This window comes from Petromyzon marinus, chromosome 39 (assembly GCF_048934315.1).
Source record: "Petromyzon marinus isolate PM22_M1 ecotype Great Lakes invasive population chromosome 39, UKy_Petmar_22M1.pri1.0, whole genome shotgun sequence".
NCBI classification, from domain to species: Eukaryota; Metazoa; Chordata; class Hyperoartia; order Petromyzontiformes; family Petromyzontidae; genus Petromyzon; species Petromyzon marinus.
In genome coordinates, this window is record NC_133705.1 from 10,188,203 (window position 1) to 10,323,954 (window position 135,752).

The window sequence follows — 135,752 nt, forward strand, 5'->3', positions numbered from 1 at the left end:
TGGCCACGCGGGTCTGACGGATTCTAAAACTCTATTTGTTGTATTGTATTGGAGCTGAAGATGTCTTCTTCAGAAGCCACCTGGCCATCGCCAATGAGAGCTCAGCCAAGTGGCGATGGCCTATCATCAACACGCGGACATTTACAGCAGCAGCAGCAGTCAAATAACTCTAAACGCGCATTGACGTTTATTCTAAACGTGAAGGGGGGAAAACCCGGAGGACCCCGGAGAAAAATCCACGTGGCCACGGGGAGAGAGAGAGAGAGACGCAGACTCCAAATATACAGCAGCAGCAGGCGTCAGGGGTCAGGATCGAACCCACGACCTCCTGTACACCAGGCGAGGTAGTTGACATCTCTTAGGCACCGTGTTAAGTAACCATGCGAACGCTGAGCCGACGTTTGGCACGCGCGGTTGGAGCCGTTGGGAGGGGGGGGGGTCCCCAACGTTGGCTCGACGTTCCGCGTCCACCGCGCGGGGCGAACCGACTCGGACGTGGCGAGGTTCGTGGAGGTGAAGAAGTAGCGAGGGAGGGAGGGTGGGTGGGGGGGGGGGCACTCGGCTCGTGAATAAACGCGAGGCGAGCGCGCTTGGTGGGGGGGGGGGTGTAAATACTAAACTCAACTCACACCGCACGTGGACCGGGCGGACAAGCAGATTCCCAGCGAGGAGGAGAAGGAGGGCGGGGAGGTGGGGGGCACGGGCTAGGGGGGCACGGGCTAGGGGGGCACGGGCTAGGGGGCACGGGGCGAGAGTGATGGTGATGAGATGCCCGGCCGCCGCCGCGTGTTGCATCGATCGGGGCCTGCGTTACCTAATTGGGACAATGAATCAATGCGCGTAAGTGGTGAGGTAAGCGAAGTGCATTTTGCACACAGACGGAATTTAAGATGTGGGGGGTTGAGGGCAAGCAGAGAGGGGTTGGGGGTGGCTCGACAGCTCGGCGGGCGATGCAGGAGAGGGCTCACTGTGGGCTGTGCCTGGCACACTTGAGCCTGGCACCTCTTAGAGGCCCGGTTCGAGTCCAGGTGTGGGTCAGTCATCGTCCGTTGATGCGGAGCAGCGCTCTTCATCGCAAGGCACCGCCGCGGGCCTTCCGTGCGGCCCTCTGACGTTCACCCCCCCCCCGACACAAAACACAACGAGCGAAAAACACCGACCCCCCCGTCCCCCATCATCATCGTGTTGATGTCACAAACACCCCCACCCCCCCCCCAATGGTTTCATATGATTGTGGCAGCCCTCACACGGACGACGTCTTATCGGCGAAGGTGGCCCCCCATCTGAAAATGAGTGAAGGACGCGGCTGCAGTTGGTAGCGTCTGTAACTTCCCGCTGCCAGGCACAAGCCTCCACCTCCACCACTTATCTCTCTCTCTGCCCCATTCCTCAGTCACCCGGTGGCCGTCTGCCTCTGCGTCCTCTGCCTTCTTCTCTCTCGGTCTCCGTCAGCGGACTCCTCCGGCTCGCCATCGCCCTCCCCTGCCATCCCACTGCCCTCCCGTCCAAAATCCGCGATTAAAACACGAGGATTCGAAGAATCTCTCCTCTCCGCGATTTGAGGAAGTGATGTTTTGTTTCTTCCGGGACGATCATTCGGCACACGACGTACTCACTCATCGTGCCAGTTTCACACGCGCGCTGTGGGCCACTCATTGCTGCCCCCTGCTCCAATGTTGACACTTTCCGTTGCCATTCTGTGCCTCTACATTCACTGATTGGTGGCTGCAGTTGTGGCGGTGGCCACGCTGCTGCACACGGCCGCTTGTAATCCAGCAGCGATTGGTGGGGTGGGGGGAGTTGGTGGATCACCGCGCACAGACGGTGGTGTGGAACTTCCCTTTGTACCTGTGGGTGGGCGCCTAAGAGGAGCCGTGGCACAGTCTGGCTCGCCAAATCCTCGCCAGACGGAGAAGTCGGTACAGCAACGTGTGGACGGATCTCAATCTGGTGAAAAATAAGAATGGGGTTTTCGCCTTTTCTGGCAATAAAACGAAAGGCGTTATTTGACTTGATTTTCTACGTGACTTTACCGAAAGAATCAAAGAGTAATTCCTGCAGTCAGGAAAGCTTCGAATCAAGGCGTTAATATGTTCAAACACCAAATAGAATCCCTTTTGCAAAGCATCAAGTTATAAGTGTTCTGATGAGTGCATTGTCTTTGTACTGTTCGCCTTTTGGCATTATCTGGTCTGACACTGGTAGTGAGACAAGGCCATCAATAAGGCTGTCTCTGGTGTAGGCCAACCAGTTTCAAAGACAATGCCGTACATTATTACCAAAGCACGTTTGTTTGCATGTTTTACCGCAAGTACGTGTGTGGCTAATGCGGGCTCAATTCCTTGCAAAATGGTTTCTTGTTTGGGTGTTTGGACGTCCGAACACAACTTCTGTTTCATTGCCGGAAAGGGTAAAACCCCATTCTCATTTTTCATAATATTTGATGCTGGCAAACACGTCCCATAGATAAACACTCAACCTGTTCCATCTGGTTTTGCGATAGGAGCATCCCCCCTCCTCGCACGCGTGGGCTATTCTCTGGCTGCTCCAAATGTTCCCCCGGCAACGTGTAAACAAACACCCATCCATTAAATAGATTTTTTTTTGTTAAACAACAGCAGAAAAGTCCCGTTCTCATCCACGTAGCTCGCTAAGGGGTCGTTTGTCGTTGTTGTGCGGACGCCGTTTGAGTGAACGGAGCTGCCAGAGGACGCGCGTGTGATCGGCATCACAGTTCCTCCTCCGATAACGCGACTCGGATATAACACGACATTTTTATTTTATAACGCGGATGCCAATTGGATGCAGTAACGCGTTCGAGCGGACGCAAACCGAGTCGCGCGCGAGTGGGAAATGAGCGGTCGTAGCGGCTGCCTCGGGCGTAGCATCGTCACACACGAGGAGGCATTGGGGATGCTGCTGGATGCTTGTAGATCAGTGGCCCTTCTTAACGTGGGGTGCATCACGCACCCTCTGGGTGGGGGGGGGGGAGGGGTGCGAGACGTGGCCAGATATATTTCGAAGGTAAATAATCGAAGACGCAAATGAAGCGCGGTCACGTGAGTTACTTTGTTTCATCAAACTCTACGCAGTTAATAACATTGTACATTTTTGGAGCGATTGCCAGCCCAAAGGGCTGCAAGTCTGCAGTCAAGGTTAAGAACCCCAACTGCTCTCGACGCTGCCCGCGCCTTTTGTCCGGGCCCTGCGTGCATCGTCTCACGCGTTATCGCGGACTGCGCATCACTCCCTCCAACCGACATTGGCATTGCGACTTATTATCACGCGATTTCTCCAGAACGCGGTGTTGTTCGGGAACGTGACTACCGCTGACTACAGGAAGAACCGACTGTAACTACTCCGTGCTACCGGCGAGGCTGGGGGGGGGGGGGGGAGGGTTAAGGGCTTTGCCATCGCCTCGTCGCGGGTCTGCTTGCAGCCGCGGGTAGGAATGAATGAAACTTGGGTGGCCAGGTTCGCAATGAGCAGAACGCCGGCCGCTTGGCACCGCGCACGGCACAGATGGATCGGTGAGCATCGATCGTTAAACAACTCGGATCAATGCGTATATCTTGAGCTTCAGAATCGATATCCATCTATAAATCGACGCAGCACTCCACCCGCCCTATGATATAGAGCACGGCATATTAATTGGGCAAGGGGCGATCCTTAACGCACCGTACGCACACACGTACGTGGGCGGGCGGGCGGGCGCGCACTCTTTGATGGGGGTAAGCCGAGAAGGATTTCAAACACTATCCGTGTCAAAAAAGAGAAAAATGGCAATTAAAGACCGCCCTCTCGAGCGCGTGGCCAATTAACGACCTGGGCTCTTGGTCGCCTTCGACGGCTGAACGGGAACGGCGACAACGCAAAATGCAATTTGAATGGCGTTGCGTTTGGGGGTTGTCACTTGAATTGGGCCCAGCCCCAGCTCGCCGAAGGAGCCGTTTGGCGTTCATCGCCAGGCTGTGAACCATTCGCGAAGCGTACGCGGTGTGGCTGGTGGCAACACGAGGTTTGTGGTCTGCAGAGGATGAGCGAGTGAATGCGTTGTGTGTCTTCGTGAGATGGGGAGCGGTGGTGTAGCGGTTAACGCGCTGCGCTATGAACCCGGTTGACCCGGGTTCGATTCCCGCTCACCGCCCACACACCGGTGACGATTATCTGAACCGGTGCTGGGCCTCCCCTAGGTCGACTCAGCCTCTAATGAGTACCCGGTGCGGTGTGTAAACATCGCCACTGGGGAGACAAAGGCGGTCGGGCGTGGTGCTGGCCACCCACCCCAATGTGTACCGTTCCGGCCTTCATAGGTGCCCGCTAACAGCACTTGCCCCTACAGTCTGTAACAGGCTACACGGGAGGATCTTTGTCTGTGGTTCGTGAAGGACGCTGCTGGGCAGTTTGGAAGGCAATCGCCCTCCAGCAACAGCGGAGGGAGGGCAAAAGGAGCTCCGCTCACAACAGCGAGCGGAGCGCCAGGCGTCTAAAGCGCAGAGAGTTGGCACAATAGGGAGCAGAACAGCCAGCTGGTGCATCTGCCAGCCCGTCTCAGTCGGTCAAACGGTGGCATCTGCCGGGTCTGCTCCGTGACCGCCTGCCGACGAGCCTTCGACACTTCACGTGGCCTCAACGTGCACCTAGCCTGGCACAGGCGCCGTGGTGACGTCACGGTCGTTGTTGTAGCTGGAGTATGTTCTCACCTTGTTCTGCACGGCATTCCTCCCCCCGGGGTTCTGTTTTCCTCCCACAGCGAACAAAAAAACTGGTATTGGGCCCAAACATCCCAATGCTGAAAAATGTACTGGGGATCACGCGCAGCACACAGCAACACACAGCAGCACACAGCAACACACAGCAGCAGCACACAGCAACACACAGTAACACACAGCAGACACATCGCCCCACCCCCTCCACCGCGCGAGAACTGAAGCAGAACCCTCCTGATGAAAGGGCCTTCTTGAGACTCGAGCGAGGCGTTGCCGAGTTGCCGAGTGCGACAACCGTGATAACCCTGCACCCTCCCATTGAACACGTGGTGGTAGTAGTAGCAGTAGTAGCGGCAGGGGCTGTCGTGACCAACCTTATGTACGAGAGTTGTGTTTTCTTTTTGATTGGGGCTTAGATCAAGTAAATATAAACGCGTGTCGTTAAAACCGCCGCCACCCGACACAGCCAATTAGCAAGCAAGGTTTGGCACGTAGACAAAACGTGCTCATGGCCTCAGGGGCCATCCATTTAGTATGTACGCATGGAGGGGGAAGGGGGGGTCTACTGACAAAGTACGTGCAATAAGAAACGGGGGGGGGGGGTGAAGCCTCGATAATAATTTGTCTACATTGGCCTTCAAATGAGTAAGATAAATCGGCGGTGGACTATCTGTTTGCTTAAACACGTTAATATTATTCACCCTTGATCGTTTCTGCGTGGATTCAATATCGGCCGTTCTATCGGATTCGGGTGGGGGGGGGGGGTGCGTCAGGCTGTACGTACGCAGGTGGGGGGGGGGTAAAAAGTCCGCGTGCCTACAGGGAGGGAGGAGAGGGGTCAAGTTTTGACAGATTTTTGCGTACCTACTCAATGGAAGGCCCCTTACTTGTTCAGCACACACACCGGCTGCGTGCGGGAGAGCGAACCCCACAACATTTACAACTCGAGCACGACGTCTCGCCGCTAAAATTGCGACCAGCATCATCAGGCAGACGGCCGACTCTTGGCCGTCCGCCCAATGAGCACGCTCGGTTGCTGTACGGTGCGAAAGAAGTTCCCGCGGACACCCACGCCTTCTTCACCGCAAGGCCTCGCCGCGGGCCACCGGCGGCTCCGGGGGTGGCCTTCGGTGCGGCCCCCTGACAATACACAGCGAGTGACACCACCACCACCACCACCACACATCATCAACATCATCATCAACATCATCATCATCGTCATCCTCGTGCTGCTGTCAAACCCCACCCAAACGACGGTTTCAAAATGTGTGGCGGCCCTCACGCTGACGATGTCTTATCGGCGAAGGTGCCCCACACCCCCACCATGCCCTCTGAAGTGTAGCGAAGAACGCTGCCATCAACAACAACAAAGACCGCCATTCGCCACCAAGTGGCGGTGACTTCACCACGGCGCTTGTGCCTGGCTACGTGCGCGTTGAGGCCACCACGCGAAGTGTCGAACGCCCGCCTGCAGCAGGAGGTCACGGGGCAGACCCAGCAGGTGCCAGGGGTCGACTCACTGAGATGACTGCCCCGATGCACCACCTGTGTCCCCTATTGTGCCAACTCTCTCTCTCCACGCCGTCTCTCTCCGCACTGCCATACACACATACACACATACAACTCGTGAATAATCTATTACAAAAGCCGCCTCTCCCCTCGCGTGGATCCCATCCGTGTCTCGCGGCCGTCAAACGCAGCTCTGGTGGCGCTCAGGTTTTCTCTTCAAAGCGAATCTCTCTCCACGCTTGTCTCTCAACGCTGTCTCTCTCCCCGCTCTCTCTCCACGCTCTCTCTCCACGCTTGTCTCTCTTCCCGCTGTCTCTCTTTTTTTACGATCAGAAGAAACAAGATGCTCGGTGTAGTCGGCACTTTGCTCCGTTCATCATTTCGGTTTTTTTGTTTTTTTTAATGCTTTGCTTTATGTAACCCCCCCCCCCCTTTTAAATGAAAGACCCCAATTTTTTTTCTTTTTTCTTTCCACTTCCCTCTCTCTCTACCCCCCTCTCTGCCCCCCCTCTTTCTCTACCCCCCTCTCTGCCTCTCCTCTCTCTCTCTACCCCCTCTCCGCCCCCCCTCTCTCTCTGCCCCCTCTCTCCCTACTCCATTTGGCTCTCTCTCGCTCTCTCTTTTTTCTTTATAACTACGACAAGTGCTGCATCTGCACTCAGCCCTTCCCACAGTCAAACGGCCTCCGACGGGTAGCTTAGATCTGCATGCAGAGCTCCCTACCGTCATCTGCCACCGAGCACACGGCCTCCTCCAGCGCCCACTGCTCCTTGAAGGCCGGCACGGCGTGGGTCAGCCACGCGTGGCGGAACTCCAGCCACACCCTGGCTCCGACCGGAGCGCGGAAGATGCCCAGGCTGCTGGCTGGACGTTGCCCCTCCAGGGCCACCTTCCTCGCCCTGTATATGGCGAGCTTGGCGTAGCCGAAGAGCACGTTGACCAGCCCCTGAAGATGTTAGGGTCCGTCGCCCTTCGGGTATCCAAAGATGAGGACGGTCGGGGAGAAGTGGAGGCTGAACCTTAGGAGGATGTTTCTCAGGACCTTGAACAACGATTCCAGGCTCTTGCACTCCACGTATTGGTGCGCCACCGTCTCCACTTTACCGCAGAACCGGCACTCCGGGGACGTGTCGGTGAAGCGCGCCAGGGAGACGTTGGTGGTGACGGTGCCGTGGGCGATGCTCCAGCTGAGGTCGCCGATGCGGTTGTACGTCGGTCTGCAGTAGAGTTGCCTCCAGCGAGGCCTCTCCGGAGAGACGCAGGGCAGGGCTTTCCTCCAGGCATGGTCCTTGTGGCTCCTCAGGGTGTCCTGTTGGTGGAACCGGACCATGTAGGAGTAGATCACCTTCCTCTTTACATTTGCGAAGGCCACCTCCGGTAGGTCTTCTAGCCGGCACAGGTTGTGATCCGCCTTCTTTTGTCGGCATTGGCGATGTCTCTCTCCCCGCTGTCTCTCTCCCCTGCTCTCCACGCTTGCCTCTCTCCCCGCTCTCTCTCCACGTTTGTCTCTCTTCCCTGCTCTCCACGCTTCTCTCTTCCCTGCTCTCCACGCTTGCCTCTCTCCCCGCTGTCTCTCTCCCCCCTCTCTCTCCATGCTCTCTCTCTCCACGCTGTCTCTCTCCCCTGCTCTCCACGCTTGCCTCTCTCCCCGCTGTCTCTCTCCCCGCTCTCTCTCCACGCTGTCTCTCTCATGGGGCCTTTTGGGATGAGCTTGGCCCTCCACTACTGGAATTGCTGATGGAGAGCCTGCAGAAGGGTGAACTCCCACAGAGCTGCAGGAGAGCGGTGGTCTCCCTGCTGCCCAAGAAGAGGGACCTGCGACTCATCGAGAATTGGGGACCCGTGTCCCTCTTTGTGCGCCGACTACAAAATCTTCTCCAAGGTGCTGGCAAATCATCTCAAGACAGTGCAGGGTCAGCTGATCCTGCCGGAACAGCCGTATTGCATCCCCAGCTGGTGCATATACGATAACATCGGTACGGTCAGAGAAATCTCCCTTGCAGAAGTGCACAACATGGACTTGGGCCTCCTCTTCTTGGATCAGGAGAAGGCCTTTGACAGGCTGAGCCACGAGCACTTGGACAAACTCCTAACGTCGCTCGGCTTCGGCCAGGCCTTCATCTCGCACGTGAGGCTGCTGTACACGGGGCACATCCAGCCTCTTCAAGATAAACCAGCGGCTTGGCGCCTCTTTCCCTGTGATGAGGAGGGTCAGACCAGGGATGCCCCCTCTCGAGGCTGCTGTACACCCTGTCCTTTGAGCCACTGCTACGCCACCTGAGACGAAATCTGTCTGGCCTCAAGGTCCCGGTACCTGAGAATGCGGTCGTTTAGGCTCTCAGCTTACGCAGACGACATGCGCATGACGTCTCCGTGCTCTGCTAAGCGATTGCAGTGTACGAGAAGGCCTCCCCCACCAGGGTCAACTGGGCCAAGTGCGAGGCCCCCTGTGTTTGGGGTCGCGAGGCGATGTTTGCTCTGTGCTCCTCCCAAGTGGAGTCAGTTGGCAGGCCGACGGAGTCAAGTACCTGGGGGTTTACCTGGGGAAACCACGTGACGTCGCTCTGAACAACTGGACCGAGCTGACCGACATAATCGAGGCAAAATTACTGACATGGGCACGCCTCGCTCCACAGATGCCCTTTAGGGGCCGAGTGCTCATTGCTAGCACCCTGGCAGCATCTGTGCTGTGGCATACAACCAAGGCCCTCCAACGTCCTGCTTGGCAACTCACCCCGCTGAGAAATGCAGGGGGGTGCCTGGGGTTCGGAAAGGAGCTCTTCCTAATGGACCTGAGCCTGGTCGACTACACGAGGCTGCCAGGTTATCACCGGAGCCTTTTGGACGCGTGGTGGAGCTTCAAATGGAGCAGAATGAGTGCGCAATACGACCTCGCGCAGTTCCTGAACGAGCCCCTTGTTCTGCAACGCCCTCTTCCAGGGGATCAGAGGAGAGAGGACCCTGGCACTATGCCTCACATCAGTAGGGCTGCAGACAATCTTAGACCTCGTGCAGGCCCCCACCAGCGCAAGTGGAAGACCGCAGCTGAGATCGCCAGCACCGCGGGACTCCGCTCCATGCTCGCCGGAGAGAAGCTGCTGCTGGACGTCGCTCTGTGCCATGAAGGAGCTGCGCCTGAAGCTGGAGGCGCTAGGGGACGGTGGTGGTCCTCCCTCCCCTCCTCCTCCTTCCCGGAGTTGTGCTTCTCCTGCACGCAGACCCCTGGCAACAGCGACTCCGGAAAGCTCCTGAAGCTCCGAGGCTGCAGGAACGTGCCCCTGAAGAGCGCCCTGAAGAAAGCGCTCTACACGTGGCTGTGTCAAGGCGCTGCATTCCCGGGACCCGACCGATCTACCGGACAAAAAAAACTCAGCGGAAGCAAATGTACAAGTATTCTTTGGGTCTTTCTGTAAAGTCACGTAGATAGGTTCCAAATTCATAAAAAATTAACAAAAAACCACGACGTTTCGATCACAACACAAGTGATCGTCTTCAGGTGGTGACCCAGGGCCCTTGTGCTCCGCCCACTTCGTTGGGCGCACTGCAAGTTGACACTTGGGCTATGCCCATCTTAAACCTTTGAAAACAGTTTGCCTTTGGAAGCTTTCCCCCCTTTTTTCCACCTTAAGACGATCGTGTTGTGATCGAAACGTTGTGGTTTTTAAAAACATAATTTTGAACCTTTCTACGTGTCTTTACCGAAAGACCCTAAGAATATGAATTCCTGCAGTCACGAAAGCTTTAAGTCAAAATGTACAAGTCTCCCGGAGCCAAACGCTGCGTTGACCTCCAATAGACTGGACGTTGCCATCTACCGTGTGGCTCAGCCGAATCTCGCAGGGGGTAACAGACTTATGCATTTTCTGCGGTGCCAGGGAGGATCTGCCCCCACCGGTACTTACACTGCCAGCGCCTCAAACCAATGTTCCGCCTTTTGGGGGACATCTTCAGGAAACTGGCGGTGCTCTCCTACAACAGCAGCTTCGTATATGTGGTGGTGCCTTACCTGGCTAACAAGCGCCATGACCTCGCCAACTTCGCCTGTGCTCAGGCGAAGTTGGCGATGTACAGAACGAGGAAAAAGATGCTGCAAGGTGACACTGACGGATGCTCCGTGCTGCTTCCAGTGTTCAGGGGCCCTGCTTTAAGGCGCGGCTCCGGCTGGAGCACGCCACGTACCACACACACGTGTCGGTGATGTGCAGCGCGTCTTCTTCGAACGCTGGGGGGCACACTCATCTTCACCTTCTAAAGTGCTCGCTCGTCGGTGTGGCGTGTGCGATGACCACCACCACGCGACTTTTTCGTGCTGTGCGCGGCGCATCTAAGCACCACAGTGCGTGGTTTTATTGTGTTTGTGTTATTTGTAGCTGGTGACTTTGTGTACTTCGTATCGGAATCGCCTCCAGTGCTGTTGCTGGCGGCAATAAAAGTTGTTTAAAAGTGAAAAGTCTCTCCCCACTCTCTCTCCCCACTGTGTCCTTTTTCACGCTCTCTCTCCCCACTCTCTCTCCACGCTGTCTCCCCACTCTCTCTCTCCACGCTCTCTCTCCACGCTCTCTCTCCCCACTCTCTCTCCACGCTCTCTCCCCACTCTCTCTCCACGCTGTCTCTCCACGCTCTCTCTCTCCACGCTCTCTCTCTCCACCCTCTCTCCCCGCTCTCTCTCCACTCTCTCTCCCCGCTGTCTCCACGCTGTCTCCACGCTCTCTCTCTCTCCCCGCTCTCTCCACGTCCATTCTCGGCCTCGAGTCTTCAACCGCCCGTGCTTTAAGCCCCCGGCAGCCTGGACCTTTGACCCCCCCCTCCCCCAAGCCTCTTTCCCCCTTCCTTGGCGTGCCCTCTTCGCCTACTCCTCTCCTCAATGGCGCCGTCTAGTGGACAGAGGCGAGTTTAGTTTTAGAGCTCGGTCGATGGCACCGTGATGATCTTGATGATCATCTCGATCTTCATCATAGTCATCATCATGATTGTGGGGATTGATACAGACATCGTCCTCTTCCCCAATATGCAGTGACGTCTCAAGAGCGCTGTACCACACGCATCTCGTATCAACGCGTTTGAAAGGGGCACCCGCTCCCATAGTGGCAGCTGTCCCCGTGTGTACGTTGAACTTCTTTCGCATCGTACGTAGCCAACCGTGTTAATTCGGAGGTGCGGGGGGTGGGGGATAACAAACTAAAGACAAAAAGCAGTTCTAAAGAAGTGAGTTTATCAATCTAAATGATGAAGTAAAAGTGCGTAGCTCCCCAGTAGCTTTCTAATATCGGAAAGGAAGAACGTTCCAGACTGCCACGGAAGCAGCGCATCTGAACGCGTCGTGACGCAGTGTGACAGTCTTTGTTCGCACAGTGGGGGGGGGGGGGGGCACAGGCGGTGCATCGGCTACTCATCTCAACCAGTCAACCGCATGGCACTTGCTGGGTCGACGCTTCACGTGGCCTTAACGTGCACAAAGCCTGGCACATGCGCCGTGGTGACGTCACCGCCACTTAGTGGCGAAGTGTTTGTTGTTGTTGTCCATGACATAGGTTTTTTTTGGGTTAGAGCGCATATATAGAAATGTGTCGGTAGACCCGCCACCACCCCACATTAACAATGAGTACGACGATTCACCAGTAATTACAACTAGCTTTATCAGGCGACAGCCAGATTTGTGCAGAAATCCTCCTGTTTCGTTCCTTCGAGGGATAGATGTAATGACGTTGTGGATTTGCTCTGCAATACACCGGCTAGCGCTGTACTTGTGTAATGACGACTTCGACGCACTTGTCTTGAGATGGTTTATTTTATTTAAGGAGCCACGTGCTCACACTCCAACAGGGGAGACTCCACTGCAACAGCTCTGAGTCTCCCACGCATCTCCCTTATATCCTGTCCGAGGCCACGCCCCCATTCCCGAACCTTCTCGCTGGCTCTGGACGCCGGCTCCACCAGCAGACTCTACCGTCGTCTTCCGTCACCTGGCTACACTATTCGCGATCATTCCCGTGGCCACTAGTCCATTCGCACTGCAGGCTGACTCCCCTGTCATTACCTCCCGTGGCCACTAGTCCATTCGCACTGCAGGCTGACTCCCCTGTCATTACCTCCCGTGGCCACTAGTCCATTCGCACTGCAGGCTGACTCCCCTGTCATTACCTCCCGTGGCCACTAGTCCATTCGCACTGCAGGCTTACTCCCCTGTCATTACCTCCCGTGGCCACTAGTCCGTTCACATCGTAGGTTGACTCTACTGTCATGACACTAGTAACGAATCGGCACGTTCAGTTTACGTGACAAACCTTACTAATTGGCTGTGTCGGTGGTGGCGGGTTCAGCGACACATTTATATTCACGCGATCTAACCCAAAAAAACCTCTATCATGGATATTGGTCATGAACGCCTCCTACGTGTTAAACTGTTGTTGTTGTAGTAATAGGTTTACCCTTTTAACTGGCACAAAAACTGACACCTTTATTCAAGGCATCATGTTTGCAATAACCACAACACAAGCAGTCAAAATGCAAACAAAAGAGACAACTCTGATAATGATATGCACTGTCCTTGAATTTGATTGGTCCACACCCGAGACGGCTTTTCTTAGAGCCTAGTCTCCACTGGTGTTGGACCAGAAGACGCCAAAAGGCGTACAACTCAAAAACAGCGCACTATCAGAGTATTGAGGGTGAAACCTATTACTATATCTTGTTACTGGAAAAGGAGGTCTCATAATGTTGTTGTTGTTGTCTTTGTTCGATGGCTGAGCCAAAAGCCGCCGCTGCGAAGATGACCGGGCACGCGGCCTGTGAGCGGCTGGCCCAGGTGCTGGCCAGTCGGGCACAAAGAAGGCAAATCGTTTCGTTTTGCAGGTGCTTTTTTCTACAATTATAAAATAAAAAAATAATTGTGACCATGACGCCGACACGCAAATGGCCTAACTCTCGCGAATGACGTCACTCGCGGTGTTTTTCCTTTTGTTTACCAGTTCGCTTGGCACGGTTGGCAAGGAGTTCAACACACAAACGCACATACAACCACATGCGAGTGAAGCAGACGTGTATTATTATTATTAGTTTTTTACGCGCCGCAGTATTAACCAGGGCGGCAGTTTGGGCTCTCGAACCGTGAACCTCTTGCAAACAAAAAAAGTGAACGCCGAGCCACGTGTCACCGGCGCTGCGGGTCGATCGCTCACGAAGGCTGGAAACTCCAGGCCATACCCATTGCAACGCAGCTGATGACTTGCCATCCACACACGACGAACGCTGCCTTTACCGACTGTAGGGGCAAGTGCTGTTAGCGAGTAGCACCTACGAAGGCCGACACAGCACACGAGGGGTTGATTGGCCAACACCACGCCCGTCCGCACTTTGTCTCCCCAGTGGCGATGTTTATACAACCACACCAGGTACTCATTTTGCGGCCGAGCCGACTTAGGGGAGGTCCATGGCCGGTTCAGACAATCGTCGCCGGTGTTGGTGGCTGTGAGTGGGAATCGAACTCGGATCGCTGGGTTTGTCGCGCAGCGTGCTAACCGCTGCACCACCGCTCCCCACACACGTACACACACGGATATGTAGATATGTGCGCGCACGCACACAATAGCAGTCATGCCTCACTCAATGCTGTCAACGTCGCCACAGAGCTTTTGCCAGGTTCGGGGCACTGATAAAAGACAAAGATCCCCCGTATAGCTTTTAACAGACTGTTGGGACAAGTGCCGTTATCATTATTAAAGGCCGAAACGGCACACGATGGGGTGGGTGGCCGGCACCACGCTCCGGCCGTCTTTGTCTCCCCAATGCTGATGTTTACACACCACACCAGTTGCTCATTTAAGGCTGATGCGACATAGGGGAGGCCCCAGGACCAGTAGGGATTGTTCACCACTTAAGTTGGCCGCGAGCAGGAATGGAAGTCGGTTCGTAGCATTGACACACGCGCGCACACCTACATACACTTAATTACAAATATATTAACACATTTAACACACACGCGTGCACACAGCAACACTTCTACTATGAAATGTATTGCCGTCACATTTTAGAAATCGGTGTAAATCTGAACTCAAGGAACCTACGTTTTGGCACAAATCGGTCACTCTCATTACCACGCTCCTGACCGCTGAAGTCCCACAGGAGCCCGGAGTGACAAGACACTCACTGCAGACGAAATAGGACACGGCTCGACACACACGGCCAGGAGTACTCACCGACACACCACTCACCGACACACACACACCACTCACTGACACACACACACCACTCACCAACACACACACCACTCACCGACACACACACACCACTCACCAACACACACACCACTCACCGACACACACACACCACTCACCAACACACACACCACTCACCGACACACACACACCACTCACCAACACACACACCACTCACCGACACACACACACCACTCACCAACACACACACCACTCACCGACACACACACACCACTCACCGACACACATAGAGCACTCACCAACACACACACCACTCACCAACTCACACACCACTCACCAACACACACACCACTCACCAACACACACACCACTCACCAACACACAGAGAGTACTCACCGACACATACACACCACTCACCGACACGCACACACCACTCACCAACACGCACACACCACTCACCAACACACACACACCACTCACCAACACACACACACACACCAACACACACCACTCACCAACACACACACCAACACACACACCACTCACCAACACACACACCACTCACCGACACACACACACACCACTCACCAACACACACACACACACCACTCACCGACACCCACAGAGCACTCACCAACATACAGAGAGCACTCACCAACACACAGAGAGTACTCACCGACACACACACACACCACTCACCAACACACACAGCACTCATCCACAAGCACAGACGGAACTCACCGACACTCGCCGACATGCACGGACCTTTACTCGACGGTCTCCTACGGGCTCTCGGCGCCATCACTCGCTCATATTGACGTCGACGATTTCCCAATCGGCAGAGGCAAGATGAACCCCTACGCTGCGCCCACTCTCGATCGATCGCTTTCGCACACGGTCCGAGTGTGGGATCTGACTACGCGGGAGGCGACTGCTGAAAGTCCGTGGCGTCTTATCGGTCAAACCCTACCACGGAAAAACATCATCCACACTGCTTCGGAGCAAAGTGGCACGCAAACGAGAAGGCGCCGCGGGTTTCCCCTTCCGCGGAATCAAAGCCTGGGGCCTAACAACCCCTCCACTGGGCCCTAACCCCCCCCCCGGGGCCTAACCACCCCCTGGGATCGCAGGGGGGGGGGGGCCTTCCCTGAACACCCCCGGAGTGGTTCTGGATCGTCGCCTCGCATTCCGACGGTGACCACCTGCCGAGATAAGACGTGAAACACTGACATGAGACCGACACGGCGCGCGTGTGGAATAACGAACGATACAGTTTAATATTATCGTGATAATTAGTGTTGTCGGTCCTATCAACCGGCCAGAAGATGCCATGGTAAAGCACAGCGTTCCACTCACAATCGCGGTCGAGTCCCGGTCACGGGTTGACTTGGAACATCATCATTATTCTACCTCCAGCGTCAAGAAAATGTGTTTTTGGAGGAACAGCCTCTGCCGAAGGAATGTGGAATTTCTACATACGTATGTACGTGTGCGCGCCGAACTTCTTTTCGCACCGTACGTAGCCGCCCGTGCTAATCGGAGGGTGCGGGGGGTGGGGGGGGCAGAGGGTGGGAGGGGGGGGGGCACGCACGCTCCGACTTGGACTCACGTCTGTGCCAGAGCTCCAAAGTGAAACGCATGTTCGTCTCATGATGACGACGATGGCAACAATCGAGATAAAGGCGGAGAAAAAGGAACTTTATATATGTTATTTTTTAACGGGAGTCGATTCCTGAATGGGTAACCCACGGTGGGTAAACTGTTCCCATCAAGTCATCAGTCTACTCTGAAATTTAGTGTATGGGGGGGGGGGGGGGGGGGGTGAGCCCACAGTGTGCCCCGTGGCTCACACATCATGGGAACTGACTTCGTGCCCTAGTGCTCTGCCTGGGCCGGAACCAGTCTGATACCGGGCCAGCATGGGCCCGGTTGCCAAGTGGCAATACCCCAGCTGAGCCAGCGTGGCACTCTCACGGTAAGGGGTAGTTTCCCAGAGCCAAACCGTGCTACGCTGGCGTCACGAGACGTCTGAATCCCGCTCGGGGCCAAGCCGGGGCCAGGGGTGGCACTTGAATTTGCATTCCTCGCGCGCGACGTCAGCGGCACGGGCACGGCTCGGCTCGGCTCGCGCAGTGGAAAAAACGCCCTGGCGCCTCCGGATCCGCATCAGGGCTGGCCAACGCACAGCACGGCACGGCTCGGTTGTCGGTGTAGCAAAGAGGTGATGGAGAAGCAGAGTTGATCACGGAGCCTGAGACAAAACTGGGCCGATACTGGGCCGGCAGTGGTTGTGGAAACGACGCGCGAGCCACCGTTCCGCGTGTGTCCGGTGGCCCCCTGGGCTGTGATCACATGACGCTGCACCAGGTCCTCCTCCTCCCGTTCACAGGCTCCGTGTCGTCTTCGCTGCTCGAAGCCCTGGAATATGAGCCTGGATGATGGAAAATGACGGGTGGGGGGGGGGGTGGAGGTTTACAATGGCTGTGTCAGACACACTGGAGAGATGAACTATTTTGGTATCTCTGTCTCTTAGGGGATTTAAAATGGCCATGCCACAGATACTGAGAAAGCGCCATCAAGATCCTGGTTTCAAAGTACCAAGGCCAAGTCTGGATGTGTCTCTCTATCTGTCTCGGGGGGTTCATAATGGATGTGTTGAAAACACCAGACTGATTTAGAATGTGAAGTGTTTTTTCCTAACTAAACTATTTTTATTTTACTAGGTTAAGGCCCACTGAGCTATATAGCTCTTTTTCAGAAGCGACCTGGCTATTATAAATGATAGCTCAACGAAGTGGCTCATCACGTGGAAATGTACGGCAGCCAAATACAGAAACACGCGATGGTGATTCTAAGTGCGGAGGGAAAAACCGGAGGACCCGGGAGAAAAATCCACGTGGCCACAGGGAGAGAGAGAGATGCAGACTCCAAATATACAGCAGGCGTCAGGGGTCGGGATCGAACCCACGACCTCCTGCACAGCAGGCGAGGTCGTTATCATCTCGCCACCGTGGTGCGGTGTCGAATGTAAGTGGAGGTCTCATCGTGAAGAAAATACAACTTAGGCTATGGTCACGGCGCTCCGCCGCAGCTCGGCAACGGTGATGTCACTGCAGTGGCGAAATGAAAAGTTTTGGACTGGCGTGAAGATCTCGGAGGTGGCATGACGTATTACTACTTCAGCAGCACCGCCGGTGTTGCTGTTGTAGTAGGGACAGCGACCCGCACACACCGAACAACTCGGGAGTGCATGTCTCGCCGATAGTTACAGCCAGCAGCATCATCATCACCATCAGGCATAATAAGAGATGCCGGTTGTGATTACTGGAGAAACGTCGTACTCAGATTGTAAATGTTGTGGATTTGCTCTCCAACACACCGGTGTGCTGTACTAGTAACGAATTGGCACATTCGGTTTACGTGACGAACCTTACTAATTGGCTGTTTCGGGTGGTGGCGGGCAACTGCCTGATGACGAAGACAGTCCCAAAAACACAAGTACCAATAATATTAATTTAAAGTTTCACGTTGATAATGTTCAGTTGATCGATCACCCGAAGGGCCGACAGCCGCGGCCTCTGGGTCATGCGGCTCTGGGTGGCTCAGCTCTGGGTGGCACAGCTCTAGGTCATGCGGCTCTGGATGGTGCGGGTCTGCGTGGTGCGGGTCTGCGTGGTGCGGGTCTGCGTGGTGCGGGCGTACAGGCTGGAGGTGCCCCATCGGCGTGGCGGTGGGGCGGGTCATCCGAGTGATATTTGGTTGCTATAAATTTACACGTGATGAGCCTCTTTGTTGAGCGATGATTTGTGGCCAGGTCGCTTCTGAAAAATAAGTGAACACATCGGTGGGCTTTGCCGGGTAGAGGATGGGGATGGCTTCGTTTAATTTGTATGTGTTTAGGCGATTTGCTTGCTCTTTCCTGTACTCCTACCGTGTTTTTTGTATTGTTTGGCGCTGTAACGTTCTTACCTCGTGCCCCTTCTGAACATCTGTGGAAAAGAGGCTCATAGCTCATCGGATTCCTCCAGCGTAGATAAATAAAAATGTTTCTCCGCTGCACTCACCGAGCGAGCTGTCGGAGGCCGAGCTCTCGTCATCGCTCCAGACGTCTTCGTCGCGCTCAAACTCGCGCCGGAAGCTCGAGACCACAACGTGTCTGCACGCATGCACGGTCAAAGATATAGGCTCCCCCGTGCAGCCTTAACAGATTGAGGCTGAGTCGACCTAGGGGAGACCCAGGACCGGTAAAGATGTATGTATATATGTTTAACTTCTTTCGAATGGTACGAAGCCAACCGTGCGAATCGGACGTGCGATTAGCACGATGATCGTCACTGGCGTTCATGGCCGTGAGCGGGAATCGAACTTAGGTGGCCGGGGATCGTAGCGCGGCGCGCTAACCACTGCACTACCGCTCCCCAAACACAAACAAAGACAAGGCTCCCCCTCATAGCCTTAACAGACTTTTGGGGTAAGTGCAGTGGCGAACACCTTTGCAGGCCAGCACAGCACACATGTTTACACACCGCACCAGTTACTCATTTGAGGCTGAGTCGACGTAGGGGAGGCCCAGGACCGGTTCAGATAATCGTCACTCGTGGTGGCCGTGAGGGATGAGTGACACGTACCCGTGCGTGAGTGATGAGCAACGAGTAACCCCACGTGTGCGAGCGACGTGTACCCGCGTGAGAGACGTGTACCCATGTGCGAGCGACGTGTACCCGCGTACCGGTGCGAGAGGCGCGTACACGCGCGAGAGACGTGTACCCGCGTACCCATGCGTGCGAGACGTGTACCCGTGTGTGAGCGACGTGTACCCGCATATCAGCGAGTGAGTGACGTCTACCCACGTACCCGTCCTCGCGGTGGTGGCTGCTGGCTCCACCCCCGTGCGGGAGCTCCTCCCACAGCAGGAGGCTCCGCCCCCCCGTGCCCCAACGCTGCAGGCCGCTGGGGGTGCAGGTGGTGGCGACGCAGAGCACGCGGGGGGTCGCTTCACCCCCCAGCGTCGCCACGTACGGCTCCCCGCCCTCCGCAAGCAGCCGCACTGGACACACGGTGGGGGGGGGGGGGGGGGGGGGGGGGCGGGGCAGGGGAGGGGCGATGGGCGAGAGGACGGAGACACGAAACAAGATCTGTTTTTTTTATTTTATCAGGTAAGGGTCACTGAGCTATATCGCTTTTTTTTTTTTAGAAGCGACCTGGCCATCACAAATGGCTCATCGTGTGGACGTCTATCGCAGCCAAGTACTGTAAACGCGTGGCGTTTATTCGAAATGAGGGAAAAAAACCGGAGGACCCGGAGAAAAATCAGGGTCGGGATCGAACCCACGACTTCCTGCACACCGGGCGAGGTAGTGAACATCTCGCCACGGTCGCGTGAGCAGTGGCTGCTCAGGGGCGAGGCGGCGGGAGGAGGTGCGACGGTGGAACTCGTTGGCACGCGCGCGTGGGGGCCGCCCGCTCGGCGCCTCCCACCGCTCACCGTTGATGTAGCCGTGACCTCGGTCAATGTCGTAGCCCGCGGACAGCATCAGGCGAGCGTCGCCATCGCCGCCGCCGCTCGCCGTGGACAGGCAGTCGGTGAAGCCGCAATCGCTGTTGTGGTTGGGCAGCTTCCGCAATATGGAGCCTGATTGGGAGGGGAGTGGGGGTGGAGGGGAAGGGCGATAAGGGAGGGTTTCAAGTTGATTGTGAGTAATGAGGTTAAGAACTCAAGGGACCAGGATGAGTCTCATTTGCAAGAGAGACCCGGATCACCAAATGTCTCGCACCTCCGATTAACGCAGTTGGCTTCTTACGGTGCAGGAGAGCATATCTCATGAACGAGGGGATGGGCACTTAACGCCGTTAGATGTGACCTACTGAGCCACAGTCCTGCCCGACCGCGACCCTGGCCGCGTCCATGACCCTGTCCATGACCCCGACTGGGACACTGACCGCGACCCTGACCCTGTCTGTGACCCTGACCCTGACCGTGCCCCAAACGTCATCAAGACTCCGACCTTGCCCGTGACCCCGATCGCGAACCTCTCCGCGACCTCGACCGTGTGACACTGACCGCGACCCCGAACCCTGCCGCGGCCGCGACCCTCACCCGTCCGCCAGTCGAGGACCCGGATGCTGGTGCCTTCGTCGGCGGAGTAGAGGAGGCGGCCGTGGGGTCGCGGCGCCGCGAGGAGGCAGCGCAGGGGGGACGCGCCGCGGCGGCGCCCGTCGGCGCTCCACTCCTCGCCCTCCGTGCAGAAGAGCAGGTGCAGGCGGGGGCCGGGGCGCAGCTCCCACACACGCACCTGGCCATCCCGGCCACCCGTGCACGCCAGCGAGCCGTGCAGCTTGCGCGGAGAGCGGAAGGGGAGGAGCAAGCGAGAGACGAGAGGGATAGAGAGACAGAGGGAGAGCCCGAGGTGGAGGAAGAGATAAGAAGATAGAGATAAGAAGATAGACATAGGGAGAGAGAGAGAGAAATGGGGAGATCGGGAGGGAGAGAAAGAGGCAGGGAAGGAGAGAAGGCATGGAGAGGGACGGGGAGATGGGGAGAGTGAGATGGGGAGAGAGAGAAATAGGCAGGGAAGGAGAGAGGCATGGAGAGAGGCAGGGAGCCGGGGAGATGTGTAGAGAGAGACAAATGGGGAGAGAGCCAGGGTGACAGGAAGATGGGGAGATAGGTATACGGGGAGACAGAGTAAGGGATATAGGGGTAGCGGATAGAGATAGCAAACGTGAAGTGGGAGGAGTGAATAAGAGGAGGGAGGGGAAAGAGAGGAGCAGGTTGGGGAGAAAGCGGAGGAGAAAATGAGGAAGATAGATAAAAAAAAGAGAGCAAAAGAAAGAGTAAGGAGGAGAATTTGGAGGAGAGGGAGGAAGAGGAGAGACAGACGTGAGGAGCGAGAGCGTGGGAGAGACGGGGAGAGATAACAGCCGTGTTTACACTTCCCTCTCGTGTCAGACACAAAGACACATGTGGACACACACGTGACAGGTCCTCGCCAAGCTGCACTGGCTTCCCCTTGCTGAATGAATACATTTTACGGTCACATTCATTACAAACAAAGTGCTTGCCACAAATAAACCACAATACCTTGCTGATCTCGTCAAGGAGCATAAATCACCACGCAAACGGCGGTCATCCTCACAGCGGCTTTTGGCTAGGCATCTCACAAATACATTGCGCGCTTTCAGATGCGCTTCTGCGACCGTCTGGACTGCTCTTTCTTCTCATATTAGGAAGCCAATGGAGCTATCTATATATATAAAAGTCAAAAATTGTCTGTTTCTGGCTTTGTGTGTGTTCGCGCGCTTGCGAAGGGTTTGGCTCTCCAACGGTGGGGTTTACGATAAATTAAAATAGTCAGGTACCACGCTGTAAGCCCCGCCGTGAGCAAGCGCTATTCCTTTTTCACATCCGTCAACTTTTTATAAATTTAATTAGCGATTTAGTGTGATTTGTTTGCGCTATTTATTCATTTATAACGAGTGCACGACCATACCAACTCACGCGCCATTGGTGGGGGGGGGGGACGGCCCATGCCTTCGGTGGGAGTGAGGGGGACATTTTATTTCGCGTTAAAAATGCTATAAAAATACACTAAACGCTGATCTTAAATCATCACTGTGTGATGTCCCCACCACCCCGATGCGTGCAGTTACTAATATATACAGTCCATAGATGCTACCACTATAGGCCGTAGATATTACTGCAGAGCGGCCGGGCAGATCGTGGCTGGGGGGGGGGATCAGGGGTAGCAGCCCAGCCCAGCCTGCCAAGGTGCCACCTCGGCCGGCTGGGCAATCTAGGCGAGGCCGGAGGCTCTGCACGGGACTAGGCCTCACCACGCCACTCTGTCAGGTGAGTACTTTGTGCTATAGAGTCGATAGATACTGCTATAGAGTCAGCATGTACTACTGTAGTGATAGCTGGTACCACCACAGTCGGTATGCACTGCTGTAATCATAGCAGGTACCACCACAGTCAGTACGCACTGCTGTTAGATTTTGAATAGTTTTGAAATCTTTTTTTGGCCCGGACAACGCCAGGTATATAAGCTAGTGCACTTTTAAAACAAATTTTTTTATAACTGCTTTTTGTGTTTAGTTTGTTGTCCTTCCCCCACACCTCGAATTATCACGATTGGCTACGCACGGTGCAAAAGAAGTTCAACGTACATACATACACAGGCAGGCACACATACCCATGGGCACACACAGACTCGAACACAGGTGTGCTCTCACCTGCAGGCAGGTGATGGCCTCTTCGTGAGCACGAAACGACTGCACGCTGGCGCCCGTCGTGAGGTCCCACATGTCCAGCTTCCCTCCGTCTCCCCATCCCCGGCACACACACACAAAGATCCCCCAATATTGCCTTAACAGCCTTTTGGGGCAAGTGTTGTTAGTGGGCACTGATGAAGGCCAGCACAGCACACGGGGGGGGGGAGAGGGTGGGTGGCCAGCACCACGCCCGAGTGGCGATGTCTGCACACCACAGTAGGTACTCAGTTGAGGCTGAGTCAACCTAGGGGCAGCCCAGAACCGGTTCTGATAATCGTCATTGGTGTTGGCCGTGAGCGGGAATCGAACTCGGGTCGCCGGGTTCGTAGCGCGTCGCGCTAACCGCTCCACTACCGCTCCCCGAACACAGACACACAGAAACGCACACACGCAGACAATACGTTCGGGAGCATGAATGCCAATGTCGAGGTCTGATAGCCACGAGAGGGCTGCATTAACAGTTAATCATAATTTAGAACGACATTTATTGTTGTGCCATTCTCATAGGACGAGGCTGTCACGAAGGTGCAGCTATATTTCACAGACAGTCTGTGGTAGATTCACAGTGGAGGGGGGGGGGGGGGGGTGGCGGCGATGTTGCTGCTGCTGTACGTGATACCCACCGAGAAACTCGGCATTGTGTCATTTTTCAACATTTAGAGAATTTGAAGCGTGTCGCGGGGCACAGGACGACGGCCTACTCTTTGTGAATGACGTCACGGGATCTTTAACGTCGGTGTGCACGGTGGGACTAAGCCCCGCGGAGTTTCTGTACCCCCCCCTTTCTGCGTCGTGGTTTTGTACTCTGTACCGGGCTCCAATTGGGAGGAGAAAGAAATAATCCTTGTGAATGCGTGTGTGTACGTACGCGTGTGTACGTACGCGTGTGTGTGTACGCGTGTGCGTGTGTGTGTGTGTGCGATGGTGCTCCCGCGGATCACCGGACGCGGAGAGGAGGAGCCCCGGGTCGGGGAGGAACACGATCGCCGACACGGGGCTGTAGGTGTAGACGCTCCGCACCTCCTGCCCTGAGCACACACAAGACAGAGTCCCCCATGTATAGCCTTTAACAGACTGCTGGGGCAAGGGCTGTTAGCGAGAACCTCACACACACACACACAACAAATATCCCCCGTATAGCCTTTAACAGACTGCTGGGGCAAGGGCTGTTAGCGAGAACCTCACACACACAACAAAGATCCCCCGTATAGCCTTCAACAGACTGTTGGGGCAAGTGCTGTTAGCGAGTAGTACTTATGAAGGCCGGCACGGCACACGAGGGGGTGGGTGGTCAGCACCACCGCCCTTTGTCTCCCCAGTGGCAATGTTTACACACCGCACCTTGGGGAGGCCCAGAACCGTTTCAGTTAATCGTCACGAGTGTTGACCACGAGCGGGAATCAAAATTCACGTCGCCGGGTTCATACCGCAGCGCACCAACTGCTCCACAACCACTCCTCACACACACACATGTAACAAGAATAATAATCATAATCAGAAAGTCGGTAACTAAAGAGAGGGGCCATTTGGTGCATGTGGCTGGTTAGGGCAGGAAACCAGACAAGCTGCAAGATGGCCAGAAACCGCTGCCAACGATTGCCCCAGCTCCGTGGTCTGCCAGTATGGGGCAATGATTGCTGTGTAATCTCAATTGCGTAATTTTTATTATTATTCTATTATTACTATTTAAAATTTTGGCAAATTTGGACCGTGACGCCGGCGACACAGTGGCCTACCCTTGCGAAAGACGTCACGAGATCTCTAACGTCCGCCACGAAGCAAACGGCGTGTGGTGTTTTACGGTGAATGCACCCACGGCGTTAACCAGGACGGCCGCTGGGTCTCAACTGCGAACCTCTACAACGGGGGCAGTGGAGGAGCGAAAGTTTTGGGGCCGCGTCACCCACGACGACGACGATCGCTTTTTTTTATAGAGCACCCTGCGTCTCAGAACACTTCGCATGCAACGATCGACACGCATTGCATCTATATTTATAACGTCTCAGAGGGCTCCCTCCAGTGGCAGATGTTCCTGTGCGGCACAGGGTGACTCGGCACCCAGCGATCGCTCTCTTCACCTGTGCGCAGAGACCAGATCTTGACTGTGCAGTCGCTGGATCCACTCGCCAAGAAATCCTCATCGTCCCCGCAATCAAGAGCCTTCCCTGAACACACGGCAATGACACACACCCCGGTTTAGCGATGTGTAGTGTTGACTGGTTTATCGATGGCTCTGGTTTAGCGAAGCCTTTGGTTGAGCGAAGGCCCTAGTGTAGTGTTGACTGGTTTAGTGATAGCTCTGGTTTAGCGATGGTTCTGGTTTAGCCATGGCTCTGGTTTAGTGATAGCTCTGGTTTAGCCATGGCTCTGGTTTAGTGATAGCTCTGGTTTAGTGATGGCTCTGGTTTAGCAATGTCTCTGGTTTAGCGATGGCTCTGGTTTAGCCATGGCTCTGGTTTAGTGATAGCTCTGGTTTAGTGATGGCTCTGGTTTAGCAATGGCTCTGGTTTAGCGATGGCTCTGGTTTAGCCATGGCTCTGGTTTAGTGATGGCTCTGGTTTAGCCATGGCTCTGGTTTAGCGATAGCTCTGGTTTAGCCATGGCTCTGGTTTAGCGATAGCTCTGGTTTAGCGATGGCTCTGGTTTAGCGATGGCTCTGGTTTAGCAATGGCTCTGGTTTAGCGATGGCTCTGGTTTAGCGATGGCTCTGGTTTAGCGATGGCTCTGGTTTAGTGATGGATCTGGTTTAGCCATGGCTCTGGTTTAGTGATGGCTCTGGTTTAGCGATGGCTCTGGTTTAGCGATGGCTCTGGTGTAGTGTTGACTGGTTTAGCGATGGCTCTGGTTTAGTGATGGCTCTGGTTTAGCAATGGCTCTGGTTTAGCGATGGCTCTGGTTTAGCGATGGCTCTGGTTTACCGATAGCTCTAGTGTAGTGTTGACTGGTTTAGCCATGGCTCTGGTTTAGCCATGGCTCTGGTTTAGCCATAGCTCTGGTTTAGCGATGGCTCTGGTTTAATGATGGCTCTAGTTTAGCAATGGCCCTAGTTTAGCGATAGCTCTGGTTTATCGATGGCTCTGGTTTATCGATGGCTCTGGTTTAGCGATGGCTCTGGTTTAGTGATGGCTCTGGTTTAGCGACGGCTCTGGTTTAGTGATGGCTCTAGTTTACCGATAGCTCTAGTGTAGTGTTGACTGGTTTAGCGATGGCTCTGGTTTAGCCATGGCTCTGGTTTAGCCATGGCTCTGGTTTAGTGATAGCTCTGGTTTAGTGATAGCTCTGGTTTATCGATCGCTCTGGTTTAGTGATGGCTCTGGTTTAGCGACGGCTCTGGTTTAGTGATGGCTCTGGTTTAGTGATGGCTCTGGTTTAGCGATGGCTCTGGTTTAGCGATGGCCCTAGTTTAGCCATGGCTCTGGTTTAGCGATAGCTCTGGTTTAGCGATGGCTCTGTTTTAGTGATGGCTCTGGTTTAGCGATGGCTCTGGTTTAGCGATAGCTCTGGTTTAGCGATGGCTCTGGTTTAGCGATGGCTCTGGTTTAGTGATGGCTCTGGTTTAGCGATGGCCCTAGTTTAGTGATGGCTCTGGTTTAGCGATAGCTCTGGTTTAGCGATGGCTCTGGTTTAGCGATGGCTCTGGTTTAGCGGTAGCTCTGGTTTAGCCATGGCTCTGGTTTAGCGATAGCTCTGGTTTAGCGATGACCCTGGTTTAGCGATGGCCCTAGTGTAGTGTTGACTGGTTTAGCGATAGCTCTGGTTTAGCGATAGCTCTGGTTTAGCGACGGCTCTGGTTTAGTGATGGCTCTGGTTTAGTGATGGCTCTGGTTTAGCGAAGGCCCTAGTGTAGTGTTGACTGGTTTAGCCATGGCTCTGGTTTAGCGATAGCTCTGGTTTAGCGATAGCTCTGGTTTAGCGACGGCTCTGGTTTAGCGATAGCTCTGGTTTAGCCATGGCTCTGGTTTACCGATAGCTCTAGTGTAGTGTTGACTGGTTTAGCGATGGCTCTGGTTTAGCCATGGCTCTGGTTTAGTGATAGCTCTGGTTTAGTGATAGCTCTGGTTTATCGATGGCTCTGGTTTAGTGATAGCTCTGGTTTATCGATGGCTCTGGTTTAGTGATGGCTCTGGTTTAGTGATGGCTCTGGTTTAGTGATGGCTCTGGTTTAGTGATGGCTCTGGTTTAGCGATGGCTCTGGTTTAGTGATGGCTCTGGTTTAGTGATGGCTCTGGTTTAGCGATGGCTCTGGTTTAGTGATGGCTCTGGTTTATTGATGGCTCTAGTTTAGCGATGGCTCTGGTTTAGTGATGGCTCTGGTTTAGCGATGGCTCTGGTTTAGTGATGGCTCTGGTTTAGCGATGGCTCTAGTTTACCCATGGCTCTGGTTTAGCCATGGCTCTGGTTTAGCGATGGCTCTGGTTTAGCGATGACCCTAGTGTAGTGTTGACTGGTTTAGCGATGGCTCTGGTTTAGCGATGGCTCTGGTTTAGTGATGGCTCTGGTTTAGTGATGGCTCTAGTTTAGCGATGGCTCTGGTTTAGCCATGGCTCTGGTTTAGCGATGGCTCTGGTTTAGCGATGACCCTAGTGTAGTTTTGACTGGTTTAGCGATAGCTCTGGTTTAGCCATGGCTCTGGTTTAGCGATGGCTCTGGTTTAGCGATGGCCCTAGTGTAGTGTTGACTGTTTAGCCATAGCTCTGGTTTAGCGATGGCTCTGGTTTAGCGATGGCTCTGGTTTGGTGATGGCTCTGGTTTAGTGATGGCTCTGGTTTAGCGATGGCTCTGGTTTAGCGATAGCTCTGGTTTAGCGATGGCCCTAGTGTAGTGTTGACTGGTTTAGCCATGGCCCTAGTTTAGTGATAGCTCTGGTTTAGCGATGGCTCTGGTTTAGTGATGGCTCTGGTTTAGCCATGGCTCTGGTTTAGCGATGGCTCTGGTTTAGCCATGGCTCTGGTTTAGCGATGGCTCTGGTTTAGCCATGGCTCTGGTTTAGCGATGGCTCTGGTTTAGCGATAGCTCTGGTTTAGCGACGGCTCTGGTTTAGTGTTGACTGGTTTAGCGATGGCTCTGGTTTAGCGATAGCTTTGGTTTAGTGATGGCTCTGGTTTAGCGATGGCTCTGGTTTAGCGAAGGCTCTGGTTTAGCCATGGCTCTGGTTTAGCGATGGCTCTGGTTTAGCGAAGGCCCTAGTTTAGTGTTGACTGGTTTAGCGATGGCTCTGGTTTAGTGATGACCCCGGTTTAGCAAAGGCCCTGGTTCAGCGAAGGTCAATTTTTACCGATGGCGGTGGCGGTGGCGGCTGGGGCGATGGCCACGCAGGTGACGCTGCCCGTGTGCCCACCGAGGTTGGCCTCCTCCGTGCCCGTCGCGGCGTGCCACAGCTTCACCGTTGTATCGCGGCTGCAGGCGACGTCGCAACAACACGGCACAGAGCACGCAAAAAAATGCTCGTGCAATACAAAAATGCCATCGCAAAATTTACACAATAATATGCACGGGGCAGTGACAGGGCCCAGAGGTACCACTATTTTCAGAGGTTCGTGGTACGATTGCAGTGGCTGCCCTGGTTATTACTGCAGGTGGATTAACCGTAAAATACTACGCACCGTCTGCTTCACAGTGGTCCATTAAAGATCCTGTGACGTTATTTCAAACAAGCAGCCCATTGCGTGCTAGGCATCACGGTCCAATCAAAAAATTACCCCCAAATTACTGGGCTGTGCCGGCCCAGTATCGCGGTGGCTAGATGTTAACCCCCTCGTCTGGTATGCTGGATGTCGTGGGTTCGATCCCAGCCCCGACGCCTGTATATATGGAGTTTGCGTGTCTCTCTCCCCGTGGTTGCATGGATTTTTCTCTGAGTACTCCAGTTTTTTCCCTCCACATTTAGAAACATACATTTAGAGGATTTGGCTGCTATAAATTTCTAGATGATGATGAGCACACTTCGTTGAGCTATCATTTGTGGCCAGGTCACTTCTGAAAAATAGCTACGTTGCTCAGTGGGGCCTTACCTGATAAAATAAAATAATAGTTTGGTTTTAAATAGTTTCGTTTTAGTTCCTTCGCCGCTCTAAGGGACGATGATAGGTTGATAAATTCACCAATGCGCGTGTGTAAGTTATTCCTGCCTAAGTGCTCATTCCTCTCCTTTTATCATTCCCCCACCCCTTCCCCACTCCTCCCGGCACCCCCTCCTTCCCCCCTGCTCCCTCCACTTTCTTTTCTAAGTTCTGTTTCCCCTCACAGTCCCCTCCTCATATTAAAATACACACAGCCCACTCGTGGTCCCCAATCGGTGTAACGGCGAGCCCACTCTTCCCCCCCCCCCACCTCCCCATCTTTAAACTCAGGAGCACAAATTTCGGGACTGAGTTTCTGTAACCGCCCTCCCTGCTTCACGCTTTGTACTCTGTAAAATACATAACATCGACATAAATATATGTATGTACATACATGTATGTCGATGTTACGTGAGTGGATGTGGGTTGACATCCACTCACTCAACATTGTGTAAAAGCATTCAGTAAATAAATATAACTCGGCTCCTATTAAAATATAAAAATGTTTTATTATTGTCCGTCTCTCTCTCCGTACGAGGGAGAAGAGTGCCCCCACCTCCTCCCCCCCCCCCCCCCCCTTTCTCTCTCTCACGTGTCCTTGCCTGCCGGAGACGATGTACGATCCGTGGAAGGCAATGGCGGTGATGAGGTCGCTGTGGCCCACCAGCGGCGTCACGGCGAAGCGCGCGTTCCCCCAGCGCTCCCGCAGCCGCCGCAGCCCCGCCGCGGCCGCCGGCTCCGCCTCCTTCTTCGCCGCCGCCGCCGATACCACCGCCGGCGCCGTCGTCACCGTCGGACGCGCCCCCGCTTCTTTCGCTGACGGGCACAAGCGAGCGAGCGCGTGTCGCTTGACCTAAACCGGCCGGTGCTAGAGGGCCCGCGCACTGCCGATCTCGAACAGCTCCTCCGGCTGCCGCTCCGTCGCGACGGACGCCAAATGCACACGCACGCACCTGCTTGTCCGGCGCGTGTTTTCTCTGGCGTCCCCTCGCTCCGCGCCTCCTGCTTAGGCTGCTTCGCGGGTGCACACGCGGTCTCTGGGGCAGCGTGAGCGGAGACCCGCGTCCCGCTTCTGCTGCGACAAAAACGGGAGGCACAACAGTGGAGTTCTCCACCGCGCTGCGGTAACACGGGCGTCACGACGGCGCACACTCACCGCTATCGCAGCGGCCGGTTAGCGATGTCGCGGCAGCACACGCTCACCACCGTCAACGCCGACAAGTCACAGCGATTACGGTTGCCCGTTCAGGCATCCGTAGCTTGTTTCTCCTTACAACCTATTCTCTACATCATAAACGCATGCAGTCGACAACATACCTTTTTTGCCATTTGCGAGTAGGATGCCAGTTTTCTATCAAAAGATGGATGCATTTCTTTATCCAGCCTATCGATTGTCAAAAAAGACAAATCGAGTGAAACTATAACGTGGCACGGAATCAGTCCTCCTGAGCCACACGGTCAGCTGGTGACGACGACGATGAGGTCGACTGATCGCTCACTCGCCCATTACACCACGCTACGTAAACCATTGCAACGACGCCCGATCATCGGCAAGGTGGCACCGCAGCAGTAACATTCACGCCTCACAACGACGTCCTGGGTTCGACTTCCAACTCGGGTGCCTATCTGCGTGGAGTTTGTATGTTTTCTCTGTCTGTCTCTCTTTAGGTATGTCTGTCTGCCTGGCAATCTGTCTATTCACTTGTCCAACTGCATTCCTGCCTGCCTGTCTGTCTCTCAGTGTATCGGTGTTTATCTGCAAGTCTGTTTATCGTTTTGGACGGCAAGGCGGCACAGTGGTAACACTTGTGCCTCAAAGCAAGATGGATACTGGGTTCGATTCCTAACTTGGGTGCCTTGTCTGTGCAGAGTTTGTATGTTCTCCCATCGTTCGGCATGGTCTTGCTCCGGATTCTCCAGCAAAAGAAACTGGGATTGGCAATAAACCATCCTAATGCTGAACACATGACCTGCAAATTATTCAATTGGGACTAAACACAGAAACATCAGCAACCCTTTGCGAAAACTTGTCAGGACCCTCCTGAAAAAGTCTGGAAACTTAGCGAGGCTTTCCTGCGCAAATGATCGTAATAATAACAACAATAGTGATACCCAAAAAATGTGGAGACACTGCGTTGGCAGTGGCGCAAAACTCGACACACTCACCAACAAAACTGCCTGAAAAGGAAAACAAAAATAAAAAAATGTAATCCGCGACGTTTTGGGCAACAGCCCTCCTTCATAAGCACGAAAATTCCTTGGTAACGACCGAGCCGTTGCGCCTCTCGGTCTCACGTTCGCTTCATGCCGTCGCCTCCGTCGTGCCGAGCCGCAGGCGCAGCGACGGGGGGCGTTGTCGTCGCTGTCGCCGGTTCGGGCGCGGCGACGGGGGGCGTTGTCGGCGCTGTCGCCGGCGCGGGGGGCTCAGGGTCCCCCTCCCGCTCCTCGAGAGCCCTCAGCAGCCCCGCCAACCTCCGCCGCAGCTCGCATTTCTGGGTCACCTGCGTGCGATTGAACAGTCAGCGCTACGATATGCGACAACAACGGTCGCCGTTCGCCACTAGGCCCTCCGGTTTTTCCCTCCGCATTTAGAAATATGCATTTAGAGCGTTTGGCTGCAATAAATTTGCATATGATAAGCCACTTCGTTGAGCTATCAGTTGTGGCCGGGCAGCTTCTGAAAAAGAGCTACATAGCTCAGTGGGCCTTACCTGGTAAAATAAAAAAATAATTTAGTTTTAGTTTAAGTGGCAGCGACATCACCACGGCACCTGTGCCAGGCCAGGTGTACTTTGAGGCCACGTGAAGTGTCGAAGGCTCTCCCCGAGCAATAAATGCCCTGATAGTGCCATTGTCATTGCACTGTTCGCCTTTTGGCGTTCTCTGGTCTGACACTTTTGAGACTAGGCCATGAAGAAGGCTGTCTCTGGTGTAGGCCAATCAGTTTCAAAGACAATGCATATATTATCAGAACATGATCATTTGCATGTTCACCACAATTACGTGTGATTAATGGAGACTTGATTCCTTAAAAAAGGTTTATATTTGGTGTTTGAACATCTTAATACCTGTTTTATTGCTAGAAAGGGTAGAACCTATTATTTTTCATATTTCAAAGGCTCGCTGGCAGGAGGTCACGGGGCAGACTCAGGTGCCATGGGTTGACCAACTGAGATGACTGGCAGATGCACCAGCTGTACTCCTCCTGTGCCAACTTGCTGCATTTTAGCCGCCTGGCGGCTCCGGTCATGGTTGTGAGCATCGCTCCTCTGCCCTCCGTTGTTGCTGGAGGGCGACTGACTGCCTCCAACTCCCCAGTAGCGTCCTTCACGAGCCTCCTCACCCACTCACATCACAATACTGTGAGACCCCCGGCTTACGTCGGGGGAGATGCGTTCCTGAAAGGTGCGACGTTGAATATCGAAATGACGTCAATCAAAGAGATTTGCGGGGTTAGGTGGTGGAGGCGAAGGCTGAGGCGACAGGATAACTGAGAAAGGACGGACGATGCATTCAGCGACGGGCAGCGGTATTAATGAAGTGACGACGTGTTTGCGAAACTACGTAGAGAGGGGAGGCTTAAATCGGGGAATCCGCTGCTAGATCAAGCCCTCCGCCAAGTCGCCGCCAGCTCTTTGCGGTTCTGCGATGCGACAGCTACACCCGGCATTGTAAGTTTAGTAAAAAAAAATTGCCTTGGTTTATTTTGGCACAGATAAAACCCAGTCGACAATGAATTCCCGTTTTTGATCGTGTCCTGGCTACTCAATAGAAACCTGGTTCCAGCAAGACAAGTGAAAACAATCAAAATAACAACTGTACTCTGTCAAGGTAAAACACTTATTTATTTTTTTACCCGGTAAGGCCCACTGAGCTATATAGTTATTTTTTTTGCAGAAGCGACCTGGCCACAAATGACAGCTCAACGAAGTGGCTTATCACGTGGAAATTTAAAGCAGCCAAATACTCCAAAGGCACGTTGGTTCTAAATGTTAAGGGGGGAAAAACGGAGGACCTGGAGAAAAATCAACGCGACCACGGGGAGAGAGACCCGCAAACTTCAAATATACAGCAGCAGCAGGCGTCAAGGGTCGGGATCGAACCCACGACGTCCTGCCTACCAGGCGAGGTAGTTAACATCTCGCCACGAAGTTACGAATGGCAAGGTCGTGCATCGACAATGGTGCACGTATATGGGCATTGTGTAAACATCAAATCTTCTTTGGTTCTTTCGGTAAAGTCACGTAGAATGAGAATAAAATAATAAATTGATAAAACAAAATAACACAATAATATTCTCACTGTGAGAATATTATTGTGTTATTTTATTTTATCAAAATAAAACAAAATAACACAATAATATTCTCACTGTGAGAATATTATTGTGTTATTTTATTTTATCAATTTATTATTTTATTCTCATTCTACGTGACTTTACCGAAAGAACCAAAGAAGATGAATCATTGCAGTCACGAAAGCTTTAAATCGAAATTTAAACATCAAATGTCAAAGCATTGACTGTTAAGCCACGGCTTACTCTGGCTGTCCCCCTGATGATGCCAGCTGCAATTACTGGCGCAACGTCGTACTCAAGATTGTAAATGTTGTGGATTTGCCCTCCGACACTCGGATGTGGCTGTACTGAGAATTTGTATTGTTATATATATTTTATTATTTTATTGTTTCCCTTCAACGTGACTTTACCGAAAGAGCTAAGAATATGGCCACGTTCTGTTTACGTGACAAACCTTTACTACCGTAATTGGCTGTGTCGGGTGGTGGCGGGTTTAACGACACATTGACATTCACGCGATCTAAACCCCCACCCCTATATTATGGAAGTCTGTGGCTTATTACCAGCTCACTGCCAAGTGTCCAAAGCTAAGCAGGACTCAGCTTGGACAGTACTTTGATGTATTGGAAGGATCGCCACGCACTCCCGTCAGCTGTAAGAAACACCGTGGCGGATACGTGGCTGTATCTCTACACAACCCCGCCGTGCTCTGCCCGTCTTCACTGTTATAATCGGCGCTGACCAGCGTGATGAAGTATGGTCAAATACAACAACAGCAAAAACACCCCCCCCCCCCACCCCCTCGCGACCCGCAACGGCATAGGAGATGAGCCCCTTCATCCAGCAGTGGATTGACACAAGGGCTGTTAAACACGAACGGCGCGCTGTCAATGTAGGTACAGCGTTCAATGTGAAGTGACAGTCACGAGGGGAAGATTCATCCAGCGGTGGAGAGAGCGCGGCCCGACTGTACGCCCAGACACGTTGCAAACAAAAGCTCGCGTTTCAACTTCCCACTGCACATCGACAGCGCGTCCTCGATCACGCCTCCCCATTGGCTACGACTCACACGGCAGGGCGTGGCTCGAGGGTAAATCGCCGTGGGCGCCACCCACTCTGGCCGATTCCAGCCAATCACGTTCCGAGACGCACGACCCACAGCGAGCATGCGTGTTACCGAATCTAAAAGAAGGGATTTTGCCGCCCTATTAAAATAACATTAACATTTCCCTTGTCAAAGTATTAAATTTTACTTTAATCGCCTCCTCCTCCGTGAGCGTTCGCGGCAGATGCACGAGGTTTTCAATCTGCCTCAGCTTCTTCCTCAGTTTGCGAATCTCGCCATCGGGCGAACGTCCGCTCTCGGCCATAGGACCTCCGCCGTTCGCGTCTCACAATCCCCAGTGCACATAGGCAAAGGGGGAGAGGGGATAATGCGACGCCGTTGCTTATGAGTAGTGGGGAATTGTGATTCCCATATGAGGGCATGGGCGGAGCGTTTGCAAATGAGATGGGCGTGGACTATGCTAATATATGTTAATTAGGTAGGATGGTGGTGATGGGTGTGTGGGTGGATGGTGGTTTGGCATGTGAGTGGATGGTGGTGATGGGTCGGTGGGTGTGTAGATGGTGGTGGTGGGTGGGTTTGTGGGTGGTGGTAGTGGGTGGGTGGATGGTGGTGGGTGGATGGTGGTGGGTAGATGGTGATGGTGGGTGGGTGTGTGGATGGTGGTGGTGGGTGAGTGAGTGGGTGGTGGTGGTCGGTGAGTGGATGGTGGTGGGTGTGTGGATGGATGGTGGTGGGTGGGTGGATGGTGGGTTGGCGTGTGGGTGTGTCGATGGTGGTGGTGGGTGGGTTTGTGGATGGTGGTAGTGGGTGGGTGGATGGTGGTTGGATGGTGGTGGGTAGATGGTGATGGTGGGTGTATGGATGGTGGTGGTGGGTGGGTGTGGGTGGATGGTGGGTGTGTGGGTGGATGGTGGTGGGTGGATAGTGGTGGGTGGGTGTGTGGGTGGATGGTGGTGGTGGGTGGGTGGTGGTGGTGTGGGTGGATGGTGGTGGGTGTATAGTGGTGGGTGGATGTATGAGTGGATGGTGGGGGTATGTGGGTAGATGGTGGTGGTGGGTGGATGGTGGGTGGGCGGGTGGGTGGGTGGATGGTGGGGGTGGGTGGTTGGTGGTGGTGAGTGGGTAGGCGGTTGATGGTGGGTGGATGTGATGTTTGGTGAATGGTAGTGGGTGGGTGAGTGGTGGTGGGTAGGTGGGTGTATGGTGGTGGGTGGGTGAATGTTAGTGGTGGGTGGGTTGGTGGTAGTTGATGGGTGAGTGGGTGGTGGTGTTGGTGGTGTCCCCGACTGCCCACCCCGCAGGGTAGTCGACCGGCAGGTCACGTGTGGTACTATAAAATGTGGGTGTTCCCATGTCTTTCACCAGGGCGTATGACCAATGTGGAAGAGTAGACCAAATACCCACAAGACGGGCTCTCCAGAGCTCTGTCGAGTGGAGATCATTCCGTCAAAAATTTTAGAAATTGCAGGACCGCACCTCTGTCTTAACACCTATACCACTACGGATATGTAGTGGTTGAAGATCTCATCCAGAAGTGGCTTTACCATGGTTGAGGATGATTTTAGAAGTGATTCAGTGATGCAGGTGCGCTGGTAGTGGTGCACAGGCACTGCTAACTAAATAAAAACCGCAACACATTCGTGACAGCATGTGCTTATGAAGGTCCATTGCACGAAACGTCGCCGGTTATATATTTTTCTAGGGCGATAAAAAAACCTTAACGATTTTTTTAAAAATATTTATTATGTACTGGACAAGCGTCGCTGCAAGAACAGAAAAATAAATATATTGACTCAAGATTCGAATAGGGAAAATTTTGAAGCGCGCGTGACGATTAATCGAATCGTTTTCGGAGCCAACTCTGAACGCAACCGACGCGAGCGAACCCTCTTATGCTAATGATCCGTTATTCTAATGAGCCTATATGCTAATTACCCGATATGCTAATTATCCGGAGACTGCACGGTTAACTTAAAGGCGTTTTATGCTAATTAGCCGGAAGCGAGCGTTTTAAAGTCCACGCGCGCGCGACGCTTGGTAATAACAATCGGAAGTTTCCGCCGGCAAAACCGGAAGTTTATATTAATTAGCTCCTTATACGACATATTTATCCCCCGCCCAACTCCCGTCCCCACCTACTTTGCTGGAGGGGGGCGGGGGCCGTGAGGGGGCGGGGCCGTGAGGGGGCGGGGCCGTGGGTGGGTGGGTGGGAGGGGGTGGGGAGGAAGGCGGGGCCCGCGGGGAGGAGGAGGAGGAGAGCGCGAGGGAGCAAAGAGAGAGCGCTTGAAGAAAAAAAGCGGAGACGCCGAGCCGAGAGAGAGAGAGAAAAAAACTCTCCCCCCCCCCCCTGTCCGTGTCTCTCGCAAGCTCGACTCGGAGCGGCCAACGGCAAAGGTGCGTTTCGCTGCAGAGCGCCGAGCATTCCGCTTTCCGTCGTCACCACTTCGTATTTTATTCGCCAGCCGAAGCGGTTTTTTTTTTACAGCAAGCTGCTCGCTCGTTAACCGTCGTAGCGCTGTCGTTTAATTGATTGCCCGCGCTTTATTTTTTTTATAAAAAAGGCGCGTCAGGTATGCGGAGCCTTGAGGGGGGGCGGGTGGTAGGGGGGGGGGCGTAGCTGAGGGGCGGGGCCGATGGAGGCGGGGGGTATAAAAGCGCGCGATCGCCCGTTGCATTTCCCAGCGCGCATCGGTTCCTCCGGCGTTCCCGTTGGTCGGCGGGCGCGTCACGTGCCTCGCCCGCGCCGGTCGGTGGGCGGTGCGCGCGCCGCGCTCTCGGCCAATGGGAGCGCGCCGTTTCCCGCTAACGCCACGCGTGTGCAGTGGAGATTTTAAAAGGGGCGGGGCCGGGACGTGTGAGGGGCGGGGCCCGTGAGGGGGGGAGTGGATGAGGGGGGGGGGGTTTGCGGGCAAAAAAAATGGCGGCTTTTTTTTCTTTTCGTTTTTTTATCTTTTTTTTTCTACCCCCATTTTTTTTTGCTTAGAGTTTTTTTTTTCTTTTGCCCACCTCTGGCGGCTGAAGTGGCGACCGCCAATGTTACCCGTGGCGAAATTGAGGGAAATTAATTGCGCGAAAAAATGTGTTTTACCTCAGAAAATAACCAACATACGTTGTTGTGTGTGTGTGTGTGTGCGCGTATATATGTAAACGCGCGCACCGGACAAAAGAATCCACTGTTTTATTTAAGCTCACATTATTAACGAGTCACTATTAAGTGCGAATCTTAATGAGCTTCCGAAACAAGTGATGCGAATGAGGAGGCAACCGTGATTATAAAAAAAAAACTGCACAGGGCAATCAAGCCCCCCCCCATCCGCCTTTGTCTCGTTTGTTTAAGGCTGAGTCGACCTAGACGTACCACAGACACGTCTTGTCTATAGTTAGCGATGGTGCTATCAATGCTGGCAATATAATGGTGGTTTAACTATCATAATATTATGTATGTTTGTAGGTACCGCGTACACATGCAAAACAGTTTGCGAGCATCTATTGTTACAGCTTGTTACGTAGCTAGTGATTGTGGTGGTAGTGGTTATCAATAGTGGAAGTTGTATTGGTTAAGCCACGCGTGTTGTGTGGTCGTTTTAAAGCCGAGTCGACGTAGGGGAGAGCTGGCCTGTAGAGAGAATAGCTGTAAAATCGTACAGTATTGAAATCCCCGTCTCGGCAATCCATCCTTGGTGAACAATGTTGCCAATGCAACGTACATACAAATATGCACGTATTCGTACATGCAGTTGTCATAGGATTACGTGTACACGTAATATAACAAATGTAATCATATACGTGCACAGTTCCACACGTAAACAGCTCTAAATCCACAGGGGTTTTCTGAGCGTTGTGTAGTACACACAATTATATGCGTACACGCGTGTACATATACACACTTGTACACAAGCATGTACATATGCAACACGTGTACATTCACGTTTCCACGTGTACTTTGTAAAAATGTGCGGGAAGGGTTACATGCAAACCTGATGTACATAGAGTATACGTGCACATACACACGTGTACCCACACATATGCGTATACCGACACGCACGTAAGCACATGCGTGTTCGTACTTACACATTTGTACACGCGAGTAAGCATGGACACTTACACACGTGTAATACAAATGCAAAGATCCCCCGTATAGCCTTTAACAGACTGTTGGGGCAAGTGCTGTTGCCGAGTAGTTAACAGCACACGAGGGGTGTGGGCCAGTACCATGCCCGGCCGCCTTTGTCTCCTCGGTGCCGATGTTTACCCCACCGCGCACAAGGTGCTCATTTCAGACAGAGACGATCTAGGGGAGAGGCACGGGACCTCGGCAAGATAATCGGCACCGGTGTTGGTCGTGAGCCCGAATCGAACTCGGGAGTCGTCGGGCTCGCCGCGCAGTTCGCTAACCACTGCACCACCGCTCCCCGCACACACGCGTACATTCACGTGCACACGTAAACATGCAGTTCAAACGTACACACTTCAATGCCGAGGTAATGCTGTGTGCGTACACAATTATACATTTACAAATGCAGGCGCAGCAGCACACGCACGTACTGTCGAAATGCACAAGTGAATACCATGTATGTAAAACTATACCCACATCTGTTTGTGGACACATGAAAGTACTGTACCGTATATATACTCACAAGTATACGAAAACAGGCTTGAGTACATGCGCAAGTACACATGCATGATTCAATACACGCATACGTACGCACCCATCTAGTACATGATCGACTTCCCGTGTGCACACGTACAATCATACATGCATGTCCCCACGCTCCACGTATACACAGGCCCATGCATGACGACTGCGCACGTACACAAGCATGCTTGTGTACAAGCATGCTTGTATACACATGGACACAGTGTATATAGTTAATGCTCAACGTATGCATGCATGCACAAACAAGTATGTGCACATAGGCACACTGTATATACAGTACATGTCCAACGTATGCACACATGCAGTACACGTGTAGTATATAACATACGTATACTCATTTACAGTCTTTTGTCAATCCATTGCTGGATGAAGACCTCCCCACGACTTCTCCTGAACTCGTATTTGTGCTGAGCACACACACGTGCACTATTTAGCATCTGTACACGTCCTGTGAGTAAACAGTGAGCGTACGTAAACACACATCATCACACGTAATGCACAAAGAATATCGTCACACGTGAGATTACGTAAACATGTATTTACACGTGTGTGTGGACATGTATGGCCGTATACACATTGCCTATATACTGTATATGCAGTGCTAAATACTATATACATTGAACCGTACACAGGACCATACATTTGCCTTACACAAGTATACGTGCGTGCACACACATCTTCACACTCAATGTGCAGTATTACACTCGCGCGTACACAACGTGTTGACTCGCCACCCTTGATCAATCTACTGCTGGATGAGAGTCTGCCCACGCCGCGTGGGTCGTAGAGGTTTGATCATGTTTCACCGCGTAGTGTGTACACCGTGTGCACGTGCCATGCTTTTTTGTTGTTGTGTTTAGTTTGTCCTTACTCCCGCACGTCCGACTGACACGGTTGGCTACGTACGGTGCGAAAGAAGTTCATAATACTGTACATGCACAGTGCGCATTCGTCGTGCGGTACAGTTCACACACACCGACACACAAAACAAACACCCCACCGCCTCCCAAATTCTTCTTTATAGACCATATAAAACAAGTGCACCTACGAAGGGCTGGCACGGCACATGGTGCTAATCGATGCACGCGTGTGAATTGTAGCACGCACATGCGTGTGCTGCACTGCGATATAGAGCATGTGTTGCGTTACTACGGCGCCCGTGCCAGGCCAGGTGCACTCCGAGGCCACGTGGAGTGACGGAAGTCTCGCTGGCAATGAGATCATGGGACATCCCCCCCCCCCGCCCAGGTGCCGTGGGTTGACGGAGATGAACTGGCAGATGCACCACCTGTGCCGCTCGTTGTTATGAGCGTCGCTCTTCTTGCCTAATAGCGTACTTCACGAGCCTCGCCCACAGAGGCTGATCTTAACACTGCTGGTTACCGGTCTTAGGCAAGTCCACATCCCCCTGTACCACATCAGTACATTCTCTAGCCTGTGCCGCGCCCGTTTAGCACCTTCTATCCGGTCAAACAGAAGCACGTTGCTTGGGCATGCGGTGGCTGGGCATGCGGGATACAATGACCCAGCCATAAAGAACGTACACGCTTGTACATGCGCACACGTGCTCATATATACACATACCGACAGTACAGATAACATGAGCTGTATGTAAGCTCCTACACTACTGTGTGTGTGAGAGAGAGAGAGATGGATGGGGAGCGGTAGTGTAGCGGTTAGCGCGCTGCGCCGCGAACCCAGCCGAGTCAGATTGCCGCTTATGGCAAACATCGGTGGCGATTATCTGAACCGGTCGAGGGCCTCAACTAGGTCAACTCTGCCTTAAATGAGTCACCCGATGCGGTGTGTACACATCGCCACGAGGGAGACGAAGGCGGCCTGGTGTGGCGCTGGCCACCAACCCCCTTTGTGTACCGGCCTTCATATATATAAGGTGCTCGCTTACAGCACTTGTCCTGACAGTCTGTTAAGGGGGGGGGGGGGGGTCTTTGTACGTACTTTACGTGGAAGCTCATCGTCAAACATAGGCTTACGAGTCAACCAACGTGGTGTGTCCGTGCATGCTTAGCACGGGGAGCGGGAGGGGTGTCGATCGAGTCCTGGCCAGGGGGAGGAGCAGGAGGAGGATGGTGCTTTGTGGTGATGATAATGGTGATGATGATGGAGATCGAAGGATACTAATGTTGATGGGGTAGGAGGGAGTGAGTGAGTGAGATGAAGACGGGCTGGCTGGGTGGGTGGGCAACAGAGGAGTGGGTGACTCCGCCTCTGAGAACATGGCGACTGCGGCTGCCATTTTTTTCTTTTGTCTCGTTTGGTTTAAAGGGAGGGAGGAGAGAGTGAGTGGGCGATGAGAGAGAGAGAGACGCAGGGCGAGAGTAAGACAGACGGGATGGTGCACGTACAGAGGGAGGAGGGGGTGCCAGTGGCTAACCTAGAGCCCCCCCCCCCCAATTTTGATTAGACTCAGACTCGTTGCGTGCTGCTGGAATGATAAATTTTGTGTTTTTCTTAGGGGGCGCGGGGAGGTTCGTTATTTTTTTAGTCGAAACTCTTTACTCCCCCCCCCCCACTTCTGTTTTGACTACGTGATGGCTGCGTTTTTTTAAGTACTGTACTGTTATTTTTCCTTAAAAAATGTGCCACGGTGTTATTTTAAAGACTTGCATGTGTTCCCCCCCCCCCTTCGCCCAATGCAGTGACATTTATTAATGGTGCATTGTGATGTTCCAAAATGTAATGCAGTGGTGGTTATTTGAAGGCTCTTTTAGAAAATATGGTAGTGTATTGTAGACCTGGGTAAATTGTACAGAATTTCATACTGAGTACCGTATACGTTTTAGAAAACATACGTCAATGACTGGAGTTTGTGTTCACAACTTTCTAGAGTGTACTGTCAGTTATGATGTTTGAGAGGCGTCTCCATTGGCGACTGAGCCAAATGGGGGGGGGGGGGGGGGGGGTGTAATTCCACATTCTCATGACGGGGCTGGAGGGAAAAGCTACGAATGACGACCGCAGTTCACTTACCACAAAGTAGTACTTCATCAAGACTGTAAAGGAATGATAATGGGTTGAGATGAAACATGGGATGAATGGCAATCTGCCATTGTGATTGCTAGATACCTTATTACACCATCCTATTGCATTATTCTCTCTGTCCCAGACAGGCAATACGCCTAATTCTAAAGTACATCCTGTATTGATATAAAGTACAGTACTGGACATTAAAATATTGAAATATGCTCTAATATACTTTCAGCAGTATGTGTTTTTAAATGTATAGTCATTTTAAGGTACAGTACCGTATTTTTAAATGTGCTATGTAAGCCCGTTAGAAACTCCGCTTTATTTTAATAACGCATTTATTTGATTGTGCAAAACTGCGTTTTAAAAAGGCGAATTTCAAAACTCAATTGTGTGTGCGCTTTATGTTTTTAATACTCGATACAGGACCGCCATTTGAAAACATAATTCTTAATGTTGCCACATTTTAAAACAGATTAGTTTTTCACTGCTGTTAAGTACACTGCCTTAGTCGGACCCTACTCATCGAAAACATCGATTAAGTTCACGATCTCACCATCCACTAGGGACCGCTGTACTCACCACTGCTGGGGTCAGTTCAGCCCATCATCCTCAACCGTCCCTTGGCCTTGAGGATGTATGAGATCAGTACCACTTTATGGGAAGTACTTAGTCAGCCAACAGTTGTGTTCTTATCTTGGCCCTGCCATATGAATCTAGAATGTTTAATAGGCGACACATAGCCATAAACAAGTGATGTGGATCGCCCCACATCCCTGACTTTCTAGCAATGCTATTGTTAATTCCTATATCTTGCCATGACATTTTAAAATCTGGTTTGTATGCAATACATTCGTAGCTTTTTGTATTATTTGCAATTCAGCCTTTGTGTAACACACGTAAAGATCACGTCTTTGTGTATTTTTTAAATGCTGTACTTCCGAAGATAAGTTCTTGAACGTACTTTATGTATCACGATTTAATTTAAATATGGTATCGCCTTTACGCGTCTTAACACGATGCATTTTCGCGAGAACATGGTTCTTCCACTCAGTGCCTATTAATAACGTGGAATACGCCCGTTATAACGCGGTTTCTGAGCGGTCGACGACGAACTACTTTCTTGAGCTGAGTAAATAAAGTACGGGGAATGATACAGTGACGCGGCGACGTACCGTCAGTTGTTTATCTCGCCGCGTGTGTGCATACATCTTATCTCGCCAAACTTTATTGTCCCATTATATATGCGGTAATTTTTTTTCGCTGAACGCATTTTCGCTTAACGCGACACCTATGAACGCATCTACCGCGTTAAACGAGGACTTACTGTATCCGTTTTACTGTTTAGATATTACTTTTTTTACATGGAATCTTTTCACAGCAATTCTATTTAAAAAGTGTGGATTTTTTTCCCATGTGTATCTGGGTGGGCGTCAGGCTGAACTGTGCTATGAATCAGGCGACCTGAGTTCGATTCCCAGCCACGGCTGACGTGAGTGGTGATTGATATCTGAGCCAGTCCTTAGCGTTCCTCCCCCCACCCTTGCGCCAACCTACACTGACCACCTGCATCATTATGCAGGTGTAATAACCATAATACTACGTGCCGTCTGCTTCACAGTAGATGATAAACCCCCTGTGACCATCATTCGCGAGAGGAAGCCACTGTCCAAATTTTTTTTTTAAACTTGCCCGCAAATTACTTGCACGGTACACAGCAAGTGTCGCCCCCTACTGACAGACTAAAGCCCCAGGTCGCTCTTGCAAATTAGACATTCCCACCCCACCTGGTGAAACAAAATAACCATGAGGTGGCGTATGGCTGTGATCTAGCACTTTTGAGAAAAGCGTGGGTCGATCGCAGCGATTTGTGAATCTGTCTCATCGACCCACTGGCCTACAAGAGCAAGGAGATGGCAATACAGCAACAAGTTTTGTGAACCCGTCTGTTGAACTTTTGTGTCCATCCCCCGTGTTATCACCTCATCAATCATATTATTTCTCCGTGTAGTCCGGTTGTCTCTGGCATGAAAAACACACCTTAAAAATGGAAATGATTAAACGTCCCCAAGCAGGACCCTCCTAAAAATTGTCTTGAGACACGGGGTGAGGCTTTGACGGGAAAAAAATATTGTTTTTATTCAACGCGTATTTGGAAATTGTGAACGGTGTAGTGAATGACGCATACCAAACAGCGATAATGTCACCGCATTTTAACGCTTTCCTTTAAAAGGACATTTCTTTTAAAAAAACGTTCCATGTTATTTTTTTTTAAATACTGCGTAATTGTTTTTTATTAGAGTGCATTAAAATATAAAGTATTCTCTTAATGCAGCTCGGGCTATACTACCATTGGCAAAAGTTCCATTGAAGTTCTTTACAGGATTGTGAGAGATGGCAACGGCTTGCGGAGGAGGGGGTTGACCGTGGCTGATGATCAATGAGTTTATATTAATCCCATATTTTATTTAACTTTTCAGCATTGCTCACCTAACATTTAACTGCATGATTATGATATAATTTTTAAAGGTTTGGTAATTTCGGGTCAAAAAGTCAAAATGTTTTCGTTATCAAACGAGTTTGGGATAGCATTTTCTTCACTGGCAGTCCCCGGTCGGTGGTTGAAATTTCACATTTCCAATGGCTGGGGTGAGTTTTTCTGCAGGACGAACTGCAATTGGCTTCTCCAAGTAAGTAGGTGGTAGTTAATTTATTTATCATGGGGGAATGGTGATAAGATGGGCTGAGTCGACCCCAACTGGAATTCAAGCTTGTGACCCTCCTGATTGCGGTTTGAGAACGCTAAATCGCAGTGGCAACTGGCTGGTTATTTTTAGCATAATAAGCATTCCTGTTTATGATCTTTCATCTGAAGCACCAAGCGGTGAGCATTTCCCACCTCCGTTTAATTTGCTGCAATTAAAGTAAATCAATGGTAAGAAAATTGCAAATCAATTTTGTGATTAAAGAAATACAGAAACCTGCATTTTAACCAGAATTAATGGACCACAGCATTAGGAGTCAGCTAGGTTTAAGTTGTGATATCAGTGTAGCCTCCGGCATCAGGAAGAATCCTTATAAAAATTAAATCACAAATCACTTTCATTCAAGGTGGGGGGAGCGGTGGTGCAATGGTGGTGAGCGCATTACACTGAACTTCGTGACTTAAGTGTGACTCCTAGCCATGGTTAATATCAGTGGCGGGTGATATCTGAACCGGACCTGCGCGCCCCCCCTTCTGTCACAAACCCACACCGACCAAAGTGAAGTATTGTCAAATAACTCCTTTGACATACAGCATGGGAAGAAGGCCTTCACCCAGCAGTGATTTGACAGAGGGCTGTAAATAAAAAATCACAATTATTGCATCCAAACCATCGGTGGAATCATGTTAATTAGTCCAAGTGTCTCCTTGCTCAAATGGGCGTAGGCTGAGCCTCATCACTGTTATCGGCTCTGAAGCTTGTCTTGAAAATGGCACATTCTTCCAATTAGCACGGTTGGCTACGTACGGTGCGAAATAAATTTGACATACATACATACATACATTCCCGTACTTTCGTATGGCTGATGTAGATGCAGAGCAACAACTACAATTTCACATTCAGGTGGTCAAGCCAGACAACTGCGTCAGCGGGAGTAGCGGAGTGTGTTACCATGATGTTTCCTTCGTATTTGTGGGTTGGGCATTGCATCATTATGTGATGTATGATCTGTTCTGGGTGACCACAGTCGCAAGCTGGAGAGTTTTTAATATTCCATTTCTGCATCAGGTATCCACATTTGCCATGGTTTGTGTGGATGCGGTTTAGGGTAGACCATGAGCTTCGTGGAAGATCAAACCCTTCTGCGTTGGGCCTTTCAGACAAGAAGGCTCATTACAGAATCAAAATATGTATACTGGAGGAATCCGATGAGATATAAAGCTCTTTTTCAAAGATGTTCAGTAGAGCTATGAAGATTTTTTATTTAATAGGACCAGGACTGTTGACTTTCCACAAAGTGTGCCACTCAATTTGTAAACCCAGAGGGATGATGATGATTCTCATGGGCCCAAGTCAACACTCGACCGGGGCTTAACCCACGGCGGACGTCTGATTGTGAATTGAGTGCTTTCACCACAATGACAACTGGCCACTTTGTCATTATTTGGGCTGTAAAAAAATGTGGTCTGCTCATCATGCTTGTTAAAATCGAGTATTAGTCCCAGTGATGGCAATTTCCATCGCCAACATAAGGGGTGTTGTTCACATAGTAATTATTCGTAATGAGTAAATTGCCTCAATTAATTAAACGTCTGGTTTTGCAGACCAAGTCACAGACCAAGGAGTTGGTAAATTAGAATTTGTAGACCCCTGGGGAGCAACAGGTGTTGTTTCTAGGAGGTATTCGAGTAGCTAAGCGATTTATAGGTCCTTGGAAACAAAGAAGGGTCTTTGTCCATGCTCATCGACACTCCTTAGAAGACCCCTCCGACTCTAACCCGTGACCTAACTCACCTATAACGTTATGTCGAACGGTTAACCTAAACCTTATACTCTAATGCTAACTCTAACACGAACCTTAATCTGAACCCCAGCCCTATCTGTAACTTGAACCCTGACCCTCATTCTAAACCCTCACCATAAATGTTTTAATTCTAACCCAAATCATACTCCTAACTCTGCATCCCATTAAATTTTTGATTTAAAGCTTTCGTGACTGCAGTAATTCATATTCTTAGTTTTTTTTTTATTGTTTTATATATATTTTGTTATTTTGTTGTTTCTCTTCAACGTGACTTTACCGAAAAAAAAAACTAAGAATATCTGCATCCCATGTTAACCTATAAATCAAACCCTAATCTTAAACTGAGCACTGACTATAATTCAAACTTTAACCCTATTGTTGGTTCTAACTATAAACAATAGCCTAGTCCTAACATTAACTTCTGACTTAACCTCTCAATCTAACCATATCTCAAACACTAATATTAACCTGATTTGAAGCTTTCGTGACTGCTGGAATCCATACTCTTTGGTTCTTTCGGTAAAGTCACGTAGGTAGAAAAATAAAACAAAATACAAATTATATACGTTTCGATCGCAACACAAGCGGTCGTCCTCGGGCAGAAAAAATAATCCAGCAGTGGAACTGCTGAACCAGCGAGAGAGCTGTTACAACCATAACCTTAGCCTTTAGGAGTGGAAAAATTGTCTCCATGATGCAATGAATCGCCATGATTCAATGTAAGGATAAGTTATTGTATGCCTTTTCGGTTTGTGTAGAGTCTACACTGTGTTGGTTGCATGATTTCTATGAACCATTCTCTGATGATATGAGAAAACACTTTAAGACACTTACTATATGTATAAAAGGAAGAGTTCCATGTTATGCTGGTACCAACACGGCGTAACGGAGGGGAGTCTCGCCACGTGCTCACACCTGCACGTTGTGCAGTGAATATGCCTTTAACATCCTTCCAAAAGAAGAGCTCACTGGGTCGCAAGTCCCTTTTTTCAAGTGGGTTCTGCAGTTGGATGTTTAGTCAGTTTTCTTTTTCGAGGAAGTGTTTTGCATACGGGAGGAAACCGGAGTGCCCAGAGATAGCCCACACGCATGTACGAGGCGATAACTCAAAAATACTTGATAATGAAAATGGGATGCTAATGTACTTGCTATACTACCATTCTACTGGTCACCTTGTATACAGTACATGCAGGTTGGGAGTCTTAGAGCACACTTGTGCTGGATTACAGGTGGGTGTTATCATGCATGACTTAAGTTAAAGCCAGCATCAAGGTTAGTTGCTCATGCATAAATGAGTCATTCGTAGTCTGGGCTGGTGTGATCTATCTGCTCTGCTATGGGGGCAATACAGTGTGCAGCTTTCCAGATCCGACTATACAGAGCTTTTTAGTGATTTCAATGTGGGAATTTCTCCGGATACTCCGGTTTTTCACCAAAAACAAAGACTTACTTAAAAAATCAATTGGCCTCTTTTTTACCAAGCAGAGCTATCCTCAAAGCTAGCCCAGATGCCGAGTGAGGCTCTCTTTTGAGTAAGGTGTCTTAAAGCAACGGCCTGTAATACATCTATAGTGATTCGAGACACATGCTTTGTGATAACTACCAGCTTCTTTTGTCAGTCAACTGCGTAATGAAGGCCTCCCCACACTGTGCCAGTCTTGGGGGTTGTTTGACCATACTTCACTAGGCTGTTCAGTGAGGGGGTGGTGAAGAGGGGTACCAGAACTAGTTAAGATATCACTTGGCACTCTTAGCTATGGCCAGGAATTTAATTCAGGTTGCCAGGTTCATAGTGCAGTGTACTAACCGTTGCGCCACTACTCCCTAATAATAATTACGTAATAAACATTGTTATGTTTTAAGGAAATCCTGCGTATCATAATTGTTTGAGGAGGGGACACATATTTGCTCGTTTTTTCAAATTCAAGTAAGTGTTTTACACACTATGGGTATATGGAGTAACCGGAGAAAATAATACGACAAATATGAAAACAACATTCAAATTTCCACACGGATGGTGATGAGTTCAGGAACCTACTTCCTGTTCTGCTATTTCCTGCCTACCTCGCAGTGAAGCTTTCCGGGATAGACAAAGGAAATTAAAGGTTATGCCACCGCAACCAGTGGCGATGTTAAGGTTGGTGAGCAGCGTAGCTGGACCGAAGCTTATGAAGCAAACGCATGTCATTGAGTCTCGCTGAGTCTCAAGGCGATCACTCCTCCGCTGCTGTTGCGTCAGCTGTCTGGAATTCCCTCTCACCGTCTTCACTGCTCTTTCCGCACCCTCTTCCAATTCCAGGCTTAAAACCTTCGTCTTCTCTGCCTGTGACTCACCATTTTCATCTGTGCAAATCTCTTCATCAGCCCCCAAGTTATTTTCTCAATTACCCTGCTCACGTTATAACTATAGTTTGGACCGGTCAACGACCTACTTGGTGTACTACCACCTCCTGCTCACCTTACCACCCAAAGGGTTTGGGAGTTTGCTAAGTCTCACCATGAGCCACCATCGCATGCTTCCAAAAAACCTCTGGATCGCAGGCGTGAGGCCAACCCGCCCTTTTTGAAAACCCAGGGCCCCATTGCACCCTTGCACCCTCCCAGCTATTTCGGGAGCAGGTTGTGAGGATTGTGGGAGGAATGAAATTTGGTGAGACTTGTGAAATGTTTATTTAGTTTGAAATGAGGTGCGGGGAAGTGCACAAAAATCCCAGTGGACGTTTTCAGTTGCTAACTCAACATTGGCATAAAACGGCCGAGCCTTGACTGCATTGGGCTGTGGTGAAGGCACATTTTTCCAAACCTTTACTTCCTTTTAAATTCCTTTTTTAGGTTGTTTGAGAGGTAGGTTGATCAGTATGGGGTCAATAGGTAGCTGTTTTGGTGGCTGGGTAGACAGCCAAGTAATTGAATAGGGACGTGGTTAGGTAATAACTTGGTGGGTGGGTAGGTAGTTCAATAAGTTGGGTGAATTTGTAGGTGAGTAGATAGTTGGATGGGTAGGTAGGTGAATACGTGGGTCGATTGGTAGGTTTGACGAGGTGGTCTGCGGTTTGGTGGTCGAGCAGGTGGGTGTTTTGGTGGTTGAGCAGCTTGGTGAATAGGTTGGTGATTATGTAGCTTGATGGTTAGATGGGTTAGTAGTGGGAGTGGAATGATGCATTTATTAATTGATTAATAGTTTTTTCAGTTCACAATACCTCGAATTGCATGTTTAAGAGTCAACGTCTTTTTTCCCTTTACATTTGCTGTGTGTAATGGGGTTCACGTCACCCCCCACAGCCACTAGAGGCACTACCGTTAGCGACAATTTTAATAATATAATTGATTCAGTTTGTCAATGGGGGTGGGTGTGGGGGTGAATCATTCCATCCTGACTTGGTAGGAATCCTGTATAACCAAGTTAGAGCTAGTTTAACACGTAGTTGGCTTTTGCGACCAATGTTATCCACGAATTGGTATGTTTTGTTTACGTGACAAACATTAATTGGCTTTATCGGGTGGTGGCGGTTTTAACGACACATTTACGCCATCTAATACAAAAAAACCTTACGGGAAAGTTAGATCCCTTGGAGAAAAGTGTATTATGTAAAGTAGTTTAAACTTATATGTATGTATGTTGAACTTCTTTCGCGCCGTAAAATTCATGCAGGAGAGGTTACAAATTCGGAAGGTAAACATAGTTGGTGTAAATTATAAATGAAAAAAACGCTGTTTATGAGTGTGCATACTCGTGAAATATCTCCATGTAGATTAACATTATTAAGCCTCAAGACTTGGGAGTATTTGACAAATACATTTTTCTCTGTTCCTATGTGTTGGAAGAAACTTCAGTCGAATAATCGTACATGCATGGGAATGAAAACTAGCAAAATATACAGCAACCTAATTCCTGTGCCGCCACATAGAGGTACCACTACGTATAGCTGCTGAGTTGAGTGTCTCGTGAAAATGATGGTCTCTGAATGACCCGCCAAACCCACCTCCAACTTTTGCTGAATTACAGTTGTGCACCACAATGCATGATTAATGGAACATTTTTTAAGAAAATTAAACACATTTGAAATAGTTTCCATCCAAACTTTGAATAACTTAACATTGCGGTAATATTTCATGGTGATTGTGTGTCCAGTTAAGTTCTCAATGAACCTCAAGACTCGGCGGTAGGATTCGGCTGGAAGTGCTGCGGCTTGCAGTGCTCAGCGCTGAGCATCGAGTCATCAGCCCTCCGATAAAATGACGAATTCTTTGTGAGAGGTCAGTAGTGGTCTGCTTGTGGAGAAAATGGCACTGACCATGGGAATGTAGAATTTCCACTTCTTGGTCTGGGCCACCAATGGGGGCGGACCACCAGCCTCACCCCAATTCTCATTTGTAAAGGGAGATACTTTGACTTTCACAAAAATGCGTTCTCAAATCAGAAATTATCATGCCCCTTATTTACCCAGGAAAGGATCACCGAGCCCCAACACTTATTTTCCGGATGGTCTTACATTTAAGATGTTTGACCCATTGATATCAATGCATGTTGTGTTTCAAGTGGGCGGAAACCAGAGAACCCCGGGGGAAAACCCACCCATTCAAGGAGGTGACACTCGCGCCACAACTATGCCCTGCCACATTGTAGCCACCGTTCCTACAAACAACTATAAAAACTAAAAAAAGTCTTTTGTTATTTTACCAGGTTAGGCCCACTGAGCTATATAGCTTTTTTTCAGAAGCGACCTGGCAACAAATGATAGCTGAATGAAGTGGCTTATGTGGAAATGTATAGCAGCCAAATACTCCAAACGCTTATTGATTCTGAATGTGGAGGTAAAAACCGGAAGACCTGGAGAAATCCACGCGACCACACGGAGATCATACAACCTCCAAATTAGCAGGTGTCAGGGTCGGAATCAAACCCACAACCTCCTGTATACCAGGCAAGGTAGTTAACATCTTGCCACCGTGGCACCTGGAAAACCTCGGTGGCCATTCATCTCACGAACTATCCAGGCTCAACTCTGCGTTAGCCTCTGAGATCCAATTAGTTTGGCCACATTTATATCGATTTAGTGACAAAATGAGCGCACAGTAGTTCGAGATCGTTGTGCTTTTATTCTGTTTTATTTAAGCGACCGTGCTGTACATTGGGTCAGCTGTGTTTTTCCAGGCAAAATAAAAAAAACGGCAATTGTGCCGCTGTGCGTGAACAGATCGCCACAGACAGGCTCTGACTCCTACATACAGTACAAGTATAAAACAAATACTGCTGTGGGGGAGAACAGAGAGAGTGGGGAAAGGGAGTTGAGAGAGAGAGAAAAAATCTAAAACAACAAATACTGTCGTCGTGGTCAGCGATGAAAGAATAATATTAATAAGTAACGGCCCTCCTCCCACAGTTACAGTGCGGACGAAGATCCCTGGGTTTGATCTTCCACAAAGCTCATGGTCCACTCTAAATTGCATCCACTGCACAAATCATGGCAGTCGATGTGGATACCTGATGCACAAGTCGAAAATTAAAAAACTCTCCAGTCGTGTGCGACTGCAATCATCCAAAACAGACCATAATACAACGTATAACGACGCAACGCCCGATCCACAGACACGAAGGAGACATCGCGGCGATACACTCCACTGGCTTCTAACGCAGTTATCTGGGCTTGACCAACTGAATGTGAAATTTTAGTTGTTGCTGCTCTTTCATCTACATCAGCCGTCCGTACGAAGGAAGAAGAACGCAGATGAGTGCGTGTGCGACGAGATTTGGCCATTCAGCCAGGGCTTTTAGCAGCCCCCAATGTTTGACCAGGTGAAAAGGGGTAAAACAAACAGCCGGCCCGCCCGTGGCTCAGCCTCTGCGTGAGTCCCTCGACTCGAGAGGCTTTTAAGGTTAAGGGGGGGTGTTATTTTTTTGAGGCTGTTATTTTTTTAGTCTCCCCCCCCCTCGCCATGGGCCCCACAAACCTCCTTGCAGCAATGGGGCACAGCTGAGGGTTTTTTTCCCTCCTCTCCTAGCTCGAGTTGTACAAACAACACTGCCAGGGAACTGGAAAAGCTGGTCTCCAAAAAAAAAATGTGCGACTCTGGTGATGGCGGGTGTTGGTTGGAGCCCAACAAGGGCTGAGGGACTGGGTCCCGAGCGCGGACACATCGGTACAATAATACGTTTATCTCGTTATTTTACTTGAGATGCTGCGATCCGCAAGCTCACCTGTTCGATTTTCCCAGCGTGGCAGGTTGAAACAACCGCGGCAAGTTTCGTGAATCCCATTGCCTCTGGCCATCTAACAGAATAAATAGCATGCGCCGCAGCGTGTGGTGGGGTAAAACTTGGGCACTCCCACGACCTCTTCCGAGATGCCCGTCCAGCGTGGAAGAGTAGGCCAAATACCGTCTACAGGGGGCTTTCTTGGGCTCCCTCTCGTGGAAATGGACATCTGTCCATTACTTGACATCTGTGGAGAAAGAACTTCCTCGTTAATCGGATTTCTCCAGGATAAATAAAGATGATTAGACCTTTCTGCTGCCAACCGTGGCATGAGTAAAATAATAGTTAGGGATGCGCCTTCACCTAAATATCCAGCCAGGGATACACATTGCCACCTATTAGCAATTTTAGCAATCGTCTGCTGGGTTTTTTGTTTACCGCATGCTCAAAGCAAAAATTGTGGGAGAAGGCGGGGTGTTAGCTTTTAAATTCTGGATGCAGTGAAAAAGGTTTAAAAGAAATCGGCAGACTCTCGCTTAAATCGGCAGGGTTGACAAGTATGCCTCACGGAGTCTCAAAATGTATTTGTTTGGAGGGTCCTATGTTGGGATGTTTGACAAATGTTTAATTAGTACGGTTTTTTTATGTACATGGGAGGAAGGCAGACTGCCCGCATAAACCCACGTTCCATACGAGGAGACAACTCAAATATCTGCACATGTGGTTCAGGAACCTACTCACGGGTTTGAGAGCCCTATCAAATTTACTGGATTTCAGGTGTGTGCTACTGTGGCAGACAAGCATTGTCTCGCTTGGTTTCTGGCAAAATAAAAAAAATCGAACGTTGGGTGAAGGGAGTTCGGGGCACTTAGGGGCAGCAGAGGAGAATGAGCAACTCCCCATCGAGCGAAGGTTGACTGGGGGTTTTGATAGACGTTTGGAGTCCAAAAAAAATACAGCTCTTGCAGTTACATTTGTCGGCTGTATTTCCTGAGAGTTGGACACTAGTTTGAGGCTTCGTTAGTGAGGAAAGAAAGGTTCTAAATATTTTGTTGTGTGCGCCTTTATAGCTCAATGACGTTACAGGTCTCGCATCGCACGATTGCATCGTCACTGTGACATTGCACAGGGTAAAACATTTTCACTACCAGGTCAACGCGGTGACGTCACTCGGGAGTTTTGATGGAGCGCCTGGCAGTGATGTTCAGGGCTTTTTCTTTTGCGTCATTAACGAAGCGTCAAACTAGTGTTGGACAGTCCGGGACACGCAACTCAGGCATCTAGCTACAAGAATAGAGCCATTGGGGGACCAGTAGACCACTTTACTGCGATGCCTGGGACAACATCTGAGGACACGTCATACGTTTTTACAAAAAGTACAAACCCCCCCCCAAACTATAATCAATACCAAACTTAACACTCCGCTTACTGGCCCGATTGCCAACATTTATGTTGTTTGGGGTAAAAATTGTCTGTAAAATTATTTCACGAAATATCTAAAAACAATTTTTTACCTACATTTTGCTGTGTTCCAGCATGATTTAGCATGCGTTAGAACGCGCACCCCTGGGTGCAAGGTGTAATGTGACACGCGTAGCGCGCGGTGCATCCATTTGTACACGCTTGCGTTGTTTCCGTGCTCGCATTTCTTTGTACACCCAAATCCCCCGAAACAAAATGGAGGCTCCGTTAATAGACTGGCCTTCCGAGATTGTTTTATTTTTTTTAATACTGTGTCCTCGTTCAGAACGTGTCGTGGCTGGGTTTGGTGAATGGCGAGCTAAAACATTTAAGAGGCACGCGTGAACTCTCCTGTCGTATTCAACCGAAACGTAATTTTCTCACAAAAATCTACGCATTTCGGCTGCGTCGTTAAAAAAAAGTTGCAGAGCCCTCTTATAAACCGGCACCCGTCATGGAGTGATGAATGCCTGTAATAGCGGGGCGCATGCTGCGCGCAAGAATTGGGTATTGAATTTGGAGACCTGGTTGCCTGGTCGTTAGTCACCGGGGGTGTGAAGTAATGAGCCCCAAAGATTGCCCCGATAAATTGATGCTAAAGAGAAAGCGTTCCGCAGAGAATGGCGAATAATAAAAATCCTTCGTCTCATCGGCTTAACTCTGCGTTTGTGTTGCTTTCCTTACAAGCACTTTCCGTTCACAGTTTAGTGCAAGGTAAGAACGTCTTAAATAACCCGAAAAATAACCCAAGTTGCCTGAAATGTTGGCGTTTGACGTGATCCACTTTTCTTAACTACAGTGTGTGCGTGTGTGCATGCGCGTATTTGGCAGTGTTAACTCGTGCAAATTGTCAGTCACGGGTTCCTTGTCCATGTCAGTGCAAATGATGTGTCTGCATCTTGTGGAATTTCTGTCCGGCTATAGTCCCTTTATTCTTGAAAGCTTCACAGAGTGTTATGATTTTTTTGTGTACGAGCAGTCCTCACATTTGTGAACTGTTTTAGAGAGAATCTGTTATCAAGTGTTCTTACACAAGGGAGGGAACCGGATTATCTGGAGAACTCTGTTCAATGGAGAGGATAACACTCAAAAGGTCCTTCCGTGTACATATATTTCGTGAGTGACCGCTACATTTGTCAATGTTTAAAGAAGCAGCATTCACCTACGTTAATTTGTAAACCGTGAATGTTTAACAAATTGGGTGGCTGTGGGTCCCTGCTGTTGTTCGCAGGGCGCCATGGTGGCTAGGAGATGTTAAAATACCTCGCCTGGTATACAGGAGGTCGTGGGTACGATCCTGACCCTGACGCCTGTATATTTGGAGTTTGCATGTCTCCCCGTAGTCGCGTGGATTTTTCTCTGGGTCCTTCGGTTTTTCCCTCCACATTTAGAATCAACATGCGTCTATAGAGTATTTGGCTGCTATAAATTTCTATGTGATTAGCCACTTCGTTGAGCTTTCATTTGTGATAGCCAGGTCGCTTCTGAAAAAGAGGTATACAACTCACTGGGCCTTACCTGGTAAAATAAAAATAGTTTAGTTTATAGTAATTTGAGGTTATCTTGAATTTAGAGTGCTTATAAACAGTAACGTTGTATCCTGCTCAAATTAGCGATGGGAGTCGACGCCAACCTCTGTTGACAAAACACGCAAGCCAGTAGTTGGACATTCCATGGTCTCATGGCAGAGCCCATCCTATTCCAAAAGCTAACCACTGTTCACGTAAAACATAAAGTGGTTTCTACTCTTCTTCATGAGTCTGCAGGGTTGGCAGCGCTGGCTTTAGTTGACCCCCTGACCACATTTTGAACATGAAACCTTCCAACTACAATTACTGTAACAACTGCACCGTCTGGCCCACTATATGGTGTGGCCGTTAGCCATAGGCCCTTCATCAACTGTTGCCAGAGAGATAACAAATGTTTTATTTGTGTAAAATTAATGTCAAAAAGCTTGACGCCTAAAAAAACAACAGAAGGAACCTCCCAATAATAAAAATCACTGCTCCCCCTTTAATGTTGTAAATTGGCGGTTCACGAACCACAAGTCTAAATACTTAGTGCGCCTTCACTTTGAGTGATGTGTTTTTTGATTACACGTGACGGCGAGGAGGGAAAGTGGAAATGTTAGCCGAGCCAAAGGACTCCCCAGCCGTAGCATGCGATTGCCTTTTCGAGTCGGGGGCAACGGGCGCATTTTTCAAGAATGCAGCCCCCCACCCCTGCTTGCTGACAAACGTCTCTGGGAATGTAAAGAAAATAAATGTAACGAAAGGGCCTGCCGGATGAGTGAAAAAACAAGTGACAAGCGTGTACATGTGCCCCCCTTTTTTGTTTTCCCCAATCCCCACCCTAGAGTGATTTCACGAGCGGACGCAATAAATGACTCGACCTGTATCGGTTCAAGTTGTTTTGATTAAGTGAGACGGTGACATAAATAAGGTTAGTACCAGTCACGTTGTCACTGATCGTTGCCGGCAGTCGTCACGGGCGATGGTTGCTGTACCATTTTCTCTTGCGTGGAAAAGATAATAATTTTAGTCGCCCAATTCCTGCCAAACCTGATCCCTGCTCCTCCCCCTAGTGGGGCAACCAGGCTGTCCACTTTCAGTCGGATCGTATCGTCGGGAACGGTCGAGCAATGTTTGTCCACATACAGTGTTCACCAATTGACTGCAGGCAACCTTCTTACTCTTAATTGTTAAATACCAAATTGCTATAGCTGCTCACAATATATTAATTGCTGGCGTAAGTTGCCTATTAAGCTTCGTAGCTGTATAATGCTATTAATCTTTGGTGGAGATTGTGAACTTTGACTCTTGTGCACGCCGAATTGGACGGCTGAGTCTGGACAGTCGGTTGTATCTCACCAGGATCCACATTCGTCTCTCGATGGGTCGTTGAAAATAGTTTGTCCGCGCCGTTCTTGTGTGTGAACTTGTGAGGGTGTCCAGTTGGCTCGTGGGGCTAACACTATTTCAGGTGCGCAGCCAGCACCACTCAGATCCTCGGTTCATATACAGGTTTCACCTGCCTGTAATTAAACTGCGGTTTCTCAATTTCATTGAGTTGGTTGATGGTCTCAGCCTCTTCACAAGTTATTGCACAAAATAACTTTGAATGAAATTTGGTTTGCTTTGTCATATGATTTATTTTTTTTCTAAGAATTTAATATTTTTGTTGTATTGACTGTTTGGTGACATGACCACTTTAATCCACCGGGAGCCCTGATTATTATTACTGCAGATGTAATAACCGTGATAATACGTGCCACTGTGTGCTTCTCACATGAACTTTAAAGATCCCCCTGATGTAATTTGCAGGAGCAGGTCATTGTGTGTAGGTGGTAGGGTTCATATTTAAAAAAAAACTTTTTAATTACCCACAAATTACTCTATTGGGATTGTACACGGCAGCATTCATCGCCGGCAACTGGCAAACTGGTCACTCTTGCGAATAATTCTATCCTGGTCTCTTTGAGTTCTTATTCTGGTCAAAGAAAATCAACTGAACGATGAAAACACTGACCAAGGTGTGCCCCCCCCCCCATTGTTAATGAAGAAGTTATTTAAACTGACTTCAGAATTTGTCCTGTGTTGTCATATTCCGGGGCTGTTCTCTGACACAGAGTGGTGCACTGCTTGCCAGGAGAGTTTAATTTTGTACATTTCTTCACATGAACGACGATGCCAATAGCGCAATCGGAATAGTTTGTCACCTATGGGATTTATTTGCGGGACAACGGAACGAGATAGTTGTGAGCAGATTTGGCAACATCTGTGTCACGTGACAGAAGACATCACTCCATATGTTGAGCTTCTTTCGTGCATCGTACATAGCCAACCGTGCTAATTGGAGGAGCAGGGGGAAGGATAACAAACTTAACACAAAAAGCATTTCTCAAGACATATATACACCTTTTCCGGATCCCTACGAACTGTGTAGCCTCGACCACCATTCCACACCCACCCTCTTTTTCAGTCACGTTGCACACTCCCACCCACTCCCAATCTTCCACCCCCCCCCCCCTTTACTGTGTTCGGACGCTTGGAGAGGTGCGAGTGTGGAAAGTGGTGATGCTGAAGGTGCTCGCTAACAGCACTTGGTCCAACGGTCTGTGAAGGCTATACAGGGGATCTGTGTCTCTGTATTTCTGAAGAATCAAGTAATGCCAGAGTTTTAAGTGTTTTGCACCGAATGGGCCGCATGGTGTTGAAGAGTGGCATGGCATAGATGAGTGGCGCTTGCCAATAACACAATAACAGTCGGCAACACAGCAGTGTTTGTTGAGCGGGTCTGCTGATGAAACTCAGTAAGTCGAAACCAGTTCCCAATTGCCTACGTAAAAATTAGTACTGTAAAGCATTGGTCGAAATGACCATTGACTTCAAAAAAGTATTTCAGCTTTATGTGGAGTGGTGGACTTATTATGATTTGTTTGTTTTATACAAGTTATGATTCAAGTACGGGGAAATGTATCGGTGGGTTATATGGCAAAGATGTACAGTGAAGGAAAAAAGTATTTGATCCCCTGCTGATTTTGTACGTTTGCCCACTGACAAAGAAATGATCAGTCTATAATTTTAATGGTAGGTTTATTTGAACAGTGAGAGACAGAATAACAACAACAAAATCCAGAAAAATGCCTGTTAAAAATGTTATAAATTGATTTGCATTTTAATGAGGGAAATAAGTATTTGACCCCTCTGCAAAACATGACTTAGTACTTGGTGGCAAAACCCTTGTTGGCAATCACAGAGGTCAGACGTTTCTTCTAGTTGGCCATCAGGTTTGCACACATCTCAGGAGGGATTTTATCCCACTCCTCTTTGCAGATCTTCTCCCAGTCATTAAGGTTTCGAGGCTGACATTTGGCAACTCGAACCTTCAGCTCCCTCCACAGATTTTCTATGGTATTAAGGTCTGGAGACTGGCTAGGCTACTCCAGGACCTTAATGTGCTTCTTCTTGAGCCACTCCTTTGTTGCCTTGGCCTTGTGTTTTGGGTCATTGTCATGCTGGAATACCCATCCACGACCCATTTTCAATGCCCTGGCTGAGGGAAGGAGGTTCTCACCCAAGATTTGACGGTACATGGCCCCGTCCATCGTCCCTTTGATGCGGTGAAGTTGTCCTGTCCCCTTAGAAAAACACCCCCAAAGCATAATGTTTCCACCTCCATGTTTGACGGTGGGGATGGTGTTCTTGGGGTCATAGGCAGCATTCCTCCTCCTCCAAACACGGCCAGTTGAGTTGATGCCAAAGAGCTCCATTTTGGTCCCATCTGACCACAACACTTTCACCCAGTTGTCCTCTGAATCATTCAGATGTTCATTGGCAAACTTCAGACGGGCATGTATATGTGCTTTCTTGAGCAGGGGGACCTTGCGGGCGCTGCAGGATTCCAGTCCTTCAAGGCGTAGTGTGTTACCACTTGTTTTCTTGGTGACAATGGTCCCAGCTGCCTTGAGATCATTGACAAGATCCTCCCGTGTAGTTCTGGGCTGATTCCTCACCGTTTTCATGATCATTGCAACTCCACGAGGTGAGATCTTGCATGGAGCCCCAGGCCGAGGGAGATTGACAGTTCTTTTGTGTTTCTTCCATTTGCGAATAATCGCACCAACTGTTGTCACCTTCTCACCAAGCTGCTTGGCAATGGTCTTGTAGCCCATTCCAGCCTTGTGTAGGTCTACAATTTTGTCCCTGACATCCTTGGAGAGATCTTTGGTCTTGGCCATGGTGGAGAGTTTGGAATCTGATTGATTGATTGATTGCTTCTGTGGACAGGTGTCTTTTATACAGGTAACAAGCTGAGATTAGGAGCACTCCCTTTAAGAGTGTGCTCCTAATATCAGCTCGTTACCTATATAAAAGACACCTGGGAGCCAGTAATCTTTCTGATTGAGAGGGGGTCAAATACTTATTTTCCTCATTGAAATTAAAATTAATTTATAACATTTTTGACATGCGCTTTTCTGGATTTTTTTGTTGTTATTCCATCTCTCACTGTTCAAATAAACCTACCATTAAAATTATAGACTGATCATTTCTTTGTCAGTGGGCAAACGTACAAAATCAGCAGGGGATCAAATACCTTTTTCCCTCACTGTTTATGAAAGTCAAGCCTTCGATTGGTGTTAAAGTAATATGGGTTAGTGCTTTATGGAGGTGGTTTGATATAATATAGTATATAAATCGGTAGGGGTAGATTAATTTATATTGATCCATCAATTTATATTGATTCTTATAGCTCACAAAGCAGTTAACGTGTGTGTAAGAATGTATTGTTTTTCATGTATGGAAATGGTATGCTTGTGCAGTGGAGAAAACAGCACTATTACAAGACTGGAAAAAAATAGAAACAATACAAAGGATATGGTAAAAACATAATAACAAAAAACCTCATCACGGCCTTTGAATCAAGACAGTGGTGATGTGATCCCTCACTGGAAACAGAGCTGCATTGTGGTGGTTACATTTAGATACTGTGTATAAACCCAAATTGGATTATATTGCCGATTGTTGCCTTGGGAAAGCTAATCACAGTAGCGTGTTAGTCCCCAGGAGACATCTACTGATTCGCCCGTCCACCAAGGTTGTATTATTTGTCGCGATCCTGGGTCGCAACTCGATTCCAGGTCAGAGGGTCAGCAACCTGCGGCTCCGGAGCCGCTCTTGAAGGGGACCGCATTGTTTGAGTACCATCACCATCTCGTATTCGCCAGTGGTGCATTGCAGCTCTTTGAAGTCTTGAGTTTCTTCCCGAATCTGCACACAAAAATGGCTCCTTGTTGTTTTAGTTGCTTAACCCTGTTCCAGGTTACGGTTCTTGTTTTGTCTCATTGTTACATTCTCGTTTGTATCGTTTGTTTCATTTCTTGGCCTAAGCTTGTATCTCATTGTTTAAAGAGCATTTTCATAAAACAGTCATTGCCACATGCTATGCGACTGACTGCTCATTGTAAGATAAATTACATGAGAATAGAGTGAGGAATGATTATAAATATTCTCAAATATTCTGTTTAATAATTCCGCTGACAGGTCTTGAAGAAAACACTAAGGACAGTCCACAGCATGTCACAGCATTTTCACCCCTATCATAGCTCATCAGTAATGTAATGCCGATCTACAGACTGTCGAGGAAAGGTCAAGGTGTCATTGGTCCTCGGTCATTAAAGGATCATCAGCAAGCCGTGATCTTGTATAGACTGCAAGGATATTTGAAAATATTATTTGCGTTCTTAAAGTCACCAGGACTCATGATTGAACCGTGCCCCGCTACAGATTGCTGTGAAGACCGGCATTTTGTTTTAGGCAAATATACAATTGCTAAGCCATGCTGCTACATTGAAGCTTGCATACAGCATTATGCATTCACTGTACTAAGTGATAAATTAAAATACCTTTATTCACGTTGAATGCCGATAAAGCTTGAGACCATTATAACAAATGCGACAAAATAATCTATTGACGGTTAGAATCTTGACCTTAAAATCACAACAATCATTGCATGATGCAGAGCGGTGGTGGGTGTAGAATTGTAACAAACTGGAAAGGTATATAAATCTTGTAGCGGAAGCCACCAGATGTGAGGTTTTTTTTTTTTAAACTGGGTCCCGCAATTTAGCTTTGCGCGCCAACTAATACAAGGCAGCAGCTTTGACTGTGCTACGCGAATGCCGTTAATGTACGGCCCTCTCGCTTCCCCGCCCCCGACGGAACACATAAACGTTTTATTTTTTATTTCGCAATCGCGCAAGTTTGATTCTCGGGCCCATCGGTTAAGCTCGGCGCAAAGTCGGTGGCACTTGAATTGACTCGCCGCGTCGTCTTTGTAACGAAGCGTTTGGCCCTACGCGATGGGTGGGGGGGGGGGAGGTCCCAGCGCAGGCTCGTGCCACCTTGACAGTAATTACGCATGTTCGGTGTGACCTATTAAACTTCCGCTTGTTTTTACTGCGTTCTAAATCGCTTTGGTCTAAACAAACACTTGTAAATAAAAAAAAGGTTTACCGAGCGTATGTGACCGTGGGCGCAATAAAATGACATCGGTTTTAGACGGGCTCCGATTGACGTGGAAACCCCCCTCCCCACTCCCCCCGAAAAAAAAAAACATGCTCGACTGGAATTGTTGTCGCACGCTGATTGTGTTTAACTTTTTTTTTGCTTTCGGCTTGGTTTTCTATTACTCGCAACACTTGGCGGATATTTTTTCCCTGTCTAGTAATAAAGACAGCTATTGTTGACATCCCACCAAGTGGTACTCACTTTACCAACCGCCGTCGAGAGCTAATGGGCTGAGTCCGATCATGAGTCATGCGCTTTTCGTATAGCGGTCACGACTATGTCGCCGCCAAATACATTCTCCAGTACATGTAGAACCAGCATCCATCGGCATCAACAGGTCCAGATCCAAATGTCAGTCGCACAAGTCGATGTGTAAGCATGCATGTCGCCCTGACGCTTCGCTCCCTACGGAGCACTGGTGTCACCCCTCTTGTCGGAAGTTGATGGACTTGCCTGGCCCCGTGACTTTGCACCATCTGGGCGATTGTGCTCAGCCCACGAGTAGCCGCTCGGTCAACCCCGAACTGGATTTGAACTTGTGTAACTCTCCGATTGGGAGTTGCGTCCTTTTTTCTTCTCTGCCACTTTTCCTTGCCTCCACCGTCACAGTTGAACACCGTGACCAACAGCGTTCCCAGGTCGGTTAGTGGACGGTGCATTGACAAAGTGTTGTACAGTATTACAACAACACGCATATTGTTGCATAAACATTTTGCATGCTGTTGCTTTCAACGGTATTGGTTATTGCCGGACAACTACAAACAATGAATTGCAGGTTACAGCTACTAAGGCGACATGGGTGGTAGGGAGGCATATAAACATTATACTGTAACTCTGAAACCCGAGCTCTCCTGTTGACACTGCATCCTGTTGGCTTGGGTGCCCAGCAAATGCGTGGTTGGAAGAGGAATGCGTGTTTGCTTGGGAGCCCATGCACACAACGGGCACGTTGAGCCGCTTCCAAATGAAAATTTACAGAAACTGCGAAATGCAATGCCACTCGGTGGGCACCACTTCATCAGAAGTTTCCCACATTCACCTTGACAGTTGTGTATTCATGGAATTGATCCTTTGCTTCGAGAACCCGCGCTGACTGGCGTGGTGAAGTATGGTCCAGTAACCCGCTCCCCCCCCCCCCCCCAAGTGACCTGCACAGTGTGGGGAGACTCTTGTGCAGTAGTGGATTGACAAAAGGCTGAGCACGTGTATCTACTTTGACATTTGTTGCGCAGAGTGGCAAGTCATTCGCAGGTGGACTGATCAAAGAAATTAATATTGGTGACTATTTGGAAATTTACTAATTACAGTGATTATGACTACTATTTTATATTACATTCACTTCCACCTTACCTATTAAAGTCATTTTTGTCTGTCCATCTGTCTGTGTGTCTGTGGACGCAACTTGCGACGGATCTAACTCACAAACCGTGGGGTTTACATTTCTAAAAAGTACCCAGAAACCACGCGATAGACCCCGTGGTGAGCCAGCGCTATTTGTATTTCACATCCGTAAACTTTAAAGTAGTTAAATTAACAATTTAGTACTATGATTTATATTACTACCCTGAGCGCGCGCCAAAGCATGCATCTGCGCATGCGCGAGAGAGCTGACCCGTGGTTGCCCCTAGCAACGCACACGATCGGTGGGGGGAGGGGGGAATTCTCATTTGCGTTAAAAATGCAAAAAAAATACACTGCTGAGGTAGATTCTTCACAGTGTGATGTCCCCCCAACCCCAATGTGTGCAGTTACTACTATAGAGTTGGTGGATGCTAATACTATAGTCCGTAGATATTACTGCAGAGCAGGTGGGATGGTGGGGGGGGGGTCGGATAGCAGCCCAGCCCCAGCCTGCCAAAGTGCCACCTCGGCCGACTGGGCAATCTAGGCGAGGCCAGGGGCTCTGCACGGGACTAGGCCTCACCACTACACTCTGAAGTTAATACTATTATAGAGTCGATATATACTGTTTAACACGTAGGCTTTCGTGACCAATATTATTCATAATAAAGGTTTATGGGTTAGAACGCGATCTAACCCAAAAATCTTTATTATGAATCGATATATACTATTATTGAGTCGGTATATACGACTACAGAGTAGGTAGATACTACTGTAGAGTAGGTAAATACTTCTGTCGAGTTTGTCGTTACTGCTACTGTAGAGCGGGCTGTGGGGGGGGGGGTATTGCAGTCCAGCTCCAGCCTGCCAAGGCGCCACCTCGGCCGGCTGGTCAATCTAGGCGAGGCCGGGGGCTCTGCACGGGACTAGGCCTCACCACGGCACTCTGTTAAGTTAGTTATCTGCTACAGAGTCGATAGATACTATTATAGAGTCGGTAGATATGACTATAGAGTCGGTAGATACTACTGCAGAGTCGGTAGATACTACTATACAGTCAATAAATACTACTATACAGTCAGTAAATACTACTATACAGTCAGTAAATACTACTACAGTCAGTAGATACTACTGTAGAGTTAGTAGATACTACTACAGTCAGTAAATACTTCTACAGTCAGTGGATACTACTATAGAGTCAGTAGTTACGACTATAGAGTCGGTAGATACTACTATTGAGTCATTCGATACTACTGTAGATATAGTATATACTACTATGGTCAGTAAATACTTCTACAGTCAATAGATACGACTTAAGATTCAGTAGATACTACTATAATCTTTAGATACTACTGTAGAGTCAGTATTTATTACTATAGAGTTTTTGATACTGCTATAGAGTCGGCAGATACTATATTGCGTTAGTGGATACTACTGCAGTCGGTAGATACCACTGCAGTCAGTATATACTGCTACAGTCAGATACTACTATACAGTCACGAGATACCACTACGGTCAGTAGATACTACTATGGAGTCCGTAGACACTACTGTAGAGGTAGTAGATACTACTACTGTCAGTAAATACTACTACAGTCAGTAGATACTACTATAGAGTCAGATACTACTGTAGTGTTAGTAGTTACTACTATAGTCAGTGGATACTACTGTGGAGTTACTAGTTACTACTATAGAGTCGGTAGATACTAATAATATAGTCGGTAGATACTACTGCAGTCAGTAGATACCGCTACGCTCAGTAAATACTGCTACAGTTAATAGATACTACTATACAGTCAGTAGATACTACTACGGTCAGTAGATGCTACTGTAGAGTTAGTAGATGCTACTGTAGAGTTAGTAGATACTACTGTAGAGTTAGTAGATACTACTACAGTCAGTAAATACTTATACAGTCTGTAGATACTACTATAGAGTTAGTAGTTACTACTATAGAGTCAGTAGATGATACAGTCAGTAGCTACCGTTTTAGTCAGTATATACTACTGCAGAGTCTGTAGATACTGCTATAGAGTCTGCAGAAACTACTGTTATTATTTTATTCTCATTCTACGTGACTTTACCGAAAGAACCAAAGAAGATACTATAGAGTCAGCAGATACTACTATAGAGTTTGTAGTTACTACTTATATAGTCAGTGGATGCTACTATAGTCAATAGATACGACTATAAATTCCATAGATACTACTATAGTCATTAGATACTACTGTAGAGTCAGTATTTCTACTATAGAGTCGGTAGGTACTACTTTAGGGTCAGTAGGTACTACTACGGTCAGTAGTTATTACTCAGTCAGTAGATACTACTATACAGTCAGTAGTTACTACTACTGGGCTCAGTAGATACTACTACTGGGCTCAGTGGATACTACTGTACAGTCAGTAGATACAACTATAGAGTCACTAGATATTACTATAGAGTCAGTAGATACATATCTCACTCTATTGTATGTAGGGTGTTTAGGTATATATGCCTACGCGGGGGTAAAAATATATTTTCTGGGGGGGGGGGGTGGGTCGACAATTTTCGGAAACCTTTTAGATCAACTATTTACTCCCCTCTTTATATTACTTTTTAGACTTCTGCAAACCTCTTCTAATTTTGTTGACAGACAAATGGACAGACAAATGGCATGCCGGGCTTTCACTATAGCTTAGTACTTGTGTATTTTTTCCTCCGGGCAACGCTGGGTACTTCCCACTAGTAGAGATTTCACTTGCTTGGGTCACAATTAAAGTGGCTACTATTTCTTTTCACTGTTGTCTTTTGATCAAGGACTGTCATTAAACTGCATAGGTATCTACAGTAAAACCTTGGATTGCGATTCACTTGGTCTGCGAGTGTTTTGCAAGACGAGCAAAAATTCTAAATAAATAGTAATTTGATAAACGAGCGAGGTCTTGCAATACGAGTAGTACGTATACGCTTTGTCTGCCGAGCGTCACGTGATCACAACTGATATACGAGTGCTTTGGATTACAAACACGTTTCCGGAACGAATTATGCTCGCAATCCAAGGTTTTACTGTATTTAAGTGACTATTGTTCATCTTCATAGAGATCTATTAAATCCACCACCATTCACTATCATAGAAGCCTTTTAAAGACATGTTTCGGTCACTGCATAAGCCAGCGGTAAGCATTGGGCGGTGACGATTTCTGTTGGTCATCCTGTACCATTGGTTGGACATTCCACATTCCTGTGGCAGGAACTATTATTTAATGCAAGCGAATTGGCATTTGCTTTTATATACGAATAAACGGAGTGGTGACGCGGCCCAGCGGTAGCGGCACGTTAGTCGCTTGTTGCCGATTTTCACGGTTCGAACCCAACAGACCGCCCCGGTGAGCACCACAGTCGCTAGGAGATGTTAACTACCTCGCCTGGTATACAGGAGCTTTTATTTCGATCCCGACCCTGACAACTGCTGTTTATTTGGAGTTTGCATGGCTCTCTCCTCGTGGTCACGTGGATTTTTCTCCGGCTCCTCCGGTTTTTCCCTCCACATTTAGAATCAACATGCATTTAGAGCATTTAGAGCATTTGGCTGCTATAAATTTCCGTGCGACGATAAGCCACTTCATTGAGCTATAGTTTGTGACAGCCAGGTCTCTTATGAAAAAGAGCTATGTAGCTTAGTGGGGCCTTACCTGGTAAAATTAAATATGTTTTTGTTCTAGTTTATTGCTGCATGTATTAACCGTCAAGATATAACGCGCCGTCTGTGCACAAGAGTAGACCATTGCGTGCCAGCGTCAGGGTCCAAAATTTCCCAATTTTCTAAAATTATCCGCAAACTACCTCGATTGGGATTTTTGCCTGGCCATCGTCGCCCCCTTACTGGTGCACCAATGCCTGTTTTATAGACCAGCTGCTGAGAGTCACCTTGTGCCCACAGGAACAGCTACCACTGACGGTGCCATGATGTAAAGTGCGCTGTCAAAGAGTATAGGGCGCTGTAAAAAATACACTATTGTTAATAAAACCAGTTCTCAAAACAGCTCTTCAAAAGAGGTGCTTGCTCGCTTTCATAGAGATCTCATAGATCTCTATGAAAGCGAATTGCCCTCCCTGAAATGCATGCGCTCGGGCAAACTAGCGTGTTTGAGTTTATAGGCTACTCGGATGATCTCGTTTAGCCAACTGCCCGCCTGTTTTACAAGGAAGCTCCGTGGTGTCGCGGTGACCGCAGCGACGACAGCGAAATGTAGACAAAAAAACATCGGTCGTTTTGCGCGCGATGCACACGGCACCACTAATTGTCCGAGAGCCGCGTTGCGCATTGGAAAAGCGCAGGAATGCGTGCGCTCCTGAAGTGTGGAAACCAGACACCCGAGAAAACTCTACGTCCCGTGGGTCACTGAAACTATGGAATCGCTGCCCACATCTCGCGATGGCGTGCGCATGCCTCACACTTTGGGGGCTTTGTTGCGGAAAATTATCGTCAATGTAAAGCCTTTGTAAACTAACAACCAAAACCTAAACTTTTTACTTTTCCGGGTAAGGCCTCACAGCTATATTGCTCTTTTTCAGAAGCGACCTGGACGTCACAAATGATAGCTGAGCGAAGTGGCACATCATAATGTGGAAATTTATAGCAGCCAATTACTCTTCATCGCATGTTTCTGAAATGTTGGAGGGAAAATTCGGAGGACCCAGAGAAACATTCATGCGACCACGAGGAGAACACACAAACTCCAAATATACAGCAGGTGTCAGGGTCGAGATTGAACCCATGCACTGCTGTAAACCAGGCGAGGTAGTTAACATTGTGGCCGTGGCCCCCTTTTAATCCTTCGTGTGCCGCTGATGTCTGAGCACACCGCCCACGCGTCCGATCCTGTCGGGTGTGGTCTGAAAAACTAAGAGAAGCATTTGTGAAAGAAGATTCGGTCGACGAGATCCATAGGCTACAACCAGGGCGCCATGGTGGCGAGATGTTAACTACCTCGCCTGATTAACAGGAGGTCGTGGGTTTGATCCCCACCCTGACGCCTGCTGTATATTTGGAGTTTGCGGTGTCTCTCTCCCCGTGGTCGTGTGGGTTTTTCTCCGTGTCCTCCGGTTATTCCCTCCACATTTAGAATCAACATGCGTTTGAAGTATTTGGTTGCTGTAAATTTCTCCATGATGATAAGCCACTTTGTTGAGCTATCATTTGTTGCCAGGTTGCGTCTGAAAAAGAGCGATATAGCTCAGTGGGCTTCACCTGGTAACAAAAAAAAGTTTTATAGTTTTAGTTTAGACTTGACTTCAAAGATAGTTACTATTGCAGTAGCAGTAGATCTTAGCTGTAAATTTCAATAACATTGCAACTATTGTTCATCTTCATCGAGATCTATTACATCATTTTGTGATTGCACCTTCTAGTTTTGATGACCATGATCAAGAATTGGCCCTTATGTGCCAATAGGGCTCATCGTGGTGTACCTACCCAATTTGAAATGTTGCTGCGTCGCGAACAAACCATAACTGGCCCTACGTAGCTATGGGTTGTGAGCTCTTCCTCATAAACTAAATGGTGGTATACATGTGTGTGTATAGATGGTCTTTATTTACGACTTGGCAAGAGCCTATTGAGACCTGAAAATCTTTCTCAAGGGAGACCTGGGATTAATTAAATACAGCAATGCAAACAAATGATTTCCAATGTATAAACAGAGTGATGCAGAAAATACCATTTATAATGTTTGCTAGCAATTTAGGATACATTTTATATCATAATACTTCACCATTTTGTAACTTTATTAGATTAAAGTCAATGCAATGCATATGATTTTGAGTTGCTTTCTTAAATGTTTGTGTTTTATGAATGCCAATGGCTCTCGTCTGGTAAAATAAAGGATATAATTGGTCTTGACTTAAAGCTTTTGTGGCTGCAGGAATTCATATTCTTTGGGTCTTTTGGTAAAGCCACCTAGATAGAAAAAGAGTTAAAAAAATATCACGACGTTTCGATCGCAACACAAGCAATCGTCATCAGGTGAAAAATATCGGGGAGAACTACTGAGGCAGGAAATTTTTTATAATTTATCATTTTTTTAATAGCGGGAGAGCTACTGAGGCAGGAAAAACATAAATTATTTTTTCAACTGATGACGATTGCTTGAGTTGTGATGGAAACGTGATATTTTATATATATTTTTTATTATTTTCCATCTACGTGGCTTTACCAAAAGACCCAAAGAATATGATATAATTGGTGTAAGTTGCTTGTGTGTTTATGATGCAGGGTTTGGTTCAGATTGTGGCACAGTGTTAATAAGGGAGCAGACAAACTCTATTAAACCTTCAAGTTTAACGGTAGAGCTCAAGTAAAATAAAGATAGGGCATCCTGAAAAGAAAGTATCCCTAGTTTAAATAGACTGATTGATCATAATGTATTGGTTTGTGTTTAGGCCGAGCCAAGGGTACAGGAGCCAACGTTTGGAGAACGATGTACACCTGCACAGCCCTTTTTGTCAACCCACTGCTGAATGAGGCCCCCTCCCCATGCCGTGCAGGTCATGGGGGGGGGATATTTTTTAACCATACTTCACCACGCTGGTCAGTGTGGATTTGGTGACGTTGGGACCAGTGTCAGATATCACTTGCCACTGATGTCGGCCATAGCGGGAATGGAACTAAGATCGGATGGTTGTGAGCAGTAGCGCCTGTAAAAATACATTAGTGGTAAAGTGTTGTCTAAAAGACTAACGTGAGATTGACAAAATAAATTGATGAGTTGCTTTTGTTCGCCAAATGAAAATAGCATTTGTCCTTGGCCAATCTGATTTACCACCTTGGTAGTAATGCCCTTGGCTATTGTGCAAGGCACAAAACATGGACCAGATTTGTGTACTTCATGGGGAGCTATCGGCAAGCGCTATGGCCTGCCAATGCGGTGGCCACGAGACATGCGTGACCAATTCTGTTGAAATTTCGTACCTCGAGTTGCAGAGTAGTAGATGGCTGTCGCCCACTATTTCAGGCCATTGTGTTGCTTGTGAGACTGGGTGATGTGAAAACCAATGCAGATTTTCTGTTTAAGCAAACCGCTGTGATAAAACTGACTCTGAAGGCCCAGCGGTGGATGGATCAAGCATTGTTTCACGTGTTTGAGAAAGCAAATTCTGTTAATCCATTAATGTATTAATGCTGTTTGTCTGCCGTGTACAATTGACTTGCAGAAATACCAATGTAAGGTTTAAGTTATTCGCGCTGTTAGTCTGCCAAGTGTATTGTCTTGCAAATGACCAATGTGATGTTAGCGGATAAGCAGATAATGAGCAATATAGAAAGCCTTTCAGGATGCATTATCTTTTTGCTCTGCGTTGCCGCCTTGTTGCATGCTGCGGGTTTACTGAATGATGATTACATTTTCACCGCGAACCTTCGTACCAGAAGCTCGGGGGGGGGGGGGGGGGGGGAACCCGTATCAAGCTCGTTTCGTTTTTTGCGCTACCCACTTCTTTGAAAGTGAACGAACCCTGCTGCCGTTCGATATTGCTTTCGCTCATTTGTGTTCGTTTCAATGCCTTGTGCTGCATTAAAATGTGAGCGATGTTTTGCGTGGCTAACCTGCATGTCTTGTGTGTTTACCATCAGAATGGCAGAACCGCGGTTTAATAGCCCTTATTTCTGGCCTCATCCACCGACCATGACCAATCAGGTAGGGCATCGGAAACAAAAAAAAAGTTTTTTTTATTTACTTGCGTGCGCTTGTTTTGTGTTGTCTGCACGGTACACAACTGTACGGAATTAATTTTTTGTTTGTTTGACGACACGCGGGGATACTTTTCGTCTTCACGCAACTTCCCGCCGTCGTTCTTCAGGCGCGGCCCCCCCCCTGCCCCCCCCCTCTGCCCCCCCCCTGCCCCCCCCCCTCCTCTCGATGTGCAAATCCGCAAGTGCAGCGAGTCGATGTTTTCTCAGCCCTGGTTGGCAATGAATGACTGCACAGTGAAACCCTTCGCGATACGTTTCGCTCATTCGATTCCCAAGGTGTCCTATCGGTGGTCCCGCCGCTCAAGTTCGCTTGCCAGGCAAACACCTTTCGGGTGTGTACAGGATCGCAGCCTGGGGGTTACAACATCGGCCTGCTGGCTTCACGAGTCGTTCTTCGGGGGAAATCTGCCTGAGATGAGCGTTTCTCGGTGGGCGTTCCTTCTCATTACTCGATGCCCACAGTCATGTAATTGGATTAATGAAAATTCCCCAAAAAACCCAACTCATTATAAGTAGTTCATATGCATACGGATGCGTGCGTTTCATGGTGCATGCAAACAGATATTGAGTTAATCTTCTGCTGGCTAAGAGCGACGACGACAACAACAACACAAGGAATCGAGGGGTGTCGAAGTGATCTGGAACCGCCTTGGGTGATTTTCCACACTGGATTTGGATGAATTGGGCATTGCTTCACGGCATCAATTAAATTCAGGCTCTCGAGAAAAATCTTGGCACGTAAAAACTAGTTGATGATGAGTTGACACGCTTGCGGCACGTGTTTTATCGTGCACGTGTACGTGTTAATTCACTGCTGGGTAAGGGGATTCCCCCACACATTTGTGGATTGTGGGGGTTATTTTACTGTGCTTCACTACGCTGGTCAGTTAGGGTTGGCGAAAGGCAGGGGGGGGCTTCGTAGACATTGGAGCATAGTACAGTACTGCAATGCACTGTATTTAGCTATACCGCCGACTGCTGACCATGTAGCCCCACTGCAGCCTACAATCAGAATGAGAATATTTATTTATACTGGATGAGGAATGCATATTCTCTGCACAAAGATGGCCCATCTGCACACTGTCCCAGGCTCAACCCTGTGTGTAGCGAATTGTGTCTGTGTAAAGTGATAATAATAATTGTCCCGTTCACGAATCTTTTTGCCATTGTTTCCTTCGGGCTAATGGTACAAATGGGACCGAACGAACAAGACACGCACAATAGTACATACCGCCCAAATGAGGGGTACACATTGCACTGTAGTAACAAATTAAAAACAATTGGTTCTTGAAAGAAATGGAGACTCCACCTGCCCATCCCCAATCATGATGATGGTTTATTTTTTTGTGCAGTCATTCGTGGCTAAGATTAGACTGCCAACTCGCTACACTCGATTCCAGTGCAATCGCAGGGTGGCGTTTAGATTTGAACCTATTATCTCAGCAGTGTCAGCAGTGCTCTGACCTGACTCACCCGGCCACGTAAAGTTTTCTCACGCTTATCAGCATTCAATTGCCATCAAGTCCAGTGCACAGTTCACGGTGGCTAGATGTTAATTACATTGCCTGGTATGCAGGAGGTCATGGGTTTGATCCCGACCCTGACACCTGCTGTATATTTGGAGTTTGCGTGTCTCTCTCCCCGTGGTCGCGTGGATTTTTCTCCAGTTTTTCCCTCAACATTTAGAATCAATATGCGTTCAGAGTATTTGGCTGCTATAGATTTCCACGTGATAAGCCACTTCGGTAACTCATATATGTTCTGTCCATCACTCGATCCCCCTTGTTTTCTGTCCCTCAAATTACATTTTGTTTTGTGCTATCCGCATCATGTGGTGAGACAAAGATGACGGTCATTTGAAACTCTCGCAGTGCGAGAGGCGCCGATCTATAAACTCCTTTCAAATGCCCTGCAAAAGCGTGTTTTATGACGTGACAGACAAACTGATTGTTTTTCCGTATTCTATGCCGGAATCGGGCAAATACGGTAAAAAAACCCCTTTAATTTGATTTGATGGTTGTTTTGTTCAGTCATTGGTAACCAGGCTGCGACCATCACCTCACTGCACCCGAGAACACGGTTTAATTACAGGCAGCTGAATCCCCAAAGTTTAACTCGGGATATCAGCAGCGCCCCTGCTCGGTGCTGTGATGTTGTACTCATAATAAAGGTTTTTGGGTTAGATCGCGTTATTTATAAATGCGTCGTAACCCTCCACCACCCGACACGGCCAATCAGCAAAAAAGTGTCACGTTGACAAAAGACAAATAGTTCACTACTTTAGCCCACCAGTGTGTTGAAGAGTGAATCCACAAAATTTACAGTTTGAGTACGACGTTTCACTGGTAATTACATCCAGCATCATCGGGCAATTCGCCAGAATAGTAAAACCCTCACTTGCTCCCGGTCTTAAATAGAGCAGCAGGGTGACGTCATCATTTAACTCATTCATGTTGTACTCACCCTCTGAGCCGCCTCCCCTTCCAACTAGGTCACTATGCCGTTGTCAACATGACTGTGTAGTTAGTTGCTCCAGACAAATTATTTGTAGTTGCACAATTGTTCGGTTGAACCGGTGGCCTATTAAATCAAATTGCATAGTTTCCACGATGGAGTAACGGACGCCTTTGAAGCATTTTAATAGCTCAGCGATTTTAAAATAATTTCCTTACGTTCACGATGCATGCATATGAATCTTGCTTTGTAATGGATGGGCCCCCTATGACTTTCGCAAATTTCACCGTTCGGCTGAGAACGAACGAGGAGCGAGCAATCGATTCTCAAGTCGTGATCCCGAACGATGCCAATTCATAGAACCCCAGGGCTAGCGAATTGTTACGTTCCTGGACGCGATAAGTGCAGGTTCCCCAACACAAGACGCAACTGCCGCCTATGGTGTTTGATATTGAACGTTGCACGGGTGCGGTCACAAAACCGAGCTGGAGGCAATTTTGAACTCTGCCCACTCTCCTGCGTGTTTCTCTAATTGTCGGTAGATGGCAGCAGTGAGACACGCACATTGAACATGGCGGATTGCAGCAACAGGGGCATGAAGCCGAGAGCAAGTCGTGCAGCCTCTTGGAGCTGACGTAATGGGCATCCGGTGAAGCTTTTCTAAGTCACAATGGGTCGTTTTTTTTTGACAGGAGGGTTCTGCATTGAGCTCTTTGGCCAATTTATTTTCAAAAGCAATGTTTTGCGCTTGGGAAGAAGCCGCAGTACAGTACTCGGGACAAAAATCCCACCGCGCATGCGAGGGGCACACCGAAGTACCCGGACAAAACATCGCGCGACTTGAGAAGTTAACGTTCAAAGGTCTACACAGATGGGTTCACAAACCCACCTGCTGTGCTGCGATCACTGGCCCACCTTGCAGCCCAGCAGATTTTGGAGTTTCACAAATCCACATCGATAATTATTGTTCTGTGATCCACCGACCCCCCTATCTTAAGCGTCGTCTACAGTTGTGAGAGGCGCACGTTCTCCTTGTTATCGTTTGACACACGTGCGTGCGTGCGCGCGCCTGTTTGTGTTTTTCCGTTGACGTGAACCTTTCTCTTGCGCTCGTCAGATCGACAACCTCGTCCTGATCAACAAAATCAAGGAGCAGCTGATGGCGGAGAAGATCAGGCACCAGTCGCACCAGCCACTCGGGCAGCCGTTGCCACCGCCACTCTCCCAACACTCACCCTCCACCCCCAACCTAAGTCAGCAGCAGCTGTCCCAACAGCAGCAGCAGCAACAACAGCAGCAGCAGCAGCAGCAACAGCAGCAGCAGCAACAGCAGCAGCATGAGGCCCAGCATGGCTCTGGGAAGCCCAATGTGGCACTGCACGCCCGTCCACCAAGCACTATGGGTGAGGGGAGAGAGGGGGAGTGTTGTGAAAGTGGTTCAGGTGGTCTGGGCAAGGGGCTAGGAGGCAGAGATTGGTGGATCGCTTGTAGATTTAGATGATCTCCTGCGTGTATCCACCAGTTGTTGTGGTTTTTGGCAGGAGCTGGGCGAGTTTTTTTTTTTTCCCGATCGAGTAATCGTTTAACGAATTATTGGTTTGACCACTCGGCGAACGCAGTTGGGGGGAGGGGGGGGTAGGAAAAAAAAGTTTCGACCTTTGTTCTCCCCGTGTGTGCCGCTGGGTGGGAGGTGGTGGGCACGGCTAGGTTTACGGCACCGTCAACCTGGCTGTGGTTTGTCAGGGCAGCCGCCGCTCTTAAAGGAGCCTGCGTAGTTGACCACAGAAGTCGTAGTCGTCGGTTATTATATTTAGTTGTTCAATCGACTTTCTCCCAGCTCCAGATTTGATTGATCGTCATTCATTTTTTTTGGGGGGGGAATGCTTAATTCACACGTCTATTTATTTGTAGTGTATATATAAGGGTATGCTCTGGCCGGGTTGCATTGTGGTTAAATAAACTGAACTTGCAATTGGAAAGCGACAAATCGAATTCCCAACCGAGGTGAAGTACGTAAATTCAGGCAAACTTCTCTTTACAGGGGTTGATCAAACGAGTGACACTTTGTGGGAAATCAAACAGTGAACACCTCATGGGAAAACTGGGCCCCACCATAGCAATGTGGTATTTTCACCAACAGTTGGGCCACCAATCGAGACCCAGCACCACTGCCCCATGTCATACTTCCTGACCCATTAGATTTAAGCTGCAGGCTGCTTCCAATATTCAAACCCGTTTATCGCGTGCTATGATTATCTTTGCAATTTGCTTTGCTGTTAAAAAATATTAAAGAAAAATTGGAATCCTACCGCTTAATTTGCTATGGTTAAGTAAATTACTTAAATGGAATTATACATGACAATCATCGCCCCCTACTACGAAAACCTGGCAGGACCCTCCTGAAAATTTCACGAGACCGAGCGAGGCTTTAATGGGTAAACGAGCAATGATGAGGGGAAAAAAATGCCATGCTCACATGAGCTGGGAGACACTTTAGCTACGTTTTCATGACCACTGGCAAGCCTGCCAGCTTGGATCTGACTTTGGCTTGCCAGCTCTGCCCCTGTTTCCTATGGTAGCCCTGCTGGACCTAGCCAACACCAAGGGGGGCCTGCTGGGGTAGCGAGGTCTGCGAGATCCCTCTTTGTGAGGGAGCCCCACATGCTTTCGCCCCGGGGCCGCCCCCAAAACGAAAGAATTTGTGATGTCATTGGGAGAGCGCATTAATTATTGGGATGCGCGCGGTCGATGACGTCCGTCGCTCAGTTCAACTGCAGGTGTTCGTCATATTGAAAAAATATAAACGCAATTGAACCGCGGTTGAAGATTATAAACGTGTAATAGACTTTTTAGCGTGGCGATGGCCGAACCAAACCCAAATCTGCATTAAAACAATTTAAAACGATTTTTTTTTAAGATCGCTTTCCCAAGCCCTACGCCACAGCCGTGGAGGGTAGGGAGGGGGAGGGGGCTGGGGGGATGGTGCGGGAGACTGGTGGATTGCGGGGACACGGATCCGGGTCATGCTGCTGCTATGGTTAGTGTGAGGGATAGGGTTAGGGTTAGCGCTGGGGAGGGGGACAAAGGGTCTATTGAGCCCCCCCCTCCATCCCTTAATTTTTTTGATGGCCATTAGTCATAATTGTAACAATTGTCAACATTAAATGTGTGTACGAATGGCTAAATGATTCGCAATATTGGATTCATAACACAAGTAATTCCCCACTGGGTGTTTTGTCCGAAATAAAAACGGTTAGGAAAAGAAATGTCTCGCTTAGATCCCCTGGTAGGAAAACAAATTGCACCCCCTCCAAAATGTTTAAACTTGTGCACCACTAACGATGAACTACATATTCATATGCTCGTAAGCTTTCATTTGACCTCAGGTCCTTGAAAAAGATGCTTAAATGACTGCACTTGCAGATTAGCCGATTTGTTATGTAGACAAGTGTTGGCCTCGTCTCCTGCCTAGCGTTCAAGTCTCATGACCCGTTGTGTTGTCGATGCCCACTGCTAATCGTGTCACGTGCTGCCGCCGTGCTGTTGCAGGTGACATGGGCTGCCCGTCACCAGGAGGCATGGAAGGCCAGGTGGGCATGGCTCGGGGAATGGTGTCTTCGGCCGGCGGTGGAGGGGGCGGCGGTGGCAACCAGGGCCGCGTGGACACAGCGGGCAGCCCCCTGCCCATGATGCCAGGTGAGGGCCCGGTCTAATGCAGCAAAGTAGGCTGACCTTATACTCTTTGGTTCTTTCAGTAAAGTCACGTAGGTATAAAATAAATCACGATGTTTTCGGGCGCAACACAAGCGTCCGTCATCAGATGACGGATGCTTCTGTTGCGCCCGAAACGTCGTGATTTATTTTATTTTATACCTACGTGACTTTACCGAAAGAACCAAAGAGTATGGATTCCTGCAGTCACGAAAGCTTCAAGTCAAGATAGGTTGACCTTGTTTCGTGCACCATACGTGGGCAACGAGGTAAGACCGTTCCTTCTTTGTCGGTGCCACCATCCACATGACTTGGTGGCATTGACTAAAAAAAACTCGGTGCTACCAAGGTGCAAAATGAAACTTACGATGCTCAACACCTGGGTAGCGACAACGTGCGCTCGCACGTAACGGCAACATCGAACCTTTGTTGTCTCACGGCGGGCTCAGGTTTGAGAACCCGGGCCTTTTTGAGGGTCTCCAAAACCTTTACGCTCTGTTCTACTGTAGAATATCAATCAGGGCATGGACCTTGGGCTTCGTGTGGGAGTGAATGCCACGTCAAGATCTCTTGAGCGAGACAGGATCGCTCAACCCAGAGAAATATCCCGCTTCACTTGTAGGGGGAGAGTGTCGGCACAAGCCGTACCAAGGCGAAATTAACCCAACCTCATACCAATAGCAATACCCGCCATTCGCCACTAAGTGACGTCACTCCGGCACCTGTGCCAGGCCAGGTGCACCCAACCCCACGCGATCTCGAACGCATTCACTCGCACCACTTGGCGCGTTCATCCTCCTACCACGTGTCGGAGCTTGCGCAACTCGAGGCGCTCACGAGTGCTCAGTGCGTCACACATTCACGAAGCGTTGACGCTCCACAGGGCACGCGCGTGACCGCCCTTGCAGCCCCAGTGCTGCTCCGCGGCAAGACTCGTCTCGCTTCCTGCCAGAGCAAACCTCTTGTGTCGAAGGGCACGCTAAGGCAGGCCCTGGGAAGTTTCTGGGCCGCACCCTTCTGCTCCCGCGCTCTCACCTCGCCCCCGTTCACGTCTGCTGCTCGCCAGACCCCCCCCCCCCCCCCCAACCAAGCCCCTTGCAAACACAGGCTCTCTCCACCAAAGTGTGAAGCTTCACTCGCAGTCTCAAGAGACTGGCTCCTTTTGCATGTGCTGCCAATCAGGCCCAGTTGGTACTTCAGCCACTGAGTGGCCAATAATTCCACCAATAACTCTCTCCAGAATTGGTCTTTACACCTCCCTTTGCGCAAGTTTATCAAACCCGGTTCGGCACCACACCTGACTGAAAGATAGATAATAAACAAAACATTAGATGACATGTTTACAATACTGTTGCTCCCGTTGCCAGGTGTAGATATTTTATAGATCAGCTGTAGGGCAGTGTCCATTAACCCCGTGACTGCTTGGAAGATTAGTAATTCACACAGCTTTTTGTCAGTCCATTGTTGGACGAAGGCCTCCCCACGTTGTGTCGGTCGTGGTGGTTGCATGGCTATACTTCACCACACTGGGGTCAGTGCTCTGTTGGTGAAGGTGGTGGGTGCCCCATTAGCGGTTCAGATATTAGTCGCCGCTGATATTATCCGTGGCTGGAAATTTATTTCGGGTCACTGGGTTCATAATTCCGTGCGCCAACCACTGTGCCACCGTTCCCCACAAGCTCTCATCCCACATGAATAAGCATATATGTACATACGTAAGGGTGAGTGTTCATGGATGTTCGTTTAATTGAGAGGACAGGTAATATTTACTTAACTTTTGAAAGCACAGGCTCGCACATGCCTTGAGCATGTATGTAGGAGTAAGTGAGTGAGCGAGTGGATGAGTTGGGGAGTGAGTGAGCAAGCAGATGAGTGAACAAGTGGGTGAGTGAGCGAATGAGTGGGTGAGTGAGCGCATACATGCAGTGTGAGAGTGAGCGAGTCAGGGGGTGGGTGGTTGCGTGAGTCTTATGAGTGAGCGTGTGGGTGGGTGCGCGAGTGGGTGAGTAAACGAGTGACTTGAGGGCGTTTGTGGCCTCGCAGGCCTGACGTCGGCGCACCAGGTGCTGGAGGGCATGTCCGGCGTGGGCACCGTGGGCAAGCGCGGAGAGCGTGGCCGCAGGAAAAAGGCGGCCCTGGACGGTGGCGGGCAGCCGGTGCTCGTCGTGCCCTACCCCATCCTCGCGTCGGGCTCCGACCAGCCCAAGGACGGCAAGACGTACAAGTGAGTGCACTCGCGCCCCGTCCATCTCTCCTCATCTCCCATCTTTTGCCTCTTGCAAATACAGCAAGAGTAGGTTGCCAATGTACGTATGTTGAACTTACTTTCGTGCCTTACGTAGCCAACGAGGAAAGACCGTACCATCGAGGTAAGACCGTTCCTTCTACAGTGAGGGAAACAAGTATTTGATCCCCTGCTGATTTTGTACGTTTGCCCACTGACAAAGAAATGATCAGTCTATAATTTTAATGGTAGGTTTAATTGAACAGTGAGAGACAGAATAACAACAACAAAATCCAGAAAAACGCATGTCAAAAATGTTATAAATTGATTTGCATTTTAATGAGGGAAATAAATATTTGACCCCTCTGCAAAACATGACTTAGTACGTTGTGGCAAAACCCTTGTTCGCAATCACAGAGGTCAGACGTTTCTTGTAGTTGGCCACCAGGTTTGCACATATCTCAGGAGGGATTTTGTCCCACTCCTCTTTGCAGATCTTCTCCAAGTCATTAAGGTTTCGGGACTGACGTTTGGCAACTCGAACCTTCAGCTCCCTCCACAGATTTTCTATGGGATTAAGGTCTGGAGACTGGTTAGGCCACTCCAGGACCTTAATGTGCTTCTTCTTGAGCCACTCCTTTGTTGCCTTGGCCGTGTGTTTTGGGCCATTGTCATGCTGGAATACCCATCCACCACCCATTTTCAATGCCCTGGCTAAGGGAAGGAGGTTCTCACCCAAGATTTGACGGTACATGGCCCCGTCCATCGTCCCTTTGATGCGGTGAAGTTGTCCTGTCCCCTTAGCAGAAAAACACCCCCAATGCATAATGTTTCCACCTCCATGTTTGACGGTGGGGATGGTGTTCTTGGGGTCATAGGCAGCATTCCTCCTCCTCCAAACACGGCCAGTTGAGTTGATGCCAAAGAGCTCCATTTTGGTCTCATCTGACCACAACACTTTCACCCAGTTGTCCTCTGAATCATTCAGATGTTCATTGGCAAACTTCAGAGGGGCATGTATATGTGCTTTCTTGAGCAGGGGGACCTTGCGGGCACTGCAGGATTTCAGTCCTTCACGGCATAGTGTGTTACCAATTGTTTTCTTGGTGACTATGGTCCCAGCTGCCTTAAGATCATTGACAAGATCCTCCCGTGTAGTTCTGGGCTGATTCCTCACCGTTCTCATGATCATTGCAACTCCACGAGGTGAGATCTTGCATGGAGCCCCAGGCTGAGGGAGATTGACAGTTCTTTTGTGTTTCTTCCATTTGCGAATAATCGCACCAACTGTTGTCACCTTCTCACCAAGCTGCTTGGCAATGGTCTTGTAGCCCATTCCAGCCTTGTGTAGGTCTACAATCTTGTCCCTGACATCCTTGGAGAGCTCTTTGGTCTTGGCCATGGTGGAGAGTTTGGAATCCGATTGATTGCTTCTGTGGACAGGTGTCTTTTATACAGGTAACAAGCTGAGATTAGGAGCACTCCCTTTAAGAGTGTGCTCCTAATCTCAGCTCGTTACCTGTATAAAAGACACCTGGGAGCCAGAAATCTTTCTGATTGAGAGGTGGTCAAATATTTATTTCCCTCATTAAAATGCAAATCAATTTATAACATTTTTGACATGCGTTTTTCTGAATTTTGTTGTTGTTATTCTGTCTCTCACTGCTCAAATAAACCTATCATTAAAATTATAGACTGATCATTTCTTTGTCAGTGGGCAAACGTACAAAATCAGCAGGGGATCAAATATTTTTTTCCCTCACTGTATGTCGGTGCCACCGCCCACAGGACTTGGTGGCATTGATTCTAAAAAACAATTTTTTACTTCAAAAACGAAATTTACCATGCTCAGCATCTGTGTAGTAATTGCAGACACGTGTTCCCTACATTTATCGCAATCTTAATGGAATGATCACAAGTAAAATTCTAATGATTTATTATTGAATTTTGATGGGGTTGATTTTTCCGTCTACAGCTTGTGTACTCCCCCCGTCTGCCTCTTGCTTAAGTCCCGTCCACTCGACACCTTCCATGGTTTTCCGTCATCTCCCCCTCATCGCTTTTCCCATTCCCTACGCCTTCTCTGCCCCGTGTCTTTGTTTTTCCCTTTGTCCACCACGGTGGCGAGATGTCAACTCCCTCACCTGGTATGCAGGAGGTCGTAGGTTCGATCCCGACCCTGACGCTTGTATATTTGGAGTTTGCATGTTCTCCCTGTCGTCGCGTGGAATTTTCTCCAGTTTTTCCGTTCTTTCCCTCCACATTTAGAATCAGCATCACGCGTTTTAGAGTATTTGGCTGCTATAAATTTCCACGTGATGAAGATAAGCCACTTCGTTGAGCTCTCATTTGTAGCGAGGTCGCTTCTGAAAAAGAGCGATATAGCTCAGTGGGCCTCACCCTGGTAAAATAGAAAATAATTTTAGTTTTATTCCTCATCCCACCCCTGCTTTGTATCTACTCATGCCCTTTTTGTGTCCCCACATCTCCTCTTTACCTGCGCTGTCTCCCATTATCCGCCATTTGTCTCCTTGTCTTCACCTCTACTCATCTACCATTTGCCTCCCCGTGTCTTCCCCATCTCCTCTCCGTTCCCCTGACCTGTTTGCCTCCCGGGCATATGGGTACGATCACCGTCACCGCCATTCTCCCCCCCAATCCGAAATGCTCCTTTTTTTCAAGGCAATAGCACACGTAGCTTCTTTTTTCTCCGAGCGAGAGTCCTTGGCATTATCCGAGCTTATTTTGCTTGCGAATTCGATAACGCCTTACTCGTATCTGTCCTATCATCTCCATTACACGACTTATTAATGTTATGTCGGCACTCGCTGTCGGGAAATCCGAAACGGCGATTGGGCGGTGGATGTCCCAGTTGGTAGGGGCCACAGTGAAAGTTGTAACCGTGTCATGCTCGATTCTGATTGGACGATAAAGTCACGTGGGCTGCCTTGTACCATACCAAGTCCTGCCTTTGTTTCTCAAACGTTCAACTAAAAAAGTGCAGCAACCCTAATCAAGTTTAGTCAACTCTTGAAGCAGTTCTTCGGTATCCGCTTCCGCGGGCCATTCTCTCACAATAAATATTTCGCTGCTGTGTTTAAAGTTTTTCCAATGGATTCTCCATCCCGTAGCATAATGCTGATCACACAATCGAGATAAAATAAGGGAAAAGACAAGAAGATGAGAGGAAAAATGGATATCTCATCTCTATGTTGGGACCATTGCAACTTACTCGCTAACATATTTTTTTGTCGACATGCTTTTAGTTACGTTGCTAATTGGCATGCAACGATTAATCTCTTTCATCGATGTTTTCTCACGATGCACTTTTCAAATTGTGCCTACGAATCCTGGGTCTATAAATCGATATATGCAAAAAGACAACAAACGAGTTGCAGCACGTAACACACAAAAACAGGATGCAATCAGTCTTGAATCCCGACAACTCACTGGATCACTGTTGAGGGGCGGGGGGGGGCGTGTAAGGGGTGAATCATTATACGCTCAAATAAATCAGTATTGTGTATGACCCTTAGGTGTTGTACTGTCCTTTCAGATTGCAGTAGACTGTAAATTAACCACTGAGGTTAATTTAACTGCACGTGCGTTATAATTTGCACGCACGGCTAAGCACGCGCGTGTGGTTTTAGTTGTGGGGCATGCCCATGCATTTGTTTTTGACAAGGCAAGGTACTGAGTACCAACCCTTTTAAGTCCATCTAGATTCCTGAACTTTCCCACCCTCATCATAATGTATTCCCTCTCCATGTCCACCACCCCCCCTCTATCTTCATCCCTACACACTCCCTCTTCATCCCTACACACTCCCTCTTCATCCCCACTCACTCCCTCTCCATCCCCACTCACTCCCTCATCATCCCCACACACTCCCTCATCATCCCCACACACTCCCTCTTCATCCCCACTCACTCCCTCTCCATCCCCACTCACTCCCTCTCCATCCCCACTCCCTCTTTATTCCCACTCACTCCCTCTTCATCCCCACTCACTCCCTCTTCATCCCCACTCACTCCCTCTTCATCCCCACTCACTCCCTCTTTATTCCCACTCACTCCCTCTTCATCCCTTCTCACTCCCTCTTCATCCCCACTCACTCCCTCATCATTCCCACTCACTCCCTCTCCATCCCCACTCACTTCCTCTTCATCCCCACTCACTCCCTCATCATCCCCACTCACTCCCTCATCATCCCCACTCACTCCCTCATCATCCCCACACACTCCCTCTTCATTCCTACTCACTCCCTCTCCATCCCCACTCACTCCCTCTCCATTCCCACTCACTCCCTCTTCATCCCCACTCCCTCTTCATCCCCACTCCCTCTTCATCCCCACTCCCTCTTCATCCCCACACACTCCCTCTTCATCCCCACTCCCTCTTCATCCCCACTCCCTCTTCATCCCCACTCCCTCTTCATCCCCACTCCCTCTTCATCCCCACACACTCCCTCTTCATCCCCACTCACTCCATCATCATCCCCACTCACTCCCTCATCATCCCCACACACTCCCTCATCATCCCTACTCACTCCCTTTCCATCCCCACTCACCTCCTCTTCATCCCCACTCACTCCCTCTTCATCCCCACACACTCCCTCTTCATCCCCACCACCACCACCCTCCTGCTGCCCCTTCACATTCCCCTCCCCTCTCTCCCCAAGCTTATCCTCCTCAGCCCACACTTACCCCCCTGTCGACAGTGATCAATCACTGAGCCTCCTTTGTACTGCTGGAGCTGTTCCCAAATTCCGTTCGGTGCACTCGCTCCTTTCCACTATCCAGGTTTTTAATTATAGCAGTCTCTTTTCCTTTCGAGTGCACATTAAGTCATCATCGCACATTACGCTAGCCTGATGAGCGGTAATTGTGTCCAGAGGCCACCCCGCGAAGAGGAGTGCTCATGCCCTCGAATTGTAGGACAAATCCGCGAAAGCTTGCCTCTCCGCAAAACTTTCCACTTCCTTTGATTGATGCGGTTAATTGAGAGTCTATTCGCTGTGTGTTGTGCTGCTTTCCGAAGTGCATTTTGACGGTTTCATGTGGACCACTAAAATTGTGCTGTCATGAATCGAGCTCTTGTGCCAAGTTCGTTGCCTTGCCCTTGATCTCAAATTCCCGTCTGTCTCTTGTTTTTCAAAACTTGCATATACGCTCCTGCCAAATCGTTATAGTTTGTTGAGCATTGGCGGCAAAGTGGGATTATATGCGTAGAGTTGAGCTGCTGTGACTGCTGTTGAAAGTGTCGATGCCTGCAGAGTACCTAGTATGTCTCCAGCTGCCATTGCACTTAAACAAAATCTTGTTTTCAGAACTGTTATTTGTTCTTTAGTTTTAATAATGTAATTTAAAGTAGAATTTTACAGCGTGAAGTCAAGCTTCATCACGATAACCCGTGGTTGTATAAAATCATGATTAGGTCGCGAAACGTACAACTTATTGGCTTGCGAGAAAGTGTTTAAAAAATGTGGCCAAACATCCCAGTCTCAAGACGTCGGCCCTCTTAGGTAAATAAATGACTGTTATCACGATGATTACAACTGGTGTCAGTTTTCCTGCCCGTGCTGTAATCATGGACAGTTGCCATTGCCAGAGGAATGTGGAATTTCAGTAGTTGGCTCAGGGCCACCAACAGAGACGAGCCCACACTCATTTGACAGGGGAGGGGCGGGGGGGATGCTTGAAAAGTGACATAACTCATTGTGGACCTCTCAAAAAATGTAAAAGAAAAATATATTAATCTTTTCATACACTATCTTGCCAAGACACCGGGCTAGCTTGGTGAGAATTTTAAATGTTCGGACAAATATTTGGAGAGAGATAAAACGCCTAACTTGGTGATGACGACACTCCCACTGCTCGATCTCTTCATTAGGTGGGGTTGATAATCGTGTGTTCGAGTCAACCACCTGTGGGATTAAGAGGTGACCCCCCCATACCTAGATGGCAGTACAGCAAGTAGGTTCCTTACCTATGTGTACTGCATATGTTGCTTGCTTGTTATCGCCTCATATGCTTGGTGGGAGTTTTTTTTTCCGACCAGGGACTCGCCACCTTTCTCCCATGTGGCATAAAAAAATAAAAAGTCGAAATTCGTCAAATATCCGACTGCAGGAGCCACCTGAAAAAAGAGCTTACACTCAAACCTTTCTGCATAAATAAATTACAATTGCTACTATTTTGCATGCTACGATATATTTTTATATTTATATAATATTAATACTCTATTTTTGTCCCCCCTCTCCAAAAGATAAGTTCATCTAATCGGATTATTTCATGTGCCATCACTTGTTGTTACGTTACAGTTTAAACCCCTTCGGGTCAATCGCGGAGGGAGGGGGTCAAGACACCAAGTAAGACAAATCGTTTTTTTTCATCATCAGTGACACAAAAGATACTCGATCGCAAATGCAAGGATGCCACACAGCCCCCCCCCACGAGTGAACGCCTCCTCGTGTTGTCGTCGATGTTCGGTATCGTCGCGCGGCCCCCGAAAGGGGTTCTGCTTTTGTGGGATTGTTTGGCGCCCGCCTCCCAGCGTGGCTCTCGAGTTTCGCTAGATTTGGACAGGCGGTGATGTGGCTCGGTGGCTCGGGGGGGGGGGGGGGGGAGGTGGGGGGGTTCATAACGGGTGTGTCAAAGCACTGAGCCCGCACGCTGCCGAGATGCCGGGTTCGGAACCGGGGGTTGTGTCCACCGAGGATTAAACCGGCCTTCAAAATTCCAGTGGATTGCTGGGCTCCGTCCCGCAGACCAATGGCTGCACAAGGACCCAACCTACTAAATGTTTGTTGAGGTTAATTATGAATGCTAAATGTTTTTTTATAAATTTATTTCGGCATAAAGGACTACAAGTTTCACTTGATTGACACGCAGCGAATGCTCGTTCATTTTTTTTCCTCACCCCAGATTTTATGCTGAGTTTGCTTTCGGCATCACCGAATGAGACTAATTCGGAGCTCTGCAGCGAGCACTGAATCGCCTTGTGCGAGAGAACTGCCCCCAGAAGTTGACGTCATGTAACTGCTTCTGAAGTCGCTTAAAATAAGCACCTTTATGCGCACGATTTAAACACCTTTACATCACTGAAATGTTTAAATCTCTTTCGAGCTGGAATTGATAGAAATTGAGTGTAGAACAACATTTAATGATCGTTTTTTTTTTGACCAGTCATTGCCAGTCGGGCCGAGATCATCAACTCGCTGCACTTGAGAACCCAGTTTCAATCACAGGTGGCTTTAACCAGGATTCCAACCCAGAATCTTAGCAGTGCCGGCTCTGTGCTCTGACCTCTGTGTCACCCGGCCACCTCTAGCAGTGCATACTCTTTAACGTAGTACAAATGAATGTGGTCCAGCGTCGGATTGACTTCAAAAGTAGTTCTGGTAAGTCATCTTCCTGGGTCTTTCTGACACGACCTGATGACACATTGCTCGCTGCGGCAGTCCCTGATAGAATTGTAATCACCTTCGAATGTGACATCGTTGACAACACAATTATATACTTGGACCTGTATATGTTTTACTCGGACACATAGCGAGAGTGGTGCAGATGTTGAATGTTGCAGTCAGCGGTGGCGTGTGTATGGAGCTGAGAGTAGTGATTGAATTAATTACAGCTGAAATTTTAGGGGTTGTAACGATGCTTTAATTATTCTCGGTTTCTTTGATGCGTGACAATTGCATGAAATTTATAGGCTAATGCTAGGCTAATGGAGCAAACAAAACTCTCCAAATGAGACGGAACAAATTAAAAACAATGCAAACGAGGAAGTAAAAATTGAACAATCTATCGTTTCTTGAATCAAATGATATCCATCAATTCGCTGGGGGAGGGGTAGAGGTTGGGATAATTGCCAATGAATGTATTTTGCGTTGATGCTTGGATCACGGTGGCGAGATGTTAACTACCTCGCCTGGTATGTAGCAGGACGTGGGTTTGATCCCGACCCTGACGCCTATACATTTGGAGCTTGCATGTTCTCCCCGTGTTCGCATGAATCTTTCTCCACATTTATGAACATGTGTTTAGAGTTTGTCTGCTATCCATTTACACATGATAGGACGCTTTGTTAAGCTATCATTTTTGACCGGGCCGCTCCTGAAAAAGAGCTATATAGCTCAGTGGGCCTTATCTTGTACAATAAAGATAGTGAACTAGTTAATGAGACATGAAACATCAGTTGATGAATCGATGTCAATTCTTCAGATTATGATGCATGCATCAAATCGCATGTGTGTAAGAATTGATATTTTAAATTCCTGTATCTTGTGGGCTTACATGACCCCCCTTCAGCCGCTGTTGACAGCTTCATTCACCACGGTGTACGCTTAAAAATGTATTCATGAATAAAATCCCAACTATTGGGGCGAGACAATTCATCTCAACCGATCGCCAGCGGGGACGGGTACACCGTTAGACACCCACGATAAATGGAATAAAGAATCTACGGGACCCAAATTTAAGACATCGTTACGCAAGCTGTACAGAGTCCTTCACCGCTCTCTGCATCACACGCGTAACCCCCCCCCCACTGCAGCCAGAAAAGTAGACCGCCCCCCACTGCCGCCATTTTGTTTGAACGTAGCGAAACTTTTTGGGGGATGTGGGCACAGTGCGTTTGGCGTTCCCCTGCGGGCAAGGGTATGGGTCTGCACCGCACGTCGGCGCAGCGCGAGAGGCGTTCGGAAGCTTGACACGTGACCTCGTGGCGGAAAGCCGCCACGACTCGTGGCTCAGTGCACACGACCCCACCACCGTTTGATTCCCGGTTGTGCTCACCGGATGGACGATGATTTGCGTCCCGGGAAAATAATCGCCTGCGCTGCGAGGATAGGCCACTGAGTTGTCCCCCTTGGTCGTAAAATGTATTGTTGTTGGACTTTTTGGAGAAATATCAAACGCGCGCTGCAGAGTGGAACCAATTGTTGTGTTTTGAGTCGCTACAGAATCCCACGTCTACACTTGCAAAAGTTATAAGCAAGCATCATCAGCCCCATGCACTGGTTAGGTAAAAGGACGTATTTAGCTCACTGGTAAAAACACAAAAAACATGCTCTTCGTATTGTTGGTTGATGTTTAAAATCTTTCTGCGTGGTGGTGCACATGCAAGTTTTGAAAGATGCCCTCGCCATGCTCTGTGGCTGCTGGTTGCTATGCTTTTAACCTGATTTGGATCAAGTTCAGGACGCTGGTAAAAGCAAAGCCCTGTTTTGTACCACCAACTTTCATTCATACCTTGACGTGGCAAAGACATGCAGGAGATAAATGTCGACGCTTTGTCTATGTATCAGCCATTGGGGCGTTAGTGACGGTGCACTATAGTTGCAAATCCCACGACCTGTTTAGTGTACCGCCTCGTTTATTACATTTTAAATAATATGCCATAATGTTTAACAGCCCTTCTGTGTCAGTCTACTTGTAGATAAAGGCCCCTTCCCTGCGCACTGTTAGTCATGGGGGTTGTGCGACCGAACTTTACTACGCTGGTCAGTGCAGATTGGTCAAAGAGGTGGGGGCGGGCGGGGGCCCAGGACCAGTTTATAACGACCACTCGCCATTGATGCTAGTCATGGCCTGTGATTGAACTCAGCTTTTCGGTTTGGTAGCATTGCGTGTTGAACCGCTGTGCCACTGCTCAACCCCCTCGCTCAGTGTGTTGCTAAGCGACATGTATTTTGTACTGTCCTCGTGGATTGTGGGTAATATAATGAACTGACCTGAATGTGAAACGATCTGAAATCATTTATTTCGCATTGAAATATGAAATTGGTCTTTTTTTATGCACATTTAATCCTTAAGGAGTGATTAGAATCGCTGACATGGAGGCATGTCACGATGCCTTGATTAATCGATTATTAATAATTTGTTTAGATCATGGATATGTATATGCTAACGTTATGTTTAGGCAAACAGGGACGAACAAAACAGCACAAGTAAAGCAAATGCAATGTGTGAATGAATAGACGCAAAGCCAGAAAAATGTGGACAAAAATCATCTTACTGAATCAAATTGTAACCCTGAATAGAGAGAAATGTTACCTTGAGACGAATGGAACAAAGGAATGAATGAGTGACAATAAGAATCAGACAATGGTGAGAATTAATTCAATTGCTGGTGGTGTGAGTGTTTACATGCCTATTGAATTGTTATGTTCTCACAACAACAACAATAATAAGAGTGGTTGGGTGCTCATCATGTTTATGAATTGTATAGAATGTCCTTCTTACTTCTGTGTCTATTTGTCACTCTCTTCTCCCCTAAACCCCATCCGCAACCCCAACCGAACCCATCCACCCATCTCTGCGCATGCACGCTCACGGACACCCCTACCGATCCAACCAATTCCATCTAAACAAAACAAATCCGCAACCTCCGCTCCCTCGCACAACCCCATAACGACAACGAACGTCTCCTCCCGACCAATCGCCAACCGCCGCGGCGGGTGGTCCCCCGCGACGACGACAACGACGTCCCCGGTGGGCAGGTGCAAGATGTGCCCCCTGACCTTCTTCACCAAGTCGGAGATGCAGACGCACGCCAAGTCGCACACGGAGGGCAAGCCACACAAGTGCCCGCACTGCTCCAAGTCGTTTGCCAACGCCTCGTACCTGGCGCAGCACCTACGCATCCACTCGGGCGTGAGGCCCTACCACTGCTCCTACTGCGAGAAGGCCTTCCGCCAGCTGTCGCACCTGCAGCAGCACACGCGGTGCGTGGGCGGGGGTGGTTTTTTTTGCGTGCGCTCCTTCGCGTCTCCGAGGTGGCGAGCGAGAGACGGCGGTGACGGGTCGACGCCATCGCAGCGAGATTGTGTCTCGGGACCGCTTTGCGTCACATTTCATCTCTCTCTTTCTCTCTCGCCACCGTGGCGCCGCATGTTAACTACCTCGCCTGCTATACAGGAAGTTGTGGGTTCGATCCCGACCCTGTCGCCTATACATTTGGAGTTTGCGGTGTCTCTCTCCCCGTGGTCGCGTGGATTTTTCTCTGGGCCCTCCGGTTTTTCCCTCCACAATCAGAATCAACGTCTACGCGTTCAGAGTATTTGGCTGCGAGAAATTTTCACGTGATGATAAATAAGCCACTTCGTTGAGCTATCATTTGTGGCCAGGTTGCTTCTGAAAAAGAGCTATATAGCTCAGTGGGCCTTACCTGGTAAAATAGAAAGTTTAGTTTTATATTTTTAGGGCGCCCCCAGTGGCAACTGCTGAACCTGTGCGTCACGAGGTGACTCGGAACCTGGCCTGCATCGTGCGTTAGTCTGCCAGCAAGGCGAGGCGGACGATGATTGCTGTTGTGTGTATCCCAATTGAGTAGTTTGTGGGGAATTTTTTTTTTTATTTGGCAAATTTGGCCCGTGGCACCACCAAACAATGGGCCACATGCGCAGGGGATCTCGAATGTCCACTGTGTAGCAGACGCAGTGTACTTTACGGTTGATACTGCCACAGTGATAACCAGGGCGGCCACCGGTTTAGAACTGTGAAACACTGCAACAAGTGGCAACCGCGCGCTGCTACTGAGCTGCGTTACCGCCTCGTAGATGAACTTGTTTACAAGTCAATCGGTCCATGGGCCCCTCCTGTCCCTTCCATTCTCTTCCCTTCTCCCTTGCACAATCATCTGCGTCGTGCAACCCTCTCAGGCTGGAGCCGGTGTTAGTGGTTCGCGCACTACGCTATGAACCTGCCTAAGCCGAGTTCGGTTCCCGGCCACACATCGGCAGCGAGTGATATATATGACCGGTCCTGTGCCTCCCATAACTTTTCACCGACCTGCACTAGCCAGCCTGATGAAGTGCGGTCAAACAACCCCCCATGACCAACGGGGGCTTGGGGGGGATCGCCTTGCGTCCAGTGTTCAATTGATAGACCAAGATACACGTCACATTGTAGACTAGTGGTCGATACTCGGCTCCCAGACTTCCATTTAAAACCCAACCCGTGCCTTCTGGGTGTGCACCGATGCAAGTGACACCAATTGGTTTTGGAGCGCATCTTTAAAGTCTCTACTGCCTTCTCCAGTGTCGTCCTCGTAACCGAAGGTTGATTCCCATGACGGAATCATTCCATCTCTTGCAGTGTTCAGCATGTTACCCATGGAGAGTCCTGTTCAACTGCTCATTGTCTCTCTAACCTCTTGCTCACTTCCCTTCCAGTTTTTTTATCCCCCAAATCACTGTCGTTGTCGTCAAACCTCCAGCGGCGCCCCTCTTTGGTTGTGTCACCGCACGTGCCACCACCGCCTTGCCACCGTGTACATTTGTTTCGCGTGTCTTGTGTGCGCTGCAGAATCCACACAGGTGATCGGCCTTACAAGTGCGCTCACCCCGGCTGTGACAAGGCCTTCACCCAGCTCTCTAACCTTCAGGCAAGTTGGTGCGGTCTCTGTGGAATTCTCACACACGGGAGACTCGTGATGTCCCTGCAGGAGTTCCTGGGTGGGGGGGGGGGGGGTGGTCAGCAGAGAGAAATTACCCGGACAACATTGGTGACGAATATCTGAACCGGTTCTGGGACTGCCCGAGCATGACTCGGCCTGAATTGAGTGCCTGGTGCCGTGTGTAAACAACAGCATTCGGGAGATAAAAGACAGCTCGGTGTGTTGCTGGCCACCCACCCACCCTGACCTCATGTGCCGTGTCGGCCTTGATAGGCGTTTCGCCAACAACGCTAGCTCATGTCAGAGGCTGCGCAGCGGGACGGGGATCTTTGGCATTGCGTCAGGTTCTGTTATCGACGGATCACCACAGGTGTGGGAGCTGTCCCTCGAGCGTCTCGCCCTCTCTCCGTTCCCTCCTTCCACCACCCTTCTGTCCTCCCTCGTGCCCCCCCCCACCCCGCTCTTCCGGCCCGGCCCCCCCGTCGCGTGGCGCGTGCAGTCCCACCAGCGGCAGCACAACAAGGACAAGCCGTACAAGTGCCCCAACTGCTACCGCGCGTACACCGACTCGTCCTCGCTACAGATCCACCTGGCAACGCACGCCGTCAAGCACGCCAAGGCCTACTGCTGCAACATCTGCGGCAGGGCTTACACCTCGGTCAGTGCACGCGCGGGCGGTTCGTCGCCGTCGCGGCGACGGAGAGGTCCGCTGCACCACGCGGCCGAGTTGTTATGTTGATGCAGAAGTAGAGGAAGTGTGGCGAGACGTTAACTACCTCGTCTGGTATACGTGAGGTCGTGGGGTTCGATCTGGACCCTGACGCCCTGCTGTATATTTGGAGTTTGCGTGTCTCTCTCCCCGTGGTCGCGTCTCCGCGTCTTCCGGTTCTTCCCTCCACATTTCGAAACGTGCTTTCAGAGTATTTGGCTGCCGTAAATTTCCACCTGATATGCCACTTCGTTGAGCTGTCATTCGTGGCGAAGGTCACTTCTGAAAAAGAGCCCTACGGCTCAGTGGCGCCTTACCTGGTAAAAGAAACATAGCACATATAGTTGCAGCAGCGATAGGGTGTGTGTGAATAAGATGCAGTAGGGTTGCGACGCTTGGTGCTGTTCTCGCGTGCGATGGCGGCGGCGGCGGCATCGTGGTTCAAGAGGTTGGTGCCAACGTCGAGGTCTCCCGGCCACGACGAGAGGACTCCGGAACCAACTAAACTATATTTTATTTTACCAGGTAAGGCTCCACCGAGCTATATAGCCTCTGGTTGCAGGAGCGACCTGGCTACCACAAATGATAGCTCAAGGAAGTGGCTTATCGCGTGGAAATCTAAAGCAGCCAAATGCTCTGGAATGTGGAGGGAAAAACAGGGGACCCAGAGAAAAATCCACATGATCACGGGGAGAGATACACGCAAACAGCAGGCGTCAGGGTTGGGATGAAACCCACGACCTCCTGCATACTAGGCGAGGTAGTTAACATCTCGTCACCGTGACGCCGAGGAATGTGTGGCTGCAGCAAGGTTAGAGTGCTGGATTAGTTGCATCAGGGTCGGGGGTGTTACATGAGTCGCAGCAGGGTTGGTTTGTAACTTTCTTGACGAGCACCAGCATTGTTGTTTGTTGCCCATGTGTGTCACTGTGTTCGTCACACCTTCGTTTATATTTAAGCGAGCGAATGAGAGGCTGGTGTAACTTTTACTGACTTGCCAGAGAGTGCATTTTCCATTGGCGTTTGTGCTCCGTTCTCTCTGTCCCCCTCTCTTTTTTTATCTCCATCCCTCACCTCGTTGACTATCCTCACGTTTCTTATCTCTCCATCTTACATCACTCTTCTCTGATGCCCTCTTTCTTCCTTTTCCTATCTTCTCCCTCCCACACCTTTCCCTATTTTTTGTTTATTTTTCTCCATCCTCCCTTCCGTTCCTTCGATCTTCCTCCTCTCATCTTAATATTTAAAAAAAAAATGTCACCTCCCTGCTCTTCTGTTCTTACCTCCCTCCTATAATTTGTTTCCCTGCCCGCTCCCCCCCCGCCCCCTCTCTCTCTCTCCGCGTTGGTGTCCACAGGAGACGTACCTGGTGAAGCACATGAGCAAGCACTCGGGCCTGGACCCCAGCGCCGCATCGGGGCACCAGTCTCCGCCCCCCAACCCGGACTCCCCGCCCTGTCCTATCCGCCTGCCCATCATGTGACTCCCGCACCACCCACCTGCCTCACCCGCTCGCTCGCTCTCTCGCTCTCGCTCTCTCGCTCAGTGCCGCCCCCCGCCCCTGACCTCCTCCCCCCACCCACCCCGCTGTCCCCCCCCCACCCCAATCCAACCCACCCCAGACACGAGCCAGAGACTCGTGACAGCATCCCTCCCCTCTCCACTGACCCCCCCTCCCCTCCCGGAACCCTACCCCCCCCGATCCCTCCGCTTCTTCCCCGCCGCCGCAAATGCACGCCGCGCAGATTCACTCTCAGCTTGACTTCTCTTTGCGTTGCCGTTTCATTAAAGGCCCGCCGCATGCCTTGTATCGGTAACGAACTAATGGTTACAAGTAACGGTGAATGGTGATGATACGCTAACCGCAGCGCACACACACGTTTGTCACTCGGTGCCGATTTTGTGGCGTGTCGGTCGATAAGTCTTTTTGAATGCACGTGCCACGAAAGTTTTTTGCAAAAAAAATATTCCCTTGACTCGCCGTGCGGCCCCCCCCCCACCCCTCCTCGATCCGTTTTTTTTAATGATCACTCCGTCAAAATAATAAAGAGAAGTAAGGAGGAACACTTTGTTGAATTGCTACCATGGATATTTGGAACATTTTGTTGAAAATCGTTTGTCGGCAGCCTCCAGCGAGGAAGGTAGCGAGTTCATAGTTTGCCAACGTTTTGAAGACAATCCCTCTCCTTGCTTATTTGTACAAGTACGCTCGGGCGAACACAATCCGCCTGCTGTTAAAACAATCTATAAATATTTTGACCGCCCGTTGCATTTACCATTTTTGCTATTTTATATATATGTATCCCATCATTTTGTGCATCGGCATACGCAAGGTAATGTTGTTTATCGTTTACCGGAAGCCCATTGGACGGTGAAGGCAGTTACGTGACCCCCCGCCCCCCCCCTCCCCCGCAACCGCGACATTTGTTTTAAGTTGCGTTGGTGAGCAATAAAAGTCACGCCGTAGACGACCATCATTCTCGTTAAATTTGAAGGGGGGGGGGGGGTGGGAGACTTGATATAAATCGGGGCGGGGGGGCAGGGGGGCAATGTGTTCCAGCACAGGCATGAGACAATTATACGACATCATGTGATGAATTACCGAACCTGTCTGCTTGCCATTTTACTAATTTTTTTTTAAACTTCCACTTTCTTTGTTTTCTAGAAAATCATGTGACTTGAATAGGAGCAACGTCAGTCATGTGAGCGACATTCACTGCAAGTCTGAGATGTGTCATGTGACGCACTCCTTTTATCACGTGATGTAAGCTTCAAGCACCCCCCCTCCCCCCTTCCCTTTGACCCTCGCCCCTCACCCCTTTACCCTCCCAGTGGTGCCCTGCCTCCAGCCCCTGCCCCTTAGCCTCTACCCCACGACCACTCCCACCTCCTCCCCTCCTCCCACGTCTCGGCCAAACGTATTTTTCCGTAGTTCTGTCCTTCCCCGCTGGAAGGATACGAAACCCGCTCGCCCGACGTTCGTAGGGCGCGGTCGCCAGTGGCTGGCGGTGGCTGGCGGCGGCGGCGGGGGCGGGTGAGCCCGAACGTTTTGCCTCTCGTCGCCGAAGACCTGCAAAAAACGAGAGGACGCTTTTGCGCATACGCTTGGACTTTTACGGACGCCGAAGGCAAGACTCCTCCTTCCTCACACTCTCACCGCAACCACCTCCCTCCCCCCCCCACCCCAAAAAAAAAAAACTCTACACCCCGTCGCCAACAACCGGCATCGTGTTGAAAATAAAAAAGACTTCGGTGAACGTGAAAACTTGAGCGCAATGTGGAGCGTAAACGCACGTGCCTGCTTGCCTGACTCGGGGTCGCGCGTTTCCGATGGCGCGGTGTGACTTTGAAAGAAAAAAAACTATATATATCGTTGTCAACGCACGGTGCGCGACGGGATAAAATTTGTGGCGCGAAAAAATGTTTGCGCGTCCGCGCCAATCGACTTCCCCCGCACTCCACTCCCCCCTCCACTGTCCTTCCACCACCGAACACTTTTGGGACAAGTTCACATCCTGACGGCAGCTAAAGGGACGCCGCTGCCATCCAACGGCAGTGGCGTGCCCGTAAACCGGTTTTGTACATAAGTGTCGGGTGAGCAGCGCTAAGCAGTGCCCACTCCGGCAGCACGGTTCTCACTCTATTCAAGGTTTAACGTTAACATTACCCGGTTATAATTTTATTTTAGACATACTCTCTTCGCTTGATAACTGCCACTGTGATCAATGACGGGATAACTATAACTGTATTAACTGATGGATTCATATTTACTGTCACGTTCTCGGTTTTGGTTTTTTCGCTGATAGACGACATGACCTGCTTGCCGAAGATGAGTTACGTGCCGAGTTTTTGTTTTCTCTATTCGTCGGTCTCAAGAGAAGGCTACGTTTGTCGCTAATCCTCTCCTCAACCGTCAAAATGGTGTCTACGCGACTTCAATGCGCACATTACGAGCCCCGTGGATTCGCTTTCCCATTGCACAAGCAGCCGCTGTGAACGTTTAGTGAAAAAAGGTGGCCCAGTCCGCTTGTTAAGTCTTGTCGGGCATGCGATGGTTTACTTATCCTTGCCCACTGGCCTGACTGTCGCCGTGATGCACGTGACAAGAGAGAGATGGGCGCGCCACGGCGGCGAGATGTTAACTACTTCGCCCGGTATACGGGAGGTCATGGGTTCGATCACGATCCTGACGCCTGCTGTATACTTGGAGTTTGCATTGTCACCCTGTGGTTGCGCGGATTTTTTTTCTCCAGGTCCTCCGGTTTAACCCCCTCCACATTTGCAATCAACGTTTCGTTCGGATTATTTGGCTGCTATAAATTTTCACGTGACGAATAAGCCGCTTCGTTTGCGCTATCGCTCGCGATCGCCAGGTCGCTTCTGAAGTGAGAGCGATATATAGCCGAGACGTGACGGTTGAAACCGCACTCCCCCGCCAGGACCCGCAACTCTTCCCGTCGGCTGCGATTACCATGGACGGAGGTGGGCGGCTTTCGTCTCAAATTATCCACCCCCACACACAGCTTCCACCCCCCCCGCTAACACTCAGCCCCAAATTGAGTCATGTGTGTGGAGGGGGGGGGGGCGGCGGCAGGTTTAACATATAGAAAGTATATATATAAAACATTTCATTTTGGAACCTAGCTGAAAGGCAAAGGCGTGATTGGTTTTGGTGTTTTTACAAACATCGGTCAGCCATCGCGGTTACTTAAGAGGAAGCGGCCGACCGGTGATTTTAACTCGACCCCCCTTGTACAATGTTGCCGTGACCCCAGTTTGTACTTTTACTACGACGGATGCAGAAACCTCTGGGTACCAAACGCGCGCCCATCTTTTTTAAACCGAACCTTGCGTTTTACCGAAGAGGTTCATCGTTCTCGCGTGTGTTTTTTTTTTATTTTTTAACTTAACGTCACGACGACGTTGCAGCGAGAGGCAGAGGGAGAGCTTAGTTTCGTTAACGTGGAGCTGTCTTTTTTTTGCTATTTTTTTTTTCATTTGAGAGAATATATCGAGTTACACTTGTGTTTTTCGATTCGGATCGAGAGCTCACATTATAATTATTAGTGCCCGTTTTCGATGATTAAATACTGTGCACGAATAAGCGTGGCACGCGTATATGGAAAGGAAAAAAACGGTGATGGTGCGTGCGATGACTGTCACTTCTCAAAGTTATATTTTAGACTGAGTGGCCTTCAAAGTCAATACATACTGAGCGTTTAACGAGAAATTTTAGCAAAAGTACTCTCCTCCCTCCTCGCTTATCTCCGACTAAAGTCGAACATTACGAATAATTTTTTGCGTTTCCATTAAGCTTTTTTTGTGCATAATTATTATGATTACAATAATATTTTTACAATAGCACTATTGGCTATACATTAGTATATTGTAAGATATGAGGTATGTAGATTATAAAACTGCATTTATACTTTAATAATCCCACTAATATGGTGTATAAGATGGTTTTGCATGGCTGTTCCTGTACATATATAAAAAAAGTATATATGAAGTGAGGAAAGGGGTTGTGGTTTTTTTTTTACGTACCGTGTGTGTTGGCTAGAGAGAGAGAGAGAAAAGAAATGCCACATTGGCATGGCTATTGTGTTAAACCATTGCGTTGGTTTTCACCACCGCCTGGTACATTTCAGTGTGCAACTGGACAAGCCTTTCTCAGTGTTGGCAGTCACACGTGCGGCACCCCCCCCCCGTACCCCCCCCTCCCCCCTTGTTTGGTCCCACCCAGCTCAACGGGCAGAGAGAAGGTGCGATGGGTAGTAAGAGCCCTGCGCGTGTGTGTGTGCCGGGGCTCTCTTGTCTCTCTTCCTCCGATCCCCCTCCACCCCCGCCAGCAAAAGAGGTGCTCGGTTTGTTTCGGAAGTCAGTGCGTGCGTGCGTGCTTTTAACGTTTCCAACAAAGATTCGCGAGCAATGTGACAAGAGACGCAGGGTCGCTTTCGCCGGGAATAGAAACGCCTAAATGCCCGGGTGCTGAAGTTTGGTTTCGTGTTACTTTTACCGTGATTTTTTCCGCTCTGCCAACCCGTTACCCCGCTCCCCGCCCCCTCCCCTCCTGTGCGCGCGCGCTTTGGCATCGTTGATGAAATCGGTGCGTACGCGCGTCTCCTTTCACCGATCTCGCCACGGCGAGTAGACAAGCTGCGATGATTCGTCGCCGTGGGGTTGGAGAGAAGCAGATTGGGGGAGACGAGGCCTCGCGCAGACTTCACGTTAGCAGTTTCCCGAGCGGCAGGAGAGTAGGTGGGTGCGATTTATTGGGAGCGGGTTCTCGTCGTGAGCGACAACATCGATACATCCGACGTAATTTTAGGTCCTTTTTTTTTGTATAACCATACTACTGCCTCGACAGTGCCAAATAATTTTTTTGGCGATGAAGCCAATTCATTTATTTAGCGACAGCCTCTCTTTTGCGTCCGGTGGCGGGTGGAGGGGGGGAACCTTCAAGGTCGCCGCCGCCGGCAAACCGAAGCGTTTTTATTCTCCAGCAAAAGGAGTCCAAATCTCGTTGCGATCTCGTGAATGACAAGGTGTTTTCTTCGATATAAGCATGGGAGCAAGTCCCCTCGCATTAATATTACTCTATTTCTTTTATTATATTTCTTTTATTCCGCTGGCGTCGACGATTAACAAAAAAAAATCGTCGGAAGCATTCACTCTTGAAATGTCACGCATTTAAAGCGTCGGATGCCAAGTGCACACGCGCGCTGTAGTAAAACTATCACCGACTCGCTAATAATCCGGCAAATTGAGCACACTTTCTTATCCGGCAGAAGTAAAAACGGGAATCGTTGAACCGTGCTTTCGATTGAAAACGTAGAAGAGTGGCTTTTCCCTGCGTATTTTTACGATACTTCCCCAACACCCGCCGCTATCGCTGTTTTTTCCCCTTCCCCCCTGATGTTTTTTTTTTAATAAGGACACACGGGCTCACAGTGGACTAATGAATATAGAGAACAAGTGTTGTTACATTGCACATAGCTCTGTAAAGTATTGAGGGTAGGGGAGGGGGCGAGCTTTGAAAGAGAGATTAAATAATGAGAAAGAAACTCCCGAACGGATTAAAAAAAAACATTCTCACTTTCCGTGAACATGTTTTTGGATATGTGTCCTTTTACAGATACAACTGTTGCAATATATACGGAGGGGTATGCAAAGTGTTTTTATTTTAAATAAAAAGACAATTTCACTAAAGTTCACTAAAAATACTGTTTTAAGAAGTTAACAGGTAACGATTGTGCGATTTGCTTGACGTTCGGTTTTATCGATCACATTGAGAGTTACCAATTCACTTTATGGATTTTCCTAAATTATTGTTTTCAAGTACAAATTCACAAACTGCCGTGCAATTACTTCTTTTCCCGCTCAGTTTAAAACGAACTTCAAAAGGAAAAAATGTAAATTACGGGAGCTAAGAACACTCGGTCCAAATGACATTTAAAAAAAATTGACAGAATTCTCCGGCTTGTTTTTTTTTTTAGATGTGCCGCGTGTTGTTCAATCTTGCTGTGCTGGGCGTTTCACTCCCCGCTCTGGGATCTTGTTTGATTCTTTCCAAAAATGAAACGTCGGGACATCATGCCCGGAACGCAACGCGGTACAACCCAACGCACGTGCACACACACGTCGGGAGAGATCTACAGCACAATCGCAAAAAACCTACACAATATCCGACTCCTCGTTTCACGCTTGTGGCATTTTCTTTCAATCAAGAAGGGTTTGTCTTTTCATTAATAGCTTCTACTGTTTTGTGTCCCGACAATTCTCAAATGAGCGACAGCATTTCGTTTTGGATAACAATCGTGGATGTGTTTTGCCTTATAGACTTTTTGCCGGACAGCATATCCTGACTTTTGCGGCCACGGTGAGAATCAACGTGCGTTTGTGGCACGTCCGCTGTTGACCGCGCTGAGAGAATACTTTATTTAACCTGACAGTCTCGTAGAAACGTCGCAAGCCAATTTTGCGCACAATTAAAAAAAATCTCAAGCTTGATATGCCATCTCATTGGAAAGGTTAATAATTTTAATCGTTTTTTGTAAACGTGTTCGTATATTTCTCTTTATTTTTTTTCTCTCAAGAGGTGTCCTTTGCAGTGCTGTATACCTGATCTATTATTATACAATGTATTATTATAATAATTTGTACTATGCTCCAGTCATTTTAATAATGCATTGACAGTATACTGTAGTTAGGGAATCAATTTAACGTTTCTTTTTAAACAAAAATAAAAAAAATTACTATATATATAACAAGCACTTGTACAGACTTAACTGAAAAATGTAAATGGGGGTTGCTTTCCTTCTAAAATAGCCACCACATGATTTTACAGAATTTCTCACTGAGACCGTTTTTAGTTGTGTCTATCGCCGGGTCAGCAGTGTTCGACTCACCACAGATGCTTTGTATTTTACGAAATGGGACATACGATGGCTTTTTTTTAAATGCACCGGACTTTAAAAAAAAATACAAAAAGAACAAAGTTGTGTTCGCTTGTAATTGTACCTGTGACATTGTTTATATTGTATTACTATACGCGTAACATTTGCTATTTTTTGTCTCATGTATAGCATTCATTTAATGTATATAACAACAGCAAACAACTTTGTTTTGTTATACCTGTATCATTAAACATTTTAGAAACCAAAATTCTGCATTGCAACCTTCTTGCTCATCGCCTTCTCTTTTAAACAAATAATTATTTATAATTGTATCCCTCTTGCGCCATCAGTATTGCATAACGAGACGAATAATCTATTATCTGTCTCCGTCACAGAGCCAGTGCAACTTCTTCGTGTTTGAGAATGTACGTACGCGTGTTGGACTTCTCTCACACCGCACGTATCCAACCGTGCTAATCGGAGGTGCGGGGTGAAGAACAAAAACCTAAACACAAAAAGCAGTTATAAAGAAAGTAGTTCTCATTCGCTCAATCACCCACCCTAGTGGCTTCCTAAAATATCGGAAGGAAGAGCGTTCCAGATGGCCGCTAGAAGCGCATCTGCGCGATGCAGTGACCGTCTTTGTCCTATGGCTTTCCGTAAGCGGCTGCTGCAAGGATGACCGAAGTTCGTGTGATGATGTGTGCTCCTTGAGATCAGCAAGGTTATTGTGGTTCATTTGTGGCAAGCGAAAATAGCTTTCAGAAGTGGATATGACGGAGCTACCGCTCGTGATAACTTCAAGTGAACTCTGGTCCATGCGGTATGGAGCAGCACTTGCCCACTCGCTCCGCATATACGAGAAAGATGTTTGTCACATGCCACTCAATACGAATTATTTACTTCTCAGAGATATTTTATTTCTTACTTCATAATGGCCATCGAAAAGCCACGAAGCCACCGCTGCTGAGATCCCGAGTTCAAGACTTGCCCAAGATGGTTGCAGGGTGTGCGTCTTTTTGTCACACCAACAAAAATGAAAGCATAATTGTCCAATCAGTGTCGCATTCTGAGGAAAATAATTATCCATTGGGAATTTATCCAAGGGATCAGTGCGTTAACCCTGTGTCAGAATAATGCTGGAAGCCGGCATTACAGCACCAAAGGCACAAACTCGGGACAGACCTTTAAAATGTCCTGAAAAAAAGTGTTCCGTGTCAACCGGTGCAATATTATATTTCTTGGAGCTTGAATAAGCCCAATTTAGTGAAAATACAAAAATGTGGTGCAGTTATTGGTGACTGGGTTAGACCGTAAACTCAATACACTTGATTAGAGGCTTTAATCACGGGTTGCCTATCAAGGGGATTCATAATGGCCAGCACTATCGAGAATCTGGGTTTGAGTCCTGGATGAGGTGTCTCTCAGAGGGTTCACAAATGGCCACTGTGAAAGGTCGCTGTAGAATGGGACATTAAAACTGCCTGGCCAAATTACCGAGAATGTGCCCAAATCTCGTCAGAGAGTTGTGGAAGCTAAGCAGGCTTGAGCCTGGATTGTTGATGGGATGGGCGACCAGCAAATGTATAACATCCTCCATGTATCTGTGTCTTCCACAGAATATTTTTTTTACACACCCTATCAGCAACAAGGCCTTCTTGGGAGTGCACAACATTTCGGCAGCATCAGTTCAATACGAGCAATAACCCTTTCCCTCTGTTAGAAGTGGGCCCCAAGTTGGACGCCAAAATCTCCCTTCGCACAGATGGTGCAGCAGTGCAGTTAGTGCGGCAGCAGAGGGCAGTGCAGTCTTGCAAATGTGACCAGCGTGGTGAAGTATGGCGCAGTGACCCCCACCCCAGGAGCCGCACAGAGGTGGAGGGGAGGCAACCATCCATCATGCACTGAGCTCACGGTACAACTCAACGCAGCGTTACTCAAAATCTGCTTCGGACACCAATGTCTCGAACTGTAACAGCCTCACGTCGGTATAAACTACACTATACACTACACTACTATTCACTACACTAAGCACTACACTACCATACACTACACGATACACTACTATACACTACACTACTATACACTACACTATGCACTACACTACTATATACTGTTATACACTACGCTACTGTACACGTCACTTCACTGCACTACCATACACTACAATATACACTCCGATACACTACATTATACACTACTATACACTACACTACTATACGCTACACTACGCACTACACTCTACACTGCACCGTCACAGCCTCACGTCGGTTCTCTGCTGTCGCCCCCTCGGTGTGTAACTCTCTATATCCCTTGTTGCACTCCAACTACTTTCAAGGAACATCTTAAAGGCCTCTCTCTATCGGTGTTGGTCTCAGGGCTTTTGAGCGGCCCTGAAGCTTCGCTCCGCGCCACCAAGTTTGTTGACTCGTCTGCAAAATCTGGCGAATTATAAATGTCATCATTATTCTTAAAGGGGGCTGTACAAGTTTGTATGCAGCTCATTCACAATTAGCTCACACGTGTCATCACAAGTGTCATCACAGAGTGTCATCACACGTGGAATCACAGTGTCATCACACGTGGCATCACAATTGGCTCACAAGTGTCATCACACAGTGTCATCACACAGTGTCATCACAATTGGCTCACACGTGTCATCACACAGTGTCATCACAGTGTCATCACAATTGGCTCACACGTGTCATCACACTGTCATCACACGTGTCATCACAATTGGCTCACACGTGTCATCACAGTGTCATCACACGGCATCACAGTGTAATCGCCGACTTGTAAACAGGCGCGGTTCGTCCACTAGGGGGCGTTGGGGCACCGCACCAACAAGCGGCTGGAGATGAGATTATTTTTATAATTAAAAAAAATACTTTTCTGTAAATAGGTTTGTTGAATTAAAAATTCTTAAAAATATATAATTCTTTCAACGTGAATTGCCGAATTAATATAACAGTTAAAGCTGTTCGTATTCGAAACCACTGTAACGCTGTGAAGGCGTCTTCCGAGTGAGAGATTTCCTCTCCATTGCGATCAGCTTTGCATTTTAGGGTCCGTACATATGACGTCACGCGATTTTGGACATTTTTGACTCCCCCCTCGTGACACGGCGTCACAAAAAGTCAGACCCCCCCCCCCACCTCAAATATGACGTCACAAAGCTCTGCCCCCCCCCCCCCAATTAAACATGCTTCAAATCGCTTTAAACTATTGTCACTGTAGTGCGTATTTACTGTGGCGCTGCACTCTGATGTTGTAGGAAAAACATTTATTAAAAAGTCTATTTAATTAAGTAGAACATGTTGTCTATCTTTATTTAAAGTTGCGCATTTTGATGTGACGTCACATTTCTCAAACCCCCCCCCCTCCCCAGGTGCGTGACGTAATTTACGTACGGCCCCTTAGCGAAGTATCGTCATACACGGGGAGGCATTGGGATACTATTTGGATGCTTCTAGAGCAGTGGCTCTTAACTTTTGGTGCATCACGCATCCCCTGGGGGGTACGAGACATGGCCAGATTTTTTTTTTAGACGATAAATAATCGAAAACACAAATTAAGCACGGACACGTAAGTACAACTACTTTGTTACATGAAAGCCCTCTGTATTTGTTAACATTTTCCACGTTTTAACGATTGAGAACCAAAGGGGTGCAAGGCTTCGGTAAATGTTAAGAACCACTTCTCTAGATGATACCCACGTGCCTCAAGTCATTATTCGGTCCTGCATACGCATCTCACGCGTTTTCACGAACTGTGCTTTGTTGTGGTACTCCGTGTATGAGCTTGCACTTCAACACTCCCCCTACCCCACACCCCCACCCTCTCTATCTCTCCTCCCTGCCCCCCCTCCTCTCTTACTTATAGAGCCTCTTGTTACAAGCAGAGCCCCCCTTTTGCCCACTTCAGCAATAGTTTCTTGCTGTGGTTGTCCCACCTGATGACAGGCGCTTGTGTTGCGCCCGAAACGTGGTTTATTTTATTTTATACCTACCACGTGACTTTACCGAAAGAGCCAAAGCGTATGGATCCCTGCAGTCACGAAAACTTCAAATCTAGATTGTGCTTTATTCCATACATTATCGATCATTATTTATTATAACGCAATTTCTCCATGATGCGGTGTTCTTCAGGAACGCAACTACTGCACTAGAGGAGAGCAGACTGCACAGCATGCAGGGACTTCTCTACTTACGAACATTCGACTTACGAACTTTCAGAGATACGAACAAACCTGTCCATATGTTTAGTTGCTTGCTTGGATGGAGAGTCGTAAGTTCAACCACCACGCAATAGATGGCGGTGGTGGTATCTACATCTGCAGAACGTGAAAAACCAGTGGCATCTACATCTGGAGAACGTGAAGAACCAGTGGCATCTACATCTGCAGAACATTAAGAACCAGCGGCATCTACATCTGCAGAACGTGAAGAACCAGTGGCATCTACATCTGCAGAACGTGAAGAACCAGTGGCATCTACATCTGCAGAACGTGAAGAACCTGTGGCATCTACATCTGCAGAATGTGAAGAACCAGTGGCATCTACATCTGCAGAACGTGAAGAACCAGTGGCATCTACATCTGCAGAACGTGAAGAACCAGCGGCATCAACATCTGCAGAACGTGAAGAACCAGTGGCATCTACATCTGCAGAACGTGAAGAACCAGCGGCATCAACATCTGCAGAACGTGAAGAACCAGTGGCATGTACATCTGCAGAACGTGAAGAACCAGTGGCATCTACATCTGCAGAACGTTAGAACCAGCGGCATTTACATCTACAGAACAGGAAGAATCAGTGGCATCTACATCTACAGAACGTTAAGAACCAGTGGTATCTACATCTGCAGAACGTTAAGAACCAGCGGCATCTTCATCTGCAGAACGTTAAGAACCAGCGGCATTTACATCTGCAGAACGTGAAGAACCAGTGACATCTGCAGAACGTGAAGAACCAGTGGCATCTACATCTGCAGAACGTTAAGAACCAGCGGCATTTACATCTCAACTTTTAAAACCATGCATGTTTTTAGTGAACACGCCGTACAACATGTTTGGAATTGACAGGAGTAAATTTGGGACTATTAAACAAATCTATTTACGAACATATCTCTGGAACCCGTACCTGTCAACCCCTTATCAGTGCCCTTCCTTATTACAGACCAATTCAGACCTTATTGGTCACCCCGTGCCCTTATAAATCACAACGTTCACCCTACAAAGTCCCATCACAAGGAGATAAACACAAACAAATAGACAATTTTTTGTTACCCATATTTAAACGTCTGTACGCCGTATGGACCTGAAAACTCGATTTCCCTGCTGTACAAGAATACGGGTGGGTAAACCGTATTGGTTGTGACAGGTATACACTTGGCGTGCAGTAGCAATACAAATACAATAGAGTTGCACGGAAAGTTTCTGGGAACCGAACTCGTTCGTAAGTGTGTGAGCACTCGCTGCACATATCCCACAACGTATAAGTACGCGGGGGTGTAGATTCCACAGTGCGCACTGGCAGCACCGGCCAATGGGGGTGACGGGGCCGGGCGGGGGGGCGGGGCGAGCCGGGGGCGGGGCGAGCCGGGGGCGGGGCGAGCCGGGGGCGGGGCACGCCGGGGGGCGGGGCGGACTGGGGGCGGGGCGGATCGGGGGGGTTGGGGCGGAGCGGGGGGCGGGGTGGACCGGTAGGCGGGGTGGACCGGGGGGGGCGGGGTGGACCGGGGGGGGCGGGGTGGACCGGAAGGGGCGGGGTGGACCGGGGGGCGGGGCGGACTGGGGGGCGGGGCGGACTGGGGGGCGGGGCAGACCGGGAGGCGGGGCAGATCGGAGGGCGGGCTGTGGGGTGTTCCAACCACGTGGCGCGCCGCGGGGTCAGCGGGGTCACGGTGAAGGAGACGGCGAGTGGAGCCATGGCGGCTGCAGACGCGCGTGTTCATCTGTTCGCCGGCGGGTAACCACTCGTGAAACACTCGTCACTCACCAACCACTCACCAACCACTCGTCACTCACCAACCACTCACCAACCACTCGTCACTCACTCACCAACCACTCACCAAACACTCGTCACTCACTCACTCACCACCCACTCACCACCCACTTGTCAAACACTCACCAACCACTCACCAACCACTCACCAACCACTTGTCAAACACTCACCAACCACTCACCACCCACTCACCAATGGAGCAGCGTCCTCGCGTTGTCTCGCCGCTAGCCGCTGCACGTGTGCGGACTCCGTAGCCAACGTCTCCCCGTGGGTCGACTCGGGCCTGCAGCTTGCCCGTTAAGCATCAGCACTGGGGGAGACAAAGGCGGCCGGGCGGTGTGGTTTGTTTTGCCTCGCCGCACCAAAGACAAAGATCCCCCGTGTAACCTTAACAGACTGTAGGGGCAAGTGCTGTTAGCGAGCTGCTATGAAGGCCGGAACGGTACACGAGGGGGTGGGCGGCCAGCACCACGCCCGGCCGCCTTTGTCTCCCCAGTGTCGATGTTTACACATCGCACCAGGTACTCTGTTGAGGCTGAGTCGACCTAGGGGATGCGCAGGACCGGTTCGGATATCATCGTCACTGGTGTTGGTGGCCGTGAGCGGGAATCGAACCCGGGTCGCCGGGTTCGTCGCGCAACTTAGCGCTAACCGGTACACCATGGCTGGCCACACCACCACCATCGCTGGCCACACCACCACCACCATCGCTGGCCACACTACCACCACCACCATCGCTGGCCACACCACCACCATCGTTGGCCACCACCACCACCATCGCTGGCCACACTACCACCACCATCGCTGGCCACACTACCACCACCACTATCGCTGGCCACACCACCATCACCACCATCGCTAGCACCGCTCCCCGTGTGCCCCAGCGCGGCCTTCATAGGCGCTGCTGCTGCTGCTGCTCACTCCTAACAGCATTTTAGCACCAGCAGCCCCTGTGAACGTTTAATAACTTGTGGTATTGAAGATAAAGAAGTTGCTTAAGTACACCTGCCAGCCCTCGTGTCAACTCCACTGCTGGATGAAGGCCACCTCACGCAGTGTCAGTCATTGGCGGGAGGCGGGGCGGGATTGTTTGACCATACTTCACCACGTTGAAGTGAACTCATTTACTCTGCAACACACGCCAAGCGGTGTAGCTGTACTCGTAACGAATTTGCCACGTGCTGTTGTTTACGGTGACGCAAACCTTGCCGATTGGCTGTGGTCGGGTGGTGGCGGGTTTCACGACACATTTTTATTCACACCATCTAACCGCCCAAAAAACCCCCACCTATGCATGATATTGTTGGCGAAAGCCCTAATACTGCCACGTGTTAAACTGGCTCAAAGCTGCGCTTAGCTTCTGAGATCTTGACGACATCGCGAGCAACAATCCCAGAGTTCATTTACAATCCGTCGACCTCTCTGCCGTGATGAACCCCAACCTGGACGGGCGGTTCGCTGTGCCTGGCGATTAACACGCAGCGGCTGCGGCAGCGACCAGTCATTGCCCAAAATAGAGGTTTTGTGGGTATTTTTTTTTGGGGGGGGGGGGGGGGGATTAGATCACGTGAACATAAATGTGTCGTTAAAACCCGACGCCACCCCGACACACAGCCAATTCGTAAAGGTTCGTGTCACCTAAACGGAACGTGTCAATTCCTTGCTAGTACAGCACACACCGGTTGTGTGTGGGCGAGTGGACTCACTCCAATTTGGCCGTGCCAGGCGTTGTTTATAGGTGCTCGCAAACGGCACTCCGTCCCTCCCTCCCCCTACAAAATGATGCGAAATAACCTTTTTTCAACTCTGTTGTTCATATTCTTAGTTCTTTCGGTAAAGTCACGTTGAAGGGAAACAACAAAATAATAAAATATATATAAAACAATAAAAATTCTCACGACGTTTCGACCATAACACAAACGGTCGTCTTCAGGTGTGTTGGTTTGCATAAATTTATTTTTAAACGGTGCATTTATTTATGTGCATTTTAATTTATAAATAAATAAATGCACCGTTTAAAAATAAATTTATAAATAAATAAATGTACCGTTTAAAAATAAATTTATAAATACATAAATGCACCGTTCAAAAAGAAATTTATGCAAACCAACACACCTGAAGACGACCGTTTGTGTTATGGTCGAAACGTCGTGAGAATTTTTATTGTTTTATATATATTTTATTATTTTGTTGTTTCCCTTCAACGTGGTGACTTTACCGAAAGAACTAAGAATATGAATTACTGCAGTCACGAAAGCTTTAAATCAAAATTTAACTCTGTTGTTGTTGTGTCCTCAAATCTTCTAACTCAATTTTAACCCACTTCCCAATGTGGTATCGACTGCAAACTTAGTATACTTATGTCATACTGATGACAATACTATATTCTATCATAAAAATTAAAATATATATTTTTAAGCAATCTTTTTTTACATGTTATGTTTCGGCTTTGGTCTAATTGTCCACGCTCAACTGACGTTGGCTGTAAATCACCACGGCCCCCTTACGTTGTGGCGAGCTTCGGGGCCACTTCCTGGAGTCGTGGAGTTCTTACATAACTCGTACGGTACATTTCATTAAAGCGTGTTTTTATTGTTTTCTTAAATATGACTTATTTTAAAACAGTGGTTCTCTTACCTTTCATTGCAGCATAACACCACCCTTGGGTTCTCAATCGTTAAAACAATGTGTAATATTATATTCTTGGTTCTTTCGGTAAAGTCACGTAGAAGGGAAACAATGAAATAATAAAACTACAAAACAATATTATTTATTGTATTATTTTATTGTTTCCCTTCTACGTGACTTTACCGAAAGAACCAAGAAGGTGAATCCCTGCAGTCACGAAAGCTTTAAATCAAAATTTAACGCGTAATATTAAAGGGTTTAATGAAACAAAGTTGTACTCTATACTCTTTGGTTCTATTCGGCAAAGTCACGTAGGTAAAAAATAAAACAACAAAAAATCACGACGTTTCGGCCACAACACAAGCGGCCTTCATCAGGTGAAGGGATCAGGCTGTCTCAAGGACAGCGCTGGAGTGAAACACAGCCACGCTCAGACCGCGACCTTTAAGCTTAAAGGTCGCGTGGCTGTGTTTCACTCCAGCGCTGTCCTCGAGACAGCCTGATCCCTTCACCTGATGAAGGCCGCTTGTGTTGTGGCCGAAATGTCGTGATTTTTTGTTGTTTTATTTTTTACCTACGTGACTTTACCGAATAGAACCCAGTCACGAAAGCTTTAAATCTAGAAAAGTTGTACTCACTTGCCCGTGGCCCAATTTGTGTTTTCGATGATTGACCTTCTAAAAAAAAAATCTGGCCATGTCCTGCACCCTCCAGTAAGGGCATCATGCACCCCCCCCCCCCCCCCCCCCAGGCTAAGAGCCACACTGCTTTACTCTAAATGTCAAAAGTCTCCACATTACATTTGACACGCGTCACGTGATGACACTGCACATTCTCTGCACGGGTTTGTTTTTAATTAAATAATATTCTTGTTATGTAAGCCATCGCGTAACTCTCATTCATTCTTGCGCGAGGTTATACATGACCTTGACAACGTTTCCCGGAAACCCACACTCATCGTTCAGCAGCGCTATGTCCACTGCCGAGTCGATGGCACTCGCATGCAATGGAGATCGGTGTTTAGATGTCCTCCCAATACATTCGAATTTTTTATACAGAAATAAAATAAATCAGAAAATAAGGCTTGGAGATGATCAACATTATAGTTGTCGGGTGATTATGCGTCTGTAGTTTTGTTTAATTGAGAACTTGCACAGTTGCCCTCTTTCGTATGCCTGACGTTGATGGAGAACAGCAACCGGAAGTTTACATTGAGGTGGCGACCGATCCGGATAACCGGAATCGGTCGTGGTACTTTAGCGTGGGGAAGGGCAGGGGGTACCTTCACCCCCCCCACACCCCCCCCCCCCCCCAGCCCTGGTGGCCACAGCTACGAGCTTCCCCTTGACAAGAACACAAACGCTTATTTAAAATCGCGGTTTAAATGTTTTCACGACAGTGCTTTCATTTACGTTCCACGTTTTATTTTGATGTCGTGAGAGGAGCGGCGTAACGTTGCGAAGAGTCGCTGTGCTACGCAGCTGTCGGTGGCTCCACTTTGCGAAGACGAGGGAGCGCCCCTGCAGCACTAAATGTTCGTAACGTCGATGTGATTTTGATTCAAAGCTTTCGTGACTGCAGTGATTCATATTCTTGGTTCTTTCGGTAAAAGTCACGTTGAAGGGAAAACAATAAAATAGTAAATATGTATAAAACACGATAAAATTCTCGCGACGTTTCGACCGTAACACAAGCGGTCATCGTCAGGTGTGAAAAGCAACGGCAAGAAACATTTGAGACCGCCACTTCTTTCAAATGTTTCTTGCCGTTGGTTTTCACACCTGATGATGACTGTTTGTGTTACAGTCGAAGCGTCGTGAGAATTTTATTGTTTTATATATATTTTATTATTTTATTGTTTCCCTTCAACGTGACTTTACCGAAAGAACCAAGAATATAACGTCGATGTGATTATCAGGCAAGAGGAGCCGCCGATATGCGATAGCCTCGGTGCGACCGTACCAGACGAAATCAAATATTGGGATCCCACCTGACCGATTGCCGCACCTCCATACCTGTTAACCCCTTATCAGTGCCCTACCTTATTGCAGACCAATTCAGACCTTATTCGTCACCCCGCGTCCCTTATAAAGCTCAACGTTCATCCTACAAAGTGCCATCGCAAGCGAGAAACGCAAACAAATAGACAAAAATAAATGTTTGCCCGTAGTGAAAACGGCTGTACGCCGTATGGACCTGAAAGTTCAATTTCCCTGTACAAGAATACGGGGTGGGCAAACCGTGTGGGTTGACAGCTATGGGCGCGCACCCCCTTAGCTGATAATGTCGTTACTACGCCACTGACTGGAAGCGATGATAGCGGCGTTGCGTCTGTGCTTTTACCTTCCAACACTGATGGTCATGCTGTAGCGGGTGGCGTCACTTTTGTACGCACGCAGGCAGGCAGGCGATTATATACGTCAGGTAATTGAGCCGAAATTCTAGGAAAATAGATATGAAAGTTGTGTGTGTGTGTGTGTCAGAGTCCTCCCCTAAGTCGACGCGGCCTCAAATGACCACCTGGTGCGGTGTGTAAACAGGGGCAGAGCCAGGGGGGGTGACAGGGGTGACATTCTGCGTGTAAGTGTACGACACTCAGTCTGGCGGACTCCGTTGCAACTGCATTGTCAGGGTGTGTCGACAACCGATGGCGTCTGGCTCAACAGCCTGACTCTCTAAATCATTCTTGAAATTAACATTTGTTGAATGTTACCCCGGGCTGAAATCCTGGCTCCGCCCCTGCGTGTAAACATCGCCACCGGAGAGACAGAGGCGGTCGGATGTGGTGCTGGCCACCCATCCCCTCGTGTGCCGTGCTGGCCTTGATCAGTGCTGCTCGCTAACGGCACTGTTAGAGGCTATACGGGGGGATCGTGGTGGCTAGGGGATGTTAGCGTATCTCACCTGGTATACAAGAGGTCGTGGGTTCGCTCCTGACCCCGACGCCTGCTGCTGTATATGTGGAGTTTGCGTGCCTCTCTCCCCGTAGCCGCGTGGATTTTTCTCCGTGGCCTCCAGTTTTTTGCCTCCACATTTAGAAACACGCGTTTAGACTATGTTGGCTGCTGTAAATTTGCACGCGATGACAATGAGCCACTTCGTTGGCAGCTATCATTTGTGGTAGCCAAGTCGCTCGTGAAAAAGGGCTGGGACAGCTCAGCGGCCCACACTCTGGTAAAATAAACATTGTTAAAACGCTTGTCTTTGTCTGGGCACAGCTGCGGCGGCACGCTGGGCGCGGTGCTCACGTGCCCGCTGGAGGTGGTGAAGACTCGCCTGCAGTCGTCGGGCTCCCTGTCCGGACTCCGCTCCGGCGTGGCCCCCGCGCCGCTCGCGCTCGCCCCGTGCCGGCGGCTCGTGTCGCCCGGCTCGCTGGCGCTTCACGGAGCCGGAGCGGCGCCCGGCGGCGGCGTCGCCGTCGCCGCCCGCGTCGCCACGCCGAGCTTGGCGCAGTGTCTCAGGTGAGCGACGGCGAGCCACGGCGAGCGGGCACCTGTGCACCGGCGAAGGTGATAATAATAATAACGGCATCAACAACAGCCGCTGCCACCCGGTTTTACCGCTAGCCACGGATTTTCCACTGCGTAGCCGAGCCGAGCTGGCCCCCCCCGGCGTGACTCGCGAGGGGCCATGCTTATTGTACCACTACAGGAGCCGAGCCGTGTCATGCCGCTGATGTCACGCGTCGCGAACACGTCAAAACATGCGGTGGTGACGTGCCGACGCTGCAGCCTCGCGGGAGTAAACGTAGTCGAGACGCTTGTAAATGACAGACTGTGCCAATGAAGCAGCATTCTGTCGAGCACGTAGTAGTTGGCTTTCGCAACTAATGTCCACAATGTAAATATAAACGTGTCGTTTAACCCGCCACCAGCCGGCGCAGCCCAATTAGTAGAAGGTTTGTGCGTTGTAAAGTAAACCCACATCATGTACAGTTTGAGTATGGTAACGTTTCGCTGGTGATTACAACAACCAGCTTCGTCAGGCGACGGCCAGAATCGTGAGAAAGGAAACAAAACCTTTATTCCAGACGGCGTTTGCCGCACGGCTTATGTTGACGCAGAGCAACAACTTGTGTGGCAGCGAATCGACACGGCGCCCCTGTGTGGACGGCAGTGACCTCCCGCGTATCCCCCGCTCCTCCCGCACGCCCCCCCCCCCCACCCCCTTCGTGTGTTGTCAGGACGATAGTGGAGAAGGAGGGAGTCCGGTCCCTGTTCCGGGGTCTGGGTCCCAACCTGGTGGGAGTGGCGCCGTCGCGGTGAGGACGAGAGCCCCTTGCTATTCTCCCGCTCTGCAGTACACCGCCAGCCTTAGCCCATGGTGCCCGCGCAAAGGCAAATGTAAAGATCCCCTCTCCCCCGTATAGCCCTTGAACAGACTGTTGGGGCAGGTGCCGTTAGCGAGCGCCTGTGTAGGCCGCTTGGACGCACGGGGGGTGGTGTGGCTGACACCACGCCCCGGGCCTGCGTTTAAGGCGGAGTCGACCTAGGGGATTCCCACAATGAGTTCAGATGTTCGTCGTCAATGGTAGCCGTGAGCGGAAATCAAATTTGAACTCGCTAGGTTCTAAATCTAAACTGTTTCTCTTTTAGCAGGTAAGGCCCACGGAGCAACCGAGCCCTTTTTCAGAAGCGACCTGGTCATCGCAAATGACAGCTGAGCGAATTCGCTTGTCATCATGTGGACAGTTATAGCAGCCAAATACTCGTAGCGCAGTGCGCTAACTACTGCACTACCGCTCCCCACACACAGTCTCTTCGCTCGCACGCACACACACACACACGTGCACACCCATGCCTATGTCTAATTATTTATTCAGGAAAGCCACATCCGAGTATCAGGACTCTCTTACACACCGCTGGTTTCGTGACCCCGAGCGTTGGGGTTTCCCCGAACTGCAGCGCGACCCTTCACCGACGTGCCGTTCGTATCGCGGTAAACCCTCGCTGCGAAGCGCAAAAACAACCCTCGAAAGTTCCCCCGCTCGGTGCTGCTGCTGCTGCTGCTCTCTCTCTCTCTCCGTCTCTCCCTTCTCCTTCCCTCTCCCCCCAGTGCCATCTACTTTGCGGCCTACTCCTCCGCCAAGGAGCGCTACAGCTCCGTCTTCCAGGCCGAGTCTCCGCCGGTGCACATGTGCTCCGCTGCCACGGCCGGTACGAGCCGCGCGCCGGGCCTCTGCCTGTCTCTGTCGTAGCATGCCGTGCCTGATGTAGCGCGCAAGTGCCTTGATGTAGCATGCTGTATCGAACCATGCTGTATTTGCTGTGACATGCTGTACCGTGCTGTACCATGCTGTGCTGTACCATTCTGTACCGTAGAATGCTGTACCTGCTGTACAGGACAGTACCTTCCTGTATCGTACCCCGCTGTACCATGCTGTACCGTACCCTGCAAAGCCATGCTCTACCTGTTCTACCGTGCAATATCATGCTTTACCATGCTGTTTAGTACCATGCGGTAACCATGTTGTAACGATGTACCATACCATGCTGTGCCTGCTGTACCTTGTAGTACTACGCTGTGCCATGCTGTACCGTACCATGCTGTTTAGTTCTTGACCGTGTCGTAGTATGGTTGTACCTGCTCTACCGTGCCGTGCTGTACCATACCGTACGATGCTGCCCCGTGTCGTTACATGCTGTAACCTGCTGTACCATGCAACACCAGGCTGTACTCTACCATGCTGTAACCGTATTGTGCCATACCGAGCCGTGCCGTGCCATACGTGCAATGGCGCAGCACTTCAGCGGCCTACCGTGTATCGTGGCCTTGACATCACGAGGGGTGGGTGGTGGCAGCATGAGGGTGGGGGGTGGGGGGGGGACCGGTGGTCTTTGCTGGGGGGCCGCCGTCACACCGGAGGGGTTGAGAGTGTCACCGGGTCACAAGGACGAATTTTCAGGCATTCAATCAACTCACAATAAAGGTGTTTGGGTTAGATCGCGTTATTTATAAATGTGTCGTAACCCTCCACCACCCGACACGGCCAATCAGCAAAAAAAAAGTGTCACGTTGACAAAAGACAATTAGTTCACTACTTTAGCCCACCGGTGTGTTGAAGAGTGAATCCACATTTACAGTTTGAGTACGACGTTTCGCTGGTAAATACATCCAGCATCATCGGGCAATTCGCCAGAATGGTAAAGCCCTCGCTTGCTCCCGGTTTTATATAGAGCAGCAGGGTGACGTCATCATTTAACTCATATCAGGTGTAGGGATTAGAGGCGGAGGGGGGGGGGTATTGTAATTTTATAATCGATTAGTAATCAGTCAATGGTTATGATTAGTAATGAGTTGTAGATTAGTAATTAGTTGTAATGTGTGTTAGTGATTATATGCTATGTTAGTAATCCGTTAATTAGTGTTTCCCCTATATGGAATTGTAATGTGCATTCATTACTAATCATAACCATTGACTGATTACTAATCGATTATATAATTACAATACCCCCCCCCCCCCCTCCGCCTCTAATCACTGCACCTGATATGAGTTAAATGATGATGTCACCCTGCTGCTGTATATAAAACCGGGAGCAAGCGAGGGCTTTACCATTCTGGCGAATTGCCTGATGATGCTGGATGTATTTACCAGCGAAACGTCGTACTGAAACTGTAAATGTTGTGGATTCACTCTTCAACACACCGGCGGTCTAAAGTAGTGAATTATTTGTCTTTTGTCAACGTGACACTTTTTTTGCTGATTGGCCGTGTCGGGTGGTGGAGGGTTACGACACATTTATAAATAACGCGATATAACCCAAAAACCTTTATTATGAATAATTTTGGTCGCGAAAGCCTACGTATTCAATCAACTCTTAACTTTTTGTATATTACCAGGTAAGGCCCCACTGAGCTGTGTGTAGCTCTTATTCAGAAGCATCCTGGCCGCGATTGGTCGCTCAACGAAGTGGCTTGTCATCGTCACGTGGAAATGCATAGCAGTCAAATGTGGGGGGGAAAAACCAGAGGACCACCGGAGAAACATCCACGGGGGGAGAGAGAGAGAAAGAGACGCCGCAAACTCCAAGTATACAGCAGCGGCGGCAGGCGTCGGGGTCGGGATCGAACCCACCACCTCCTGTGTACCAGGCGAGGTAGTCAACATCTCTCGGCCACTGCTCCGGGGTCAGCGGACGCGCGTGCTCGGCGCCTTGGTCGCGGGCGAGTCGTGGCCACGCGAGTGCCGCGCTCGCGATCCGCCCCGCGGTTGCCTCCGCTTCACCCACGTCGGTGGTTGCCGCCCTTCCCCCCTCTCGCCAGGGTTCACCGCTATCAGCGCCACGAACCCAATCTGGCTCGTAAAAACTAGAATGCAGCTCGAGAGCAGGTAACGCAGCGCGGCCATCCCTCGCCTCTCCCCTCCCTCCTCTCACCTCGCCTCCCTCCCTCCCTCGCCTCCCCTCCCTCCCCGCCACCAAAACGGATTTGCCTCGTTGGAAAGAAACGGGGGCGCTCGTTTGCGAATCTGGGCGTCTGTGTTGAGGTTTTTCAACGTTGTGTCTCCGAATCGTGTTTTGTTCCGCCGTGTGGCTGGCTCTGCACGCGCGTTGCTTGTTCTGCCCGGGTGCTAAATTGGCGGCTTTGGGCGGTGGACTTGGCCTGCGGTTGCGGTGGCCCAATGAACGTTGCTTTCTGTTTGTCCTCGCAGAGGCCGCGGTTGTTGCGACGAGCGTGTCCTTTGTGCCTCTTCCCGCCTCCCCGTTTGTTGTTAAGGAGAGGTTCGCAATATAATCACAAATTAACTTGAAAAATGCGCTTAGGTTCGTTACGTAGGTAGGCTAAAAATATACATATATATAAAACGCAAGGCGTCAAGGAAAGTGGGAGGGCAGATTGTTACGTCTCGGGATTGAGAGACGGCGAAAGGGTGGGGAGGGGGAAGGGAGACCTCATCCAGCAGTGGATAGACCTGGGCCGATGATGACGGCTATAATAATCACAAACAAAATAACAAATGCTACGAGAATGAATAAGAAATTGCTCAATTTACCCAAAAAAGCATCGGTTTATTTATTTATTTATCACATTACAGATAAGGAAAGCATCCCGTTCATACGACAAACGAAACACCTTGACACTTAGCGGACATCAAGCCTCGTTTGTACGTGTGTACGTTGAACTCCTGCAACGTACGTGCATAGCCAACGGTGCTAATCGGAGGTGCGCGGGGTGGGGGGGGGGGACAAACTGAACACAAAAACGATCAAGCCACGCTGGGAAAGGCCAGCTTGCGCTTGAGTCGATCTGTCGCTCGTGCGACGCTGTGGCTCCTTGTCGTCGCGAGCCGGCGTTGTGGAGCAGAGAGATGGAGGCGATCGCGGGCAGCGTTGGAAAAAGCGATATTCACCAAAATAAACTGAAACTTTTTATTTTACCAGCTAAGGCCCCACTGGGCTACAATTTGGCCCTTTTTCAGAAGCGACCTGGCCACAAATGTTAGCTCAACGAAGTGGTTTATCATCGTGCGGACATTTATAACAGCAGCCAAATACCCTGAACGCGAGACGTTAACCACCTCGCCTGGTGTACAGAAGGTCTTGGGTTCGATCCCAACCCTGACGCCTGTACATTTGGAGTTTGCGGTGTCTCTCTCTCCCCACGGTCGCGTGGATTTTTCTCCGGGCCCACCGGTTTTTCCTTCCACATTTAGAAACACGCGTTTAGAGTATTTGGCTTCTGTCAGTGTCCACGCGATGATGATGATGATGATAAGCCACTTCGTTGGGCTATCATTTGGGACTGCCAGGTCGCTTCTGAAAAAGAGCTACGTAGCTCAAGAGGGCCTGAACTGGTAAACAAAACATGTTATCGTTTAAATATAGGGCCACAGAGCTTGGGCATTTCTCTGCGGTTTCCCACACCTCTCCTCTCTCCGAGAGTGAACGAGGTGTGAGGATGAGATGACATCTGTTCTGCCGGTGACGCCGCCGCTGGGTTAATGAGTGTTGAGGCTGTGACAGCGGTTATACAGCAGCAGGAGGTGTGATCTTTACGAGCGGGCAAGAGTACACTGAGAGCAAGGGAGGGATGGAGGTTAGAGAGGGAGGTCAGGGAGGGAGGGAGGTTAGGGAGGTCAGGGAGGGAGGTCAGGGAGGGAGGGAGGTTAGGGAGGTCAGGGAGGGAGGTTAGGGAGGGAGGGAGGTTAGGGAGGTCAGGGAGGGAGGTCAGGGAGGGAGGTCAGGGAGGGAGGTCAGGGAGGGAGGGAGGTTAGGGAGGGAGGTTAGGGAGGGAGGAAGGTTAGGGAGGGGAGGGAGGGAGGTTAGGGAGGGAGGTTAGGGAGGGAGGTTAGGGAGGGAGGACTGTGCGTCTATCTCGCTCTAACGTGGAATACATGCAAGCGAAAGTAAAGTTTGGCACAAATTCGTATCGCGTTAAATAATACATTTATAAAATATTTAACGCGATACAATTTGCTGGTGGTCAACATTCCAAGTTGTAAGCAAACCGTGCAACTAGACTTGTTCTTACGGTATTTGTGAAATATTTGGACGCGCAAATGCCAAATACGTTACGAGTAGCGTAGAAAGGTCAAGGTGGAGCTCTGCAATTTCTAGATTATGTCGCTGCTGCCAAGACTGCCTCTACTCTAGGGGGGAGCTCATTAAATGCTCCCCCTCTAGAGGGTGTTTTGGCCTACTCTTCCACGCTAGCCAGATGTGTTAGAAGGGGAGGGGGGGGTGACGGTGCCCACACTTGATCCCCACCGCATACGACCTGCCGATCGACTGAACTGTGCTGCAAGCCATTTGCAATTCGCACCGTTGTTGCAACTGCCTCGCAGGCAAGTTGTGTTCCAACATGGGGGCCCTCCTTGCTGCCGCGGCACGAGCATCAACCGCTGCCGCCACCCTGCTGGCCCGCTCCTCGTTTCCTCGTCTTTTGATTTTGTCTCCCCCGTGGGTGGTCGTGGTGGCTGATCCTGTTGTCGACGGTTCGCTCACTCGCCGCGCTCGCTCTGTCTCTCCCTCGCCCTGTCCGTCCGTGGGTCTCCGTGTCTCTGTGGTCTCTCCGGGGTGTCTCTCTCCGGGTGTGTCCGTGGCACCGTGAAATCTGCGCGCAGGCTTTATCACTAACACCTCCATGAACCCCGTGTGGCTGGTGAAAACTCGCATGCAGCTCGACGCAAGGTGCGTCGCTCCGCAGGCCACACACACCACATACACACACACGCTGCACCGCCACGCGACCCCACCCAAACCCACCCCACCCAACCTCACCCCACACCCCACCATGAACGGCGGCCGCGATCGTTTTGCCGATTGGCGAAATCGGCGTCTTGTCCGTAACGGCGAGGGTTGTTTAACCCTCATTCCCGTTCCGAGATATCTGCAAGTCATAGCGTGTGGGTGTGTCCCCGTTCACCGCTGAATCTCGGAACGCGCGAGCGGCTCGGCGTTCATTTCATTCAGAGAGGCGTAGCGCCGTTGCTTTTAAAAAGGCGTCACACTCGCCCGCAGAGAAGCGTAGCGACACGACCGCACTCTTCGATAGCTGGCGCCAAACCGTGCCACGCGCTTTCCCGCGTGGCCTTGTGGGAGCCTCTGTACCGATAGAGTTATTTGAATTTTTTCATCCATTTCCGTTCCGACGACGTAGACCCGCGTCATCAGAACAGAATCCAAAGAAAAACGGAATTGGAAGTAAAACTGATGACGGGCACCCACGTCATCGGAATGGGGGAAAGGGTTAATTTTAATGACCGGTGAAACCATGTCACAGCTTTCACACTCTGAAAGGTCGGGAACCGGGTAACCGACCCCAGTGGGACGACTACATTGGCCGTCGTTTCTCGGTTAAAAACGGCAAAAGCGCAGCCCCTGCGATTGGGTGACCGGGTAAAAAATTACTTGACAACCTTTAGAAATGTTGCTTCTCTCCGTCTTGACTCGGCACTGCTGACATGACGCACTCCCAGAAGGCTGCGGGGCCTTTTGTGATCTGTGAAAGGAAAACAAACTAAAATTGCTGGGCAATCACCACAGAGCGGTTGCCCGTGAGCGATTGACGTGGCGGTTGTACGGCGTCGTTTTACGACGACGCTTTCGCACGCTGCTCCCCCCGCCCCCCCCTCCCCTCCTCCGCAGGAGCCGCGGCGAGCGCGGCACGACGGCGCTGCAGTGCGTGCGCAAGGTGTACCGCACGGAGGGCTTCCGCGGATTCTACCGCGGAATGACGGCCTCCTACGCCGGCATCTCCGAGACCATCGTTCACTTTGTGCTCTACGAGAGCCTCAAGAGGCGGCTGCTGGAGGCGCGGGGGCGCAAGTCCGGCCGCCGCGACAGCGCCGCCGCCACCGGCGGCGGGCCCGGGGCGGAGGGGCCATCCCGGCGGCTCGGGGGCGCCGCCACCTCGGTCGTCGTGGCCGCGGCCGCCCCCGCTGCCGCCGTGGCGGCGGTGGAGGACGGGCGGCTGGCCAGCGACTTCCTGGTGCTGATGTGCGCCGCGGCCTGCTCCAAGGCCTGCGCGTCCTGCCTGGCCTACCCGCACGGTGAGGCCGGCGTGGGGTGCGGGCGGGCGCTCACACCCGCTCATTGGCGGGAGGGGGCGGGGGGGGTGTCGGTGCTAGAAGCGGTGGTGGTCAACTGGAGGCAGTCGCCCTCCAACGACAATGGGTAGGGCAGAGGGGCGATGCTCACAGTGCAGTAGGGGGCACAGCTGGTGCGCATCCGCCAGCCATCTCAGCCGGTCAACCCACGACAGCCGTGCTCTGTATCGTGACCTCCTGTCAGCAGCGAGCCTTCGTCATGTCACGTGGCCTCGAGGAGCACCTGGCCTGGCACAGGCGCCGTGGTGACGTCACCGTCAGTGGCGAATGGCGGCTGTGTTGGTGTTGGTGGTTTCTGGGGAGCGGCGGTGTAGAGGTGACCACGCCGCGCTACGAACCCGGCAACCCGAGTTCGATTCTCGCTGACGGCCAACACTGGTGACTATTATCTGAACCGGTCATGGGCCTCCCTGAGGTCGACTCAGCCTCAAATGAGCACCTGGTGCGGTGTGTAAACATCGCCACGGGGGAGACAGGCGGCCGGGCACGGTGCTGGCCACCCACCCCCTCGTGTGCCGTCCCCGGCCTTCACAGGTGCTGCTCGCTGACAGCACTTGCCCCAACAGTCTGTTGTGGCTACGCGGGGGATCTTTGCCTTCAGTATTGTTGCTGATGGTAGTTGTTCCGGCGATGGGTCCTATGATGATTTTGGGATCCTTTACAAACAAGTCTGAGCCCTCTGTAAGTCAGCTGTGGATCGTATATCGAAGGACCATGGGTGAATGTCCATGAAAGTCACTCCGGAATTGCTGTCATTGTTTTATTTGCGTGCCGTTCTTGATCTCCCTCCCTCCCTCCCTCTTTCACTCTCTCCACCTCCGTCCCCTCCATTCCTGGCTGCGGAAGCAGAGGTGGCACGCACGCGTCTGCGCGAGGAGGGCACCAAGTACCGCTCGCTGGTGCAGACGCTGCGTGTGGTGGCGCGCGAGGAGGGCGGCTGGGCGCTGTACCGCGGCCTCCCCGCTCACCTCCTGCGCCAGGTGCCCAACACGGCCATCATGATGGCCACGTACGAGGTCGTCGTCTACCTGCTCAGCGGATAGGCCGTCGCCCCTCCCACGTCGCCCCTCCCACCTCGCCCCTCCCACCTCGCCCCGCCCACCTCGCCCCTCCCACCTCGCCCTTCCCACCTCGCCCCTCCCACCTCGTCCCTCCCACCTCGCCCCGCCCACCTCGCCCCTCCCACCTCGCCCCTCCCACCTCGCCCCTCCCACCTCGCCCCTCCCACCTCGCCCCTCCCTACTCGCCCCTCCCACCTCGCCCCTCCCACCTCGCCCCTCCCACCTCGCCCCTCCCACCTCGCCCCGTGGAGCCGGCCGCGCGACAAGAGGCTGCGGTGGCACCGGCAGAGTCGGCGGTGGCACCGGCAGAGGCGGCGGTGGCACCGGCAGAGGCGGCGGTGGCGGCGACAGAAAAGCGACGCAGCGGCAGCAGCGGCAGCGGCGGCATCAAGGCTAGTGGTGGCAATTAGAAGCAGCGGCGTGAGCAGTGGTGGTGGCTGCAGTAGATACAGCAGCAGTAACAACAGCAGCAGCAGCACTAGCTAGCAACAACAACAAAAACCGGTAGTAGCAGCAGTGTTAGCAGTACCAGCAGCTTCAGCACGAGCAGCAGTGGCAGGAGCTACAGCAGTTGCGGCAACAGTGGCATCAAGGGGTAGTAGTGGAAATTAACACCAGGAGTAGTATCAGCAGCGGCAACGATAACAACAGGAGTAGTAGCAGCAGCAAGAGTCGTAGCAGAAGCAACAACAGCACTTAGAAGCAGAACCTGATGATGACCTCTAAGGTGTGGGCGTCAGCAACAGCAGTGCAGCAAGTAGGGTTGCTATCGGCGCCTGTAAGATTTGTATTTATTCTAAAGCGTTATCCCCCTACGTGCGAGCGGTGGCTTTTCTCCCGAGTCGCGGGGACCAACACTTCCTCGGCCAAACAATCTCTCTCGGCAGGAGCCTCCTGGCAGAAAAAACAGGAGTCTTGAGACTCGGTGGAAAGCCTTTCGCTGGAGAAGTGTCCTTGATAAACCACTGAGGCAACGCAAACTCTTGTCACCCTACTCTGCCTGGGGGCTGACTGAGCGTGGCTTTTCCCGGTCAGATAGGTATTTTTCTCTTAGAAACGAATTCCAACAAAGACAAAGATCCCCCATGTCGCCTTCACAGACTGCTGGGGCAAGTGCTGTTAGCGAGCGCCTTTTTGAAGGCCGGCACGGCACACGACGGGGTGGGTGGCCAGCACCACGCCCGGCCACCTTTGTCTCCCCCAGTGGCGATGTTTACACACCGCACGAGGTAATTATTTGAGGCTGAGTCGACCTAGGGGAGGTCCAGGACCAGTCCAAATAATCGTCACTGGTGTTGGCCTTAAGCAGGAATCGAACTTGGGTCGCCGGATTAGTAGCGCAACGCACCAGCGTGCTAACCGTTGCGCCACCGCTCCCCACAAATACACACACACACAGAAATGTGGATATGGGCGGAGAACCGATAATCAATTGGTGATCGTTTCCCTGCGTTTGCTTATCAATGACGCAAAGAATCCCGAAGTGAACACCAATCGGCGTCGCTTCATCAGTCACCGTCGCATCATCATCATCATCCTGCGTCGCTACAGCGAGCGCACCGTGGACCTGTCTGACGAGTCAGCCTAACGAGCGTACGTTGTTGAACAAGACCTCCGCCAGGTTTCGAGCGATCGACAGGTTGGCGTTCTATGGGGGCCTTGAGTGGTGTTCGAAGTGATTTCAAGTCGGTCCTGTGACAGTTTGCCATCACTGCAGGACCCGTACGAGGGTGCACGCGTGGGGAGCTAAATTTACGATTGGTGCTGCGTCTTCCACGCACAGATGATGACATTGTATTTATTTGAGTGATTCGTATTTATATTGCTTTTGTGTATGATATTTATATTTTTTTTTTGTACAGCCCCTTTATGGAGCCACTGTTGGATGAGCGCCTCCCCACGCCGTGCGGGTCGTGGTTGGTTATTTGGCCATGCCTCGCCACGCCGGTCGGTGCAGCTTTGGGAGCACAGCACAGTACAAGTGGGCTTCGCTGCTCTGCCACGTGCCGCCCGCGGCTGGTTTAAACCGTGGAACTCTCTGAGGCCTCCTCGCCAGTTAAATTGTTTTAATCACCGTTGCGTGGATTTACGCGCTGGTAATCTAAAAGCGGCGCGTTAACAACTGCCAAGGTGGCAACGGGCGACTCGGAGGTCTGGGTTCGAATCCAGGGTTACGGCCGCCTGCGATTAAACCGGGTTCTCGAGCGCCCGGGCCAGCAACGACAGCGCGTGAAGCAACAGACAGAAAACAAAAAAAAACCCCCGTCGCATTGAACTTAAAATATGGCTAAATCAACGTCTCTGACAATCGTTTGAATGGTTACGTGAATTCAGGTTTTCTCTCTGGCAGGGCGGCCGGGAAAGGGTCGCCCCCGCTGCTGTTTGGACCAGTGGCTACTTGAGTGGATCCGTAGGAGGTAGTTCTGTAATATACACTTACGTGGACATTTTCTTAACAGGAAGGGCTACTACACTGCTTTAACAGGAGTTCTAAATGGATGCCTTTGTCTTGTGACCGTGACACCGATAGCACAATCTGGACGAGCCTGGGGTGAAAAGGCACTTCGTTTATGAAAGCCATCGCCGGTGTGCATTTAGCTGCAGCCTCACCGAGTTGCCTCGAACGTAGATGCCATCCCGCGGGTTTTTGTGCCGTACTTCCCGAGTAAAGTGTCTTGCAGAACCAGCTCAAAGGCTTAAGGGTCCATCAAATGTCTATAAGACTTCAAAGAAATTAACGGAATTCTGTTGTGTATTTTTCTGTTCGTTTTTTTTTTTATACAAGATATTAAATAATCACGTATGTATACAGCGTTTGTGTTAATAATTGGAGACACACACATATATATACCATCTTAGGAATGGGTTTCGGATGTAAACATTTAGTATTTTTCCGCGTAAAATTCGGAGTTGCGGGGTTCGGATTTTTGGCACTGTTTCCACTGCGGTACGAACTCATCCGGCGCCCTCGCGCGAGGAAGGCGACGGTCGCCCCAACGCTGTACGACTCTGCTTGTGGCGTCCAACGTCGACTAACGCGAGCGAGCGGCTTCAACGGAAGCCGCTCGCTCGCTCGCATTGCGTGTGGGTGCCTTCATTGGGCGTGACGTTAGTTTCGCTTCGTCACAAATTTAGCGACGAGGCCCAAGTTCATTTTTTCCCATGTGTTCTCCGAAAATCGAGAACATCTCCCAACAATGCACCAACAGCCGCCATTCGCCACGGAGTGACGACGCCACCACGGTGCCTGTGCCAGGCCAGGTGCACTTTGAGGCCACGTGGTCACGGGACAGAACCCGGCAGGTGCCATGTGTTGACCGACAGCTGTGTGCCCCCTGCTGTGCCAACTCGCTGAATTGTATCCCGCTAGGCGCTCCGCTCGTTGTTGTGAGCGTTGCACCTCTGCCCTCCGTTGCTGTTGGAGGGCGATTGCCTCCAACTGACCAGTAGTGTCCTTCACGAGCTTCCATCTATACACACATATATATGTATAACTCAAACTGAAATTCGGAAAGTGTTTTTTTGTTTAGTTTAACACAGAGGCTTTCGCGAGGTTTTTTTTTTTGGTTAGGTCACGTAAATATAAATGTGTCGTTAAGCCCACCACCACCTGACACAGGCAGTTAATAAGGTTTGTCACGTAAACAAAACGTGTCAATTCGTTACTGGTACAGCACCATGGATATGTGTTATGCGAGTACTTTAAGATGAATGCAGCACCCGTACAAGCGTTTGCAGTGAATGTTCACGGTCCGGTTGAAAGGGAATTCATAAATAGATGTTCATACTTTAGCTTATGTTGGAATATGCCAAGGAAATTGTAACCTCTTTTTGAAAGATGATGAATAAAAAATATTTATTTTTCAAAACTGCGTGCCATGTGTTTGTGTTGCGTGAATGTTTGAAGTTCCCGAGCCTTTTGCAAAGCGGCGTCGATGAACTTGCAGGAGAGAATTTTAAAACTACGTTTTATTTTGGTGTTTAGTCATTGACGTCCAATTGAGAAATCAAATGACTATCTAGACAAATGTGTGTTCCAACAGGAAGTTACACCATATTGTTCGTCTTTGGCGTTCTCTGGTCTGACACCGGTTGAGACTAGGCCATGAAGAAGGCTGCAGTATCTGGTGTAGACCAATCAGTTACAAAGACAATGCCCATGTGATCAGAGCCATGTTTTGTTTGCATGCTCACCACACGTGCTGTGTACGTGTGGTTAATGCAGGACTTTATTGCTGGCAAAAGGTGTCTCTTTGGTGTTTGAACATCTTAACACCTGATTTAAAGCTTTCGTGACTGCTGGGATTCATATTCTTGGTTCTTTTGGTAAAGTCACGTGAACACAAAGCAGACCTAAAACACGGTAGGACCAACACCTCGGCCGTGGCAGATCACTGTTATAATTCAGTAGGCTCACATGACATTGACTTCTCCAAGACAGAGGTTATTTGCAAGCCATCTGGCTACCATGAAAGATTTGTTCATGAGGCTATCCACATATACAAACACAGAGACAATTTCAACCGAGAAGATGGATTCTGGCTTAGCAATCATTGGAAGGATTTGATAAACCATTTTGGGTCTTAATTGATTGTTCACGCTTACGGTGGCTTTCAGACCGCATCCATTATTTTCGTCTCCCCCTTCCTCTTTTCCGAACATAGATGGACTCATTAAAGAATTAAAGCTTTCGTGACTGCATAAAATTACTCATTGGCTTTTTCGGTAAAGTCACGTATGTAGAAATACAATAAAATTATATTGAAACAAAACAAAAACAATCACGACGTTTCGATCACAACACAAGCGATCTTCATCAGGTGTCAAGAACAAATCATGGAGGTAAATACAACTAGGAGATGAGAGACGAGAATTCAACAAACGCAAGAAACATTATGTGAATCACAGCCAGTCAAGCCAACAACACAGACAATTCCTGGCGGGACACGGATTTCAGAAGAGTGTTAAATTTCGTGTTCGACTTCTGGATTGCACTTACCAGCATAGAGTGAACAAATACGAGGTACAAAGTCAGCAGAAATGCATATACAGGCCCACTAAGAGGCAAGGAGGGAGGAAAAGACAGAAGCAAGGAGAGAGAGAGAGAGAGGGGGGCCGAAGGGACGAACCTAAGCCTTTAATAGGAAATAAAGTTGGGGGGAGGGCTGGAGAGAGAAGGTGCGGGCGATGAACTCTTGAAGCTGCACATCAACAGAAGCGGGGGGGGGGGGGTAGGAGCAAGCTTGGGGTGCACATTTAAGACAGAATTGCAAAGGTAACATCCCCGTAGAAGTGTGTTAATAAAGAATTAAAGCTTTCGTGACTGCATAAAATTACTCATTGGCTTTTTCGGTAAAGTCACGTATGTATAAATACAATACAATTATTGTATTTCTACATAGATGGACTCGTCCATCTGAATAACTGCGAAATCGCTCTCCGTGGTGCTAACATTAAAAAACCGCCACTTTTTCAAATTTTCTTGCTGTGGTTTTCACACCTGATGATGATTGCTTGTGTTGCAGTCGAAACATGAGGATTTTATTGTTTTATATTTTTATTATTTTATTGTTTCCCTTCTACGTGACTTTACCGAAAGAACCAAGAATATCTTAACACCTGTTTTATTGCCAGAAGGGGTAAAACCGATTCATATTTGTTCATACCATTGATTAACCTACTAAGGGATCCCGTTTGTCCAGTGGTCGATAATGAAGCTGTGTTTTAAGTGGTTTGCCATTTGTTTGAGTCCTGCCAGATGATGCTCAGTTTTGGTCTCATTCAGAATCTCTATTTAGACTTCAGAATCTTTATTTAGATTTCATCATCTTTATTTAGACTTCATAATCTTTATTTAGACTGTCAGAATCTTTATTTAGACTGTCAGAATCTTTATTTAGACTTCAGAATCTTTATTTAGACTTCAGAATCTTTATTTAGACTGTCAGAATCTTTATTTAGACTGTCAGAATCTTTATTTAGACTGTCAGAATCTTTATTTAGACTTCAGAATCTGTATTTAGACTTCAGAATCTTTATTTAGACTGTCAGAATCTTTATTTAGACTTCAGAATCTTTAGACTTCAGAATCTTTATTTAGACTGTCAGAATCTTTATTTAGACTGTCAGAATCTTTATTTAGACTGTCAGAATCTTTATTTAGACTTTCAGAATCTTTATTTAGACTCTCAGAATCTTTATTTAGACTGTCAGAATCTTTATTTAGATTGTCAGAATCTTTATTTAGACTTCAGAATCTCTATTTAGACTTCAGAATATTTATTTAGATTTCATAATCTTTATTTAGACTTCATCATCTTTATTTAGACTGTCAGAATCTTTATTTAGACTGTCAGAATCTTTATTTAGACTTCAGAATCTTTATTTAGACTTCAGAATCTTTATTTAGACTGTCAGAATCTTTATTTAGACTGTCATAATCTTTATTTAGACTTCAGAATCTTTATTTAGACTGTCAGAATCTTTATTTAGACTTCATAATCTTTATTTAGACCAGTGGTTCTTAACCTGGGTTCGATCGAACCCCAGGGGTTCGGTGAGTCGATCTCAGGGGTTCGGCAGAGCCCCCGCCACGGAGGTCCGGACACACTTGAATTATTGTGTAAATTTGTGATGACACACACGGCCCGCTTGGCCATCGCTGGCTGCAGATGATCATGCTACACTGCTTGGCCAATCAGCGCTGCGGGGAATTTAGTGCGTACTCAGTAGTCAACGTGTGACTGTTGTTGTCGTACGTCGTGTGATTTCTTTAATATTTTATCCATACTAACTATGTCGGGCAAAAGAAGAAAGTGGTCGGACGAATATGTACAACATGGATTCTCATGTATCACGGAACGTGATGGGAGTGAGCGTCCTATCTGCATAATTTGCAACGCCAAGTTGAGCAACTCTAGTCTTGCACCGGCAAAACTAAAGGAACACTTCTTGAAGCTGCATGGAGACGGGGAATACAAGAACACAACACTTGCTGAATTCAGGGTGAAGAGAGCCAGATTCGATGAAAGGGCCACTCTGCCTGCTCTTGGATTTGTACCTGTTAACAAACCGATCCTGACAGCATCGTACGAAGTTGCTTACCTGATCGCAAAGCAGGGCAAGCCACACACCATTGGTGAAACACTTGTGAAACCAGCTGCATTAAAGATGGCGAATCTGATACTCGGAACAGCGGCCGAAGGTAAATTATCCCAAATTCCGGTTTCAAATGACACCGTCAGTGACAGAATAGAAGACATGAGTAAAGACATCTTGGCTCAAGTAGTCGCGGATCTGATTTCAAGCCCGGCAAAATTCAGCCTTCAACTCGACGAAACCACAGACGTTTCTGATCTAAGCCAGCTTGCTGTTTTTGTACGCTATGTGAAAGACGACATGATAAAAGAAGAGTTTTTATTTTGTAAGCCTCTTACAACAACAACGAAGGCAGCCGATGTGAAGAAGCTTGTGGATGACTTCTTCAGAGACAACAATCTTTCATGGGATATGGTTTCTGCAGTTTGTACGGACGGAGCTCCAGTCATGCTGGGAAGAAAGTCTGGTTTTGGTGCGCTAGTAAAGGCCGATGCACCACACATCATTGTGACGCATTGTATTCTGCACAGGCATGCGTTGGCAACAAAAACCTTACCTCCAAAAATGGCAGAAGTATTAAAAACTGTGGTGGAATGTGTGAACTATGTGGAAAAAGTGCTCTGAGGCACCGCATCTTCAGTGAGCTGTGTAAAGAAATGGGCTCTGAATTTGAGGTACTTCTGCTCCATTCTAATATTCGGTGGTTATCCCGGGGACAGGTGCTGAATCGTGTTTTTGCCATGCGTGTGGAATTAGCCCTGTTTTTGCAAGAGCACCAACACTGCCATGCAGATTGCTTCAAAAATCCTGAGTTCATTCTCATTTTAGCGTACATGGCTGATATATTCGCAGCTCTCAATCATCTCAATCAGCAGATGCAGGGTGGTGGAGTCAATATCATGGAAGCGGAAGAACACCTGAAGGCTTTTCAAAAAAAGCTACTGTTATGGAAACGACGAACAGAGAACAATAACTTCGCAAACTTCCCGCTTCTGGACGACTGTGCAAGTAAGATCGAAGATGTGTCTGGAATCGGAGATATTTCTGTATCCACGGAACTGAAGCAAACAATTGCCACGCACTTAGATGAGCTTGCAAAGTCTCTCGACGGATATTTCCCTACAAGAGAGTCATATCCAGCATGGGTGAGACAGCCGTTCACGTTTGCTGTTGAAACAGCAGATGTCAATGATGAATTCCTCGACGAAATCATTGAAATTCAGCAGAGCCAGGTTCAACAGCAACTCTTCAGAACAACAACGCTCTCAACGTTTTGGTGTCGACAAATGAACAAGTATCCAGCTGCCAGGCCACCAAGATTATACGGCTTACCAAAAATACATAAAGTTGATACACCTCTTCGTCCCATAGTCTCTACTATCAGCTCCCCCACCTACAAACTAGCTCGTTTTTTGTCTGAAATCCTGCGTCCTTTCACTGGAAAGACCACCTCTACGGTACAAAATTCTACTCACCTGGTATCAACAATCAAGGGTATTTCCCTGTCCCCAGACGACCTGCTTGTCAGTTTTGATGTAGTTTCCTTATTCACCAAGGTTCCTGTACCTGACACCATTGCAATCATTGAAGACTTGGTTCATCAAGGACTAAACACTGAGGTACCCCCCCTGGTGAGACACTGTTTAACCAATACATACTTCACTTGGAATGGAACTTTCTACAAACAAACTGAGGGCACCCCAATGGGCTCCCCCCTTTCTCCAGTTATAGCTAACATTTTCATGGAGAAATTTGAGACTGACGCCATCCAGACTGCCACTCTGCGCCCAACCTTATGGAAGAGGTACGTGGATGACACTTTTGTCATCTGGCCACATGGCCGGCCTGCTCTAGACAAATTCTTCGACCACATCAATTCCATACACCCAGCCATCAGATTTACCATGGAAGTCGAAATAGATGGCAAGATACCTTTTTTGGATGTCCTAATTAAAAAGAGACCTGATGGTTCAATGAGCCACTCTGTCTACAGGAAAGCTACCCATACGGATGCTTATCTGAAACCGGATTCCCACCACCATCCATCACAGAAGAATTCTCTCATCAAGACTCTGTATCATAGAGCCCAATGCATATCCGACCAGGAACACATAAGCAGTGAACTCAAGCACGTACACCAAGCTCTTAGGGCTAATGGTTACTCCGACTATACAATCCGCAAAGCTATCACTCAAACCATGAAGAAGAACCCTCTTGAGGAGCCTTTCAAAACCATCACTTTACCCTACATTGCTGGGATCACAAAAAAGATCTCCAAAATCTTGAATAAACACAAGATCCAGGTCCGTTTCAACACATTACATAAAATCCGTGATCTGGTTCCGTCTGTAAAAGATGTGATTCCGGACATACAATACCCTGGTGTCTACAAACTAAGTTGCCTCTGTGGTAGTAGTTACATTGGAGAAACCAAACGCCATATCTCGGACCGCATTCGTGAACATAAAGCAGACCTTAAACACGGTAGGACCAACACCTCGGCCGTAGCAGATCATTGTTCTAATTCAGTAGGCTCACATGCCATTGACTTTTCCAAGACGGAGGTTCTTTGTAAGCCATCTGGCTTCCATGAGAGATTCGTTCATGAGGCTATCCACATATACAAACACAGAGACAATTTCAACCGAGAAGATGGATTCTATCTTAGCAATCATTGGAAAGATTTGATAAATCATTTCAGTTCTTGATTGATTGTTCACGCTTACAGTGCCTTTCAGACAGCATACATAAAAACAAATTTCGTCTCCCCCCTCCTCTTTTCAAAAAATAGATGGACTAGTCCTGGCAAACTGCCATCGTTGCGCGTGACGCAAACGTTATTTTTATATATATAAATAAATATGCCGTTTTCAAAATAAATTTATGCAAACCGACACACCTGATGATGACCGTTTGAGTTATGGTCGAAACGTCGTGAGAATTTTTTATTGTTTTATATATATTTTGTTATTTTGTTGTTTCTCTTCAACGTGACTTTACCGAAAAAACTAAGAATATGAATTACTGCAGTCACGAAAGCTTTAAATCAAAATTTAAGTATCCAGTTATTGCTAAGAAAGCCCTGCATTTTTTTATACCATTTGTTACAACATATCTTTGTGAGCAATCCTTTTCGAGGATGCTGGAAATAAAAACGAAGAAAAAGAACAGACTTTGCTGTGAAAATGACATGAGAGTGGCACTTGCCAAGGTGAAGCCACGCATATCTGAACTGATCTCTCAAAGGCAACAGCAGAAGTCACATTGATTTCCAGGTATGTAATTTGTTGTGAGTTTATGCATTGTGTTGGTTTTATTCTTTGAACAAGGTAATGTTCATGCACGGCTCATTTTGTGTACCAGTAAAAAACATATCTATGTCTTGAATTTGAAAAAAATCACATTTTATTTTTCACTAAAGAGAGGTTCGGTGAATGCGCATATGAAACTGGTGGGGTTCGGTACCTCCAACAAGGTTAAGAACCACTGATTTAGACTGTCAGAATCTTTATTTAGACTTCATAATCTTTATTTAGACTTCAGAATCTTTACTCTTTGGTTCTATTCGGTAAAGTCACGTAGGTAAAAAATAAAACAACAAAAATAACGACGTTTCGGCCACAACACAAGCGGCCTTCATCAGGTGAAGGGATCAGGCTGTCTCAAGGACAGCGTTGGAATGAAACACAGCCACGCTCAGACCGCGGACCTTTAAGCTGTGTGCGAGCAAACAAGGTGTCCTGACAAAGGAATTAGCATAAAAATTAGCATTTGATTGGCCGATTTTAGAAAAGAGGTGGTGTACGTGCCGGTGGACTTGCCGTTTGGCGCGGGGGGGGGGGGAGTTTACCTATTGATGGTGTGAAAAGGGAATTTATAAGAGCTGCGAAAGTTTGGGGTACCACTACTTGAAAAATATACTGTACCATTGAAATTAGTTTAATGTTTAGTTCGATTTAGAACATCTTTCCAATGGTTGCTTAATTTGAAACCATCTTCTCGGTTGGAATTGTGTCTGTGTTTGTAGATCTGAATTGCCTCGTGAACAAATCTCTGATAAAAACCCGTGGGTTTGCAAAGAACCTTGGTATCGGAGAAAATTATATCGTGATCACCCACAGCGTTGTAACAGTGATCAGCCACGGCAGAAGAATTCGTTTTGCCATGTTTCAAATCTGATTTGTGCTCGCGAATTAGGTCAGAGACATGTCGCTTTGTCTCCCCGATATAGCAATCACCGCAGGTACAACTCAATTTGTAAACCCCGGGGTACTGTAAGTCAGGAATGACATCCTTCACGGATGGGATCAGATCACGAATTTTGTGTACTGTATTGAACCGGACCTGGATCTTGTGTTTGTTTAGAATTTTGGAAATCTTTTTAGTAACGCCTGCTATATATGGTAGTGTGATGGTTTTGACCGGAGTATCAAGTGGTTGTTTCTGTATGGAGGGAGAAACAGCTTGGCGGATGGTACGGTCAGAGTAACCATTCCTTTTGAGGGCCAGGTGTACATGTTTTAATTCACTGGTCAGGTGGTGTTGGTCCGAAATGCAGTGAGCCCTATGGTATAAAGTTTTGATGAGATAATTATTTTGGGCTGGGTGGTGGTAGGAATCAGGTTTCAAGTAGGAATCTGTTTGGGTGGGTTTCCTGTAGACAGAATGCCCCAATGAGCCATCAGGTCTCCTCTCAAACAGAACATCTAAGAATGGTAGTTTGCCATCTTTCTCCACTTCCATGGTGAATTTGATGGCGGGATGTCTGGAATTGATGTGGTGTAGGAAAAGGTTCAGAGCTGGGAGGCCATGTGGCCAAATGACGAAAGTGTCATCCACATATCTCTTCCACAGAGATGGTCTGAGGGTGGAAGTCTGGATGGCGTCTGATTCAAATTTCTCCATGAAAATATTGGCTATCACTGGTGACAAGGGGGATCCCATGGGGGTACTCTCATTTTGTTTGTAGAAGGAGCCATTCCAAGTAAAGTAGGTATTGTTGAGGCGTAGGACACATCCAAGCAGACGTTGCGAGAGCTGAAATAGCCACTATTCTTAAGAATGCTAAGAAACCCATTAGTAACATCAGCAAAAATGAACGCTCTGAACTCGCGAATTAAAAAAAACAGAAGTGATATAGTCATACCTACGAAACGTTTTATTACTCAAATTGTAAACGTGAAGTTACTCTCCAACACACCGGTGGGCTGAAGTAGTGTGGTACACTACACTATACACTGCATTACACACTACAGTATACTCGTAACTAATTGCTGTTTTGTTTTACTTGACAAATCCCTTACCAATTGGCCGTGTTGGGTGGTGGAGGGTTACGACTCAACATTTATACTCACGTGATCTACCCCAAAAACCTTTATTATGAACCATTTACGGCCTTCGGCCAGGAAAGTCACAACAAAATTACGCACGAACGACGCATTCCGCTTTGAAGTTTTTAAATGAAACATCTTTGAATTGTATTATGTTTTGAATTAGAAAATTGTATTTCTTCATTGAAAGCTTATATCATTTTACATTTGAAAGACTTCTTTGAAAACGACTTTTCGTGTGAATTTTCTCTCGTCGTGAAGTAGATGATGGCCTTGCCGGGGGGTTCGGTTCGATGCGGACTTTCACCTTTCGATTTAAAGCTTTCGTGACTGCAAGGATTCATCTTCTTTGGTTCTTTCGGTAAAGTCACGTAGAATGAGAATAAAATAATAAAGTGATAAAATAAAATAACACAATACAATTCCCACGACGTTTCGGCCACAACACAAGTGGCCTTCATCAGGTGAAGGGACGAGACTGTCCTCCAGCGCTGTCCTCCAGACAGTCTCGTCCCTTCACCTGATGAAGGCCGCTTGTGTTGTGGCCGAAAACGTCGTGAGAATTTTATTGTGTTATTTTATTTTATCAATTTATTATTTTACTCTCATTCTACGTGACTTTACCGAAAGAACCAAAGAAGGACTTCCACCCGTTCGGGGGATTGCGGGATCGAGATAAGGCGACGTGGAGCTGCTGACCGTGGGAGAAGACCGCCGGCTGCAGATCGATGCCCACGTGATCGAACGTCTGTCCCTGCCACTCCGTCGTTCATGCGTGAAAACGACGGAACGTGATAGCGTTCACCGCACAGATAGATAAAGTTGGACTAATCCTAAATAAACTGCCAAATCGCTGCGCGTGGCGCTAACGGTTTTTTTTTATAAATAAATAAATACACCGTTTAAAAATAAATTGATGCAAACCGACACACCTGAAGACGAACGTTTGTGTTATGGTCGAAACGTCGTGAGAATTTTTATTGTTTTATATATATTTTATTATTTTGTTGTTTCCCTTCAACGTGACTTTACTGAAAGAACTAAGAATATGAATTACTGCAGTCACGAAAGCTTTAAATCAAAAAATAGATAAAGTTGTACGCTTAGGGGCCGTCCATTAATGACGTCACGCGATTTTGGACGATTTTTGAC

At 49.1% G+C, this 135,752-nt stretch overlaps 3 protein-coding genes across 11 annotated transcripts; 2 read left to right on the forward strand and 1 right to left on the reverse strand.

Annotated features, from left to right (window-relative positions):
* Positions 1-11,987: 11,987 nt before the first annotated feature.
* On the reverse strand, positions 11,988-34,457 carry LOC116950385 (uncharacterized). 3 transcript variants are annotated; one of them, XM_032968077.2, is made up of 13 exons: positions 34,270-34,457; positions 31,018-31,223; positions 29,676-29,794; positions 29,325-29,538; positions 27,939-28,060; positions 24,742-24,828; positions 23,605-23,691; positions 22,625-22,713; positions 20,490-20,727; positions 19,878-20,024; positions 19,247-19,439; positions 18,457-18,548; positions 11,988-16,823 (listed from the first exon to the last, which is right to left on the reverse strand). In XM_032968077.2, the coding sequence occupies exons 1-13, from the start codon at positions 34,384-34,386 to the stop codon at positions 16,741-16,743; spliced, it is 1,794 nt and encodes a 597-aa protein (XP_032823968.2). In that variant the 5' UTR covers positions 34,387-34,457; the 3' UTR covers positions 11,988-16,740. The 3 variants fall into 3 exon arrangements, with proteins under 3 accessions (XP_032823968.2, XP_032823969.2, XP_075929025.1); XM_032968078.2 differs by lacking the exon at positions 34,270-34,457 and adding an exon at positions 34,086-34,263; XM_076072910.1 differs by lacking the exon at positions 34,270-34,457 and adding an exon at positions 33,580-34,079.
* Positions 34,458-36,307: 1,850 nt separating this feature from the next.
* LOC116950386 (zinc finger protein 362) lies at positions 36,308-101,198 on the forward strand. Of its 7 annotated transcripts, XM_032968082.2 has the most exons (14): positions 36,308-36,479; positions 56,253-56,338; positions 70,915-70,978; positions 74,031-74,137; positions 74,606-74,891; positions 76,406-76,525; positions 77,038-77,184; positions 79,243-79,423; positions 85,746-85,793; positions 89,928-90,152; positions 91,735-91,813; positions 92,325-92,483; positions 93,892-94,013; positions 95,200-101,198. In XM_032968082.2, the coding sequence occupies exons 5-14, from the start codon at positions 74,648-74,650 to the stop codon at positions 95,300-95,302; spliced, it is 1,428 nt and encodes a 475-aa protein (XP_032823973.2). In that variant the 5' UTR covers positions 36,308-36,479; positions 56,253-56,338; positions 70,915-70,978; positions 74,031-74,137; positions 74,606-74,647; the 3' UTR covers positions 95,303-101,198. The 7 variants fall into 7 exon arrangements, with proteins under 7 accessions (XP_032823973.2, XP_032823971.2, XP_032823974.2 ...); XM_032968080.2 differs by lacking the exon at positions 74,031-74,137; XM_032968083.2 differs by lacking the exon at positions 56,253-56,338.
* A 5,588-nt stretch (positions 101,199-106,786) lies between these two features.
* On the forward strand, positions 106,787-126,041 carry LOC116950389 (solute carrier family 25 member 36-like). The gene is made up of 7 exons (XM_032968088.2): positions 106,787-106,899; positions 112,782-113,024; positions 113,747-113,824; positions 114,619-114,719; positions 119,627-119,693; positions 120,651-121,054; positions 121,961-126,041. The coding sequence occupies exons 1-7, from the start codon at positions 106,859-106,861 to the stop codon at positions 122,152-122,154; spliced, it is 1,128 nt and encodes a 375-aa protein (XP_032823979.2). The 5' UTR covers positions 106,787-106,858; the 3' UTR covers positions 122,155-126,041.
* The last annotated feature ends 9,711 nt before the right edge of the window (positions 126,042-135,752 follow it).

Coding starts and splice junctions, on each gene's coding strand:
- LOC116950385 (XM_032968077.2), bottom strand. CDS start 34,386: ATGGCCGAGAGCGGACGTTCGCCCGATGGCGAGATTCGCAAACTGAGG. Junction 24,829..27,938: donor CGCCACCGCCACCGCCATCG/GTAAAAATTGAC, acceptor CCGTGTGTTCAG/GGAAGGCTCTTGATTGCGGG. Junction 16,824..18,456: donor GGCCTCCGACAGCTCGCTCG/GTGAGTGCAGCG, acceptor TCCATCATCCAG/GCTCATATTCCAGGGCTTCG.
- LOC116950386 (XM_032968080.2), top strand. CDS start 70,916: ATGGCAGAACCGCGGTTTAATAGCCCTTATTTCTGGCCTCATCCACCG. Junction 77,185..79,242: donor CCCCCTGCCCATGATGCCAG/GTGAGGGCCCGG, acceptor GTGGCCTCGCAG/GCCTGACGTCGGCGCACCAG. Junction 90,153..91,734: donor CACCTGCAGCAGCACACGCG/GTGCGTGGGCGG, acceptor TGTGCGCTGCAG/AATCCACACAGGTGATCGGC.
- LOC116950389 (XM_032968088.2), top strand. CDS start 106,859: ATGGCGGCTGCAGACGCGCGTGTTCATCTGTTCGCCGGCGG. Junction 113,025..113,746: donor AGCTTGGCGCAGTGTCTCAG/GTGAGCGACGGC, acceptor GTGTGTTGTCAG/GACGATAGTGGAGAAGGAGG. Junction 119,694..120,650: donor CGCATGCAGCTCGACGCAAG/GTGCGTCGCTCC, acceptor CCTCCTCCGCAG/GAGCCGCGGCGAGCGCGGCA.